General features: G+C 45.1%; 10 protein-coding genes across 14 annotated transcripts; 5 read left to right on the top strand and 5 right to left on the bottom strand.

Moving 5' to 3' along the window:
• Positions 1-7430: 7430 nt before the first annotated feature.
• Positions 7431-9281, bottom strand: LOC133890054 (peroxidase 51-like). Its single transcript, XM_062330493.1, has 4 exons — positions 8895-9281; positions 8606-8806; positions 8377-8542; positions 7431-7923 (listed from the first exon to the last, which is right to left on the bottom strand). Exons 1-4 carry the CDS (start codon positions 9117-9119, stop codon positions 7529-7531), a joined length of 987 nt encoding a protein of 328 aa, XP_062186477.1. The 5' UTR covers positions 9120-9281; the 3' UTR covers positions 7431-7528.
• A 2287-nt stretch (positions 9282-11568) lies between these two features.
• LOC133891613 (peroxidase 51-like) lies at positions 11569-13457 on the bottom strand. 2 transcript variants are annotated; one of them, XM_062332341.1, is made up of 3 exons: positions 13006-13457; positions 12748-12940; positions 11569-12667 (listed from the first exon to the last, which is right to left on the bottom strand). In XM_062332341.1, exons 1-3 carry the CDS (start codon positions 13429-13431, stop codon positions 12273-12275), a joined length of 1014 nt encoding a protein of 337 aa, XP_062188325.1. In that variant the 5' UTR covers positions 13432-13457; the 3' UTR covers positions 11569-12272. The 2 variants fall into 2 exon arrangements, with proteins under 2 accessions (XP_062188325.1, XP_062188326.1); XM_062332342.1 differs by having other exon boundaries at positions 11582-12667; positions 12748-12913.
• Positions 13458-16838: 3381 nt separating this feature from the next.
• Positions 16839-21869, top strand: LOC133891615 (casein kinase II subunit alpha-like). Its single transcript, XM_062332343.1, has 10 exons — positions 16839-17109; positions 18933-19062; positions 19161-19355; positions 19633-19790; positions 20231-20321; positions 20435-20500; positions 20815-20897; positions 20984-21047; positions 21135-21203; positions 21527-21869. The coding sequence occupies exons 1-10, from the start codon at positions 17024-17026 to the stop codon at positions 21584-21586; spliced, it is 1002 nt and encodes a 333-aa protein (XP_062188327.1). The 5' UTR covers positions 16839-17023; the 3' UTR covers positions 21587-21869.
• A 387-nt stretch (positions 21870-22256) lies between these two features.
• LOC133891616 (uncharacterized protein At2g23090-like) lies at positions 22257-24190 on the bottom strand. Its single transcript, XM_062332344.1, has 3 exons — positions 24028-24190; positions 23853-23893; positions 22257-22629 (listed from the first exon to the last, which is right to left on the bottom strand). The coding sequence occupies exons 1-3, from the start codon at positions 24098-24100 to the stop codon at positions 22510-22512; spliced, it is 234 nt and encodes a 77-aa protein (XP_062188328.1). The 5' UTR covers positions 24101-24190; the 3' UTR covers positions 22257-22509.
• A 4119-nt stretch (positions 24191-28309) lies between these two features.
• LOC133891161 (protein C2-DOMAIN ABA-RELATED 4-like) lies at positions 28310-29349 on the bottom strand. Its single transcript, XM_062331883.1, has 3 exons — positions 29239-29349; positions 28727-28822; positions 28310-28621 (listed from the first exon to the last, which is right to left on the bottom strand). The coding sequence occupies exons 1-3, from the start codon at positions 29347-29349 to the stop codon at positions 28310-28312; spliced, it is 519 nt and encodes a 172-aa protein (XP_062187867.1).
• Positions 29350-48163: 18814 nt separating this feature from the next.
• LOC133891600 (MADS-box transcription factor 15-like) lies at positions 48164-61505 on the bottom strand. 2 transcript variants are annotated; one of them, XM_062332327.1, is made up of 8 exons: positions 60999-61505; positions 58501-58579; positions 49841-49905; positions 49653-49752; positions 49493-49534; positions 49279-49320; positions 48826-48965; positions 48164-48730 (listed from the first exon to the last, which is right to left on the bottom strand). In XM_062332327.1, exons 1-8 carry the CDS (start codon positions 61181-61183, stop codon positions 48580-48582), a joined length of 804 nt encoding a protein of 267 aa, XP_062188311.1. In that variant the 5' UTR covers positions 61184-61505; the 3' UTR covers positions 48164-48579. The 2 variants fall into 2 exon arrangements, with proteins under 2 accessions (XP_062188311.1, XP_062188312.1); XM_062332328.1 differs by having other exon boundaries at positions 48164-48727; positions 60999-61503.
• Positions 61506-89761: 28256 nt separating this feature from the next.
• On the top strand, positions 89762-95872 carry LOC133890639 (protein LEO1 homolog). Its single transcript, XM_062331104.1, has 11 exons — positions 89762-90124; positions 90455-90810; positions 91010-91124; positions 91701-91883; positions 92202-92378; positions 92831-92962; positions 93073-93252; positions 93922-94053; positions 94477-94587; positions 94673-94900; positions 95567-95872. The coding sequence occupies exons 1-11, from the start codon at positions 89906-89908 to the stop codon at positions 95708-95710; spliced, it is 1977 nt and encodes a 658-aa protein (XP_062187088.1). The 5' UTR covers positions 89762-89905; the 3' UTR covers positions 95711-95872.
• Positions 95873-100552: 4680 nt separating this feature from the next.
• Positions 100553-103172, top strand: LOC133891760 (LRR receptor-like serine/threonine-protein kinase RPK2). Its single transcript, XM_062332505.1, has one exon. The coding sequence runs from the start codon at positions 100649-100651 to the stop codon at positions 102761-102763; it is 2115 nt and encodes a 704-aa protein (XP_062188489.1). The 5' UTR covers positions 100553-100648; the 3' UTR covers positions 102764-103172.
• An 8506-nt stretch (positions 103173-111678) lies between these two features.
• On the top strand, positions 111679-126181 carry LOC133891526 (sister chromatid cohesion protein SCC2-like). Of its 3 annotated transcripts, none has more exons than XM_062332254.1 (28): positions 111679-112051; positions 112156-112283; positions 116404-116540; positions 116608-116713; positions 116811-117058; positions 117190-117300; positions 117390-117501; positions 117791-117884; positions 117981-118167; positions 118255-118686; positions 118849-119375; positions 119447-119654; positions 119723-119773; positions 119866-120024; positions 120110-120274; positions 120823-121122; positions 121201-121353; positions 122144-122313; positions 122939-123044; positions 123274-123435; positions 123781-123885; positions 123958-124191; positions 124269-124402; positions 124472-124723; positions 124808-125105; positions 125231-125323; positions 125404-125529; positions 125652-126181. In XM_062332254.1, the coding sequence occupies exons 1-28, from the start codon at positions 111822-111824 to the stop codon at positions 125910-125912; spliced, it is 5289 nt and encodes a 1762-aa protein (XP_062188238.1). In that variant the 5' UTR covers positions 111679-111821; the 3' UTR covers positions 125913-126181. The 3 variants fall into 3 exon arrangements, with proteins under 3 accessions (XP_062188238.1, XP_062188239.1, XP_062188237.1); XM_062332255.1 differs by having other exon boundaries at positions 116808-117058; positions 117794-117884; XM_062332253.1 differs by having other exon boundaries at positions 116808-117058.
• Positions 126182-126701: 520 nt separating this feature from the next.
• On the top strand, positions 126702-128714 carry LOC133891007 (UDP-glucose 6-dehydrogenase 5-like). The gene has a single exon (XM_062331687.1). It carries the CDS (start codon positions 127311-127313, stop codon positions 128712-128714), a length of 1404 nt encoding a protein of 467 aa, XP_062187671.1. The 5' UTR covers positions 126702-127310.
• The last annotated feature ends 3397 nt before the right edge of the window (positions 128715-132111 follow it).

Genomic DNA, 132111 nt, shown 5'->3' with positions numbered 1-132111 from the left:
GATGGAGAGTCCATCGATGACTTCGCCATGCGGCTGTCCGGGCTCGTCAGCAACCTCGGCATGCTTGGAGATCCAATCAACGAGCTGAGAGTGGTGGAGAAGTTTCTATGCGTCGTCCCGCCACGGTTCGTGCAGATCGCCCTCTCTATTGAGACTCTGCTCGACATCGCCACGCTGATGCTCGAAGAAGTAACCGGACGGCTGAAGGCAGCGGAAGATCGCTTCGATCAACCCGTGGAGGCGACCGGTGGTGGCAAGATGCTCCTGACCGAGGAGGAGTGGACCGCCCGTATGAAGGAGAAGCAGCGCGGCGAGGGCTTCTCCACCGGTGGCAAGCCAAATGGCGGCAAGCGTCGTCCACGACCTCGCCACAAAGAGAACGGTGGCAAACACGATGGCAAAGGCGAGTCCTCGGGCGACAAATGCCGCAACTGTGGAAAGGCAGGGCACTGGGCACGGGACTGCCGACAGCCCAAGCGCACATGCGAGGCACATCTTCTGCAGGACGATGATGAACCTGTGCTCCTCATGGCTCAAGTTTGCGCGCTCCCAGACTCAACTCAAGGTACAGACGCCGGTGTTGTTCTTGATGAGTCGCGTGCACAGGCGAATCTCAGAACAGAGGAGGAGGAGGCGGGCGAGTCGGAGCCAGAGCACGGTTGGTACCTTGACACCGGGGTGACAAACCACATGACCGGGCGGAAGGCGTTCTTCAGCGAGCTCGACACCGGCATCATGGGCACGGTGAAGTTTGGTGACAACTCGGTTGTCGCCATCCGAGGCCGTGGGACGGTCCTGTTAACCTGCCGCAATGGCGAGCACTGAGCATTGAGCGGTGTCTACTACATTCCGCGCCTCCGCAATGACATCATCAATGTTGGACAACTGGATGAAAACGGCTCAAGAGTCCTCATCGACGACGGCATTATGCGCATCTAGGATCGCAAGCGAAAGCTGCTAGCAAAGGTAGAGCATGTTCCTAACCGCTTGTACATGCTACAACTTGCTGTGGAGCAGCTCATCTGCCTCGCCGTGCGCCATGTCGAGGACGCTTGGCGCTGGCATGCTCCTTACGGGCACCTCCACTTAGATGCGCTTCGGAAGCTTGGGGTGTAGGGAATGGTGCGAGGGCTGCCGCCGATTGACCACGTTGATCAGGTCTGCGACAGTTGCCTTGTCAGCAAGCAGCGACGCAGCCCATTCCCAGCGGAGGTGAAGTTTCGGGCCGAGGAGCGGCTAGAACTTGTCCATGGAGATCTTTGTGGTCTGATTACGCCGGCGATGCATGACAGTCGGTGCTTCTTCCTTCTGTTGGTCGACGACAAGTCACAGTATATGTGGCTGTCTCTTCTGGTGTCCAAAGACCAAGCAGCCACCGCCATCAAGAGGTTTCAAGCCCGCGTCGAGGTGGAGACAGGACGCAAGCTCCGCACGCTTAGGACTAATCAAGGAGGGGAGTTTACCTTGATTGAGTTCAGCGACTACTGCGCTAATGTCGGCGTTGAGCGACAACTGACGGCGCCATACTCGCCACAACAAAACGGCATGGTCGAACGGCGAAACCAGACTGTGGTGGGGATGGCCCGTAGTCTCCTCAAGGCAAGGAATATGCCCGGCAAGTTCTGGGGTGAAGCAATAGCAACGACAGTCTTCCTACTGAACCATGCTCCAACGCGCGCACTCGACGGCATGACACCATTCGACGCATGGCATGGGTGCAAGCCAAACGTCCACTTCGTGCGGACTTTTGGCTGCGTCGGCCATGTCAAGGTAACCAAGCCAGCCTGAAGAAACTCAAGGACAGGAGCACACCAATGGTGTTCATCGGATACGAAGAGGGGAGCAAGGCATACCGCCTCTATGATCCTGTCACTGGGCGCGTCCATGTGAGCCGTGACGTCGTCTTCGATGAAGAATGGGACTGGGATTGGGAGTCGGTCATTGGTGGTGATGGGGAGCGTTCCACTGACTTCACTATTGAGTATTTGGTGTCACAGGTGTGGGGACCAGCGTTCGGAGCAGGGAGTGCGCCGGCGGTAGGTGCTAAAGGGCCTGAAGCTAAGGAGCCAATCGCGTGCATGTCGCACACCGCCCCTGGTCCTAGCACTGATGTCGAGGTTGTCTCGCCACCGTCGAATGACGACGACAACTTGGATGCCCACAACATCGATGCGCCTGTTTGGTACCGAGCCATCGACAGCCTGCTCAGAGCCGGCCGGCCATGCCGTGCGTGAACTTGACGACGAGCTCCATCTGCTGTTGGTGAATGAACACCGCAAGCGGGGATCCTGAGGGACCCCCTTTGAGATTCGGCCGGGGGACTGATTCTGGATCTACCTCGTATGTGGATTTAATGCGAGTATATGAGATCTAGGCGGGACGGATGATCGTCGGCTAGTGAGAGTAAATGCTCAAGGGATTTTAGATAGGTTCGGGCCACACGGAGCGTAATACCCTACTCCTGTGTGTATGATGTGCTATTAATGCTCTTGGGATGCCTTTCTCTGGATCTCTATGTTACAAGGTTTTTTGTCTAAATCTAGAGCTCCGGTCTTAAAGCTTGGACTTCTCCGAAAACTTCTACCGGTTGTCTTGCTCTTCCAAGTCTGCCTCTCTGCGAAGTGCACCCCCCCTTTTTATCCTATCAGGGGAGGCTCAGCGTGCCCAGGAACGGGGGCACAAGTTCCCATGAGCCATAAATAGAAAGCAACCGTCATGGGGCTATAGTTTGATGTTACAGGGGTTGAAAATGCGCCTTCGGCCGGTCATGTCGCCCATTACGCCCAACTTTAGCAGGTGCAGGGGGGAGGGCCCACTGGGCAGCTGACGAACTGCCCCGCATGCCCGCTCGATCAGAGCAGATCTGACACAGTAGGGGGGCAGGCGATATGCCTCGAGCCCAGTGATGACATCCCCAAGCCGTTTCCTTCATAGGCCCGCAGGGTGATGTGTGTTGGGACCCGTCGCATTAAATGTCCCCACGTCCCCTTCCAGGCGGTGGCAGGGACTGACGTACCCAATACGACAGGCGTGGGGGGGAGTGGTTGGAAGTGACAGGCCACGCTCCCTCTTAAATGCAGCATCGGGCCTTTCGCCGAATGACACCTCACCGTTGAGCCCTTGTGGGGTCCACCGGCAAGGGGCCTCTCAGGTCCTCGGGGAACTCTGGGTTTTCGGGGGACACTGTTTATGGCCCCGAGCGCCCTCTCCCGGATAAGTCTCTTCTCGGGTCCTCGGGGAACTATGGGTGCTCGGGGGCCACTGTTCATGGCCCCGAGCACCCTCTCCCGGAACTGACTCTTCTCGGGTCCTCGGGGAACTCCGGGTACTCGGGGACCACTGTTCATGGCCCCGAGCACCCCTCCCGGAACTGGCTCTCCTCGGCTTTCGGGGAGATGGTCTCCAAGAGATGGCGCCATGTGGTATTCTGCTGTCCTGGCCTCGGGACTCGGGGACCCCTGGTTCCCATGTCATCGACATCTGCTGTTCGCTGAAGAGCCAGTTTCCTTAGCTGAAGCGAAGCATGAACACGTGTGGCAGGAGGCCATGCGAGAGGAAATGCGAGCTGTCAAGGAGAACAGCACCTGGCGGCTGATGGAGTTACCGCGCGGCCACCGCCCAATTGGGCTCAAATGGATCTACAAGCTGAAGAAGGCCGCCGCCGGCAACATCATGCGTCACAAGGCGCGTCTCGCTGCGAAGGGAAACGTCCAGTGCGCCGGCATTGACTTCGATGAAATGTTTGCGCCGGTCGTCCGCCTTGAGTTCGTGCGGCTCTTGATCGCGATTGCAGTGCATCACGGCTGGGGCATCCACCACCTCGACGTCAAGTCTTCATTCCTCAATGGAGTGCTCAAAGAGGAAGTGTACGTTGCTCAGCCAGCTGGCTTCGTCGTCAATGGCATGGAGCACCTGGTGTACCGACTGGAGAAGGCGTTGTATGGGCTCAGGCAAGCATCGCGCGCATGGAACACGAGGCTGGACCAGAGCTTGCTGGTGTTGGGCTTCAGGCGCTGTGAGACAAAACACGTTGTGTACACGAGAGGCACTGGCGTGGTGCGAATCCTCGTCGGCGTGTACGTAGACGATCTGATTGTCACCGACGGGAAGCAGGCGGAGGTGGACAAGTTCAAGGCAGAGATGAAGACAGAGTTCAAGATGAGTGATCTTAGTCTACTTTCTTTCTACCTCGGGATTGAGGTAAATCAAGGCACAAACGGAATCACGCTCTGCCAAGCGGCGTATGTAGAAAAGATTGTGGCCGGCGCCGGTTTACAGTGCAACAACGATGGAGCCGCAGTTCAAATTGAGCAAGGTGAGCTCAGCACCGACCACTGATACAACGGCATACAGGTGAATGGTAGGAAGCCTTCGCTACCTCGTCTACACCCGCCCCGACATTGCCTACGCCGTTGGCTACGTAAGCCGATTCATGGAGGCACCAACAACGGGGCACCTTGCAGCAGTGAAGAAGATCATGCGCTACCTCGTCGGGACACTCAACTATTGCTGCCACTACACAAAGGGAGGAGGAGACCGCCTTGTCGGCTACTATCGGAGGATTAACTCCTGTCGCAGGGATCCTGAGAGACCCCTTTTCAGAGATTCGGCCGGGGGGATGATCCTGAATAAGTTCATCGGAGAAATAAATGGGAATGAATGCAACGGCCGGTGGTGGGGGTGTCGACCTAGTGTAAGGAGAAGTAAATGCACCGGAATTTAGACAGGTTCGGGCCGCACGGGGGCGTAATATCCTACTCCTGTATGGATGCTATAACTATCCTGAGGAAGTCCCTCAAGGATGTTGCTGGTTACAAGAATGTTGGCCTAACTAAGAGCTTGAGGCTCCTTGTTCTTCGGCTGGAACTGTGCTAAGCCTTGCTCACAGTGTCTCTCTTTGTTGGTCTGATTCGTTGTGTGGTTGGTGTTCTTCCGCCGTTGTTGGTCTTCTCCGAGAGAGTTCTTCTTGCTTCTGAGTTGCCGGCTATTTTAAGTACCCGCCGGCCGAGACATGCCCCAAACGGGAAGGAGGGGGCACAAGTTCCAAGACGCCATGACTGGAAAAGACGTCATCATTTCTTCTGGGTGAAGTGACTGGGGGTGGAAAATGCGTCGCACGCCCGGTCACCTGTCACCATAAACGCCCTGGTAACGGGCGCCGTGGAGAGGGCCCACCGGGCAGCCGCAGAGCAACCCGGCGTGCCCGCCCTGTCTTGTTCCTCTGCCACAGCAGTGCGGCAGACGGAACGCCTTGATCCTCGCGATGTTATCCCAAGAAAAACCGGATTACACGGGACGGGACCCGTGCAATTAATACCCCACGCCTCTCTGCCAAAACATGGTAGGAACTGACGCTGCGGCGGGAGCATTTGGAGGTGTCAGGCCACGCACGCTCATTAAATGCGGCCTCGGACCTCTGACTGATTGACACCTCATCGGCGGGCCCCTCGGGGGCCTTTCTGGGTCGTCGGGGCACCGAGTGCTCGGGGGTACTGTTCGTCCCCGAGCACTCTCTTTCCCGAGAATGCCTATCCTTATCCTCGGGGTACCGGCTGCCCGGGGGTACTGTTCGCCTCCCCGAGCACTCTCTCCCGAGCACTCTTGCACGAACCTTCGGGGAACCGAGTGCTCGGGGGCTGCCACGTGCAGCCCCGAGCACTCTCTCCCGAGCACTCTTGTACGGATCTTCGGGGAACCGAGCGCTCGGGAGCTGCCGCACGCAGCCCCGAGCACTCTCTCCCGGAACTTGGCTCTTTTGATCGTCGGGGGACTAGGGTGCTCGGGGGTGAGCGGACACCTCCCCAAGCACTTTCTTCCCGGTACTTAGACTCCGTGGATCATCGGGGAACTGGGGTGCTCGGGGACCACTGACTGTGGCCCCGAGCACCTTATCCCGGGACTTGATCTTTTCTCATCCTACAGGAGAGACCTCGCGGGATGGCGCCATGCGGTGGATGGCTGGCCTGGCCTCGGGATTAAGGGACCCCTGGTTCCTGATACACCGACAGCTACAGTGACAGTGACATGGCGGGAGATGTGGACACTCGCAAGAGCACCACCGGGGTCATCTTCTTCCTTGGTTCAAGCCCGATTAGTTGGCAGTCACAGAAACAAAGGGTGGTGGAACTCTCATCTTGTGAGGCGGAGTATATTGCCGCCACCACCGCTGCCTGCCAAGGCCTTTGGTTGGCTAGACTACTGGCCGAGCTACAAGATGAGGAGGCAAAGGTCGTTGAGCTTCGGATGGACAACAAGGCAGCAATTGCGCTCAGCAAGAACCCAGTGTTTCATGAGCGCAACAAGTATATAGATACTCTGTATCACTTCAGCCGAGACTGCGTTGACGATAGCAAATTGGACATCGAATACATCAGTTCGTCTCAGCAGCTCACAAGCATTCTCATGAAGGCATTAGGGCGAGCTGCGTTCCAGGAGCTTCGAGCTAAGCTTGGAGTAGAGTAGATCAACAGAGGTTTAGGGAGTGAATGTTGGGTAAACCTCCCGTGTCTCTATATGCTTGTTGGTGACGCCGGCGAGCTATAGGTTTAGGGGGCCCTGGTGGTGACGCCGGCGAGCTTCCCGCCGGCGACGACCCGCCCCGGGCGCATCGTCCTGTTCACATCCTTTGTGGCGGCGGGGCTAGTGCCGCCGTTCTCGATATTTTTTCTTCAAGTCCTCGACACCTACGGCGTTCAGTTGGTGCATCTGAGCCCCAACTCGGTCGTCGTCCTGGCGGTGTTCGCCCACTTCTGCGAGATGTTCGTGGGAGTGGCGCCGTCGGTGACGCTTCTCCGGCATTTCTTCGCGCTGCGATCGGCCAGGAAGAAGAGGGGCTACTCCTCCGCGGACGTCGCGGGCTGCTGCAATCTCCGGCTGCGGGACGGCATGGGGGAGCGATACATCCCCCAGGTGCTGCGAAGCAAGTGGGAGGAGTGGCGGCGAGACTGGTTTTACGTCGACATCTACCCCCACGACCGTCTCACCCTGCCGGAGAGCAGAAAACCCAAAAAGTTGTAGCTTGATCGCAGCGCAAATTACTGTCCAGAGTTCATCCTTATTCTTGTGTGTTTGTGTGAAATTCAGAGCATTGCGAAGGGAATTGCTATCAAGTGTTGTAAATCGAATCGCTCAACTCTCTCTCTCTCTATCTCTATCTCTATCTCGCTCTCACTCACACAAGCTCACGCTCAGCTGAGTTTCTAACGAAAATCATATTCTTGCCATATGGTGAACAGTACCTAACGAAACTGAAAGTTGTGCTGAGCAACTACCGGCAGCGTTTTTGGTTGGCTTTCTATTTATTGTTAAGAAACGGATAAGCGTGGCTCTTAAGCCCTTCATAATCGCACGCCATGACCAATCACTATGTCGCGCCTGATGCTAACTATATAGTAACTAACATTGCTTCGGCATGGACTGAGCACACCTCAAGCCTACAAACTTGGGAAATAGAAAGTATAATTGACTTAAACTAATGAGCTTCTAAGGTTTATTCAACACTCAGTTCTAAGTAGTAGCTTGAAATCAATCAATTGAGCACTGCACAATTGCGTCGGATGTTGCCCTGGGCCCAGGTCTTGACCCCGACCCGGCCCAGCTTGGTCATGGCCGCCACAAAGGCCTGGTTGAATGCTGCGCTGCTCCGAGCCCACACGTCGATGGTGGGCCTGGACCTTGGGTCCGAGTAGAGGATCTGGTCAGAAGCGAGCAGACCCTTGCCGGCCTGTAGGTTCTTGAAGAACTGGTTGTCAAAGGCCCGTGGTGTCACCGGGTCCATGGACACCGCGACCCGCGGGTCCACATTGGGTGGGCACCAGGCCCGTAGCTGCGCGGCATAGGTCGAGTTCAACGTTGGGTCTGGAGTCGGCCCATGGATCCGGCCCGAGAAGGTGTTGCAATGCGCCAAGCCCACTGTGTGGCCCGCTGCGCCACAAGACAATAATAAAAGGTAAGTGTTAAGGTTAGCAGGGTAAGTGTTAAGGTTAGCAGGCGATGATCATGATGATATTCTCCACTTGTCACTCAAACACTTGGCCGCCGTGCTTTGTTTCATGACAGTCTTACTCTTACGGTCTTACGCAATGATATGTACAGTCTTAATTTTTACGATCATAAGTATCATCGTGTAAGACAGCAAGAGGATGACTATCACGAAACAAAGCTAGCTAATGACAAAAAATATGTCGTTGCGAAAATCATGCAAGCTAGTGACAGGTCATGGGCCTCTTTCAGCAAACTAGTGACAGGTCATGGGCTTAGCTTGGAAATGATCGGAGGAGCGGCACTAGATTCCAGGACAGGAAAGCGAAGCATGGTACAATCGGCAGCTGGAAAACAGGATGCAAATGCATGCCACGAGAGGAGAGGCCGGCTTACCGGAGAGGGCGATCATGTCGGCCTGCGACAGCCCATTGGCCACGAAGAGCGCGGTGAGCTGGTCGAGGTTCCAGAATGGCGGCGGCAGCCTGCCGTTGACGCTACTCGCCGTCGAGCTCAGGCCGTCCAGCCTCCCCAGCTCCACCGCGTACGACGGACCGCCGGCCTACATTGTTTTCTGGATTCAGAAACTTGAAATTATTAAAGTTGTAACTGCATGCATGCGTACCAGGGCGATGGCGTCTCTGGTGACCATGGTGAGGATGTCTGCGCAGGACACTTTGTTCCGGCACCGCGGCACGGCGTCCACCGCCGCCTTCGCCTTGATGACGGTGTCGAAACCGTCGCCGGCCAGGGACAGGTTGTTGGGGTGGTCCTTCTCCGCCGTGTTGTTGGCCGTCGACGCCACCATCACCGACGCGTCGCACCCCTGTACGATCACCAACGCTGTGATCACCCGTGCCGGCCTGACATGCATATGTGTTCAGTGAAAATTTCGTAGCCGGCTGGGTGCTCACCTCGACGAAGCAGTCGTGGAAGAAGAGCCGCACGGTGGCGCCGACGGCGATGAACGTCTGCTGGACCTTCTTGGTGACGGCGTCGCGGACTATAGACTCCACGTTGGGGCAGACGCCAGCGTAGTAGTTGCGCCGGAGCTGCGCCGCGCAGATCGTGGCGCTGCCTGCCGCGGTGACCACCAGCACCAGCAGAGCCGCCGCAAGTCTCACGCTGCAGGCGCCCATTGTCCTAAGCTAGCGCGCTCCCGTCGTTTCGTTGCCAACAAATGGCGTTCGACCATAGGCTATATATACAGTAGTCGTAGACTCGTAGTCCACTACTAGCTAGCCCTTCGTTACTTTTTTAAGCCAATTTTTAATATTTGCCTAAATTAATAAGTTTTGAGTGTATTTGGGGAAAAGCCAGCAAAGACGTTGTCAACGTTCCCAGTCGATCCAAGCACAAGAATCCACCAAATTTATGTTTCTGTTTGTACGGTTTTAGAAGCGGTGGGTGAATAAGAAGTAAACTATCTATTTCGTAAAAGTTTTGTAAGGCACCTATTCACTCTCTCTTTAATCGCTGTTCTCGGTCCTACAATAAATATCCGTGATAGACATCTTTAGTTGAAGCTAATCCTCCTCCCCAAAAAACCCTTAAAAAAGTATCCCACTTAGAGCACATTAACAGCCCGACACAATTAAGATTGTATGATATGTATCTTAGAATCGTATGATCTTACAATCTAAAATGATACTTGTCGATCCATAGATCTTAATTACATAGGATCATGATCCTATGGGTAGGATAAGTAGCTAGAATTGCATAGGATCAGTTTTCAGTACGATCATATAAAGGATCCTGATTCTAACAACATTGGTGTTAACATTTAGCATTGGGTAATATCTATGGTTAATGAGGTTTTATTAGTTTAGTTTGGCATCTTTTTACTCTTTAAATGTTGTTGTATGTTAAATAATGTTATAATCACTACTACATAATCCATTTAATAGGACAGTTTTAAATTCTATGGAGATGTCTATGCAAAGATTGCCATAAATAGCTCTAAATTAGGACCGTTTGAGAAAATGATGAGAAATAGTCTTAACTTAGTGGGACACTCCAGTATAGACGGTTCTCAATGGGAATGTTTGTACTAGTAATACACACATTTTCTATTTGAATTTGTCTGTACTAATAACAATAGTATAGACGGATCCAAAGAGAAGTCGTATGCATTATTAGTACAGATGGTTCCAGTTTGGAATCATCTGTACAATGGCTATATCATCCCCCACCTCATGCTCGAGCTTGTCTAAAACAGAACAGAGGAGCTCATCTCTATACCATGCTAGTGATTTGGTTAAAAGACAGACGATTTTAACCAAAATATTGCTAGATTTTGGTAGAACCTTAAATATTTATTGGCATTTATTACTCTAAGGTGAGTATTATGTTCTAATTTGGTTTAGATAATCTAGATTTGATTCGGAGAGATAGCTAGATCTACTAGATCTAGATTTTTTCATGATGATATAGAATTGTTCTAGGTAATAGATGATGTAGATTTGTATTCTAATTTGGTCGTCAAAGCCCGCTAGATCAACTATATCTATGTTTTTTTTCATGATGATTTAGAATTAATTGTTCTAGATATATATGATGCTCAAAATATAGATCAAGAATTAATTATGTATTACCATAAATGGTTAGGTTTAATCTAGTGTTTTAGATAAATTTTGTTTTTTACATGAATTTTGGTATATAAACATAAAATTATCAATAAATAGTATTTAATGATAAAATTTTAATTAATGTTAGCCCTAATTTTTAGTATACATGTATATAATGTAATGATATTAATTAATTATTTTGAATTAATTCTCATTCCTATGGTTAATGTATACATGTACATAATATAATGATAATCATTAATTATTTTTTATTAATCCTCATTTTTATGGTTAAGGCATGCATGGTAGCTCTTTTTTCAATAAAAAGCTAGGTTGCCCTCTTTTATTAGGTTAATTTAACATTAATTTACTCCATACATTTTTAGATGGAGCGTGATTGGATGTATTGTTCTTGTACGAACCAAGGATACATTGATGGTGTGATGACTTTTTTATCGCTGTCGAGGAGGATCTTTTGAAAAAAAAGTGTTGAATTTATATATTGTCCTTATTGTGATTATAGAAATGAAAAATCCTTTTAAAAGCAAAACACAGCTTTCCAAATCCAAGCGCACTTGATTATTATTAGCTTTAACTGGACTACACGTGTTGGATCAAACATGGTAAAGAGAATATATTACATGAAGATGTTGGTATCGTCGAAGAATCCGAAATCAATGAAATAAGAGAAGATGATGAGAAATTTTATGCATGATGTTTGTGGTGGTGCAAACGACGTTGATTGTGGTGGTGCAGACGACAATGATAGGTTCGATCAGATGTTGTGCGATGCAAACGTGAACTTTAGCACTAAAAAACACTTTAACAAATTCATGTGCTTTATTGAGGACTTCAAAAAATCATTGTTCCTTGATTGCAAGGCAGAATACATAAAGTTGTCATCCGTGCTTAAATTGAAAGCAAGTTATGATTGGTCAAACAAGAGTTTCACTGCGTTATTAGGTCTCATATCGAACATTCTTCCGAATGGAAACGAGCTGCCCAAAACATATACGAAGCAAAGAAAATTCTTTGTTCATTAGGGAAAGATGTAGAAAGGATACATTCATGTTCAAATGACTATATCTCTATCGTAAATATTTATCAGACTTGCATTCATGTCTAGTGTGGAAAGTATCTCGATACAAGCGTAAGAGTCAATCATATGATAGTAAGGTGAAGAAAGGAATTTTCGCTAAGTTGGTGTGATATATGCATGTAATTCCATGTCTGATGTGTTTGTTTACAAATCCAAAAGAGGCCAAATTATTGTGCTAGTACTTGGAGGGTCGTACGTAAGATTGAGAGCTAAGACACACTATCTGTTGTCTTCAGTGGAGAAACATCGACACGATATTTGAATTTTTTTAGTGCAAAAATAAGGGATATAAGGTTTGCGTTAAGCACGAACGGAATGAATTATTTTGAGAACATGAGCAGCTGGCACAACTCTTAGCCAGTTGTTCTCAGTATTTACAACATACCTCCTTAGTTGTGTGTGATGTGGAAGTACATGATGACGTTGCTTCGTATCCAAGGGCCAAAGCAACCTGTGAATGTTATTGATGTCTATCTAAGATTATTGGTTGTTATTGATGTCTATCTAAGATTATTGGTGAAAGATCTAAAAACACTGTAAAAGGAAGAGACACAAGTACATGATAATTTAGTGTCATCTCCGATGCTTTCAATTCAATCCTCTTTTGTTTCCTCTTTATAGCCATGTCAATTGAGCACTGCACAGTTGCGCCGGATGTTCCCTTGGGCCCTAGTCTTGATCCCAATCCGGCCCATCTTAGTTATGGCCGCAACGAATGCCTGATTGAAGGCGACACTGCTTTGGGCCCACACGTCGACAGTAGGCCTGGACCTCGGGTCCGAGTAGAGGACCTGGTCGGAAGCGAGCAGCCCCTTGCCGACCTGCAGGTTCTTGAAGAACTGATTGTCGAAGTCCCGCGGCGTCACCGGGTCCATGGACACCGCGAGCCGCTGGTCCACGTTGGGTGGGCACCAGGCCCGCAGCTGCGAGGCGTAGGTCGAGTTCAACGTCGGGTCTAGCGTCGGCCCGCGGATCCGGCCCGAGAAGGTATTGCAGTGCGCGAAGCCCACCGTGTGGCCCGCTGCACCACAGATTAACTAACATTGGTTACTCAAGGGCCGGCCTGTTTGAAAGAGAGAGTATGATGCTCTAAGAGCTGACCGGAGAGGGCTATCATGTCGGCCTGCGAGAGCCCGTTGGTGGCGAAGAGCGCGGTGAGCTGGTCCAGGTTGAAGGACGGGGGCGCCAGCTTGCCGTTGACGCTGCTGGCCGTCGAGCTCAGGCCGTCCAGCCTCCCCAGCTCCACCGCGTACGACGGCCCGCCGGCCTGCATGCACACGCGCGCGCGCACATACTGTAACATTCATTCATTTGTCATCGCTTTGCACGCACGCACGCACGCAGATGGAGCATGCGTACCAGGGCGATGACGTCTCTGGTGGCCATGGCCAGGATGTCGGCGCAGGACACCCTGTTCCGGCACCGCGGTACGGCGTCGACGGCGGCCTTGGCCCTGATGACGGTGTCGAAGCCATCACCGGCCAGGGACAGGTTGATGGGGTGGTCCTTCTCCGCCGTGTTGTTGGCCGTGGACGCCACGACCACCGACGCGTCGCAGCCATCGACGAAGCAGTCGTGGAAGAAGAGGTGCACGGTGGCGCCGACGGTGATGAACGTCTGCCGGAACTTTCTGGTGACGGCATCGCGGACGATGGCCTCCACGTTGGGGCACACGCCGGCGTAGTAGTTGCGCCGGAGCTGCTGGGCCGCGCAGACGGTGGCGCTGGCCGCCAGCACCAGGAGCGCCGCCGCCGCCGCCACATGCCTCGCGCTGCCGGCGCCCATTGTCCTTTATTAGCTAGCAGCGAATATTAATGGCGTGCGACCAGATCGTCCAGGGGGCTGTATATATAGAGTTGGGCGGGCGATTGCATTGCATTGCAGCTAGGAATGCGAGTTTTAGATTTTTTAATTATTGAATCGACTCAAAACTCATTTAATTAACTAAAGATTTATCTCCACCTGATTAAACTTAGCACAAAAATAAGGTAAATAATGACTAAAAACTACTTATTAAATACCTACTTGTATCCCTAATTGCAGCTGGTGTGACGCAAGTGGTGAAGTGACTCCAACGATAGACTCTTTCACTGATGTTGGAGCACACTCTTGTGCTCTGTTCTGCACAGAAGTTTGGTCATATTTGGTATGGTTTTAGATTTTCTTTTGAAACATTTCTATGGTAAATTAGAATCAATTTGTGCAATTGTTTGACTAGTTCAGTAGATTTGGATTCATGAAGATTATATGTGAGAGAGGAGATGATTCTAATGGGAAATACCATTTTAAATGATTCTCCTACTAATACAAAAATTAGAAATGTTTCTCTTGGTTTCTTACATGAATCAGAAACCAACTACTTCTTTGGCGGGAATTCTTCCGTTTCTAGATAGAAACACCCCAATAATCCCTGCCAAAACGCCCACCACTAACTGAAAACTTTCTTTTTTACTGAGGACGAGCACTAACTGAACTTTGTTTGCACTCCATGCCTCCACTTCTGAAAGTGCCTTTGGTGCCAACCTAAAAAGGATCACGTCAAATTATGAGTGCCTTGACTAGATCATATATAGACAAGTGGATTTAGATGATAGATAAATATGCGACAGCACCCATTACTTTGGTGGCTTTGCCACTCTTACAATGCAGCTCTAGATGAACTTTCATCCCATCTTTTACTTGGATTTGTATGCTTAGCTTGGGAAACACCTTTCCAAAATAAGCATCTTTTTTAATAGTTCTCTGCTGGATTAAACCAAATTTTAATAGCACTCCAAAAAGAATCCAACACATGCGTCAATATGAAATAAATGAATTCTAAAACAAAAAATGTTCCATGTTTTGCTGGTTCCATGTTTGCTAGTACCATGTGTGTTGGGCATGATTTGGGTGCCCGCCCTATTTGCTTGCCCGAGCTGCCTGGAGAGAAGGTGAGGTGATTTGCATTAATTGTTAGATGAAAACCATCAAACAATCTCATCTTCTAGGTATGGTTCCGTTTCTTAATCAGTTTGAACAAACATGCTCCATACAATTAAATCTACAAATCAAGACCTATATTGATTATGTTATAGTGTTCAAAATTTTGTTGCTATTTAGAGCTTATATGTCATACTAACAACACCACATTTTGGCATGGTTTCAATCCAAACATGTCCTACTCTACCAAAATTTGGTTATACCCTGATTTTGGTCACAACCAAATTTTGGCAAGACACTCTAGAGTCGTAAACCAGACAGCCCCAAATGATCCTACTGAGAAGCATCCAGATATGCATCTCCGAATCTATAAACGATAAAAGGAAAAAAAAAAATCCTGATAAAAAATCCTACGTGGTTTGCTTTCTATGAAAATTTGGCACAACTTACACCAACAACACGATATTAACTCATCGCAGGAGAAACCAAACTAACATATCTAAACATAACAGATAATAACTAAAAATAAAAGAACACAATATGTAATGAGGTAATCATACAAAGACTCCAAGGCTTATAATACGGTAATTTCAGGATAAATCAATAGATCAATCTGCTTCAATCAAAGATCATTCCATTACGGAAACTTACCATACATGCATTGAGTATCATTCCTATCGCGCACTTCGTTCTATGGGACCGAGTGATTGCATTGTGTATTGATAGTATGTTGATTGCCTCAATGGACCTATGCGTTATTGCAAGCACGAAGGAGAAAGTGAGAACGCCATCTGTTGTGCGAATCTCTAGATCATACATAGCATTTCCATGGAGCAACCCGGAGTCTGAACATTTCAATGGAGAAATGGCGAATTGGTTTGGTGCTTCAGACTCCATGAACATGGACGAACTGGAACCCGCTACCGGTAACCTTTGTATAATGTGTCCAACTAATTTAATTTCTTGTAAAAGGAATAAAACATATATACGTGGAGTGGAGCACACTTTCCCGGTTGGCAGAATGCAAGCGAGAGGCCGCTGCTCCCTGTGGAGGAGGACTGATCGCGGGCGGAGGTGGCCGTCCGTGGAGAGGCCGCCGCTCGCCGTGTTTCTCCTCAGCATGAAGCGCCTCGGCGCCGCTTACGCAGAGCTCCATTCGCGTGTTCCTCGCCGTAGGACCTCGCTGCAACCTCGATTGCTGTGCATTGGCTTCGTTCCCGGCGGGGTTGATGGTGTGCCATCTTAGCCTCATTGGCCTTGCCGTGGGAGGAATGGAGGGACAAGATAGTTCATGCGTTTATAAAGACATACCAAGTTACATTATATTTCCCAATCGAGAAGACAATAATCACGGTGATAGGCGGCATTCAGCATTGGCGGGCACGGGAAGTAGTGTTGCTAGGCGGCGCTAGGAGGGGAGACTGAGTTGGATGGGAGGCCGAGCGAGGTGCGTGAGGGATTAGATGGTGATGTTTCGTGACTAATGAAATATTTAGTTACAGCGGGAGGATGCTTTTCAAATTAATTGGCATAGTAATTTTGGGAGGAGAAGGATAAGCGGTAGAGAGATTACAAAGTTGTTGGGGGATTTCCACGTAACTAAGTGGTAAATTGATTTGGAGTCTCTATATTAAATAGGGCAGTTGGGTGGTCGAGATGGTTTGGATCTGACAAAATAAGTAATTTATAGATTTGTCACTCTTAACATCAAGTAGTAGCCAATTTATTACCCGGAACAACGTGGAACGTTTGATCAATGCAGATGAGTGGTCGAGATGGTTTGGATCCGATAAAATAAGTAATTTATAGATTTGTCACTATTAACATCAAGTAGTAGCCAATTTATCACCGAAACAACGTAGCAAAATTTATCAACCGAACCCAGTTACATAAACTCGTAAAACTGTCCCTAACAATATTCCCTTTATTTCGTTCTCTTTCCGATTCCTTTCCCTATTTTCATTCCCTTTATTTCCTCTCATCTCCAACAGCTTCCTTTCGAGGGCAATCGCGAAGGGAAAGGAGAGAGAATCCCAGGCTGGAGGGAATGACCCTGGGAATCCCTTCGCGACGGGAACCGTGAAGGGAATCCGTTGGAGCGCCGAAGAAAACGAAAATCCCGTCGTGAAAGAATTTTAGCCCTAGAAGAGAAACCGTTGGACACAGTCTTAGAAATTATGGAGCATCACGTGTCAGCCTCAATGGCCAACTGTATCCCTTTCGCTCGCAGGCAGGGGACCCACATGTCCGTCACGCGCATCCCCTACCACTCCACTTATCCATCTCCAAAACAGATTCGTCTCCCACTTTCCCTTCTCGTCCAAACCCTAACCACGCCGGCGATGGCCTCCTGACCGCTGCGCCGCCCGCCTCCTCCTAGTGCCCCAGCTGCGCGCTCCCTCCCGGAGCCGTCGCCCCCGATCGCTCGATCCATCGCCGCCGGATCCACATCAGTCCCATGTCCAAGGCCAGGGTCTACACCGACGTCAACGTCCTGCGCCCCAAGGAATACTGGGACTACGAGGCGCTCACCGTCCAATGGGGGTCAGTCCTCCCTCCCTCTCTCGTTCTCTCGCGCGCTCTTCGCATCGTCCACCTCCTTCGCGCCTAACCCTAGCTCAAGTTTCGTTTCCCCGTGGTGCTATGCGGCGAATTGTTCGGTCGGTTGTCAAACCCACACAGCAGTCCGACAAGAAATCGAACATGAACAAGAGAAATCTGGACGAATTCAGAGAGGAGAGTGGAGGTTTTGGGGAATAACTACTCTATTAACCTTGAACACCTTGTTCTGTTACAACTTTTGCCAAAATGGAATGGTCTCCAGAACATCTTCCCAGCTGGGTTATAACCTCTCCAGCTCGATTACAGCTCATAATGCGATTAACAAAAGCAAAACTAAGCTAAGCTGAGTTTACCTGACATAACCCTGTTTACCAACCGAAAACTAAGTTTAACTGACTTGCCCCCCCTGCGTTCTGAGCTGACAGTAGCGGTAGCCGTCAGATCGTAGCGAAGCAGTATCCATCAACATGAGCCGTCCGTCCTTGGGCCATGACAATGGTTCGTAGAGTTGGGCTCTGTGTAGTGTTCTAGTGGAGTTCAAGATGTGATTTTGGGGAACCCCGTTGCGTGCGAGCTTGATTCGGTCGTGTGATTGGGAAGGTTCACTTATTGTAGATTGGGGAAGAGGCATGATTGATGATGTAGTTAGGCGGTGCTTCGTGATAATATACGCGTTCGCTAATTGCTCCCTCGATCTCGCTGGTTTGTGATACTTTGATATCACAATATTTGATTGTGTATCCGTTATTAGAATTGGAAATAGGTCTCTTAGAGCAGTTTAATGGAAGTGCACATGCTTATGTGCTGAATGTATTGGTCCCACAATTTATCTTGATTGAGAAGCTGAGTTAGTTTAGCGATTTGCGTGAGGGCATGTTCCTTTTGTTAGTTTCCCAGTTTGACGATTCATTTGGCTTACACTGAATCGGTTCCATTGTCTGGAGTTACAATCAAATTCATTATTATCTAGGTTGCTATAACATAAATATTGATATTATCTTTTAAGTTCTCAGGTCATACTGATTCTGTAGTCTGAAAGACGAAGCAACCATTCTGAGTAACAACCATCTCTGATGTTATGGAAGCGAGTGTGCTACAAATCCTTTTCAGCTCAATCAACTGTTCTGTACAGTGACGCGCAATAAATACAACTCAATTAAAGTATGGAATCTAGTGAAATGCCAGTGGTTTTTGGATTGGTAAATGTGCTTAGATGGGTTAGTCGAGTTAAGAGAGTAATCAGTACTTCATATATTTATAATAATTAATAAGGACCATAGAGCTCCACTGTTGTCTGATTTATCATTGTATCTAGGCGATTGCCCGTTGAGCTTGAAATGGTTTATTATTGCTTTTGTGTTCATATATAGTTAAATTTATGTCTGAAATAGCACTATGTAAAAGTTCAGTGCTTTGGCCTTTTCTATCTTGAAAATAGATGTCCTCGACCCTCATTAATTTCGAATTTTCAAGAATGTCAAGTGTAGTACTGGTGTTTTATCTTTTTTTCTCCATCTCCCAAAGAATAGAAGGATAGTTCTATGCCCTAAGAAACTAAGACTAAATTTTCTTGATCACATAAATTAATGAATAATTTAGCATGCAAGCTGCAGGCATGTATGCTCCATAAGCATAACACTGTTCTCATTCTGCCATTTTCTACTTTGAATAGTATAGTTATTACGCCCACTCTATTTGACAGTCATGCTGTGACTGAGAACTTAGAAAATGTCACAATATGCACTTATATATTTCCAGCCCATCTAAATATGGGTTTCTGACTAATATGATGTCTCTTCGATCAGTGAGCAGGATGACTACGAAGTTGTCAGGAAAGTTGGGAGAGGAAAATACAGTGAAGTCTTTGAGGGCATCAATGTTAACAATAATGAGAAATGCATTATTAAGATCCTCAAGCCTGTGAAGAAAAAGAAGGTATATCGTGAATTCTATTTCCTATCCTTTGTAACTTGCTCTATATTTCTATGGCCTTTTCTTCAAAATTTTATCCTATGCTTCTCGTGCCCATGCAGATCAAAAGAGAGATCAAAATACTTCAGAATCTATGTGGAGGGCCTAATATCGTGAAGCTGCTTGATATTGTTAGAGATCAGCATTCAAAAACACCCAGCTTGATCTTTGAATATGTCAATAACACAGATTTCAAAGTGCTATACCCAACATTGACAGACTATGACATTCGCTATTACATCTACGAGTTACTCAAGGTTATGTTCTTTATCAATCTTTTTACTACTTATGCAGTAAGCAACTAGTATATTTTCTTGGAAATTTTGAATAATTTACATCTAATTGTTAAGTTCCAACACCCAACTAGACATCTTTTTGTGCATTGTGAAGGCATATATATGCTGGTAAGGAAAACAAGAAACCTCTGCCTATGTAACAACTGAGCACACCCAAGTTACTTTTGATCTAATTATCAAGCAACTTACAGTTAATCTAGTTATGATTTATATTGTTGTTTCTATTTTGTGGACACAGGCCTTAGATTACTGCCATTCACAAGGTATTATGCACCGAGATGTGAAGCCTCACAATGTTATGATAGATCACGAGCTTCGGAAACTACGGCTGATAGACTGGGGCCTTGCTGAGTTCTACCATCCTGGAAAGGAATATAATGTCCGTGTTGCTTCCAGGTAGCTGCAGATAAAATTCTACTGCTGATTCAATATTGGATTTTATTGCAATGACCAAGTAACAACAGATAATGACCTTTGTAAGTGTGAAATTTTGAGGTGGTAAATAGTGAAATATATACTTCATGCACTGTTTATTTTGTTACCTGCTGCTGGCTTCATAAGGGAGACAGAATTTCAGTTCATTTGAACTCACTTTTTTTTTGGATTTGGGATTCTTGCTGCACATTGTTTATTCATCAACCATATAGATTAAGAAAAAAAAAAACTGATAAAGTATATCATAACTGCACTATATGCCTTACTTATCACTTATTGATAGAATTAGTAGTGAATCATATGGCTTTTTGATGTACCTCATACAGTGCATTTTCCATATTTTCCTTGTGGCACCCCTTTCCACATTCTTAACATTCTGGTTATCTTTCATTGGAATTTAGGTACTTCAAGGGGCCTGAGCTTCTCGTTGACTTACAAGATTATGACTACTCTTTGGACATGTGGAGTCTTGGCTGCATGTTTGCTGGAATGGTATTACCACACGATTGTGCTACTATTTACTGCCCATAGCTTCATTTATGTCTCAGATTGATTTCTTAGAAATAACTGATATTAATTTGTTGATCATATACTGCTGACTGCAGATATTTCGCAAGGAACCATTTTTCTATGGCCATGACAACCACGATCAACTTGTTAAGATCGCAAAGGTGAATATTCAGTTTGCCTTTTGCATTTAACTAGTTATGCTGCTTACATTTTCCGTGTGATGTAGTTTGAGACGTCATTAGTTCCTGTAGTAGTCAGAAGCATTAGCTGGGACTATTCTTTCACTGAACTTGTACTCTACTTGTACTCAGGCATATTTTATTTATTTTATTTTTTAGTTCGTGCTTGCATGTTTACTTGGTGCTACCTAGTTGAACCTAGTCCTAATTTGCCGTGAGTCTCATTTAGTGCTGTTAGATCTGCAACACTGTTTAAAGCATCAGTACTAATTCTGGTCACATCCCTCAATTATAAGGTACTTGGAACAGATGGGCTGAATGCTTATTTGAACAAGTACAGAATTGAGCTTGACCCTCAGCTTGAAGCCCTTGTTGGAAGGTATAGTATATCACTGCTCACCCAGGCCTTTCATGCAAGACCTCTAACTTTTATGTGAATTACATTTACATTTTTTTCCGATGCAGGCATAGCAGGAAACCCTGGTCAAAGTTTATTAATGTAGATAACCAACATCTAGTATCTCCTGAGGTCTGCTAATGGCACATGCATTTCAAATGTATCTAACTAGCACTTTAGCTCTTGGCTTCTAACATGGATTTCTTTCTTTGTCTATAGTCCATAGATTTCCTTGACAAGCTTCTGCGTTATGATCACCAGGACAGGCTTACTGCACGTGAAGCTATGGTAAGTCTCCCAATGATACTTTTAGTGGCAGATTTAATGTGACAACACAGTTTGTGACTGGCTGCTCACTACATTGCCAGTCACAATGCTAAATATTCGGTGTAAAGTATTCATTTTACTAGCCTGCATCTCCATCTTTGAAAAAACCCTCGTCTCCAGATTCTCATAGTTGTGCATGCTATTTTGTTTGAGCATTTGATTTCTGAACTAGAGCTTTTGCATCCATGTCAATAGATTTTTTTTAACCCAAATTTTGTTTGGGGGTTCTAGATGTGTTGCCTAGCCTTGTTTTCTTCTTATACTGGATGCTTGGATTCTTGCAGGCACACCCATACTTCCAACAAGTGAGAGCTGCAGAGAACAGCAGGACGCGCGCACAATAGGCAAGAGCAAAAACTACCACCAACTGTCGATCAGCAGCGCTCGATGGAGCCGCAACTCTATCAGTGATTTGTTCAGTCACATGTATGAGACAATCGCTGGGTCACTTTGCATTGGCTTTGAAGGATTGCACATTGTTCGGGTTGTGTGCATGAGACGTGATTGCATACATTATCCATGTAAGGTGTTTGCCACAAATGGTTTTCCTGTTAAAGATCTATGTATTGAGAGCCCTATTGTACTACTGAGCTTGTAAAGAACATTCATCCTTGGTTTGGACTCGAATTCTGGGGGACTTTTGTTCTTCTCATTACCTTCGGTGCTGTCTGTATATTTGGAACTTAGGGGTGAATGTATATTTGGTCCCATGCAGTCTTACAGGATTCAGAGGGCAAACTTGACTCTTCCAACAAGGTTCAGCACTTCAGCCTTGCCTAAAGTTTGCCCATTAGTAGGCTTTTTCCTTATTGAGCAAAGAAGCCAAACTTGCCCTTATGTTACAAAATAGGATAATCACGTAAGTATCCATCACTCGCAATTGACGACAAATTTTATTCTTTAAGCAGAAAAGCCTGACCTAGACAACAGCTAAAATACTTTGAACCCAGTTTATTTGATGCTGAAAAACGATACTTAGCAAGTGTGCACATGATTCCACATTGTCACAGCTGAGACCATAAAACGCCTCCTCCAAGACGATCATTCACGGAGACGTATTTAAATAACACGCACAATCCACACAGATAATATTGTTGCACAACAGGCTGACAGAGAACGATTACACAACCGAAGCAGCAGCTGCTGCTGCAGCAGCAGACCAAAGTTCAGACCCATACATAAGGCAACCAGTAACTGCATACATGATGATAATACTAGTGGATTACGACAGCTTCTCTCTTTGTGATTTGAGCATATGCCACCACTACTATTTCTTGAGGTGGGGGAAGCACTGGCCGAGGTCGCTCTTGGGGTGCCTCGCCTCGGCATGCTCTTTGCACTTTGCTTCAGAGGTGGTGCAGATGAAAGTCTGCATGCATATCTTGCACTGCATGGAGATATACGCATTGTTGAGATGATCAGCACATAATATAATATCAGATATTCTTCGCGCGTAAATAAACTTTTCAGTTTTCACCAAGAATGTATAACATGTTCATCTAGATCAATCAAATATTTGCGGACGGGCAGTAGCCCGGTTGGCATCACCCTCATGGGCGAGGTGAAGGGGGGTGGGGGTGTTCGGTTCCCCCTTCCCGCATTCCCCTGTAGCGCCTCCAATGGAGGCCACGGGTAAAGGGGGCCCGGTTCTAAAAAAAAGAGAGAGATCAATCTAATATTTAAATGCACTACAAAGGCAGTGAACCAGTAAATCAATTACACAGCAATTGCCACTTCACAGTTTCATGAACTAGCAGGTACCCAATTAAACATTTTCCAGATCACTCTGCCATAGTTGAGTTGGGCCATGTTCCCCAAAAGACTCGAATATTTGGCCAGTGATGCCGTGCCACTAAGCAAAATGCAGCTTATTTCACCACTATTGGCTCGATAATGTTCAGTTCATATCAACCTGATGTATCACATCCATGGATCTTAGGACAATATCTCAGATTTCAGCTACGTCCTAGCGATGTCAATGAGTAGCTGATGGGCTAAAAATCACCTATCCGCTACCAATGCTCGCGAATACCACATTATTATTTCTTCTGCGTGCTACACGGAGCTAATTCATGGACAGACAAACAAAGCTTTCAACTAAGAAACCATGGGTTGGGACCAACAAAACCTGCAACTAATTTCACAAATAGTCACAGGGTGTGCAGTGCCCTAGGCCCCAAGTTCAGGTTAGCAGAATGAACCCACGTTCTTAACTCCCCTTGTGTTGTTAGCAGACGCGACTGCAGACACACGCCGACTCGAAACTCTCCTCCCTTGCACCCAAGGAAGAGGAGTAGAAACAAGCAAGCGCAAGGTGTGGCGAGAGAAATCCTCGATAGCTGTCTACGTCTATCTGTACCGTCTCACCCTTGATCAGCAGGAAGATAACGGATGAGAATAGCTCATCAAACCACTGGATCTGTATGCAAAGAAGTGTTTTTTCTTTTCTTGAGGGGGTTACAATCGACTCGATCTTTTCTCCCCCTTTGCTTGCCCAATTCAGCAATTGGCCCCAAATCCCACCCGTAGCCCCTTGAAGGATCCCCAAAACGAAAGCACGTGAAGAGAGAATAGATCGGCGGATCAGAGGGGGCAAATTGACGCACGCACCTGGATGTTCATGGCTTTCTTGTTGGCCTCGAGCTGGCTCCCTGCAAGGAATCGAGGAAGAGAACCCCAAACGAAGGGGATGAGGAATCAATCCGTCCGGAGAATCGATGAGCCCGCCCGGCAAGGACTAGGCTAGAGAAATTAAATCGTCAGGACGGAGAAATCGGCCACTTACCCTTGGGGGCCTTGTTCTTCTCGGCGTTCCTCTCCCTGGCCGTCTTGGACTTCTGCGCGTTGCCGCCACCCATCTCTCCCTCGCCCTCTCCCTCTCCCTCTCCTTGCTCTGCTCTGCGCTGCTCTGAGCCAAGAAGAGGAGAGGCGGCCGCGTTTAATAGAAGGAAGGAAGCGGTGGAGGAGGGAGGGGGCAGGTCGGCGTTGGGGACCCCGGTGTACGAGCGAGGAGGGATCTGGACCGTCCGTTGGGGCTGAATCAGCTGATCTGGATCGCAGACAACGAACGAGTCGGAAACAAAAAGCGCAGCGAGTCCGTAGCGTGGTGCGGCACTGCCTGCTGTTTGTTTGGATTCTGGTGTCGGTATTTGTGTCAGAATAGAGGTTATATGTTGGACTTGACCTGTACCAGAGGTATATGGCAGAGTTGGGGTTCAACTTTTGTAATGGATCTCTTCATAAATATAAAAGAAGAATTATTACTGTAACTATGATAATATAATGTAACATACTCATAGGGATATTTATGGTTCTATCGGGACCTTAGACAGCTAGTGTTATAATTGTATGGAGAAGTATTCGTAGTCAATAAAAAAAAATCTTGTTAACAAATATCATATCACTGGGGTTATTTGTGATCTATCAGTGTATGACCTCAATAGATTAATCGTTCCTAATAGTTTATCTCTAACATTTTTAGTTTGGCACTCTTTTTTCTTTTTTTTTATAGGAAACATATCTATTCCATTAACCAGATAGCACAACCGAATCGCTGGCCAACTGACCGGATACAAAGTCCGGGCAATGTAAACCATTACCCACTGATAGGTCTCGAGCCCTAACCCAGCACCATTTCTAGCAAGGACATGAGTAACACTATTTGACTGTCTGTAACAGGGACACTTGAACTTCTTCCAAAACTAAGAAAGAGATGCAGTTTGGCGTATCTGGATGAGAAAGAAAAGGAGAAGGAAATGGCTCCTCCAGCTCAGACTCTAGCTAGCAGTAGTACTACTCCATCGAATAAAGTGCCCACCGCCGTTGACGATGACTCGCTCAGTAGCAAGCTAGGTGCTTCTTTCTTTCTTATCCCTTTTGACATGCTAGCACGAAGCTTCTAGAGCTGTGGAAATCTGCAGCCGCATTCACAAGACTGACACCTTTGCTCTTTTCTTGTTTTGTTTTTGCTTTTGGCGAAAATTGCTCTTTTCTTGTTTGAAATCTGCACCGCGTTCACAAGACTGATGAGTGATGACATTCTCCTTGGACAACAGCTAGCTAGCTAGCGTCGCTCTGGTGGGGGCGGCCGGCCACCTTCTTCATCGTCGCCGGCGGCATTCGACATACTAGTCTTATCGCGTCCCTTTTTATTTGGTTGTACAGAGTATGATAAAAGAAGATTAAAAAAATTAGTTCATAAATTTTGTGCATTTCAATATTTATCTATAAATTTATCAATATTTAACATATTTAATTAATTATAGAGAAAACAGTAGTACTTTTGTGCATGCATATAGTTTTAACATGTAGATGAAAGTAATACTAACCTAAAAAAAATTGTTTCATATTTTTTTGAGTTTTAGATATTTTTCTTTGCATTTTAGATTTTTTAAGTCGATTTATCAATATAACTAATATTCATTTCAACATTTTTCTAGAATTTCCTAAAAAATGAATATATATATATATGTATGTATACATATACACACATATATATGTACATATATACATATATTTATATATATAACCAATACTATGGGCCACTGCTACAGTACACTACAGTGCTACAGTATGCTACAATACAGATGGTCTGAGAGGCCGCAGAATCTTGGCTCGATAGTACATTTACTTGATGCGTGCTTGGTGAGCTCACTCTTCCTTGGTGAGCCAGCATTCGACATGTGCTTGCTGCTTTGCATTGGAATTGGATCACTTCACTTCTTGGTTGTCAGAACATCGTCGACAGGCAACCCATGGCAGAAACTTCTTGGTTCCCTATCTGAACAGATACGCATTCATTTCGGACTGCAATGTCCAAGATGCAGATTTATTTAGTCAACGATGATCCAGAAATTAGTCATCGCATAAATCGATCACATGTATCTCTATCAATACATGTTGTTACAAGCAGGGATTTCAATTTCGTTTTACAATCAGGATCACATGTATCAAACAATGCAGATTTATTTGAGTCAACGATGATCCACAAATTAGTCCTGTTGAAGAAACCTGCAGTTGGTATTGTTCCCATTCATTGGGCTCATGACCGAAGGAAGAGTCAGGCAGGAAACTGGGCCGGCCATTGGTGAAGCTCGTTGCTGTGAAATGAACAGGAAGTGTGGCTATGACATTGCTAAGTTTCTTCACATAGATAACCTTGTACCGAGCACATATGGCACCTTCGCACTGAAGGAAAAACAGATCTATATAATATTATAGTGGCTGAATTGGCATAGACAATGACATGTGTCTTCACATTATGTGATTCACTTGCTACCTATTTCTGAAGGGAAACTAGAAAGGCAGTTGATAAATTACCACAAGTTATACACCCACCCCGGAAAAAGAAAGAGAAAGACATACACCGCAATCAAAATCAATTTGAAGGGTTAACACATGGTATAAGTAATTCGGATCAATTTGCCCGTCCGCTATTTGCTACAATTCTACTGCTCTAATGTGGTCAATGTGTCCACAATTAGGATCGGCGCTACCAAATATCCAGTTTCAACACACTAAACATGATTAAAATTGGTTATCGGTCACATTACAGAAAATGCATGCCCATAGTACTCTGTTAACGCCTTGTTCATAAGTCCTAAAAAACGCCTTGTTCTAATTTGTCCAGCATACTGAGCATCACAGTCCAGACACCATGACCAATTAACAAGAGAAACTACCTCAAACTCGCAATATTTGATTGCAACACATATTTCATCAGACCTAGCACAGAGTTGTTGTGCTACCTTCAGGCTTCAGGACGTAAGGAGATAAACAAAATATCTTGTACTTAACAATTTCCAGATAGGAAGAAAGAATCATTCTTTTTCCTCCAATGAATTAGGCAAAAAATTGGGTGCCTCAGAGCATCAGATTACCAACCGTACATATGACAAGAATGGCACAAAAGGAAAAACAGTATTAATAGACTAGGAATGCAGCTCTATCGTGGGCAATTGGTTACGATGAGGAAACAAAGAGAAAGAACATAATTTTAGTAGGGGTGGCCACCATTTTTTTTTTGGCTATTTGGTTTTATTGTAATGATATTATGTTTAAAAAAAACAAATATATCAGTTATACAGGTTTTGTTCAGGGGAACCTATTGACTAAGGTTCTTGAGACTTCTACAAAAGGAGTAACAAAGGAAAGATGTTCTGAAGTTGTGTCACGTTTTGGAGGTGGTGACAATGAAAATCTTCGTAAAGCATAGATGGCGTTCTAGTTACAGAATAGAGGCATAATGCTTTTTACCATGCTTTATTTCCTTCTTGTTGCTGGCTTTTAGCCATAACTTTGTAATAATGACGGTGGTTATATGCGTCTCAGATAAAAAAAAAAGCCAAAATATTTTCCTTTATGTAAAAATATGATATTATAGTGGCCGAATTAGCATAGACAACGGCATATGTGTTCACATTATGTGATTCACTTGCTACCTATTTCTGGAGGGACGTTAGCAAACTAGAAAAGCCGTTGGTAAATTAGCATAAGACATACCCACCCCGGAAAAGAAAGAGAGAGACATACACCCCAATCAAAATCAATTTGAAGGGTTAACACATGGTATAAGTAGTGCCGATCTCCAATGCTAATATTTTCTTCATTATTTGCGTCATTACATCTTGTTTGATTCTGAGATCAAAAATAGAAGGTAACTGTGCGCCAGTTATAATCATAAAAGATTAATCCAAAACTGTACTCTACATCGACCCGGCATCTGTTAATCTTTATTTGGCTATGCAAATTGACCGATCAAAAAATTCCGTGTCAACAGTTACCTGTGATAGTGCTGCTGTACTTGATATATATTGAGATCAAGCATTGTAACTCTGCATACCTATCTTGCGAATTCATGGGCAGCAGTTCACTTTCTTCAGCCTAATGTGAAAGGAAATTCATTAGCACTCGCCATTGCCATTTGCCAACTACTACAGCGAGAGCGTAAGTCATTTAGAAATTCTAACAATCTGTCCTGATCAGGCTACGTTGAGTTATTTGCACCTCCGTTGTTATTCTTCAGAACAAGAATGCTGTTTCGGTGTTGAAGCACCATGAGTCAGAACCTAAGCTAGCAGTGCAAGGAAGAACACAGTACCTGGGATGCTCATCCATTTCAGCTGCAGGTGCACCACTCCCGTCTCAACATTTCTCAATTTGAGAAGGAGGTCCTGCACGAGCTGCCCGTTCTCCCAGATGATGCGGCTCTCATCCGCCAGGCAGCACTGCAACTGCTTGCTGGGCCGCACGGTGCGAAGGACGGTGCCGCTGCGGATGTCCTCCAGATCCATCTGTATGATCTGCATCAGCGCCTCGATGTCAAACTCCGCATCGCCCATCCTGTCATCGTTGCTGAAGGTGTCGTTATCGAAAACCTCCTGCTTTCAGAAGCGTGAAGGTTATTGGAAATTCAAACATGCTGCATGGATTGTTTTTCGAGTATAATATCATGGAAGTCGTATAAACGAGATGCAGATACTTACTAGCTTGATAGGTGTTGCTGCATTCCTGATAGCTAAAGTCAGATCCTCGTTCCAAACTGGGTTAACCGTCTTCTTTATCACACTTGTCTTCACTTTCTGAACAGGTTAAGAGATGATAAGCCAAACAAATCAGAGCAACAATGTTCAACAAAATCAATGCACAATGTACTAATGACGCCAACTTCTTTGGGTTATGTATATCATCTCTCCAACTTCCTATCTTCTTTCAAATATCCGTTCTTTACTTCTTTTCTCTTTGCTGGTTTGAGCCGTTGATAAGTAAAAAAGACGTGCTTGTCTTGAGATTAAACTAAAACTTCCCACGCATTTGATGCAAGTTTGGACTATATAATGACGAGCATATTCAAGTTCAGCTACAAGAACTACTAAAAGGAATCGGCAATCCATCCCCAAGATCAATCAATTTCCAGATCATGTGATTTATACATGCTGTATGGGATAAGAACTAATACGAGAACAACATACAGTGATTAATATCGAAGAAAGCATACCTGATCGTCCAAGATAAGCACGACATAGGGGTCACTACCAGTAGCATCACGGCTAACAAGGTTTACACCTCGCAGCACTCGCACAGTGAGGAAGCCTGGCAGCGGAGACATCTCTTGTTCTTGACCTCAACCTGTTGGACCTTCTTTGAATTCTAAATCTTTCTTTCTCCGTTAAAATTAAACCTTTTCAACCTCTCTTCCGAGGGAAAAAGGAAAACTTTTTCAACCTGGAAAGGATTGGTAGAAACAGCCCCTCGAAGTAGCAGGATTGGAGGGAAGAAACAATCCACTAATGAAGATATGCTCTGCACGTAGCAGTTTCCTTCCTCGCCTCCGATAACCATTCAGATTCAGCTACCATGCACGCATTCCGTTCTTTGTTGACGGGCTTAACAGCTGGAGAAGTCCTGGCCTCAAGCTACATTACTTGACCGCGTCTTCTGGGACTAGCTTGTTCTTGAAATTTCCATTATCCGCGATGGATCAGCACTTGCCTTAGGATGAGATAGAGTGGTACAAACCTGACTTGTTTCAACCTTGTTTTCGTTATGCAATAGATGAGATGATTAATATATCAGGTTCCTTAGTTTGTGAACCAAGATGGATTACTTGTACCTATTTACGTACTTCAAATCACATTATTACATAAAAAATACCACTCTATCTCATTCTTAAAAAAAGAACTCTCATGCTAAGTGGAGAAAAGAGACAGACCTACCGTTCTTATTTTGTCCCACGTTAATTAGAGAGAAAAGGAGAGAGATACACCAATTATTCTGGTGGGGCATATTATAACGGTGCACAAGGATCGTATAATAAGTATACAATAAATTATAATATTAATTGGATGGGAAAAAGAGAAATCAGTAAAAGGACAACCTTGCACAGCGTGGCACACGCTTTTTCACCAGCGTGCGCGTGAGTGTGGTGGCATGAGTGCGGTGCAAAGAGTGATGTGCATCCGACAAGGAATAAATAATAAATAATTATATATATTTAATATGAATATACGTCATACACTTGTTCTTATCCTGATATGGTAGGTTTCACAATAGTTATGGGGTAAATAAGATATATGCCGATATTCTAAACAGTTTATTGTGTTCTTGACCTGACTATATAAGGAGAGGGGGTACGTTCCAAGGTAGACTCCGAGTCTCGATCAGATAAGGAATCATCCTCGGATAAGAAAGAAGTCCTCTAGATATTCAGAAATTATATAATTCGGAAAGGTTATTTTATCTTGAATTGATTCCACATGTATGAAATATGTGTACAATTGCTAGTATAAGAAAGAGAGGGGTACGTCCTAAGGCATCTGATTCCAAGTCAGTCAGAAGCCAGGTAAGCAATACATGTGAAGTCTAGTCATATAGGAGCAACGACAACCCATTAAGATCAACAATAGAGTTATACCATGGCGAGATTTATCTGATAAGAGCTTAAAGATTAGAATACGAGAGAACTCACGGAGTTTATTACGATTAGATCTAACACAACCCCATTATACTTGTCTTTTCCTGAGATTAAATAAGACGAAACAGAGTGGATGGCTATTATCTTAAAAGAGACCTAAACATATATAAAATCTCATCTCGTCTTCTTTGATACATATTGTCGGTGTATTCAGAACCAGGGGTCCCTAAGTCCCGAGACCAGGCCGGCCATCCGCCACATGTCACCACCCTGCAAGGTAGGAAGACGCTAAGTCCCGGGAGAAGGTGTTTGGGGCCGCCGCCTCTGGTTCCCGAGCACCCTAGTTCCCCGATGATCCGCAGATGCTCGGGAGAGAGTGCTCGGGGCTGCACGTGGCAGCCCCCGAGGACTCGGTTCCCCGAAGGTCCCACCGAAGTGCTCGGGAGAGAGTGCTCGGGGCTGCACGTGCCAGCCCCCGAGGACTCGGTTCCCCGAAGGTCCCACCGAAGTGCTCGGGAGAGAGTGCTCGGGGCTGCACGTGGCAGCCCCCGAGGACTCGGTTCCCCGAAGGTCCCACCGAAGTGCTCGGGAGAGAGTGCTCGGGGCTGCACGTGGCAGCCCCCGAGGACTCGGTTCCCCAAAGGTCCCACCGAAGTGCTCGGGAGAGAGTGCTCGGGGCTGCACGTGGCAGCCCCCGAGGACTCGGTTCCCCGAAGGTCCCACCGAAGTGCTCGGGAGAGAGTGCTCGGGGCTCCATCGACCCCGTCGAGTTCCTCCACATCTACACGACGGCCGTCCAAGCGGCCGGAGGCAGCGAAAAGGTGATGGTAAACTATTTTTATGTTGCCTTGAGGGGTTCCGCCCGCTCTTGGCTTATGAACTTACCCCCAGGATCTATCGGCTCCTGGGATGACCTGTGCCACCAATTCGTGGCCAACTTTCAGGGCACGTTCGCACGTCCCGGTTTGGAGTGCGACCTCCACGCCGTCCAACAGCAGGAAGGGGAGACGCTACGGCGATTTATACAGCGTTTCAGCCAGGTTCGCAACACTATTCCGCGAGTGGCCCCCCATGCTGTTATTGTTGCTTTCCGGCAGGGCGTCCGTGATGAGCGGATGCTCGAGAAGCTAGGTACGCACGAGATCGAGACCCCTGCGGAACTTTTCGCACTGGCCGATAAGTGCGCCAAGGCTGCGGAGGCCAGGGCGTGGCATGCTCCTCGCCCCGCTTCCGATCAGCCAAGTTCTTCCCGCTCTGATAAGCGGGAAAAGAAAAAGAGAAGGAAGCGCGAGGCCGCTCCCGTTGAGCTAGCCCAAGTCCCCGCTCACAGAGAGCCGCAAGAGCCCGATCACCGGCAAGAGCGACGGCCGGGTGTCGATCGGCGCCCCGTCAGGTCCCCTGCTCGGGCTCCTCCTCGGGCCTCTGTGCCCGCGAGGGCCCCGGCACCGGCTAGGGCGCCAGCTCCAGCAAGAGCCCCGGCCCCTGGCCGAGCTCCTGCTCCAGCGAGGGCCCCCGCTCCCGCGGGGCCCGAGCCAGGTAAATGGTGTCCCATACACCTGACCAGATGGCACGACCTCACGGAGTGTCGTACGGTCAAAGGACTCGTAGAGCAGCGCCAGAGGGAGCGCGATGAGTCCCGCGGAGGAGGCGATGCCGAGGTCGTCCCCAACAACGCCGAGCTCGGCTTCCAGGAGCCCGAGCATACCGTCGCCTTCATCAACGGGGGCGCTTACACACCCTGCTCGCGCCGTGGCATCAAGGTCATGCGACGCGAAGTATGCTCGGCAACCCCGAGCGAGGAGGCCACAAGACCCCTAAGGTGGTCGGATGCTCTGATCACGTTCAGCATGGCTGATCACCCCTCCAGTACTGCAGCCGTGGGACGGCTACCTTTGGTAGTATCCCCCACTGTCTGCAATGTCAAGGTCGGCAGAGTGCTGATCGACGGTGGCGCCGGCCTCAACCTCCTTTCCAAAGAGGTTTTTGAGAAGCTGCAAGTATCCTCCCGACGCCTAAAGCCATCACTCCCCTTCTGTGGAGTAACCCCCGGGCACTCCCTGCCCCTCGGGCAGGTTGAGTTGCCTGTCACGTTCGGGAGCCGGGACAACTTTCGCACGGAGTGCGTCCTCTTCGATGTCGCGGAGCTCCCTCTCCCCTACAACGCCATCCTCGGGCGTCCGGCGCTCGCCAAGTTTATGATGGCCGTGCATTATGCATACCTTACGGTTAAGATGCCCGGCCCCGCAGGCTCTATCTCCGTGATCGCCGACTCCGGCGGCGCTGTCTCCTGCGCCGAACAATCATACATGGCTCTGGTCTCAGCGCAGGCCGAGGTTGATGGCTCTTCAGGGGGCCTGGGACCCTCTTCATCCAGACCCCGACTCGCCGCCGACACATCTGTTCCAACGAAGGAGGTCGAGGTGGGCGAAGACGCTACCCAGGTTGTCCGTATCGGCAGCGACCTGGGTAGCAAATAGGAAAGCGCGCTCGTCACCTTCCTCCGGGCTAACGTGGACGTGTTTGCCTGGCAACCGTCCGACATGCCCGGGATCCCTAGGGAGGTGATCGAGCATCACTTGGCTGTGCGTCCGGACGCCCGCCCAGTGAAGCAGAAGGTCCGACGGCAGGCGCCAGAGCGCCAGGAGTTTATCCGCGAGCAGGTCCGCAAGCTCCTCGACGCTGGATTCATCCGAGAAGTCCTCCACCCCGACTGGCTAGCAAACCCAGTCATCGTCCCGAAGGCCAACGGCAAGCTTCGCATGTGCGTGGACTACACCGACCTTAACAAGGCTTGTCCTAAAGATCCCTTCCCCTTACCTCGCATTGATCAAATCGTAGATTCAACTGCGGGATGTGATCTTTTTGTGCTTCCTAGATGCAAACTCTGGGTATCACCAGATTCGCATGGCCGTAGGGGACGAGGAAAAAACTACTTTTACTACCCCGGTGGGGACTTATTGCTACATGTCAATGCCTTTCGGCCTGCGCAACGCTGGATCATCCTTCCAGCGCGCCATTCGTATCACTCTTAACTCGCAGGTTGGCCGCAACGTCGAGGCTTACATCGACGATCTCGTGGTCAAAACCCGAGACCGCGCCACCCTGCTCGAGGACCTTGCCGAGACTTTCAACAGTCTCCGCTCTACCCGCCTCAAGCTCAACACGGAGAAATGTGTCTTCGGGGTGCCGGCGGGCAAGCTCCTTGGTTTCTTGATCTCTGGCCGAGGAATCGAGGTCAATCCGGAGAAGATCCGGGCCATCGAGCAGATGCGACCCCCGGTTCGACTCAAGGAGGTCCAGCGCCTCGCCGGCTGCATGGCAGCCTTCGGGCGCTTCATCTCCAAGCTCGGGGAGCGAGGGCTCCCCCTCTTCAAGCTTTTGAAGAAATCCGGTCGTTTTGACTGGACGTCGGAAGCCGAGCAGGCCTTCCGCGACTTAAAGAAGTACCTTACCTCGCCACCCGTTTTGGTGGCTCCCTCCCAAGGTGAGCCCCTACTACTTTATGTTTCGGCCACTCCACAGGTCGTGAGCATAGTGCTGGTAGTGGAGCGCGACGAATGTTCGGGGCCGGGTGCTGGGTCCTAGCTCCCAGAGGCCCCCGACCGTTCACTTATCCTCGCGGCTCCCCCTGGGCAAGGGGTCGAGCCCGAACACACTGCTCTTCCCAGCCAAGGAATCGAGCCCGAGTGCCCGGCCAGCCCCGACCATACCGCCGACCCTGGGGGCTGTGGCAGCCCCCCGGGTGGGGCCACCATCCGGGCCCGCCGGGTACAGCGACCGGTGTACTTCGTCAGCGAGGTCCTCCGGGAGGCCAAGACAAGGTATCCCCAGGCGCAGAAGCTACTCTATGCCGTGCTCGTCGCCTCCCGGAAGCTGCGCCACTACTTCCAGGCGCACAAGATCTCGGTGGTTACCACTTATCCACTGGGACCCATTCTCCGGAACCGGGAGGGCACCGGGCGCGTTGTCAAATGGGCGATTGAGTTGGCGGAGTTCGACCTACACTTCGTCTGTCGCCAGGCAATCAAAAGCCAGGCACTCTCCGACTTCTTGGCAGAATGGACGCCCGTCCCCTGCGTCATCCCAGAAGAGATCTCTGCCTATCCTGGGCATGACGCGCCCGGGTACTGGGTTATGCACTTCGATGGCTCCCTCTCGCTGAAAGGCGCAGGGGCCGGAGTGGTTCTCACCTCCCCAACGGGTGAAGAGCTCCGGTACGTCGTACAGTTGCAGTTCCGCGCGTCCAACAACATGGCGGAGTATGAAGGTCTCATCGCCGGCCTCCGGGCTGCGGTGGGGCTCGGGATTCGTCGCCTCCTGGTCAAAGGGGACTCCCAGCTGGTCGTCAACCAGGTTTCCAAGGAGTACCAGTGCACGGATCCTCAAATGGCAGCGTACGTGGATGCAGTCAGAAAGCCCGAGAGACGCTTCGACGGCCTCGAATTACGGCATATCCCTCGCCGCGACAATGCTCCGGCCGACGAGCTCTCTCGCCTGGCCTCCTCACGTGCGCGCCCCTGCCGGAGTCTTTGAAGAAAGACTCGCACGGCCTTCCGTCCTGCCTGCCGAACAGGATGAAGGGGAAACCTCGAACTCAATTCAGGGGACCCCGGCGGTGCCCTCAGTGGGAAGCCCCGTCAGGGCGCCGCCGTCCGGCGAGTGCGCTGTGCTCGCCGAATGTTCTCAAGATGCCTCGTGGATGTCTGACATCCGAGGGTACTTGAAAGAAAAGTTCCTACCTGGGGATGAGGCGTCTGCCGAAAGGGTTGCTCGGCAGTCCCAACGCTATGCCATAGTAGATGGGGATCTCTACCGACGTAGCGCAGGAGGTGTCCTCCTGAAATGCATCTCTCGGGCAGAATGCGGCAATCTTCTCACTGAGGTCCACGAGGGCGAGTGCGGTGGCCATTCATCGTTCCGCACGCTGGTCGGGAAAGCCTTCCGGCAAGGTTTCTACTGGCCTACAGCTCTCCAGGATGCTTCCGAGCTGGTTCGGCGCTGCAGGGCGTGCCAGTTCCATGCAAAGCAGATTCACCAGCCAGCTCAGGCTCTCCATACCATTCCCCTGTCATGGCCTTTCGCGGTCTGGGGTTTGGACATTCTGGGTCCATTCCCCCGAGCAGTCGGGGGCTATGCATACCTATATGTCGCTATCAACAAATTCACTAAGTGGCCGGAGGCGGTCCCAGTCATCAAGGTAACCAAAAACACGGCGCTCCAGTTTATCCGCGGCATCACTAGCCGCTTTGGTGTCCCCAATCGGATCATCACCGACAACGGCACCCAGTTCACTAGTGCCTTATTCGGGGACTATTGCGAAGATCTCGGCATCAAGCTTTGCTTCGCTTTCGTCGCTCATCCTCGGAGTAACGGGCAGGTCGAGCGCGCCAACGCGGAAATTCTGAAGGGCCTCAAAACCCGAACCTATAACGTGCTCGCTAAGCACGGGAAGGGATGGGTAGACGAGCTGCCAGCCGTGCTGTGGGCCAATCGGACTACGCCAAGCCGCGCCACCGGGGAGACTCCTTTCTTCCTCGTCTACGGCGCCGAAGCAGTCCTCCCCTCCGAGCTCACTCTGGGCTCCCCTCGAGTGCATGCATACTCTGAGGGTGAGCAGGAGCATCAAAGGCGCGACGACGTGGACTACCTGGAAGAGCGCCGGCGGCGTGCTGCTGTCCGGGCGGCTCGGTACCAGCAGAGTCTGCGGCGTTATCATCTGCGCCATGTCCGGGCCCGGTCTCTCGAGGTGGGGGACCTAGTTCTCCGACGCATCCAGTCGCGCGAAGGAATGAATAAGTTGTCCCCTGTGTGGGAAGGTCCCTTCACCGTGATCGCGGTCCCCCGGGCAGGTTCTTTCAGGTTGGCGACGGAGGAAGGACAGCCACTCCCGAATCCATGGAACATCGAGCATCTTCGACGCTTCTACCCGTAGATGGTCGTGCTCGCGGTTCAGGTTAGCAAGGCCGGGGGCTTCTCCCCGCCCGAGCAGTCTGAAGGCTTCGCCCCGTGGGGTAAGTCGCTGTCGCCCAACCTTGTAAATATTGCACATTAAGTTTTTCAATAAGCAATCGCTATGTCAAAATACTTTTTCTGGATTCCGTATGTTTAATCTGTCTGGTGAGGAGCTCGGTTGTGCGAGAAAAAGTTCGCTTTCTCTTTTTCCCCGCTGACAAAAGAATCCCGATCGGTATGCATGCGAGTAGTCGCCGCTGACTTACGTCCGCCATGGTAGGCTGTGGTGTTCGGTGTCGTGACAGGCTCCCGAGCACTACCGAGTTTCGGGGTGCTCCGGGTAATCCCATCGCTCGAGCTTCTCGAGTAGTCCGGAGCTCGGGCCCCCGGGGCGGGCTGTCGGTGCTCGGTCTGGTCTGTCATACCCGGGCGCCACCAAACCATAGGACCTCTGGGTTATGCCTCTGCCCGCTCTTGTCAGCCGATTTGGGTGTTCGAGAGGTCTCGGGTCGAAAGCAAGAGTAGTCTATAACAAGTACCGCACTGGCAGAGCGCACCAGGCAAAGAAATCCTATTTTTTCTCTTAATTCACAGGCTGGCGATCACGAGCAGCTCGGCCGCGAGGGCTTCAATGCCCCGGTCTCTGGTCAGCCCCAAGGGTCCTCGGGTGGTCCTACCGCTTAGGCTTGGGTGGTCGAGATCACCCGACCTTAGGAGCCTCGTAGGCCTCTGGGCGCTCGGGCGCTTCGTTGAAAGAATCGGGTTCCTGGGCACCCGAGCTCGGAAGCACATCCCTCCTGGATCGGTGGGCCGGAAGGCCGACAGCTGTCCGGTGAGTGGTTATATTCAGACAAATCTACTTTCAGTAAATTTTTTTTTCCCGAGTCATTCTCGGGGGCTCTCGCGCCTTAATCTGTCCGGTGAGGTGGTCTCCTCGCACGCAAAAAACCCTGCCGTGTGTCTATTTTTTCCCAGAACGACAGAGCGGTTTGCAGAAAAGAGTAGCGTGCTTGCGATAATGTCTGACCGAAGCCCTTCGTGGTGGTCGTGGTGTTCGGTCCGCTTTTAAGGACCCCGAGCACTACCGAGTCCTCGGGTACCCTGGGTAATCCTATCGCTCGAGCCACTCGGGTAGTCCGGAGCTCAGGTCTCGGGGGCAGGCTGTCAGTGCTCGGTCCGGCCCGTTTCAAGCCCGGGCACCACCGGACCGCGAGGACTCTTGGTCACATTCTCGCCCGCACACGTCTCCCTTCTACTAACTGAGTGGTCGCAAAGTAAAAAAGTGTTCATTAGGCACGACGTGTTCCGAGCAGGATCGATCTATCTCCCGGGCAAGGGAGTCTGTGTCTTCGTTTCTTAACCTAGGCAGTGCGGACTCGCGAGAGCTTGAGGGCTGGCTGCGCCAACGTCAGCGATCGGAACAACTTCATTTCTCGGGGATGGGAAGGTCGGGAACGGCCCGACTGAGTACTCCCCGGGACTTCCAGGCAGAGCACCAGAAGAAACATCAAACACACAGAGAAATTGGAGTTGCGAGCCCAAGGAAAAGCTGCCATTATATTCACAAGACATATACAAGGCGTTTTCTAAGGGTTCACTCCTAATATTTACATCCATTGAGACGGCAAAAGAAAAGAGGGCACAGAAGGCCTAGTCGGCGGCAGAGGCGTCGGCTGAATCCTCCGAGTCATCCCCGGGGGCTGGCGGCGGCGGCACCTCTCGCCTGAAGCCGGCCGCCACCACGGAGGCGATACTCCGGACCGCTGCCCGGGCGGCCTCCTCCTCAGCCTCGACCACTCCCTCCCGCGCCGGCTCCAATGGGAAGTTCGGGTCCCTGCTTCGGTAGCAGGCCAGGACGTGCTCGGCCACGGCATGTGCCAAGCCACGCCCCTCCCGGGCAGCAAGTTCCTGGACTGCCCAGGGCAGGGTCTCGAGGCGCTCGCAGACCTGCTGCAGCCCCAACACTTGTCGTGCGGGGCCGTCTCCCTTCTTGTCGTCGACAAGCCGTCCGAGACCACCCTTCTCCACGGCCCGTCGCATCCGCCGGAGTATGTCCTCCAGCATATGCTCAAGGTTGACCCGCGAGACAAAGGCAGTCTCGATTTTCTCCTGGGCGGCCCGCAGCTGTGCCTCGAGTCCTTGGTCCCCGGCCGGACCGGAAGAACCGCCAGCCGCGGTGGGGGCGGCAGCCTGCTTCGTCTTGGCCACCATCTCGGACAAGGCGCGTTCGCGCTCGGCCAGTTTTGCCTCGTGCTTCGCATTCTCCTCCGCCCTGGTAGCCGCGGCAGCCGACGCAGCAGTAGCTTCGCCCTCTCGGCGACTCAACTCATTCTCCCGCCGGGCCAACACATCCTCCTGCTGGGCCACCGAATCCTCCCGGGCACCGAGATCCGACGCCGATAGCTCATTGTCCACTTCCCGGATGGAGACGTCCTCCTCCCAGCGCTTGAATTCTTCTCTGATCTTCCGGAGATCGTCTTCCCAGCGCTGGAGGTCGGCGCGCGTCTTCTCGGCCGCGCCCTCCCGGCGGGCCAGCTCGGCTTGCCGCTCCTCCGCAGCCTGCTCCCGGGCTGCGACTGCCACCTCCCTCTCCTACGCCTGCCCCATCCTGGCAAGGGCCTCGGCAGCTTGCTGCCTCGACGCCTCGGCCAAGCGGGCGGCGTCTTCTCGTTCCCGCGCGGCCTCTGCCCGCGCGGTCTTCAGAGTTTCTCGTTCCCGCGCGGCTTCCGCGCGGATGTCTTCTAGGAGCTTCTGCTCCCGCGCGGCTGCCGCACGGGCCTCCTCCTGGGCGCCCGCCAGCTGCGCCTTCTCCAGTGCCAGGCGGGCGCGCTCGGCCTCGAGCTCCCCCTCCTTGGCGTTCACCACTGCGCCCAGCCGCCCAACCGCTACTTGGACACCTTCAATGGCGGCCAGGAAAGGATCGGCGGGCTGACCGGGCACCGGTGGGGCCCAGGCTTCTCCGCAGAGTGCCTCCAGGGGGGCCGAGCTCTCCGCAGGGCCTTGCACCGCCATCCGCCCCGGGCTCTGCCTGCCCGAGGTAGGCTCCGCCGGAGCCAAGGTCTCGGACGGCGGCCGCATTCCCGCATCGGCCACCCTGTCCACCGGCCCCGGCAGAACATCCACCTCCACCATTATCCGCCCCGGGCTCTCCGCGCCCGGGGTAGGTTCCGCCGGCGCCCTTCTCTCGGCCGCCGCCTCCGCCTCTCTCCCAGGGGCCGCCACGTCAATTGGCACCTCCGCCGTTCCTGTGCCGGCCTCCGTCGGCGTAGCGGGCGGGCTCGGCTCTGGCCCCGGTGCCTGTTCTCTCTCCGTCGCAGCAGCGCCTGCGGCCGGCCTACGGGAGACAAGTGAAAATTGTCAAAACCTAGTTCGGGCCGGAAATGCCCATGGAAAAGCAAGAAAGAAGACTCACCGATACCGCCATTTGGCCGCTGGGAGCCTGATGTCCGGGTCCGGCACTGTCGGTCCGGACTCCTCCCGCCGCCTCTTCCGCTGGGGGCTCGGCTGAGCCGCTGCGCGGGCCACAGGCGCCGTCGTGCGGGCCTCGGGTGCCGCCGCACGGGTCTCGGTCTCCGCCGTGCGGGTCGCGGGCGCCGATGCAGGCCCCATCCGCACCAGGCGCGGCTCCAGCACCGGAAATGCCGCCGCTGCCATCGGCGACGGCGGAGAGTCCGGCACCAGGATCAAGGCCCGGGGACGCTTTCCCCGGTCTCCCGGCGCCAACTCCTCAACAACTTCAGTGGCGCCCTCCTCTCTGGCACGGCGGCTGCCGCTTGCGGCGACCCCTTCGCCAGCCTGCGCCGAGCTGCCAGCAACCTCATCGCCAAGTAGTTCCTCCAGCCCGGGGAGTTCGGAGGCCTCAGGACTCCGGCTTCTTGGCCGGTCCACGGGCCCCTGGGCATCGAACTCCGGCAGCCCCGCCATAATAGCCACCCGGTTGGGGTTGGCGCAGAGCGCCATCTCCGACCACGGGAGCTCCGTCCGGCTCATGTCCTCCGTTCCGGTGATCACTCGGGTCATCCCCCGCAGCTCCGCCTGCCCCAGATCCCAGCTCGCGCCAATCTGGGTCCTGGTGATGTCCTCCGGCCCGGTGTAGAACCAGCTTGGCCGGGCCCGCTCTCGCAAGGGCGCCAGCCGACGGCGCAGAAAGTCCACAACCACCATGACTGAGGTCAGCCCGCCTTCGCGCAGTTCCAGGATGCGCTCCAGCACCGGCTTCAGTCTCGCATCTTCTGGTGGCGGCGCCTCCCACGTCGATCGCCGAGGTTCCGCCGCCTTCTCTGGCAATTCGAGGCGCTCGTGGGGGTCGATGTCGACGAAGAACCAGTCCCGTCGCCATTCCTCCCACTTGCTGCGCAGCACCTGGGGAATGTAATGGTCCCCCAGGCCTTCCCGGAGTCGAAGGTTGCAACACCCCACGACGTCCGCCGTGGAGTGCCCCCTCTTCTTCCCCACCGACCGAAGGACGAAGAAATGGCGAAGCAGCGTCGCCGACGGCATCACCCCCACGAACATTTTGCAGAGATGCGCGAAGACCGCCAACGCCACGACAGAATTGGGGCTTAGGTGCACCAGTTGAATGCCGTACGTCTCCAGCACTTGCAGGAAGAAGGCGGAGAACGGCGGCACCAACCCCGCCGCCACGAAAGAAGTGAACAGGACGGTCCGCCCAGGGACGGTCGTTGCCGGCGTCAGAGTCGCCGGCCTCACCACCGCAGCTCCTTCCTGACCCTCCGGTACCAGCAGCTTCCTAATCTTATCCGCCGCCTCCTCGTTCCTCAGACGAGACTCCGGCAAGATGCTGTCCGAAGTCTTGTCCCGGCGTCCTCCTCCAACCCTCGTCATCTCGGCAAGATGGGGGATGTTTTTTGGTGGTGAAAAGAGAGAGAAGGGAGAATGCTCCGGTCGCCTGTGAGTTTCCTGAGGGCTTCGGAGCACAAAGAAGGCAGGAGCGCAAGTGCGAGAGAGCGTAAAAAAGGGGAACGGTCCGATCCATTCCCCCCTTTTATAGCTCAAAATTCAAAAAACTGCCGCCCAAGACGTTTCGCTCGGCGAAGCATCGCCTCGATCGACGCAACTGCCAGGCGAATCCCCCGCCGATCGCACGATGTCAGCGGCTGCCAGGCGTATTTTTCCTCGATCTGCGCGGCAACCGCGCGTGCCGCCCATATGGTCATCATACCCTTCGGAAGTTGTGAGGACACGCGTCTACTCATTTTTTCCGCAAGGGCCATCTCTCAAGAGTTTGCCACATGGCGTCCGCACCAGCCTCGGCCTCGGTCGCGACGAAGGGCCCATTCGTAGTCTCCATCCCGTCGGCTACCAACGGGCCCGGGGGCTACTGTCGGTGTATTCAGAACCAGGGGTCCCTAAGTCCCGAGACCCGGCCGGCCATCCGCCACATGTCACCACCCTGCAAGGTAGGAATACGCTAAGTCCCGGGAGAAGGTGTTTGGGGCCGCCGCCTGTGGTTCCCGAGCACCCTAGTTCCCCGATGATCCGCAGATGCTCGGGAGAGAGTGCTCGGGGCTGCACGTGGCAGCCCCCGAGGACTCGGTTCCCCGAAGGTCCCACCGAAGTGCTCGGGAGAGAGTGCTCGGGGCTGCACGTGCCAGCCCCCGAGGACTCGGTTCCCCGAAGGTCCCACCGAAGTGCTCGGGAGAGAGTGCTCGGGGCTGCACGTGGCAGCCCCCGAGGACTCGGTTCCCCGAAGGTCCCACCGAAGTGCTCGGGAGAGAGTGCTCGGGGCTGCACGTGGCAGCCCCCGAGGACTCGGTTCCCCAAAGGTCCCACCGAAGTGCTCGGGAGAGAGTGCTCGGGGCTGCACGTGGCAGCCCCCGAGGACTCGGTTCCCCGAAGGTCCCACCGAAGTGCTCGGGAGAGAGTGCTCGGGGCTGCACGTGGCGGCCTCCGAGGACTCGGTGCCTCGAAGGTCCCACCGAAGTGCTCGGGAGAGAGTGCTCGGGGCTGCACGTGGCGGCCCCCGAGGACTCGGTGCCCCGAAGGTTCGCGCAAGATCATTCGACGACCCGAAGGGTCCCGTCGTCAGGGTGTCATCCAGTCAAAGGCCCAATGCCGCATTTAATAGGCACACGCGGCCTGACATCCTGACATCCTGACATTCTCAGCTGCCCACGCCCCAGTGTCAGACCCTGCCATGTACTGGCAGGGGGGGGAGGCGTGGGTCCATTAAATGCACGGGTCCCGTCCCGTTTCATCCGGGTGCCTCGGGATAACGTTGCCAGGATCAAAGCGCTCCGTCAGCTACCCCGCCCTGTCAGAAGGACAAGACGGGGTGGGCGCACCGGGCACCTCTGAGGCTGCCCGGTGGGCCCCTTTTATGGCGCCCAGAGGCTTCCGCAGCGGCTGGTGGTCGAATGCGCGCCGCATTTCTCCACCGCCCCTGTCACTTCGCCAAGATGAAATGATTACGCCTTTTCTCCTTGGCACCTTGGCATTCGCGTCCCCTCTTTCCCATTCAGGATATGTTGAGGTCGACGCGCCTATAAAAGGAAAGGATGGAGAACACTAAAAGAAAAAGAGCAACAGCCCCCGACCACAAGACGACCAAGAGACCAGACAACCAACAATCTCCGGCGAACCAGGCCAAAGATAGATCGACAGACACTCGAACCAGCTCAAGTTAAGCTAGAACATAAGAGCCTCAAGCTCTTTGTAAACAGTTCTCCCCTTAGAACCAGATACCTCCTTGAAGAATCCCCTTCAAGGATAAATATAGCGCTCATACAGGAGTAGGGTGTTACGCCTCCGTGCGGCCCGAACCTGTCTAAAACCCGGCGTACCCACTTTTCCTTGCATTAGGGTGATCGTCTCCCACTAGCCATCGCATTTATTTCCGTTCCCGCTTATTTCCCACACAAGCTTTTCCAGGATCATCCCCCCGGCCGAATCTCTAAAAAGGGGTCTCTCGGGATCCCTGCGACAGGAGTTCACTCTCCGACACATATAGTTGGTGACAAAGCATCCCTACTTTTAATAAGTATTTGTATAATCAACTTTCCTAATTGTCGACTTTACTCTCTCTCAAAAAAGTCTATATGGTTGCTTTAAAGAGCTAGAAAATCTCACGTTGATGAGACAGAATGAAAAGAAAAGAACTACACCATCTAATATGGTGGGTCTGGACTATAAAGGTCTACATTATATGCAAGTATATATTAAGGATGCTTGAATATAGACTGATATGGTGGGTATCTTGCAAAAGCAAAAATTGATGGAGAAGCCGCATGAAAGATGAGGATGAGCAAAATCAGCAGTAGGATGGTGTCCGACAATGGAGAATAGGGTTCACTATTATAGAACTAGTCTTATATACAGGCTCATCACTATCGGTTTCTAATGGGCTGGCAGTGATAGAGCATCACTGCCAGTTCATAAGCCGTGCGGAATGAATCAGCCATCGTGGCTTATGAACCGACAGTGATAAGGGTTATCATTGCTGATCGATGGATTGAGCCGACAGTGATGCCCTGCTTCCTCATCATTGCTGACTTAATCCACCGACCGATAGTGATAGCATAACATCATTGCCGGCTGGTTAAATGAGCCGACAATGATATCCCGGCTATATAAAAGTCGTCATCTCCTTCCGCAAGCTCGAGCACAACCGAGAGGAGCTCTGTTCTTGTTCAGTGGCGGCAATTATACCTCACTTTTGTTATGAAAGCTTCAATTTGTAGTGTATGGTGGAAGATATATTTATTATTGACCATATTGATTTTTGATTTTAGGTATATACAAAAATAAATTTTGGTATATAGCAAGTTCAAATTTAAATAAATATGTATTAGGTCTGCTAGGTAACTTAATGTTAATAAATATAGATAGTACAAACTTAATCGAAATCACCTGAGTAGCGCAACGGTTTGTTCAGTCTTACTTGGTGTAGGGCTTGGGTTCGAGTCTCTCCGCGTGTGCAAAACTAAAACAAATTTTTTGTACCTCGCGGTACCAGTAACGAAAGGGGTTTCACTGCCGGTGGACATATTGGGCCGGCAGTGAAACTACTTTCACTGCTGGTGTACTTATTGAGCCGATAGTGAAAGTAGTTTCATTGCCGGTTGTCCTAGTGAGCTGGCAGTGAAGGTACCATTTCACTACCAGTGGTCATATTGAGCCGGCAGTGAAATTCCTCCCCTATAAAATAGCTCGACTCCCTGCGCCCTTTGACACTTATAAAATTTTTCCCGTTCCTGTGCCGTCCACCGAAACGCCTCCCGAAGCCGAGGAGCACACGCCGCCGAAGGTCCACGAGCTCGTGCCTGCTGTCTGTGTCCTCCTCGACGTTGTCGTCCTCCTCCCCACTGTCATCACCGTCTTCCTGCCTGGTGCCATTCCCGTCCTCCTCGACATCATCATCCTCCTCCCTGTCGCCGTCCCAGTCCTCCTCCTCGGCGCTATTCTCGTACTCCTCGACGTCGTTGTCCTCCTCCCCGACGCCGACCCTGTCCTCGGTCCCCAACACCGCCTTCCTCGGAGTCGCCTGCATCTACACTGCCTCCCCGTCCCCGAGGCCACGTTCCTCCATGCGGTCGTCCCCGTCGCTGTCACCCCCAAGCTCCAATACATCATCGCGGTGAGTACTCCACCGCCCGTCGTCTCCCTGCACCTCCCAGACAGTGTTTGTGGTTGCTGCGAAGTGATAGGTACTGTGAGGTTAATGGTTGATTTGGTAATTGAGTTCTGGTTTCACCACTGGGTGGTTTAGTTAATTGAAATTGAGCCGAGTGATCTCGGTTCTGGTGTTTAGAACTTTGGTGCTCATGCAATCGATTGGTGGTGGTGCTGTGTTTGTGATATGCTCTGTGATGATCAAATGGAACACTGAGATTGGGCTAGATGTCTAAGTGCAATATGTGTTAAATCTATTTGTTCTCTATTGTTGGATCGGCACAAATTGCCCTGATAGTAGTGGTGCATTCCATTGTTTAGTCCATGTGCTTATTGTTGGTAGTCTGTACATTGCCAGTTAGGTTTGATTCCTGGACTAGAAACTGTTGTATTTGTTGATTCAATTAATCTTGTTTTGATTGAATTATGGAAGAGCTGGAAAACCTTTGGTACTGCTATGATATTTTGCTACTCGGTTAGTGTTTGCTTCTCAAAGAGTAATCCTCTCCCTGTCAGCTTTTATGTCCAGCAGCATTGTCTTGGAGCATAGGTGACACTGCGATCGATCAGGCGTTGCCGGGTCCTCCGCTCCACCACCATCGCCCCCCCCCCCCCCCCCCCCCCCGGCGTCCCCGGATGTACTCACGCCATCAATCGTCAGTGCGGGGACTCGGTCCTCGTCGCAGGAGAGGTAGACGGATACTGGACTGGCTCAACTCAACCGACTTTTCAGGGGTGACTTGTAATATTGTGTGTTTGTCGATACCTGAGTTGTAATATATGTTCATTACTATGTATTAATGAAGGTGTTTTTATTATTAATTTACAGTAAATATATGTATCATTGTATGTATGTATTGAGAGAGAGACGGATATATTGAGGAGAGAGAGAGAGAAAGTACAGAGAGGAGGACCGTGAGGGGGGGGGGAGGGAAAACATTGCCGGCTCAAACCTTCAGCCAACAGTGATGCCAGAGAATCACTATCGGCTGGATCTTTCAGCCGGCAGTGATAACCCCTTTCACTGCCGGTCCATCGAGCCGACAGTGATAGTCCTTGACTATCACTGCCTGTTACCCACTGCCGGCTCTAAAACTGGCAGTGGAGGGGGTTTTAGAGCCGGCAGTGAAGGAGTTTTCTGTAGTAGTGACCTAGGGTCAGAATTACAAGTAATGTATTGGTAGAGATAGTCATGGTATCGTGCAGTGATGGCGTGGGGATCATGTTTGCATAGACACAATGTAGATCTTGAACAAAAATTTCAAGTTAAACCAACAAACAAAAACTGTTACTGTACACTAAAGCAATATAAAAAGGTGGTTTAAGCTGAACACATAGCACTAAATTTTAATTAGGAGTTAATGTTAAAAAGGAACAAGATACTGTTATCATACAAACAAACATTAAATAGCTAATTTTTTTTATTAAAGCATATTATGTAGAAAAAATGTTGTTTAGAATGAAAAGAGAAATAATACTCGAGAAAATACCAAGGAGTCCAATTCTAGCCGCACAAATGCGCAGCGGTACATGACGACATAAGCGGTTAGTAGCACCTATTTCTGTTAATTTTAAAAACAAACTCATATTTTTTTGCTATTTCAATGCACTGGGTGATTTATTTAAAAATCATAAAATGCCACATTTCAATGCTCTCAAACCTTAGAAACACTATCTAAATACTCATGGAAATTCTTAAAGAAGTTACGGTGTAGAGAATGCTATCATCTAGTGCTCACAAAATGTTTATGACTTTTAAATTAGATAGTGTTTTGAAGGTTTGAGAGTATTGAAACATGATATTTTTATGATTTTTAAATAAATCTCCCAATGTATGGATGATCCATACAGATTGCTCGCAGAACGGGCGATCTATATTTATTGCGCGTACAACCGGCGAGAAGCGCCTATTTTTGTTAATTTTGAAAACAAGCGTATATGTATGCTATTTTTAAAAATAAAAAACATATAAATAAAAACTCTAAATTCGGAAGACCAATTCAAATCAGATGTGAGTGACAGTAGGATGGATTTTGTTCCATTTACCATTTTATTTTATTATGGAAATTCAAATGAGTTTGAGATCTTAGCAAATGATCTCCAAAACGTTTTTTACTAAAGTGCACAATTACTTTAAGAGACCCTGTTTTCTTTTTATAGGGCACTTAGACACTGGGGATTTGAAACCCTAACAGAGTCAATCATGTTCCCGCTTTGCAGAGACCAAACGCATGCAGGTGCAGCAACCAAAAAAGATAATGAATATATCGATGGCACTGGCAGTGAGCAAAATGGATGACATGCATGCTGATTAGTATTAACTAGGCGGATTAGCGCGCCTACGCCATTTTTTTTGTTGTACAGAGCATAATAAAAGAAGACTAAAAAATTAGGTTCAATAATTTTAGACATCTCAATATTTATATTTAACACATTCATTTAATTATAAAGAAAACAGTAGTACTTTCATGCATACACCTAATTTTAATATGTAGATGACATTAATACGAACCTAACAAAATTTGTTTCATATTATTTTGAGTTTTAGATATTTTTCTTTGCATTTTAAATCATTTTAGCTGATTTATCAATATAACTAATATTCCTTTCAATATTTTTCTAGAATTTCCCAAAAATGGAATTATATATATACGTATATACATGTATATCCATATATACAAGTGCGCGTACGTGAGACTCACATAAACAGTAGCTACAGTAACTTAAACACTCCGTTTCCCTTCGATTCTTGGCCCTTTAATATATGTAATAGATTAGCAGATACCTCTCATGGAATGCAAGCTTCCCAGGCAACAAATGAATTTTTTTATACGAAATTCTGAGCTCCAAACTTCATATATATCTATTGAAATCCATCGGTCTGCACTCACTCAAGTCTGTGATGGGAAATGAAGTTCATCATGCATCAGCAGAACAAGGGAGATGGACGCCTTTATTCATTCTCCCATCGATTTACTCATTGGTAGAAGTAAGAAGTAGTAGCAGTAACCCTAATACTATTTACACAAACCATGTCTGACGCACCCTTTGAACAAAAGCACTGGATCATGGGTAACTGATGTCATCGCTACTGACCAATATAATAAGCATATGCATGCGTGCAGCAGTTGGTACGTACGTACATGCTGGACAAGATCGTACAATGGTTACCCTTCTTCTTGCAAACATAACACAATAATATAGCTTGTAGCTGCCATGAACTATCGCAGCTACAACTTAATCAACGGTGAGCAATCACTTGCAGGTGCATGCAGTTGCTCGCGGTCGATGGAGGAACGCTCGGCAATCATGGTGTGGCGGTTGGGTCGACGTGCTTTCGCCTCAAGCATTGAGGTGGCTCAGCATCCATGGCGGCAGGCCTCCAATGCGAAGTTGCGCTTGCGGCGCCTGCCCCGGTGCCGCCGCCGCCGCCGCCGCCGCTGCTGTGGCGTCGTCGCCCCTCTCTCCCATCGTCATCACCGGCGTGTAGCTGCTGCGTCCAAACAGATAGCCGCATGCATGTTCATCATCCATCGAAGTTGAGCAACAACTAGCAAGCGAGCATAGGTGAGGTGTGCGTGTGTGTACCTGATCTTTGGAGGGGGCAGTGCCTGCTGATCCTGCCTCGTCATGAAGGAGGAAAATGATGAGCTTGTCTGAGCCTGCTGGTCCCACTGCATCTGCAGCTGCTGCTGCTGGCTGCTGGCAGCCTTCTGCCTCTCCACCAGCTGCAGCAAGAGGGGTTTTGTTGGTGCATTCAACAATGCATACATAGCATAAGGTACTATCTCTATTTTCCTTTATTTGTCTTTAATTTTTTATTGTAGTGATTTTAATCTTACATTTTTTTAAAAAATTTATAGATATCTAAAACTTTCGTATCATTAGATCGTCGTGAAATGTACTTCATTAGTATTATATATTTTTTAGTATTTATAAATTTTTTATAAAAAAAATACAAGATCAAAATTGCTACGTAAAAAACTAGTGACAAGTAAATAAAAACAGTGGTAATAATAAGTAAGTAGCGTGGCAGCTTACTTCCTTCTGAAGAGCCTTGTTCTCCTCCTGCAGTGATCTCTCCTGCATGCAACAACAGTACCATCCATCAGTCATTTGTGCATGAGCAATTTACAGGGACGGCTGTTCAGATGCCGAGCGCGCTTTTTTAGCCAGAAATCATCAGGTAAATGGCCACTCAAATGCAGTCTGGTTGGCCTAAATACAACTAAAGGAAATCTTGCAGTTTGATTACCTTTTTCTGTAGCTCAGAAATGGACTCTATCATAAGGTGGCTCTGCATATACAAAGGGTTCTGTTGTTAGTTATCAAATACTATAGGCCCAATTTTACAACAGCAAGAGAAACATTTGCAGCTATAGGTGAGCTAATTTAGTAAAACTATTACTACGTACTTTTCTTGATCTGATGTGCTTCAATGAACTCTCCAGCTGCTGCTCTAGTTGTTGGAGTTCTTTGAGATTCAGAGACTCCAGATCCTCTCCCATGAGGTGCCTGCAGGATACATAAATTGGTTTAGATCACCTACAGCAGTTCATACTGCAAGATGATATATACTTGATTACGAAGGAATTGTGATTACTTGTGACATTTTTGTATGGTTTCGATCTTCGCCTTCAGTTTCCTGTATTCATGACACCAATTTCCCTGTATAGGATAACAAATTTTCCCAGAAGATCAGTTTAGCCACTGCAGGCTATTACCATTGTAAAGATAAAAGCATACGACCAATTAAAAAAGTAGAGATGAGGTAGCATACAATCTATTTTGTCAGACTCATGGTAAAAAAAAACTGCTTATGATAAACAAAAACGGTTTGTCCATTTTGCCATGCGTTAATAATCGTAGTACGAGTGCATCCATCTACACGTACTCAACACACCACTTGCTTTCACATCAGCAAACAAGAATTGTCATGAACTCATGGTTATACCGTTACACTTGCTACTATAACAGCAGGCATGTACAGATTGCAGAAAACTACGAAGTGTGCTAGTTGTATATAGAGAAAAGGTTTGCAGCGTCGAAGCGAGTTATCGACAGAATAATTATTGCGTAAAAACTAACACTGCCACGCGTGGAAACCGTGAAAACAGACGCGTATCATAAACGATTTATTAGAACCAGTCAGTAACAACATAGCTATCAATGATTTCTAAAACGGACGAGTCTGTAACATCTATGCCATCTGGGTGTGTCAATATTCATAAATTCGTCTGTGTCTGGATACATACAAACAGGTTTTTAAAAAAACCATCTATAACTTTGACACAGATAGTTTCTTTTAAAACCCGCCTGTGTCTTTGTGGTAGCCATAGATGGTAGAAAATAACAAATCGTCTGGGATTAACAGCCGTCTTCTCGACGGTGAACATATAGACAGTTCATTATAATAACTGTCTGTATCCTTAAATTATTGGTCTTAACCCTTTGGCGTGAGTTTTTCATACAACACATGCGACTCTTTAGACATCATGTTGAGCTTCCCTGCGGGACGACTTCTTTGGAGCTGACTCTGCAGCGTGCAAGCTTCCTCTGTTAGAATAACTAGAGGTTATTATTTACCTTCTTTAGCTCCAAATTAGTAGCTAGATTCATAGAACTATTGCTGCTAAATATTTGAGCTTCTGTTAAAAATACATATGTTGTCTTTTTCTAGTTGAGGACCATTATATTGTCTCTAAAAATTGCATTCAAAACAATTCTTTAGGTTGAAAATTCAATAACCATTAACTTTTGAAATTACAGATGGCCGACCGAAGTTGGATGTACCTAGAGAATCGTACTTGTGATGAGTTCCTTAATGTCATATATGGGTTCATGCGTGTTGCTGAGGTAGATATGTTCAACAAGAATGAGAAATTTATGTCTTGCACATGTATTGATTGCAGAAATAAGAGAAAGTTACCAAATCCACATAATATACATGCACATTTGATTATACGTGGATTCACACTAAACTATACATGTTGAACCAAGCATGAAGAAGAAGGCGTGAATGACCCTACTGGCAATATACATGAAGCAAGAGAGCTTGATTGTGATGTGTATGAAGTTATTCCAGATAGGGACTTTGAAGAGACTGTTGATGACTTCATGGATTGATGTGATGACATTCTTGAAAAATTGGAGCAGATGGTCCGCAATGCCGAGGGCAATGATGAATAATGGGCTTAGGGGGCGGAATCCATTTATTATTTATTTATTAGCCTTAGCCTAGGTGGACGAGTGCCTTTATCTAGCGTGAGAAAGCTCTTCTTTGGATTCCCTTTTAGAAGGGAGGACCTAGGGCCAGAGCAAGTTAGAGAGTTTGCTAGATTTCAAGAATTTATGCGGTAGTCGAAGGAACCTTTATAACCGGACTGTGAGGATGAATATACGTTGCTGTATGTGGTACTCCTACTTTTGAAATTGAAGGCAACCAATGGGTGGTCTGATAAGAGCTTCACTACCTTGTTACAGCTATTAGTAGCATTGCTTCCCAATGTGAATCTGCTACCCACATCCACATATGAAGCAAAGAAGATAATTTGTCCATTGGTATTGGAAATGGAAATAATTCATGCTGCATGTGGTTATTGCTTGTTACTTGGTACTGAATATTGGATACTCGGGTCATTTGTATAATTTTAGAAGCTTGGTTTAGAATGTAGTTTTTTGCGTGCATTTGTTTCTCTAGGATTAGTTTTGTATGCATAACTCTAGAATGACCTGTAGTCTAGACTGAAGCAGAATTAGTTATGTATGCCTAGCTACTAAATGTTTAATTTTTTATAGTTCAGATTATTTAGTTATAATGCTATAATGCAAGGCTAAAATGAGAAAAATAAATCTGTATTGTGCTTACCTTCATATTATTTCTATCATTTTGCTAATGCAGTTCAATTAGATGGCATCAATCGCTCAATCTTCATCATCATCCTCTCATGAACATCCCACTCCAATGACGGACATCACGGAGATACAACCACCTCAAGGGGTTGACCAAGTGGCCTACAGACAAAGTTGCCATCACGGAGATCAACGTCACAGGGCTACTTACGGCCCCTCTTACGGTGAAGAATCATTTTCAACGCATATGTGGCCTGATTGCTAGGGAGAGGATGCCCTTAGTCCTTAAGAAGTGGAAGCTCCTCGATCAATTAGAGTTGGAGACACTATTTGCGTGCCTTGAGAATTATTTGGAGATAATGCAGAATTTGAGGGGCCTTATGATGAGAAAAGCTTTGAGAGTGATCAATAACGCTTGGAGGACATTCAAGAGGTAACTTGTTGGGGAGTACATTGATCGGAATCGGGAGCCATTTGAGAACTATAAGTTCATATCACAGAAGGATGAGAGTTCAGATGAGTTCAAAGCTGAAAGTAGCAAACACAAGGATATTTGGGCTCGTAATAAGCACAACCACAAGTTGGAAACATGTGGGTATGAGGGGAAAATCCTTCAATGACAGAAGGAGGACGAGAAAGCTGAGAAGGAAGGTGGATCGGTGCCATTTGCTCACATTCCTGAGGGTCGTGCTAGGAATTGGTTGCGAGGCAAGGCAAGAGTGATGCCTAGTGGCGAGATCAGCTTCAAGAGTAGCGAGACCCAAGAGGTATTTGAAAAAAATCAGAAAGAAACAGCTAGAAGCTAGCCAAGGGTCCTTCACTGGTGTTAGGGAGAAGGACGTCCTCTCTGCTGCCCTCGAAAACCCTGAGCATCCAGATCAGATCCGAAGATTTTCCAATTACGAGGGTTGAAAGTATGGATGGCCCGAACGACGTGAGTTGTATAGGAAGAGGAAGAGGAACGAGTCGGTGGATATCGAGCAGTTATCTCAAAGGATTCGGACAGAGGTCATTGAGGAAGTTCTCTCCCGTGTGACCACCATACTGTAGGCACAGGGACTTCTAATTGTACCAGTCAGTGAAAGCCATGTTGTTCTAAGAAAGAGTAGTTGTGCGTCCATTGAGGTGGAGCAGAATTGTCACTCACCCATAGGTGACCTCTATGGGTCCACGCCATGCGCCCTCATCATTAGGACGGGTGGTTTCACCATTGAGATCGCAAGGGGTCAGATACAGCCACTACAGAAGACACTGCATTGTGTTGAGGTGCGGTAGGGAAATGCAGTGGTTGAGGTGGACATGGTCCATCCCAACTTCATGGCGTACAAGTTGGAGATCCCACATAATGATGAGATATCAACTCTACTGCCGAAACCTTTTGCGAACCTAAGGAACCTAAAGCCAAGAGCGTTCAGAAGGAGACCGAGAAACAACAAGTGCATCAACATGATGTCGTGCAACCTGTTGTATAGCAAGAGGTGGCCAGGAGAAGCCCCATCATGTGCAGCAGAAAGAGGTGGCCAAGGAACAACCACATGATGTCCAGCAGAAAGAGGTGGTCGAGGAAGAGCTTCGTGTGCTAGTCATGGCTGCTGCTACGAACCCAAAATTCAAGTATAGAGAACCTATCCGTTTCGTTAATGAACTCACAACGGTAGGTCCTGTATGTATGGCTCTCCATCAATATTACATGGACCAATGCAAGAGAAGAAGGGTCAAAATCTTCGTCAAATTTGCCAAAAACCATTTCTACCATGGCGAGGAAGGCTACTTCCTTGTCGGCTTCAATGATTTCTGTGACCTCTTTACCCTTAATGCACTGGATATTCACATTGTAAGGACTTCCAAACGCACCTTTCAATCACTCATACCACTACATATGTGACATATAACTCATTTGTTATGTGCATATAGGCACATAATATAAGAAAACAGGGTGAAGAAACAACCTTTTGCATATCTTAACTACAATTTTCTCTCCCTAAACAGCATTATGTCTGATGAGACAAGGGTGGCTAAACAGTTTATACATCAATTCTCGCATTTCAAAGTCAAGGAATACTTTATGTTTCCCCTATAACTCGGATAGGTATTTGGTTTTAGTGGTTATAATTCATAGTGCCAACAAGGTGTGGTACATGGACTCCATAAAGTCGCAACCACGTAACTTTACTGCATTCCAAAATCTTATCGACACATGAGTTCTCTCAGACTACTCAATTCATTTGAGGTTCTTTTCCTCTTGCAACACTTAAATTTATATTGTTCTTGTATGCATGCAGAGCTTTCGATGCATACATCTGCCTCAAACAAGGTCCACAGCCAAAAACAACCAAACTGAACCATTCCTTCAAATACCAGGTATAGTAATATCTTTTAAATATGTTTTATTGTTACTATGTGTCTTATTGACTTGACACAAATATATTTTTATGCTTTATTTCTAGTGCTACCAGCAACCACTAGGTAATGCATGTGACTTCTATGTTGACAACCACATGCAACGCATCACTCACATGAGCAGCCATCAAGATCTAAAGGTTGTATATCATTACCTTTAGGTCAACCTTGATCTACACATGCTCATTATTACTTACATATTTTTTCTACCGATAGACTTTCAGATTACCAATAGCTACACTGCCAACTGCAACATTTGCTAAAATCCGAGGACAGATCGCCCTTTTCTTAAATTCTTAAGTAATAAATCCAAAAGGGGAGTTTCATTTATATTGGTGATGTATCTAATGTGTATGCTACACTATGAAACTAATTTGTTAATTAGTTCTGTACATGTGTGGAAGAATGTTATATATTGTGTAACTTTGATAATGTATTATATTTAATTTTGTGCTCTATGATTATCATATGTGTCTGTTATATTTATTACTTATACATATGGTTCACAATGTTCTAATATTGTAAAATGTCTAGAAGGCTGCCTAGGAGCAAAATTGGTGCTTCGGGGGTTTAGTGACACACAGACGGTTTTTACACAAATACGTCTGAAATATTTACACACATATGATTCTTAAAGTAACGCGTCTGTGAAATTTGACCCGAAAAGCAGTTTGTATCACATGACATAAACAGTTACTTACGAACTCCGTCTCAAACTATAATCAAGACACAGATGGTTTCTATGATTCCCATCTGAAATCATATTAGAGACACATACGGTTATGCAAATAACCCGTCTTTGAAAGTATACACATAGAGATGATCTTTCACCATATCCATCTGTGATACTTGTAAAACTAACAGTTATACAGCCATATTACAGACATAGTTATTAATCAGAGCCGTCTGTGTGTACCTATATTATAGACGAAGTGATACTCGTATGTGACAAGCGCGTAAACATTTACACTTTTGCACAGATGGAAATAAAACCTGTCTGTGTTAGGGTTTACCAACTGTTGGGGAATGGCCTCACGGGCCCCCTTTGGATGGTGAGTCAAAGACCTCTAATGGACAAGGATTACTAATAAAGATTATAGTTGTGTTATTTCAGGATAACGCTTAACACCGAAGGGGCCCTTCGGATAAGTAACGAAGGCAGCACAATGCCTTCAAACCAATCGAAGGCCTACCCACGTCGCCCTCAGGAAATCCCCTGAAGGGAGCGCCGAAGCCGTCATCGTAGGCGGAGCCTCTGGGAGGCCTTCGGAGGTCGACCGAAGGCCGATTCGCGATGTCGTACCGAAGCCGATCGAGGGTGCACTGAAGGTCCCGTCTGCGATAGACTTTCGGGAGCCAGGCCAAACGGGTGTCGTTCGTCGGAATCCGAGGATGGTGAAGGGTGAAATTGTAAAAATGCCAATGTACTTAGGAATGTACCAAATTACCCCCAAATATGCCGGGAATATAGCAGTTAGAGGAGTAATGATGTAAATTGTAACAGGGACCTGAAATAGGCCATCACTGTACCTAAAATGATAGCTGACATTAATGATATTGCGCAGTTTCCCATAAGCGTGTGTCATCGTAACAAGCCTTTGGCTTCCTTTAAAGGGTCGAAGACCCACCCCTGTGTTTGGTAAACTAGTTTCCAACAGTTGGCACTGTCCGTAGGGACCAAACATTCTGAGGCCATACCATCCAAGAAGAAGCTGAAGCATGTTGATACATCAGCAACATTGTCGGACCAACTGCTTCTAGTGGGGGCTTCGGCCGAAACAGTCCCTTCGGTGGCGTCGGAGATGGTCAACACTTCGACCGGTGTAGGCAATGACGACCAGTAGGGACATGATGGTGAGAATGTGATGGTGCTAGGCGATGGCGAAGCTCGTGAAGAAGAAGCTCTCCAGCAAAATGCAAATACAACAATACGAAGGGTAGAAGCTAACCTTCAGGCTCGCTTCGAAGCTTCACAAATCCTTCGACAGAAGAGAGGGGGAAAGCATTTCTTGTTGAAGAGCTCGATGACTTCGATAACTCAAAAGAGTACGAAGGAGAGGGAGAAATTGAAGAAGAAAGAATGGCGAGAATAGAAACTGAAGAATCGGAGAGGCAAATTGCGCAACAAAAGCGCATGCTGGATAGCTTGGCAACAAGTCAGAAGGCCGCAGAGTACCGCCAATTAGCTGACGAAGCTAGAAGAACTCTGAAGAAAATGCTAGAAGAGATTAACATATTGTAACGGGCAGGTGAGCAGACTCGTCACATGATAACACCTCCGTCAGCATTTGCAGCACCGCCAGTGCAGGACCTTCGACATAGGTTATGTGCAGGCGATCCAGAATCACCACTCCCTGTCGGCTTGCAGAACCAGCCCTGGCCTTACAGGCTTCAAGATATCGAGGGTGGTAATGTTTGACATAGTCAGATCCAAAGGAATTCGTTATAAGTTTCAAAGCAGCAGTTGAATCCATTAGGGGAGACAACACAACACGTGTCATCATAACAAGCCTTCAGCTCCCTTTAAATGGCCGAAGGCCCACTCCTGTGTCCAGTAAATTAGTTTCCAACACCAACTATATGTGATAATCCGTTCTAAGGTAGTGTATAATTTCAAGGTTCAATTCACGAGGAAGAAAATTAAGTAAAGAAATGCACATAATCACTAATTTGCAAGTGGGTCCAAGTATACTAGTGACTCATGAATGACTTCATAGAATTCATGATTAAATTGGATGGAGGGGACACGTATTGACATTACAAATGTGGGGGGAAATGATGAGCCTGGTTTCTAATATCTTAAATCTGAGTAAAACTAAACATCAGGAAATCTAGCCCAACCCAAACCTGAGTTTAGCATCGAATCTAGCCCAACCCAAACCTGAGTTTAGCATCGTTGCATCCGACTTGGCAAGGAAATCCAGGCCAGATTATGGCCTGTAAACTCTCCCGGTTAGACCTAAACAAGGCCGAGTGGTATAGAATGTAGGGTGGATAAATAGGTAAGTCCTCTTCTCATAAGTAATTTTACAATATTCTAACAGTTGGCTTATAATTGCAGAAACTATCTTATAATATCAATTAGAAGGCCACATGGTTTGAACTGCCATATCGATAAGAGACGCTATTTAACCACTACAAGAGATAACTGATATGTTCTGTAGTAATGCAATCTGAAAAATTAACAAATATAGCAGAACTCACTATAAGATCCAACATGACTAATTTGTCAGAATTAAAACGATTTGCTTACTTTTCAAAGCTATAGTGCCTTTTTGAGGTAATATGTGTTTCCATCATTGCTAAAAGACCAGTGGGTCAACATTTAATAGAATGGAAAAGAAACAAGGCCACCAGATTATATGTTTTCAAGACCCCCTTTTTGTACTATGACAATCAGAGGGTGTTATCACTTAGTAGTTAGTAGTCTCAATTATAAATACAGCAACACAAGGTCACATCATATTTCAAAATACTGGTAAACAAGGAATTAGTAGTGTGAATTATTGTTTAAACAAACAAAATATATGGGAAAACGAAAGTGCAACGCTATTTGGATGTAACATTTAATTAAATAGCTTGTAGGATTCTTTTGAAAGCTTCAGGTAGCAAAATATGGGATTTGTGGCATCATGCATGATTTCGCAATACACGATATTTCTAATCACTCTCAAATCTAATATGATACAACCACATAAATAGATTAGATTTACGGATACTATGTACCTCAAGATAAATGCAAATAGATTTGGAATATCCTCCTATGTAAACATATGAAAGAATACAAAAACAAAATGTTTGTTGTAAATAACATAAAATATAAGGCTATCCTCAAACTTTTTTTATAGGTCAAAATGTTTCAGGAAAGTTCATTCTCTAATGGTTCAAAAAATACAAAAACAAAAGGTGTCAGATATATGGACATGAGAGCAACTTTTCTCATAACGCACATAGTATTCAGCATTGTCCTATGAGACAAATTAAAGGTAAATCTGAACCCATTCTTCTTACCTCACTTTCAGATTCAGCTGAAATAAGGGCCTTTTCAGCATAGGAATAGCGCTCATAACGCTCAAGAATTTTGTCCATGCTGAAAGAGAAAGAAAAGAAATCAAATCTTGCCTCTGTAAGTCCTCAAAATAATTTACTTAACGATTTATGAATTAAACCATAGTTCATAGAAAGGGCCGGAAGTAGCTAGTATAAAGATGGCCATCTCCTCTTTCAGAAAAGCAATCATGTAAGACAAACCTGAGATGCAAGTTATGTTATTACGTCTCTAAGCATTGCAGCACGGAAATCTTCGACGCAACAAAGAACTACTCTGTGAAGCATGAATCATGAAATGCTTCCATGCAATTCCAAGTAACCAAAAGTGTGTTAAAATTGCAATTAAGCTGAACTTGACAGTTTACCATTTACTTTCATTATAATCTGAAGCTACTGTTTGGGATGAAAAGACTTCTAGTTTTGTACCATTTAAACAGCACAATTACAGGCCCGGATTACTTTGGAAGCGCGCAGCATGCCTCCTTCATAAGGTTGATGCTTAAAGCGTGCATGTTGTATCAGGGATGTACGTGGAGGGATGTGAAATGGGTACCATAGAGAAGTACACAACGCATGTGATATTGAGGTTACCCATAAGAGTCCAGCCATTTCAGAATTTGAAGTGATGCATGGAAGCTTAGCAAAAAGCTATGTGAGCAAAGAGTTGGATATGTTTGAGCTGAAGACTGTAACAATACTATAGCTTATAGGCATGGGCCAGGCTATGATCCTAAACTGAACAAGTTTTAGGACCCTGAAAGAGATGAATTACTCAAAAGAACTATTCGTAATTTCACTATGAGCCTGGCTAAGTAAATCATCTGACTAATCACATGACATATCCATGCATATTTAAAGAATGATGCTCCTGAAGCGCTCTCCCTTTTTACCGTTGAGAGGCTCATAGCACTACTAGGAGTGCAAAATATGTATAGAACATCAAAAGAGAGGGAAGAAAAATAAGAGGAAGTGAGGAAAAGTTCATCACCCTTTTTTAGGAATTAAGTACCTCACAAATTAACCTCAGTTTAAGTATTTAACGCCACATAATGGGGTGTATGTCCTAAAAAAGCAAAGCATAGTGTTTGCAGTACAACACAGATACTGTTCTACATAGAAGTAAGAAAACGCATTATGTTGTGCGACGCTAGCTTCTACGTCGTCTTAAAGCAAGATTTGATGGACTTATAAATATCTTGGTACACCTTGATTCAACTGTACTCCTTAGTTATAATAGAGTACTGGAAATGACATAAAGAATCCGAAAATAAGTAAATATTCATCAAAGAACAATATATCAAAGAGAAGGCAAACAACATGGATATAGCAGCCAAGATATGTTCTTGTGAATAGATAGAGAAGGATGTAATAGGAGATCAAACGAAGAAGAAGAAAAATAATCAGATGTGGAAGAGCCAGATCCGTCTTCAGATGTTGCGGTATTCAGATTCCAGGGGTTGTTTACCGTAGTTTGAGGAAGAGAATGACAAGAGGAGGAGGTGAACGAATTAAGAAACACTAGATTACATGCATATGTCTCGCCGCCTCACTGGTGGTCAGTTCCTCGGAACATGTGATGTTTTTGTTGAGAAGCGGAACGTGCATGCGATTAATTTTGGTGGATGGAAATCCAAAAGGCACAAGAAATTAAAAAAATTACGCGAATAAGATATCATGTGAAGTACAAATCGGACGACAGGAACGATGAACAAAGAGCAGCTAATGAGGCAAGATCTGATTACACGCACGGTCTAGTGAAAAGCAACAGATCCAGTTCAAAAAAAGAAAAGCAACAAATCTATTCTAATCTAATCCAACCACATGGTGCTTGGCCTTAAGCTCGAGATAGATTAGAGAAAAAAACGGAGTCATCAATCCCCAAAAAAGGCATGCATCTGCAGTCGCAGTCTCCCAGATCAGTAAAGAGCAAAGAAGGCAAAAAGGAGGGCCCTTGATAAGCACAACGAAGATCTAGAACCAAGCCTCCGCCTCATCAAGGAGGAATTTTTCAGTGGTAGGCGATGGTATACTCGTGTTCGTCAATTTTCAAACTCTGCATCTTCGGTGCGTACGGTGATGGTGTGAGTGTGTATATGACGATGTTTCTAAAAATAAGCACAAGGAAGGAAACTGAAGAAATTGAAGAGGGATCGGAAGCAGTTAATGATTAAATTTCCCGAAATAAGGAGGCAGGAATAGTTGCTGGGGAGCATAAAATGAACAGCTGTAGCACAAGAAACACAAGAAGGCGTCTGCCTGCCAAACTGGGCGCATGGACCATGAGGAGAAGCAGCAGAAGGTTGCCGAAAACGGCAAGAAGAAGCGGAAGCTTTCGGCCGGGAATCAGCAGGTGAGAGCCAAAAACGGCAACATCATATGCAGCAGTTGAATGAATGAAAGCACACAGATGACCGGAACGGAACGAAAGAATTTTACGAGCTGCGCGCATATATACGTACCGCGAGTCGGTGGCGTACTCGTAGAGCTTTCCCTTGGGGGAGAAGACGATGGCGGCGACCTCGGCGTCGCAGAGGACGGAGATCTCGTGCGCCTTCTTGAGGAGGCCGTTGCGGCGCTTGGAGAAGGTCACCTGCCGGTTTATCTTGTTCTCTATCCGCTTGAGCTGCACCTTCCCGCGGCCCATCTTTTCTCCTTCGATCGAGCCGATCCGCTAGCTTCTTCAATTCCCTGATGCAGCGGCGGCAGCAGCTAGCTAAGATGTGTGTGTGTGACGGCGGAGTGGAGGATCGGCCGGAGGTCGATCGCCGGTGAGGGCAGGTAGGTAGCTAGCTCTAGCTAGCTTTAAAGAGAAGAGGAGAGGAGAGGAGAAGATCGGTGGTGTGGTCAGTGGTGTGAGGTGGTGAGGGAGACGAGGCGAGGCGAGTGTGGTTTTGCGGGTGGCTGCTGTCGAGCTCTGATTGGCCAAGACCCACCCGGGCCCGCCGCTCAGCCTCTCACAGCCCACCCCGTCTCCTGTTCTTAGCAGTAGTAGTACTGCATCTCCATCTCCTCCTCCTACGGTCGATCCCACCCAAGCACACACAAACCAATTAACCCAAACCCCACGCTCAGGATTTCAATTTCGTTTTTTCACCCGCGAAAAAGACTGAAATTCACAAAATTTTATCAAAATTTTAGTCATCTTTTGTCCTTGGCTCTATAAGTTAACGCAAGGCAAGACTACATGTTAATGAAAGAAAATTTTAAAATTAGATATTTTATTTTCCTTCAAAATTGGTAAAATTTCGTTGAAATTTCAGTAAAATTTTCATCTCTGACCGTTCACATCCAAACACACAAACCAATTAACCCAAACCCCGGCCACCTTTTTCTTCTCTTTTAGTTTATATATATATATATCCCATTTTCTAATCTCCTCACTTGATCCCTCGATCCTGATCTACGACGCATCTAGGCATGAATATCGGCTATGCTACTCTACTGTACGTTTGTTGAAGCTTTGGCTTTCGGAACGAAAAACTGATTCTAGATTGTGGCTTCAAAAATTATTATAATCTGCGGAGGTGGATTAAGCGTATAATATACACATTTACAATACTTAGTTGCAACCTCTCGACATGGATCATCATATCCCTCGTAATATTAATCCAAGCAGCAGCTCCAGGTCAGCTTATAGATTCTACTAATAGCAAAGATAGCGTTTGATTATCATAATCGATTTCCAGAAGCAGGTTATAAATTGGTGCCCTTGAAATTCTGACACAGACGCAGCAGCAATGGAGGCGTACTTGATGCAGTCTTGCCTTGCGTTAGGGATGGCCGGATGGTGCAGTCGCAACTCAGGCAGCGCCGGCAGCAGCATTTCTTCTGCTTCCCTCCATCGCGCAATAATACTAGAGATGGCACTGTGCATATTGTACCCGCATGCCAACAGGTAAAAATCCTAACGAATATAGGTTGGTGATGTAATTTTACTCGTGAGCATGATACAGGTTTGAAGTTAAACTTAACGAATATAGGGATGTATATGAAATAAATTTATTCGTGCCCGCTTCACTTATGTACCGCTCTATATTTGTTGTCTTGTTGAATAATATTAGCTTGTATTGTATTAAGTACTGATAAATTATAAAACAATATGTTATATATGTGAATCATGTGATAATGTATTAATGTGATAGGTATGATATGTATATGTGTCATACTTGTTTATTATCTTAGTTGAGATACATGTTAAATTGATTATATTATTGTTTCATATTTACTCTTATATTCAATACGTATTTACTATATTGATAGACATATGGGCGTACATGCCCACAGGTGACGAGCGTGGGTATTAGTTTTTACCCGTGACAGGTAATAAATACAGATATGAGTTTAAAAATTAACTTGCGGGTACAAATTTATATAGCTTCTACCATTAGATATTATACCCATAGCTTTCCCTGCATCATAACCTCGTAATTGGTAAACATATCCCTCGCTTGATTCTTAATTTTCGACCTCCTCAACAACAGATATATTCTTAACAAACAACACCTTGCCACAGACATTGTAGCAGGAGCACGAAAATGGATTTACCAGTTGAAGCCTGTTTAAAATGCGGGGATTTTCGGAAATTAAAAAGAAGCTCATGCATTTCAATTAGGTCCTTAGCTTCTTCTGGCTTCCGAGGGACCCATGGCATAAGATCTCTTATGATCACTATTATGACAATTAGTACCGAAATGGAATCCAAGAGTGTGACGTCAACAGATTTTATCATTGGACTAAAAGCCAATAGACACAAAAATCATAGTAACGAGATAAATCTTCTATTGTGAAGAAATTGAACGGTTAAGTCACAGATATATATATATATATATGTACACTTTTTAAGCAAAGTACTTATTTATCACCAATAATTTACTGTAGCAATTTTAACCTTGCATGTTTTTAATGAAATGTTTGTAGACATTTAAAATTTTCGTATTATTAGATTCATCGTAAAATGTACTTCATTAGTATTATATATTTTTAAGTACCTGTAATTTTTTTAAAAAATACACTATCAAAATTATTACAATAAATTATTGGTGATTAATAAACGTAAACAGAGGCTGCGTCCAGTTTTGTTGCATGGTTGGGTTGTGTTCCAATGCAGTGGTCAAAGGGCTAAGGTTTCTGCTTGGCAGCGCCATGCCTTTTCTTCTAAACCACTTTTTTTTTCTAGATTCAGATATATGAGTTAATTAGAAATTTTTTGCTAGAATTAGCAAAGATTTACATAACAACGTATGTAGGTTCTGTGGCATACCACGCGATACAACAACCACAAAACTGACCGTAACACAAAACATGCTCGATAGTTAAGGGGAAAAGGCTTATGGTTCCGTCGCTAGTTGTTCTGCTTTAAGAGTCACGCAGTTTAATTTTTTTTCTTTGGTGGATAGATAATATGGCGAATCATCCTTAATTAAAATAGGAACTTGTCGAGAGTTAATCCTCTGACAATGATTCCATAGTGTACCAGTCGAATGACGCGTGAATAACACTAAAGGTATGCGTTTGTCGGTGTGTGTTGAACTCAAGAACACCGGAGTTATCCAAGTTCAGCCCTGTTGAAGGATAACAGCCTTATGTCATGTGTATTTTATTATGAGTGCTTATGAATCGGTTACCCTTTACAAATTAGGTACTCCTCTCTTTATATACTAGAAAGAGGGAGAACTTATAAGTGAATCCCGATTAGCAGACTCATGTCTAGCTAGATATTCAACTCTTAGATCATATCTTGAAGAACCGGGTGAGCCCAACTTGCCTTGAGAGCTTTGAGTGCCTATCCCAACCATGGTACATCTCCACACCTGCCTTCCCTAGCCGCCCGACCCATCCCATCGCCGTGCGTCGTAAGATTGTTTGCCAAGCCGTCATGTCTCTGTGCCCTATGAGTCTACCTACAAAACCATCAACTTGCCTGATCATTCTGCAGACCCTGTCTCGTCAGCCATGTGGTTGGAAAATACTTGAGTAGATAGCAATAAATGCAATTGGATGGGTTAGGTAAGGACTGGCCCTGCGACCAACAAGGACTGGTCGTGGGATCTCATAATATCGCAAGGAGGCTAGTCGCGTAAGCCTTGCGCTGGTTGTACGAACTTGGACCTAGTCACACCATAGGCCAGGGTTCAGGAAATATCCTCCATCGGTCGTCATACCCCTCATGGGGCTCGTTAGCTAGGACACACCCTTACTCAATACTCCGATAGTAGCCCCTAGGCTCCCTCGTGGCCGTGGTCAGGTCTGTTCGCACCACTCTAACCCTAAGGGAACATAGTCCACCCAGAGAGTGGTCGCCGACGCCATTTAGCTTTTAGAGTTTGACTCCGAACTTCACATCATGTGGGGAGGTTAAGCATCCTGAGAGGAAGAGAGATAGACATTGAATGTTGCTAGGCCTGAGGGGCTTTCGGTTCCTTATGCGTGCCCCTTTAGACTTCAAGCGGTTTGAATGCCGCGCCAGTTGAGATTCCTCAGTACTTCCTGGGGCGAGGTGTCTATGTTGTAATGTGTATAAAAAACTAGGGTGCTGGTGCCCAGCCGCTGCCACACGTGCACGGGTTTGATGGAGGTGTGGCCATGAGTCCCCTGGGTAGTAAATGGTAGGATCGTGTGGATGTTTTTCACGGTGTTTCTGCCTTCCACCACTTGCGTGAATCAATGGCTAGCTGGGCTATAAAAGCATGGGTTCACCTAGCTGGCCACCCATCGATGCCTTTTGCAAAGTAAGAAGACAACTCTCCTTGAAGATCATGGCGTCCCCCTCCCATCCTTTGTCGAGAAGGTCGATGGGTTTGGAGGATTTGGCAAGGTCCGAGCCACCTACGACACCGACTCCGTAGGCGGTGGTGCCCCCGAGTGCAGACAATCTCAAGGACCTGTTCGCACGGTTGGAGCCGACCACCCTCGTGCTTCTCTCACTGCAGAGCCCCTGCAGTTCCCGTTCGATCATCGGTCGGAGCGATCGCCCCAGGGGAGGTTATAGACGTCTCTGACGACGACGAGGAGATCGATTGGGACCTTCTGCAGAAGGAGATCGACGAAGAGAAGAAGGCAGAGGAGGAGCAGAAAAAGGGTCCACCGGGTTCATCGGTGTTGATCAGCAGCTCCAGCTGGGTCTCCGTGCTAGCCATCACTGGCCCCTACACATGCCGTTGTCCGATTCCCGGAGCGACCAGCTACTGCTCCAGGGAAGAGCATAAGAGGTTCCTTGACTCATTCAAGGGTAAGTAGGGATCCACATACTTCTAAACCCTTGGAGTTGGTGGATCCCCACGCCTTACAAGAGTCAGACGGAACCTTTCTACCAAATGTGCGTCGGCCACATGAGTCAGGAGGGAAAGAGCAAGCATGTAACAGTATAGTTAGTCCAACCAGATGTAATTGTCCTATCTGTAATCAATCCTTTCCATGAATGAAAATGTTCCAACCACTTTTGATGGCCTTGCTAATGGCAAGAAGATTATATGGGGGCCTGTGGTTTTTGGATCGTCTGGTTCAGGGCTCTGTTCGGAATGTTCAGAGAGTTTTCCCTGTATTGTCATGGTGCATAGGCTATGATTGTTCTACCCTGCCCGTCAGTTAGGCTCTCGAAGCACGGGATAGTCCTTGGCAAGACAAGTCTCTCGGTGGCGACCAGCGCCCGACCAGAGGGGGGACTTGTGGACTCGTGGTCATTTTCCCAGGCCATTAGTAACTTTGCCATTGCGCAAACAGCGATCGCACGCTGTGCCAGAGCCCACGACCAACTGGTCTTTTTAACTTCATGGTTGCTAGGTCCTGTAGTGGTCGGAGAGTCAATCTGGCGAGGGTCCGTTGTTGGTCATGACATCCTGCAAAACAGAGAGTATAGTCTTTCAAACTTTAAAAACTTACGAGTCTTATTCCACACTCATCTAGAAGGTTCTGCAAAATAGAGAAACAGGCCCGTCTCCGAGCAACCCTACACGTAGAACTTGCATAACAGGGTGATGTTCTAGGAGTTGTGTAATTCACGACCGTCCTCCATGGCTAGTTTGACCACGCCAGGTCGGGTGATATCGACTACTTTGTAGGGCTCTTCCCACCTCATGGAGAGTTTATTCCGATTGGCCTTATTCTGGATTTGCCTAAGGATGAGGTCACCTACGACCAGTCTCCACTCCCTCACCTTGCGGTTGTGATAGCATCTAAGGCTTTGCTGATATCGGGTAGCTTGGATTAGAGCACGCTCGCAGAACTCTTTGATCAGGTTTACATCATCCTCACGTTGTGCCACCTGGTCGTCGTCTGAGTAGTTGGTCATTCAAGGCGAATAAAGGGTGATCTTGGAGGGAAGCATTGCCTCTGCGCCAAAACCAAGGAAGAAAGGGGTCTTGGATGTAGCTCTGCTGAGAGTTGTTCGCAATGACCATAATATTATGGGTAGTTCGTCCACCCAGCATTTTGAATAGCTGATAAGCCGATCAAAGACCTGGGTTTTGATCCCTTGCAGTATGTAGATGGCTAGGAAAAAGTAGCACCAAGTTCTAGTGGCACATCCAGAGTTGTCATGCAGCTCATCTTGTACTCTAGGCGGCGGCAGCTCCTACAAACCCTTTGCCACGAAGTTGGTAAAAATGTCAGAGCGTGTTTGCATATAGAAATAAGGAGGGGCGGGGGGATAGAACGATGGTGTATACGTGAATTGTTACCTCTACAAAGATGTGAAGGTGGCTGACCTCCTCCTCGGAACCCTATGGGAGTAGCAATGCTTGTCCAGCCTCATTTGCAAGGTGGCCGAGCTGCTGACCCTACCAAAATGATGAAGTACATTAAGTGCGGTAAAAAAGCATGAGTCAATATGTTGCACCTATTATGAACTACAAGTACTATGTAATTGTGAAGTGGGGCATGCTCAAGCTGACGACAGTGGCGGGTGATCTGATCGTACTCATCGACCAGGCCATCCTCATCATCAGAGTTAGGCAAATCTTCTGCATCTACTGTAACACGAGATGGCTTGATTGTCAACCTGGAGTTGTTGTGCAACCATCTCAAGTAGTCGTGGTAGGGACTCGAGCGGTGGGTGGCCCCACCGTGCACGATAGTCTGATCCTGGTTGGCCCACTACATCAAGTAGGTGTGGTGGACCTCCTGCTAATCTCTAGCACTCATCTGCTTCCTCTTGTCAATCCTACAACATGGCCAAAAAAAACTAACAAACAAATGAAACAATGCATAAATAACGTATGGATGTGTTGCTGGAAATTAGGATGACAATAAAATGAACTCGCTTGTGCAAGGTCATCGAGGTGTACACTACAACCTCCCAAATTGGCTCATAACACGGTTCAGAACATGAATCTCAACAATGAAGATACAAATAAGTAGCATAATAGAACACAAATACACCATGTCCCGTGAGCATAAAGGGCTAAGTCCAATGCCTAGGATCTCTTGCAGTCATATGACTCTCAAGTCACCTGTACATGAACAATATTTTGCAACTACATCAACTGGCATGTGCAAGTATATAAAACAAAAAAGCCTAGCCATTTGCACTCACGTGGCTTTGCATAATGCAGTCAAGCTCATTGGTGTAAAAGAGGTACCGCCTGCTTGTATTGCCAGTTACCAACTTGACGTTCTTCCAAAGGGAAGCAACGGTTAGCATCAAGCCCTCATCCTCAAACTCCAAAACCTACATTTACAATACAACAAATGACAATTTCAAATGATGACATAAATAACAATATAAGCAAAATAAAAATACATACCCCGAGATGAAATCGATCAGGTCTACCAACAGGCAACCACTCCCACATCCACACTTGCAATAGGTAAGCACATCTCCCAAGGTTGTCATGGTCCCCACTATGCCTGCATGCATCATATAGTTGCTGGTACAACCATACAAGTGTGGCAGATCCCCAACTATATAGCTCGATGTTCTCCCAAATCTCGTCAAGTATTAGCAAGAACATCCAAGAAATTGTGTTGCCACTACCATCCAGAAACAAGTACCTGCCAACAAGGTGCCACAACCAAGACTGAGCGTACCTCTTAATGACCTCCTCCGCTGCATCCTCAGGGCACTCCTAGAAGTTGGCAACCAACTAGGCGGAGTTGACGCCAGAAGGTTTCTTATCCTTCGCATCCTGCTCTGGCTTAGGAGGCCTACTGCCAAGGAGCGCCTTCACCATGTCATGTCATCCGGCAGGCTGCACCATCCCGCACATAGCCTACCCGTCTACTGCTAGCTCAAGAATCATGGCAACATCCTGCAACGTGACCGTGAGCTCACCTCAAGGGAGCTGGAAGGTGTGTGTCTCCGGCCTCCGGTGGTCCACAAGTGCCGTTAGCGCTGCATCGTCAAACATCAACAACCCCGTCGTGACCAACCTAGCGAATGGCAAGAAGCCTGCGCACTGAATGTAGGGGGTGTACCTCTCATTCCACCTGAGAGGACTGTGAGTGTGTATCCGAAGAGATTTCATACCTGAAGGAAATAATTGAAATTGAAATTGAAATTTTTATTTACACTTGCACGCTACTTAGCAATTACACGTAGCCGTTACGGACAAGTCATACATCATTGTTGTCAACAATGAGGTGAGCTCAATGGTCCCTGTCGTCGTACGTCTCAAGGAGTGGGCAATCAGGGTGCACCATCGCCCTGAAATATGAAACGTCACACAATCGTTAGATGATAAAAAACAACATAATTGTTATAATATATTTAAATATTTGATATGAAACAAAATACAATATTTAATAGTTCACCTCTACTAAATTGTGATTTATTGTCTCCCTTCTAGAATTCCTCTTTTTCCTACGAATCGACTGATTCTTCGGGCCTTCCTTATGTTATTCCATTATGTGGCCAAACCAGTGGCATATGGAGCAACGTATTTTAATAGGTGCCTCACCAAAATCGCCAGCTCCGTACATGTCATCCCCGTAACTATTATTGGAATCATTCATCTCGTTCTGGAACCATTTTCTCTTCCTCCTCCCCGATTTTTGTTTTAATAGACCACAATCTAGCACATATTCACCACCAACGTACTTCGGCCATTGCGAAGGATCAAGTACATGCTCAAAGGTTGACTCTCAAGTCTTCAGAGTCATTCTCTTATGGGGGTCAAATAGTCAGATAATGTGTGGTCCACTCTTCTCATCTGGCATGCCATAATGACATGATAGCACAAGACATGTAGCAATTGAGGGGTCCTATACGTACACTCTGTTGTAGTTAAGTCCACTTTATATATCCTACCACTAGAGCTCTCACCCCCTACACTAGTGTGAAATGCTGATGTAACGCTATAAATATAACTCCTTGGATCAAAGAGTTGTGCCTCTTGGGTAGCAGATATTTCCTCTTGCTTCGTAAGGTGCTTAGCGATAGCTTTTCTCCACACCTCACTAGCATCAAGTCCACTGCGTGCTTTCTTCCACCCATCGACAAAATAGAAGTTGCATTTGTGGAAGGTATACTCCACGATGACAGACACAAACATTGCATGGATACCTTTAAGGACGTTGTTAAATACATCTGAGATATTTGTAGTCATTGTTCCATACCTACAACCACCCTCATCATACGCTAGTGCCCATTTGCACTTATTGGCCATTTCGCACTTCAACCACTCTGTCGCGGGCTCGTTCAATACCTTTTCCAATTCCGTTCAATACCTTTTCCAATTCTATAAGACTTTTGTTGAACTATCTCTCCTCTTTAAATTTGTATAGTATCTTCGGTTTCTTAATTACCTCCTTGCTCTTCTGTCTTCTCCAAATATTTGCAGCAAAATGGTGCATGCACCACCGGTGCATAAGAGAAGGGTAACCCTCAATTTGTTCTCTAGCTGCATTAAGGAGACCCTGGTGCCAATCCAATATCATACAGACTTGATGTGTTGGTCCAATTACGTAACGGCGAACCAAGTACAATAACCATGACCAACTGATATCCCTCTCTCCTTCTGTCGACACAAATGCTAGGGGGACCAACTGATCATCTATATCAATGCCAACAACAATCATCGGTGCACCCTTATACTTTTCGATCAAAAAAGTGTCATCGACAATAATCACGGGCCTACAATGCTTGAAGGCCTCCACGCATTGAGGGAAGCACTTAAACACAGGCTACATGACACCACTATCGTTGCCCATCATGCCACCAGATGAAACGAACCACTTAGTCCCACGGTTGAAATATGAAACTGCATCCAAGATCCTAAGGACCTTCATGCATGCTTCATTCCAATCTCCTCATAGTAATGCCATAGCATGCTATTTCTCCCTCCATGCCTTACTATACAACACTCGGTGATTGGTAAACTCAAATATAGACTCAATTAGAGATGCCACAGTCGTATCCGGGTCTACCCAAATGATGAGGGCGATGTGCCGACCAAGGTGCCTCGTTGTGCACTGGGAGTGCACTTGTTCGAGTCTCGCTGACCCACAAGTGTGCAATTGTTTCACATTTGTGACCTTTCATTGTCGGCCATCACTTGGAATAGACGGACCCGTACACCACATCCACAACCTCTATGGCATTTGATAGTATACCTCTCATTCGCATAATAATGAACCATCTAGTATAGTATATGGTGCCGCACTGCGTAGTCCCTAAACCAGAACTCCATTTGTCAAGACTATCAAATAGCATCCCCTTCTTTATCAACTCCTCCTCACTGTCACGTTCCTCCGTCATAGACATTAAGCTATTATCACATAGAGCTTTCTTAGTCAATGAAATATCTACGTACCCTGGCACCTCAGACACATCCACATGTACAGACTTCAGTGTCCTCATCTCCTACTCTGCGTAAATATCCATTCCACCAAGCCACCTCCTCCTCCTCGCCCACTTCTCCTTCCACCTCAGGACTCACCTATCGTTGCTCAACACCAGACATATGTTCTACTTCTTCTACCTCATCACCTTCATCTTCGGCCTCATTGTCCGACGAAAAGATTGGAATTTCCTCAACATTTGCTTGTGCCTCCTCATCCTCAAAAGAACTATCATCGAAGTCATTCCTTACCACAACCAAATCAAATTTGTACACCACCGATAGCTATCTCCTGAATAGAGGCACGAGGTACCTCTAGAACTATAACATCGGCAAGTTTGGAGACACTAGCCACCTTTGGGACAATGACAGTAATTTTCTAAGTCAAATGCTCAACAAGCTTTAGTTTCTGGCTAATATTACCTGACACATCTTGAACCGATGGCATCAAGTTTCCCCCTATACCCACGTTGACTACAACCTTCGTGCAACAAACTTGAGAACCGTTCACATAATCCTTGTACAGCTTCCAATCATTCTCCGATACCAACTCCATGACAACATAGTGAGCCCTCTCACCCTAGTCGACATCAAACCTTCCATGTATGGTAACATCACATGCATCCACATCAACATTCATAATTGACCTAACCCGAGTAATAATTTTATCGAAGCAAGGCAGGTTCCCAAATTTCAACACTTTCTCCCTCATCTTATCAAACTCTCCATTTGCATTAACCATACCACCACAAAACACACAAATAATCTGGTCCATCTACACAAACCATCCAAATATTTCACATGTAAAAATATTGATCGCTATAACACATACAAATCCTACACATAATCCATTTCAATCCCCACGCCTCATCATTTTATCACAACAATTCAAAATTATTTATATATATAGAAGAACATGATTTGCTCATATACATTAAACCTAATCATACATGATTCAATTTCTTACGCTCAAATAATTGCATGCAACAAATTCTACACGTTACACATGCGTAATTATACATCTATAGCACGATATTTGACCTCCGATCTAACTCGAAACGTACAAATTTTATACATCATCATCAACAAAATCCTAAACCCTAACTACCCTTGAACAAATATTGCAAGGCACAAAAACCCAAAAAACTTGGAGGAAATAGAGGAGCTATCTCCCTATGACACGTCCATATGAAATCCCCTTTGAATCGGGTACGATTGTCTGATTGGTGGAGGAAGGGGGGTCATCGGCGCTGCCGTGAACCCTCACTTTGGTCGCGGTGTGGCTGGAGGAGGAAGAAGAGGTGCGGGAGAGAAGGACCGGTGCGACCCTGTATGTAGTTGAGTCATGCCAACCCAGAGAAGGACCGGTGCAACCCTTTAAGCAGCTAAGTCACGCCAACCACAATGATCGCGCCAACCTCTATGACACGACTCAGGGCTACCACGTTGGCCCCACGTGTAAAGGCGACAGGGCTGCAGTCAGCGTGACCACTTTTGTCACGCCAATGCATTTGGCATGACCACGTTGGGAAGTCACGCCATTCACTTTGGCGTGATTAAATGGACTACTTTTTGGAATTTTAATTTCTCATGTGTTGTTATTAAAATATTAATTAAAAAATATTAAAATAAAAAAATTCCGTTTTACATCTGGTAAGTATTTCGGGTCGAATCAGATTTACTATCCTATATTTCGGATCAAATACGTTCTCGCTCCACTTGACTCGGATCCAACATGTTACCACCCTTAAGAGAGAGAGGAGTCCTTGCCTGATTTCTTGCTGCCCGGCGCCAGCCACTAACTTTCTTGCTTACTCTTACTAGAAAGGAAAGACGACACAAGCCAACTTGGCTCAGGTTCTGCTGATGCAGAATTCAGCTTACGGGAAATCTGATGAAATTCAACACTGCTTCTTAGTTTGATTTCAGCTTATGTTTACAGACCTCTTTTTTAGAAGCAGAAACAAAAGCAGAAGGCATATCAAACATGACCATAGCTTCTATCTATCTCTTCCTCTCTCTATATCGTTCTCTGTCTCGAATTACCTTCACTTCTCACTTGTTAAATTGGTCTTCTTACGTGCGTACGCCATTCAAGGCTCAAGCGTTGTCGATCAAACAGAAGGAAAAAGCTGAGGAGTGTATGGTGACCAATGGCTCCTCTCTTCTTTTCGTGTTGGTCCTTCTTGATATGACAGTTATCTTGTGTGCCAATTTAATGCAGGCACCGATATAAAATCTTAAGTCCACCTCATGTTATATTGAAGTTACTTATTTTTGTGTGAATGCGATTTTCTGCCGGTTGATGCGTACATATTGGACGAGTCTGCTGACTAACTTAATTTTAAAGTCCGTGCCTCCCGTTATATAGGCATGCGTTCTAGAACAAGTTTTTTTTTTTGTTAAACAATATGCGCATTTATTCTAATAATACCATATTCTACTCGAAGTTATATTTCATAACTATTTACTGATACAAAATAATCTACCGCTAACAATAGTATAAATCAAAATAAATATCAAGAACGATAAAGGGGACATGCAGTTGTGCTATCCAGAAACCTTCTTGCTGCCCCTCGTGTATGCTTCACCACAGCAATGACTTGAATATACCGCTCAACCTTAATCTCGGTAAACACCCAGGAGAGAGCCGTTGAGATTCAATAGCTCAACCCACACAACATAAATCACTAAAAGGTACAAGATGTAAGGGCGGAGGGATTTTGTGGGGTTTTTTTCCTTGTATGCAACTTGGACTTCTCCGGATCCTTTATATGGGAAAACGGCTGCTCTCTTGGAAATATTTTTCATGTTGGTGACAAAAAGATTACGCTGACTTAGAACTATGCCATGATCTATGCTATGATCGTAAGTCATAAGTTATATGATTTTACACGTGAAAATACGTGAGTAGGCACACGCATGCATGTGTAGTATAGCCAGAGCCCTCTTTCTCTCCCTCTGTTTCTTTATTTAAAAAAAGGGGAGAACTTCACTATTTATGTTGATGTACATTACATCGCATTAGCGAGGTGAGACTAAACCACCAGTAACTTTTGCTTTGGAATTCTTGAATGAGCCTCATACTCATGGGTCACATTCCAACAATTTTCAATATTAGTATTTCGATACTAGGATAACAATGAATTTTTACATGTAGTATAACAGCAAAATCGTATTAGGATTTTCATTTCTTTAGAGTTCTAGGACAATGCCCAATTCACAATGCATTGCAAACAGAACCATAACTGGTTTACAACATTCACTACTACAGAATGCTACGTATCCCACGTGATATATATCATATCTAACGGGATATATATCCTAGTCAGTTTGAAAAAACTGTCCGTGACAGAGTTAAGGTAGATGTTAGCTCGGGAGAGCTAGGAGGGGGTGCAACTAGGATAACAACACATTGCAGTCGACTCCCTACAACAATTTAGGGTGAATATGCACAATGGGGCATTTGCAAATTTATCATTAGTTTTTTATATTTTTTAAGAATACCATTCGAATGACTGTTCTATTAGTATTTTTGTAATTTTTTTATAATAAATTTGCAATAACGGTTCAAAACAGTGGCAAATTTGTAATTGCCCCATATACAACAGTTTCTTAATTAGCGCCTCTAGCTTACAAGTATATCTGTTTCTGTTAGAGTATATGGTAAAGAATTTGGTTGTTATGGTAGGATGGGATTAATTTCCATTTTATTTCTAAAACTGCTTGAGATCCATGTCATCGTATATAAACAGCCCACGAGACTCAATACAAATCATCCACAAAGCGCAATATATTCATCATTATATATTGTATAGACTCAATACAAATCATCCATAATTAATACAGTATATTCATCATTCTATATTGTATAGAGCCGGTGTCGCTCCTAAGCCTCTGTATACATAGCTTCAGCTGTGCCGCCCCTGGGAGATGATGCGATCTTCATAATCTCTCCCAAGGGCTGGCCAACTCGTAGTTTAGTGTTCATGTTGCCGATCCAAATATCGGCTATTACCAATTAGAGTTTTTCGCGATCATCTTCAGATTAGGTTTTCTCTATAAAAAAAAATCAATCATAGATCACTATGTGTCGCCCTGCCGACCCATCGACGTTCATCGCCTTCGAACTTCACCGCCTCAGTTTTGACCTCTCCGACGCCTCCTCTCCACCGATGGTGTTGCGGCTAGACACGACGCACTCGTCAACATGGCCCTCATCCACGGCCTTTCGAGCCCGCCATCTGTCATCGTCATCATGTTGGATCATCATCGTCTACTCCTCATCCGTAAGCACGAGACTATCACACCACCGAGAACGAGTATGTCGCTGCATCGCCCATCATGGTTGCAACGCCGGCGCTCATGGTCACGCCATCATCGGGGTCGCCGCCTCTCCAAGCAGTGACTCCACCCCATGCTACCCATCCTCGTCACCACGCTAGCTATCGCTTCGAGTTAGCACCTTTCTTCAACACCTCCAGGCTACAGTCGTCGCCCCATAGAGGCCGCTAGTCGAGGTCCTCAAATGGATCAACCTGACTTTGTGCATGCATGTGCTTATGTTGGTGCTTTAAGCCTTCATCCTCCACTACGGTTAAGACTACGATCATCTCGCTCTAAGCTACCTCGATAACAAAAAGGCTATTATCATCTTGAGCAAATCGTCAGCTTCATCTTTAGTCTTAGCGTCTATATTATTCACACTACGACTATGAGAATGTTAGAGTATATAGTAAAGGATCCATAAGGATCTGACTATTATGGTAGGGTAAAATTAGTTTTTTATCTTATCTCTATAATTATTTGAGATTCAAGCCATCATATACTTATATAAACAACTTGCGGTGCTTATACAAATCATCTACAATTATCACAGTATATTCATCATTCTACAGTTTTGTACCCTGCTGCAACAAGAAATAAAAGAAGATAAAGACAGTTTAATTTGGGGTTACAGCGAGTCAAAGCTAGTAGCTAGTGTAGAGCAATTCGAGATAGTACCAACTATCGACTATGGAAGAGGAAGTAGAATAATTCCACACGCATCTCGATGAGCTGGATGAAAGCTAGGATTCCAACAATATGCACAAAACTACAGAACGACATGGATGCCCTACATACACACCACCAACGATTCCATTTTCTCTGTTTTATCATGCCAAATCTTTCTTGCAGGGAGCATGGATATCTTGACTCCACTTTGCATTTCGCGCGGTTGATTATGAGTGCAAGAGGAGAAAACAAAAATAATGCCACTACTCAATAGAGTCATCTCGTGAGTGCAAGTGTGGATATCCTTTCGTGTAAATTGCCTGTTACATGTAACTCAATAGAGTCATCTCGTGAGAAATTCGTAGCTACACTTTAGAAACTATCTTTCCAATTAATTTGAAGTGTTCTTTTAATCTCCCCAGCTTTGAATTTGTGACCACCTAAAAGCATAATTCCCCAACAGTACGTAGTTTTGCACCACAAGCAAGATGGGTCAAATCAGCAGGCCACCAATAAGAGTAGCAAACTTGTTCTCTCTTTCTCCATGGGGTTATTCGACCTTTTATCAGCTAACTCTGCTTTTGTAGTGACCATCAAAAGCAAAGAAGGGCACATAGCATGCACCTGTGTTGAAATATGATCCGAATTCCTATTTACTCGGATCCACTGTATTAGACTCGAGTCTCCTTCTATCCACTTTTATATATATATATATATATACACACCGATTGGCACTGTGATTTTTTTTCTCACAACGATTTTCCATGTAAGAATCATATCTTGTGTTTGATTTGTCGTGTAATATTCGTAACAACATAGATGCCATGCTTGGTAAAGGATGTACAACAGCAACCAGGATGCTGACCACCCCAAGTGCTCTCAATGGCTGACCATGACGCCTTTCTAAATCATGCCTGTAATTAAGCTCGATGGACAACCATGTCCAAGCTACCGAACCAAAAGGTACTACAGCACTATATTCTTCAACCACATGATATGATACCGGGGGACTATTTGCGATGCGTATGCAATGTAATTATTCAGATTTAGTTCACACGTCAAATCTAATGATATGATGCAATTGATCGCGACTCACTGATTTTTGGAACATTGAACTCTTTTTAGGATTAATTGGGTTATAACTCACTGGTCATTTGGAACATTGAATTTTTTTTAGGACTCCTTTTAGGTTTGAATTGTCTATAGTAAAAATCTCTCAGAAAGTAGCATATATAGTTAAAGGAAAGAGAATTTATGTAAAATTCGTGCACTCAAAAGGGACCTACTTTTTATTTTAGTAACGAGCCCCGTGGCAAGTTTCTCTCATGCCTGCATTTTTGTTTGCTGCATTTTAGCATTGTGTTTCGATTCTGGAACCAATTCACGTTGTTTGTTTCTCTGGATTCTAGCCCCAAAGTCAAAGCAGAAACAAACAATACGAGGGCATGTTTATTTGTTTCAGTTTCTACGAGCTAGTCTGGAGTTGCTTTTGTGGATTTTGAGGGATGAGGTTCTAAGGGCTTGCTTGTTTCATATGCGGCTTTTGGAAATGCTAATTCTCAATTGTGGTTTTGAAAAATCTGAATCTTCAAAAGTTGATTGTGGATTGATTTTTGGGGCATTTGCAAATTTGTCACTGGTTTTTATTTGTTGCAAGAATGCCACTCAAATAACAATTCTGGTGGCATATTTGTAATTTTTAGTGGTAAATTTACAATAACGATTTAAAGCAGTGGCAAATTTGCAATTATCCCTTGATTTTTTGTATTGATGAAGTGTATAATATATGTAATGCCTCTTTTGGCAACCCTGTTTGTTTCAAATGTGGTTTTTGAAAAATCTAATTCTTGATTGTGCCTTTCAAAAAGCAAATTCTTTAAAAGCTAGCTGACCGAGGATTGAATTTTGACGTGAATGAAAATGCGTAATATATGTAATACCCTTATTGTTAGCCCTGTTGGTTTCAACCGTGACTTTTTTAAAATCTGATTCTCAATTTTGGCTTCAAAAAGGCTTATATTTTTTTTTTAAAAAACTAGTTATGAATTGAATTTTTAAATAGATAAAGTGTACAGTATATGTAATACCCTATTGTTGGCTGTCCTATTTGTTTCAGCTGGTTTTTGGAGAAACTGATTCTTGATTATGGCTTTGAAAAAGCATATTATGGATTGAATCTCGATGTGGAGTTTTGAACTTTTGGAACATCATCTTCGTCAAATCTAGAATCCAGAACCAACAGGGTTTAGAAAAGCCTAACGAAAACAAACAGACCCTCCCTTACTCCAATCTTCAGACCACACAACTGGTAAGTAGCCCGTTGCAACAAAAGTAGTATTCCTGAAAATTAAAACTGATTATGTTCAAGAAATTAAAAGAGGCGATTCCACCGATGATGACACATCCTGTGCAGAGAGATGTCCATGCGTGAAAGTAAAGGTGACCAAATAGATCGGATCAAATGGTAATGCTATTGTTTCATCGATTCTATTACGACACAATAACTAACCGAGCGAGTCGGCACGACACTTTTTCTATTTTTTAAAGATAATTAGTTTTGTTTAGATCTAATACAAACATAACTTCATGACACAATAGTAATGCGTCTAACTTGCATGTACAAGGTTGATTGTTCGATTCCTATGATTCGATCTTAAACGAGTTGTGCAGAGACTTGACACATGGATCGACATAGCCCAGCTCGCTTGGTTAACATACCTAAATTAGCTGTGCCTAAACATTTGACCACCTTTGCGTGGAACCAACCGAGTTGCCACAAGGCAGTACGGCAGAACCGATGGCAGCCAGCTTTTGTCCCCCCTGAACCCTGACTAAACTCCATAATTTATGGTGATACAGTAGCATGCATTACAAAAAGTTGTGATTTTTCCTCTTGAAACGAACAAAAAAGGTCTGCTTAATAAATGGCTAGCAGTACATTTTAGTATCGAATCTGTAGCATTTTATTTGTTTATTTGTTTTTATTTGTGTGTAGCTATATACCACCGGGGTCAGGCCCGTAATTAGCACTATAAAAATTAGTTATTAGTATCATCTTAAAAATGCTATCAGTAACGAATTTTAAATCAATATTTATTACTCGACACTGATAGTTCGTGATTTTCAATGTCGGTTTTTGAACTGACACTGATAATAAATATCATTATCGATCCATAACAAAGAATCGATACTGTAGACTATCAGTATCATTTTTTTATCATGAGCCGACGGTATTGCTATTTTCCCCAAACGAGCCGGCTCCTTGCATACAAAGATCTCGTTATTCAATTTCGCACAATACATCCATACAATATCCTAAAGCATGGTCTTATGTGAACCACTTATGAAAATGAGAATTTTCACCAACGATTCTTTATGTGAACCGCATGTGAAAATGTGGTCCAATATCGATATGTGTCTTTTGATGTCTGTCAATATGCAAATTCCCCTCTTATTGCTTTGAAAACTATTTCTTGAGTCATGTGGAACACATATTTGAACTCTACCTACTTTGTTTGAAGTAGCCAAAATCCTGTCTATGTTGTCTCATTTTAGGAGGAACCAAAGAATGTTCAGAACATCTACTCACAAAGAGGATCATCAATAACATCTCAAAGGATGAAACTTCTAATTCTGGATCTTAATGGTTTGCTTGATGATATCAATCAAGACCACCACAATTCTCAACTGTCCCATGGAAATGTTCAATGCCATCTAGGTAAAGTTATGCATCTAAAGTTAATACTGTTGTTCTTGGTATAAAAACTTGTATCTGTACATGTGGCTCAGGATGCTAGCTTTCAATCATTTGTTGTGGTAACAATCTTGAAAAGACCCTATGTGACGATTTTATGAGATTTTGCTTCCACAACTTTCACCTAGGGATATGGCCATCAAGATTGGTACTGATTCTTTTTCCATTGCATTTCTTTTACTTTCGATTATTCCTTTTTATGCGTTGATTGCAAAATTCTATTTCTCCAGAGCAAATGTGAATTCAGTTGTTGATATCCTTATGAAAGATTTGAAACAACGTCTGTTTTTGTTGGGTAAGTAATGGAAAACTAATCTCAGGCTTATATGTTGCATTCATGGTTTCCCCTTATGTATTAATAATTCAAACAATGCCAACTGATGTGCATTTGTGTTTTGCCTTGTTATATTATTCTTGTATTTCTCTTTCTTTAATTCTGGCTGCAAATTACTCAACTCCTAATGCATTCATTGCTCTCATTTGGCCATGACTTATCTATATGCAGTGCTACTGAAATTAACACAAAAGCACAGCTATTAATATTGAAGGAACTTTGTTTACAAGTTACTCAGTTGCGATGCATTTATTGCTCTAATTATCTAAATGCATGGCTATTGGACGTAACACTCTTGAATACAACACATACCATTAGTATGAAAATAATTTTGGTTGCAAGTTACCATGTTGCTAATTCATTCATTGCTCTAATTTGATCAAGACTTATCTAAATGCACTTCTACTGCATTTAACACTCTTGAAAATAAGCGCAAACCGTTAGTATTGAAAGAACTACGGAAGTTGTGGAACAAAGAAGAACCTGATCTTCCATGGAAGGAGGGATGATTCTCACACTCAAACACTCTACTCGTGGATGACTCTCCGTACAAAGCTCTGCTCAATCCAGTACTGCCTTCTCCATTGTTCCTATGCCTGTTATATCTGTGAAGGTTCATTTGTTGTAATTCGCTTATTATCTTCTTGTGATTCTATATTGTGCAGCCGCACACTGGCATTTTTTTCCTACCCCTGCAACTACAAGAACGAGAAAGATGATTCATTAGGTAAGCTTCACCATTATAAGATGTTTTTTTTTAATTAGAAGGTGCACAAAAGTGGCTAGTGTTATAGATTAATATCGTTCCATAAACAGGACCTGGTGGAGATCTTCGGTTGTTTCTGGAGAACCTATCTACCGCAGACGATGTCCAGCGTTATGTAAAGGAGCACCCTTTTGGTCAATCTCCAATTACATAGAGTGATCCAAATTGCCAGTTCTATGTGCAAATACTAGAGGGAAGGACTCCTTCGCATGGTGGTCTTGAGCTTCACAAGTCCAGCTGCTAAAACTTACAGTGAGGTCGTGTTGCAGGGAAGGAAGTTTCGACTTTGAGTTTTGTTCACTTGGCGCAACTACTTGTAAACTAGTGTAGGGCCCTTTTTGTAGAAAATAGACTACTTTAACACTAGTTGTTGCTTAGACAAGGGAGACATGTCGATTGCAAAAAAAATTGATAGTTTTACTAATGTTGTTGTCCCTACTTATCCTGAACTATCAGCAAGCTTCTAGGTAGTGTTCACAAGGAAGCAAGTAATAGTTGTTCATAATGTACTTTTAGTTACACCTGAGTTGCGAATCATTAACTTCCCTGTATGAAGGCTAACAGGGTTGTTCTGTTTGTTAGTTGTCATGCATTGAGAACTATGTTGTGAGGATGTTGTGATTTACACCAAGTGTTGTAATCTTTTCAAGTTCACTGAGCTCTGTTGTAACTCTATTTCTTGCTAGTGACAGGAGAGATAATAAGTAGATTGTGTGACAGGAGAGATAATATTGTTCAATTTTGTATGCGTTTGGTGGCCCTATGCTTGATACCACCGTTGGTTCTATGGAGCGATTTGAGTGGAGGATTTGAGATTCAAGTGCAAGCACCCACCTTGTTTATACAAAAACCTAGACTTGGGGATGCAATTGCATGTTTCAATCTTTCAGACAACCACCCACCTTACTATTATTATTGTTCTATAGTTAGTTATACACTTCACAGTGGAGACATTGGTTTACCTATCATATGCATTCCCTTGAATTTGTGCTATCTACAATTCTACATAAACATTACATGTCTGCATCTTAGTGCATTGGCTATATGAACGAGCTTGGTGCTTCTGAATAATGTTAGTTAGCATGGCCATGCTTCTGAATAATTACTTTATCTTCTTTTTAGATCAGAATCATTTCATGTTCCATAGCCGTAGCTACCTGAGCCACACGTAGCTCCTCAACCGAGGATGGTGACAGCGAAGTGTAGGGTGGGGGCTAGGTTTGATTATATGAGGTGGGGGAATGATCGATCTAGAGCATCGAATTGAGATCAGATGGTCTAAAAGTCGAAGGATTTTGAGGAAAAACAAAGCCATGCGCAAGACAACAGCCTCTCCGCCGCCGCCCCTCTCCCCAGCCCCTTTAATGAAGCTCCTCGAATGCACGGAGACCCCTCAAGCCGCCGCCCAACTCGACTCCTCTAGGCCGCTGCCATCGCCCGATAGATCCAAGCCGCCCCAAGGTGAGCCCAAAATTCCTCTTGCTCCCTGCAAATCTGAATGGATGATTATTGCTTGTGGTAACAAATTTGGTCCTATGAAATTGTACAAGTACTAATTAACAGTGCATGCCATGATTTTTGCTATGTTTTGTAAAGAGTTCTAGTGTTTGGCCAAAGGGTATAGCTTAACTTCGTATCTATCCTTGATGATTAGCTTCTGTTATATTTTGTGATTTCTCTATTCATCTGTCACATTCTCGATGGATCAATCACTTAAACCCACACAAGAACACCAAATCGCATCCAAGTCGGTGAATTTTTCTACTAACACAAGTTAATCACAGTGGTAGGGATACAAATTGTGAAAGGAATGAAAGCATAGAGAGGACGACAAACTAGGCTAGGTAGAATGGGAGGGAACTGGGAAGGGGGGGGGGAGAGCAGTAGGAGGAGGAAGGAGAACCGAAGCCATAGAGGAAGATGAGGCTTAAGGAGGAAGAAGGTGTCCTGGTGAAAATGTTCTTCGCTGCGTCCCTCGGAAGAGAGACCAGCTCATATGCATGATTTCCTCTAGCCGACTAGGCCACCTCGATCCACTTGGTCTAAACCACCAATGCAGCCCTGGCAACCCAATTGAAGGCCCAGTCCATGACATTCTTCTCCCCTTGAGATTCGGCTTGCCCTTAAGCCAACACCATAAACAACAATGTAGCACATGAATCTGCAGTCCTCTGGATACAACCCAATCTCAAGTGCACATGAAGGTTAACATCCTTGCGAAATGTAACAATAAATTATTCGACTGTCCTGACACAATGACTTGTAAGTATTTACACCATCATCAACTAAAACCGAGTCTACATAACCTAAATCGTCAGCAAATGATGCACTCCTTGCCTTGTCCACATTTGTTATGCTCCCAACACTGTCATTTTTCAGGACTAGTCCATAGACCACAGAAGAATCATGCAAACTAAGCAATAAGTCACCAGCCATCTCAAGATCATAGTATGAATCCAAGTACCTGATCCATAGGTATTGGATCCAAACGCATGGGCATGGCCACCTGAGTTGAGCCCAGTGGACAATACATTGACGAGCAGCTGCTTGAAGTGATGATGGACCGTCAGTATCCCGCCCATTTATAAACCCTAACTTTTTGCTTCTGTATTCTAGCCTAGGGGGTGGCTAGCTCAACTTATAAAGATCAACTATAGATGCTAGCTTCTTAGCAAACTCAGGATCATTCTTGAAGAGTATAGCTCCATCTTCAGACAAGGCATCAGCCAAACTCTCAACATCCTCACCATTGCAATCAATGATCATGCATACATCGTTCTCGAATTGCTCTAGAGCTGTGTACCTGTCATCCTTGTTTTTAGACTGCAAGGATTCAATCTTAAACAAATATAGTTTCAAATTTCTAATCTTTAGGTGATTCTCAAGCTCCTTCACTGCAGCATTTTGTTGTTCAACACAAGCAGTCAGTTGAGAAATGGTAATGAAACTGCCTTTTGAGCCTATAGTGACTACAACCTTCAATTTGGTGCTTTCAGACAAGCCCTTCTGAGCTTTGCTTTTAGCATCTGGACCTGTAGGCACTATTAGAAAAACTCTTGTATGCAACACCATATGACCCTTCGGATCAGGTGGTGGCCATGGCTGGGGGATCAAGGACACGAGCAGCCACAATGCTTGACATTGCAATGATCTCGTGACCCATGTACAAACCCTTCCTTTCTTCAGAATGTACAACGGACTGCAATCCCTGTAAAATGGTTTCTCATGATATACCATCAGCCCAACCACCATCAACACACTCCAATGCCACACTCCAATGCTAGCAGGATGGCAATCTGCAATGCCTCTAGTAGCACCTCCAGCCACCCCAATGCCTCCAGTAGCAATAAAAAAACAAGGAAAATGGAATGTGAGATTCCTTTTTACTGAGCTATTTACCAATTCATCATTCACAACTTCCATGGAGTCTACATGATCAGAAATGGTAGGAATTCATCCTGGATGTGTTGCTCTTTGCTAAACTGCATCTTCAATATATTCGTAAGCTGATTAATCTTCACACATGTATTCACCTCCTGATGATATAATATCCCTGGTTTCGATTGAGTTGTCCTACACACAATGTAAGAACTACTCTGCATCAAGGAGCACTTCTATTAAAGGCTTGTTTGAGCCAATCTGGACTGCATCCAGGGGAGAAGATGACCAATGAGAGCTCCATTGGCACTTGAACGACCAGGATTACCATCTTTTTGTGGCCTCCAAGGCTCTCCACCATCGAGTGGCCAACCAAAGTACTGAGAGAGATCATGTCGCTGATCTTGGCGATGTCATAGTTGATAAAACTAGCAAAGGTCGGCCTGTAGAGGTTGTCGGCATGCATGGCATGGATGAGCTTCCGCCTTGGGCTATTAAAGCCATTGACAAAATCCGGCAGGGTTTTCTTTGGAGAGGAAGAAAGGACGGCAAAGGCGGTCATTGTCTTATTGCTTGGGCCAAGGTGCAGCGACCCCGTGAGATTGGTGGTCTAGGAATTTCGGATCTCAAAATCCTTGGTTGGGCACTTAGGATGCGGTGGCTCTGGTTGCAAAAGACGGAGCCTAATAGGCCATGGTTGGTCCACCCAATTAAGGTGCATGAATGTGCTCGTGTTTTTTTCTCTATGGCAGTTGAAACTGAGGTTGGGGATGGTACTCGCACATTATTCTGGAAGGATAGATGGTTGCATGGACAGCGAATTGCAGACCTTGCCCCTCAATTGCTCGCAGTGGTTCCTGTTAGAACAGCCAATAAACGCACGGTCTGTGAGGCCTTATTGAATCATTTTTGGATCGAGGACATTCAGGGTGCGACTTCAGTTGGAGTTCTTGCTGAATACCTCATGCTATGGGATGTGCTTTCTGAGGTGATGCTGCAACCAGGAGTTGACGATAACCATAGATGGCGGCTCTCAGCTTCTGGACAATACTCGGCAAAGTCAGCATATGAGAATTTCTTTCAAGGTGCTGTCCTGTTTCGACCATTCGAGCGCATTTGGAAAACTTGGGCACCCCAAAAATGTCGTTTCTTTATTTGGTTGGTTATGCACAACCGATGCTGGACCGCCGATCGACTTGCTCGACGAGGTTTGCCACATCCGGAGATGTGCCCTCATTGTGATCAAGAGGAGGAGACGATCAACCACTTGCTCACCTCGTGTGTTTTTGTGAGACAATTTTGGTTCATCCTCCTCCAACAGTTTGGACTTCATAGCTTGGCCCCTTCGCCCACTGATCTTTCCTTCGATGAATGGTGGAGCAAGGCCAATGATGTTGTCAGTGGAAAGGTGCAGCAGGGCCTAAATTCACTTATCATCCTTGGGGCATGGATCATCTGGAAGCACAGAAATTATTGCATTTTTGATGGTGCTGCTCCAAATCTGGAGGGTGCTTTGCTAATCGTTAAGGATGAGATGCACCTTTGGGGTTTGGCAGGGGCTCAGGGGCTTGCCTTCTTGACAACCCTAGTTCCCGGAGGCTAGCTTAAGATCTCTTTTGTTTGTGTGGGTGTGTTCTGTGTGTGTGTTTTTTGTGCTCAGGGTTTCTACCCTTTCCTCTTCTTCTTTAATATAATGATATGTAGCTCTCCTGCGTGTTCGAGAAAAAAAGTCATTGCACTTGAGGATGACGTGCTTGCCACGCATCGTTGCCCTTGGAGACTCGGAAGAACGCATCAGTCCGCTCCTCAAGCGAGCACTTGAACATGGCGTGCTATGCATGACAGGAAACCTCGAGTCAACCGTGGACACATCGAGCTGTGACCGGTAGAGCGGGCCATCGCAGCGGAGGCCACCGCATAAGTCACGCGTGCGCAGATTGATGACAACAACGCCACCCACCACGAGGTCATGTTGATGCCTGGATGGAGACACGAGGAGCTACGAAGGGCCGAAGCATGCATCAAGTAGGCCGAGGCATCATAATGCATGGTGAGAGGGGGCTCTCAGGATGATTGAGGCTTCCTGTCGAATGGTTGGCGGTCATTTGTCTGTGGAGATTGATGGCTGCGGTGTGGATGCCGGTCGCGTCCTTGATGCGCACGGTGACCTTCACCTTGGGCAAAGGGATCTTTCGCACACCGCAGATGTTGACTGCGGAGGACGGTGGCAATGCTCCCTTGAGTGATGAGATGCGGCAAGTGATGGCCGATGGAGAGATCATCGAGTCACCGGAGACGAGGCGATTGATCTTGATGTCAGATGTGCCAAGCTGGTCGGGGTCAAAGCGGTCAGGCTGACGCACGGCGGCATCGGTGGGTGAATCATATCAAGCAGGAGCAGAGAGGATGTCGCTTGCCCGAATGAGGTTGTAGCTGTGGGATGAATACTCGGTGCTCCTATGGTACTTACGGATCTCATGCAATGTCACCGTCTCAGGCTTGTAGTGACGGAGCTTCTTCACGTCGCTTGTTGGTCGCAGATAGGCTGAAATAGCCATGGTCGGAGTGGACTCATGTAGGGATGTCAATAGGGAATTCCTCACATGGGAATGGTTCCCCATCCTCGTCTCCATCCCCGCCTCCACTCGCGGGGATTATTTTCTCCCCATCCCCGTCCCCACGCGAGAAATGGAGACCCGACGGGGAACCCGTCCCCGCTAAGCATCATATGGGCTGAGCTCTAAGTTGAATATGGATGGTTGGGCTAGACACTTTAGATGACCATCATATGGATTGGGCTCTAAATTAATGGTGGGCCGGTTGTGTCAATACATGTAAAGTCCATATATTCGGGGCCCGAAAAACAGGGATGAGGGATGGGGAACCTTCCCCGCCTCTACCATACCCGATGGGGGGATTTTTCTCTCATTAAACCCCCTGTGGGGGGGGGTTGGCCCCATCCATGTCCCCTAATGGGGGGAATTCCCTATCGGGGTGGATTGGGGCCCGTTGACATCCTTAGACTCGCGTGTATGGGTTATGGAGTGGTCCATCTTAAAATAGTGACACTCATCCCCGAGGAGGCAGCACCAACCCCAATGAATCCATCCAACTTCTCAAGCATTAGGCGTAGCATCGCCTACATCCTCGTCATGGAAGCCGAGAGGTACAGCCCCTCGCCCATGGCCTGTTCGATGATGACAAGGAGCGGCAAAGGTAGCGGTGGAAGTGGTGGCAAGCTCTGATACAATTGTCATATTCCCGATCGATCAATCACTTAAATCCACACAAGAAGACCAAATTGCATCCAATTTGGTGAGCTTTAATGCTAACAAAAGTCATTCATAGTGGTAGGGATACAAATTGAGGAAGGAATGGAAGCATAGAGAGGACAACAAACTAGACTAGGTAGAATAGGAGGGAACTAGGAAGGGAGATAGAGCAGCAGTAGCAGGAGGGAGAACCGGAGTCGCAGAGGAAGAAGAGGCTTCGGGAGGAAGGTGTCCTTGTGAAAATATTCTTCAATACCTCCCTTGAAAGAGAGACCAGCTCATATACATGGTTGCCTCCAGCCAACTGGGCCACCCCGATCCACTGGTCCAGCCAACCAACACAGCCCTGGCAAACCCAATGGAAGGCCTAGTCCGTGACATCGTCCTAGGAATTGTCGGCATAATTGACTCAAATTGCCCAAGTAAATTTCAATTGCAACTCGTTCTATATTGTTGAAAGCTGCCTAAGCAACTCCTTATATGTGATCATCATCATGCCCCCTTGTATGTGATAATGCAGAATTTGCATTTGCTTTTCTGCAAGATCAATAAACGTGCAATTGTTTACCTGTTAGTGGAGCCAGTTTCACAAGGATATCATATACAGTGATCACTGATTAAATCTTATACCGTCTGTTCATCTATCTAGCTTACTTGGCCTAATGCCCAATTCAAATTAGTATATCATACAGTACCTCTGGTTGGTTGATATTACCATGGCACCACTTCTTTTAGCTCAAAAAATAATAACATTTTGCATGTTTGTGTCCTGCAGTACTGACTGTCTATATCTAATCTAACGATGGCAGGATTCAGAAGCCTTGCACCCAAGACCAGAAACCTGGTGATGGCTGGGGGACTGTCTGCTTTCTTCCTGGGGGTGTACTACTACACCATGAGAACGGTGGGAGGCACAGATGAGCTGCAGCTCGCCATTGACAAGTTTGAGAGATAAAGAAGAAGGATGCCGGAAAGTCATCCGGCGCAGGATTCTAAAGATATGCTTTAATCACCGTTTGCTCCCTTCTTTTCCTCTGTACTGAACTTTGATCTACTTACATCACCGTTTGCCCAAGACCATGCTTCTATGTAATAAATAATGGGTGGTATTAGCATATCAGAAAGAACTTATGCTTTGATGAAAGCTGTAGTATTTTGTGGTTGCAATGCTTGAGTAGTCAAATTTTCCTTGAAGAACATAGTAGCATCATATAACGTGGTGAAACATGAACCAGAAAGTTTCTTCTATTTGCTCTTGTGGCCATGTGTGTTGTTGCTCCAGCTCTCTAAGTAGAATAGGTTGCATTCTTCAGTCTACTGCACTGCAGTCATATGCTCCAACATCAAGTAGCTATATATTTGTGATAAGTTCTTGCCCCCCAAAAAATGTATTTGTGGAACTCCATTAATCGTAAAGAAAAGGCACCCGTTGATAAAATTGCATGAGTTAAGTGGAGCATTGCTTCTTTATCTGTTGGGCTGTTAAGTCCAACCTCAACCTAGGTGCAATTATACAGCTGGACTCTTAATATTAAGATTATATAAGTATAAAAATTCTTAGAGCCGATCATTTTTAGCTTTAAAATTTTTTAGAGCTGTAGCTATAGATAAATTAATGATTTTTATTCATACATTTTGTTTTTATTTTAAACTAAATATATATATTTAAACCACTTTATTTTATAGTATAAATTTTAAATCATATATATATAGAGGGGAACTGGAGCTTTACTAAATATATTCCAAGTAAGCTGAATTCTAAACTAGTGGATAGAGAGGGGGAAAAAGGCTGATTTGCAAGATCTTGCTCGTGAGGAGTGACGAGGCGGCGAGGTATCCGCCGGCGATAGGCGGTCTGTGGGGCGGGGGCGGGGGCGGGCGAGCGCGTCAACCTGTGTGTGAGAGACGGAGGAAGGCGGTGAACAAGGTGCCGACACGTGGCAGGCGGTAGACGGGCCGCGAGTTGGGCTCCTTGAGGGTGCCTGCAAAATAGAGGCCCAAAACAAACCCTCAGATCGGGAAAGGGCGAGGCCTGAAGCCTGGAAGCACAACGCCGGTGAGGTAGAGGAGACCGGAGAGGGAGGGGAGGCGGCGATGGCGGGCGGCGACCGGGAGAGGGACGTCGAGGAGGAGACGAGGAACAAGATGATGCAGAACCTCTTCGGCGACCAGTCAGAGGACGAGGACGACGACGACGTCGTCGAGGTCGTCGACGAGGACGACCACCAGCAGCCGCAGCGCCACCAGGAGGTAGAAGACGAGGAGGATGACGCCCGCAGCCACGCCCACGGCCGCAGCTCCGGTTACCACTCCGTAAGCCCAGCTCCCAATCTCCCTTCTCCCCGTTATTTGTCTCCGTCCTTGCGAGGCTAGGGTTTAGGTTTTGGGATTCGTCAGGTCAGGTTGGGAGCCTCGTGATTAGGGGTGTTCTAGTCTGTGGAAGGTGTAGAGTCGTGCTGGAGTTTTACAGGATCGATCTCCGGGTGTTGGAGGAGCACTTGATTTGATTTTGATTTTTTCCTTAAAAAAACTTGATTTTTATTTTGAGGTGGTGGATGCAGAGAGGCATAGGTGAATCAGGAATTTTATTTACCTTAGGAAAGTTATCTGATCCAATATTTACTTGTTGATGCATTTATCTAGGAAGAAGTGGAAGGTGAGGCAGAACATGGACAGGAAGGTGAGGGTGAAGGGGAAGGTGAAAGCGAGGGGCAAGTTGGAATGGAAGAGGAAAGCGAAGGTGAAGCTCATCCGGTTGATCTGGATCAAGGAGAAAGTGATGGGGACAAGGTTCAGAGCTCCCCAGAAAGAGAACTCGATGACCAAAGGATGCAAGCTGATGCAAGAGGCATGGACAGTGAAGATGAAGGCTATGAGCAGAGGACGGTAGCTAGCAGAAGAAGGGGTGTTGTTGCTTCCGAATCTGAGGGGTCTGAAGATAATTACTATGGTGATCGAGTTCACGATGATGAGGAAGCTCCCGAAACAAGGAAACCAAGGTTAAAGAAAAAACCAGAATGCTCCCTATCATAATATGCATTAGTATGCTTGCTACGCCTGACAGTGCCAAGTAGTCCATTCAGTAGTTTACTAAATGTTTAATTATTTTGACAGTGACTTAATTATGCACATTCTTCGCTTATGTAGATCCTTGCTAATCATGTAGTAGCTCGTGACAACCATAATCTTATTATGTAGGTCACCAATGGAGGTGGAAGGAGATCATGAAGTAGTCCGCGATGTGTTTGGTGATAGTGATGAAGATGAACCTGCTCCATATCGTCCCCACCATGAACTTGATGAAGATTCCCATGTGAGATTAAGTGCTCGTTTTTATTTTGTGTGCACATTCTAGATATAAAGTTGAAATGCTTTCCTTCAATATTAAATAGTCTAGCGACAAAATTCTGATTCAGAATTTTTCTGATTTTCATCAGAATTACCCCTAGAGGCAAGTTTTTTGTACGTCCTGCACCAAATTTTGTGGCTCTATGGGGTAATAATTCGCTGGTTGCTGTTAATGTTAACACTGAATGGAAATGATAAATTGGTAGCATGTTCATTTAACTGAATATAAACGCAACTATTCATGTAATTCAGCATGTAGAGAATAAACTCAGAGAAGTGACCTTCTATCTTCCTTCACCTTCAGTATTTTCACGCTTACATAAATAAATCTGAGGGGTATTAAGTTTTTCATGTGAACATTTTGCGGCCACTTAATTTGTCTGAGGTCTGAACTGAAGCCTTATTTCTTTCTTCATGTGATTCATGTGTGCACCCAATCAGCTTTGGTCATTGTTCACTTCTATTTCCTGTTATCTTTTTCTATAGTCTTTTTCTAGGTGCTGGGTGTTCAATAAAGTTTCTTTTTTCTTTACTTTTGTAGAGATCGCCTATGGGGTATGAAGGGTACTATGACAAGGACATGCAACCGGAGGATGTAGTAGCAGATGAAGATATGCGATATGAATCTGATGAAAATCGTGAACTGAAACCGAAAGAGAAACCAGTTGGTCCACCGCTGGACTTGGTGGTTCCACTAAAGCAGCCACCAGCTCGACCTGACAGGGTGAGTTGTAGTCATATGACAGGCACATTTTAAGCCATATCTTTGACCATGCATCACTGTTGTCTTTTCTGATGAGATGATCTAATGATTCTGCACATCGCTTATCATTTGATTGCCATTTACTCTTTGAAGTTACCATGCTCTTGGAGGACACAGTTCAATAACAATATTCGATGACTTAATGAGCCTGTTCTCATAAGCTCATTTGTGTATTTGCTTCTATATGTCCAAGAATTTGTAATGATCCATGATTAAATGTTTCCGCTTCTGCAGCTAGTCACATAGTGATTTGTTACTGATGGTTTCTTATCTTTGTAGATGAATGTGATCAAGGTATCAAACATTATGGGGATTGACCCTAAACCCTTTGATCCAAAAACATATGTGGAAGAAGATGTTTTCGTTACAGATGAATCTGGGACTAAGAAGAGGATACGGCTGGAGGACAATATTGTGCGGTGGAGAACTGTTAAGAATGCTGATGGCACTACATCTGTAAGTGAAACATTGTTCAAATAGCATTATGAAATCTGTTAGTATTACAGTCAGCTATGTAACAGCACCACCTTCCATTCTCTATCTTTGAAGAGGCTAGGATGCTTTCTTTCTGTATATAGGCCGTGAACTCACTGGCGCATTGATGATGCACTGAGTCTTCTCTGTGCTTTTAATTTGCAGTTTTTTTAACTGCATTTTCTCTTTTATGATTGGGATTACATTGTTCTGGAAGTGAGCAATTTTAAGGTCTTGTTTGGCTGCCTGTTTCTATGCCCATGAAATTATCAGTTCTTGTATTTGCTGTTTACATATGAGCTCGTACGGATTGTGACAGACTGACTGGTGATTGTGTGCTTATGCATATTAAATTTGTCTTCGGTGATGCTTTGCTGATATTTTATTTCGTTTCCTTATTGGTTGCTGAAGCCTGGAACTTTTATTTGTCACAGTGTGAAAGCAATGCACGTTTTGTAAAATGGAAAGATGGAACTATGCAGCTGCTGATTGGCAATGAAGTTCTTGATATATCTGTACATGATGCACATCATGACCAGTCCCATCTGTTTCTGAGGAATGGGAAGGTAAATTATTTCTTCTCTACAGCATTTTGTACTGCCTCTTTGTTCGTGAGTACTCACCATTATCCAATATTAAGTTCCGCTGACATGATTAATTTTGAACTGTAACACAGGGAATTCTACAGTCACAAGGAAGGCTTTTGCAGAAGATGAGATTTATGCCATCTTCCTTGTCTTCAAAGTCGCATCGCTTATTAACTGCTCTTGTTGATTCTCAGAATAAGAAAACAGTTAAGATGCAAAAATGGTTTGAGTCTAAGGATCCTGAGAGAGCGAAGCAGGAAAAAGAAAGGGTAACTAAATCTCTGATACTTTGTTCAATGGACATTTATCTAACTCTCCACTGACATGTGCATGACTTGTGTTGTCCAAAATAGCTACTTAAACTAAGACCCCTAGGTCAGATGTGCATGAGTTGTGTTGTGTTACATATTTGCTGTCCATTTGTTCCACTTGGTGATAACCATAGGGCTTGACATATTCTCTACATTTATACTATTTTTCTAAAAGGATCAGGACTGGATACAAGTTGTAAACCTATTGATTTTAATTCTGAACTCATTGCTTCTGAACTTTGACTTGTAAAGCTTTCTAGATCAATTCAAGTCTTCTCAGCTTAAGCAGCCTAAAGGTCTAATAGTTCTGTTCGTTGTCATTTGATTGTTTATGTTATGATTATGGTGTATTACATTTAGTGTGACATGCTGCAATCAACATTCCTGAAAAAAAAAATACATTGCAAAATCATTTATTAACAATAACAACAAAGCCTGTAGTCCCTAGCAAATTGGTCTAGGCACAAAGTCATTTATTAAGACACAAAAGATATATGTTCGCCATATCCACTCATAGCGGCATTTCAGTCCTGTTTCTTGCTGATCCTTTTTTTTCTTTTGTTCAAAACTGATTTCATATGCATTTTGAGTGGATTTGTCCTTTCTACTGATATAGTAATTATGCAGGCTGAGGGCCAAAATATTCGAGCCCATTCAATTCTTCAACGCAAAAGAGAAAAGGTGAGCCGCAAGTACACACAACCTGCTCGGCCAAGGCGACAGCTTTCCCCAGGGTTTTTGGAAGATGCATTAGATGAGGTCGGTTTCTTATTGTTTCGCTCTTTTCTTTTTCCCAATTAGAATGTCATTGTATTATTAGCTGTTGCCAATTTGCCATGCATTATTAGAAGGTCACGGTATTATTAGCTAAAATCAGTGTGAACTTGTTTACGCTTACTCCAGCTGCGCCTTAAATGATGCAGAGATATATGTCATTATGTTGGCAGTTTATTTGTGCATGAGATTTATTTCATGCTATGCTAGTTTACTCAATTCTTGGGGTTACGCTGCTGAATTGATACTTGCAGATTGGGGCTAGATGGTAATCTTATTCTGCTGTTGTGGATCATGTTTTCTTAGGATTTAGATACATATTTCAATAACTGTTTTGTAAAGAGTATGAGGTGTTGTGCTGGTTTGCAACTTTCCCCAATAATTTATTCAAGGTTCTAATTTCGGTAGGATGAGGAGCCTGATAATCACTATAGTTCTTGGCGAATGCCACCTCGTAGACGTTTTGAGGACGAGTTGGAGGCTGAAGCACGAGCTGAGAGGCGTATCATTAATGCAAAGGTGAGCAATTGAGCACTGATGCTTTCTCATTCTAAAACGAGCATACTAATATGTGTACTCATCTATATCCTTTGCACATTTTCAGTCAAATATGAGCAGAAGTGTTCCCCGCAAACCATCCTTTCCTCCTGCTCGTCCACCAAGACGTCAAGCTGATGAATACTCGGAGAGTGAAAGGGAGGAGTCAGAATATGAAACTGAAGGCGAGGATATTGAGCACTCGCCAACTCGTGGAAGGGAAGATGAACTGGATGAGGAGGATGAATATGAGGAAGATGTTGAAGAAGCGCCTCTGTCAGATGAAGAAATAGAGGTTAGATTGCTTGGCCTCACCATTTTTTTCTTTTTTTCACAGGGTTAGTGCTGTAGTGCTTTTTAGCAAACATATTGCAAGATTCAGGTTTTTCTTAGCCATCCATGGTAAAGAGTGAAATACATTGCACCTGAGAAATACATGATTTATAGGAACTCTGGTATTAGGATCAGGATTTATTTGAATTTCAGTTTAAAAGACACGATTCTGTAGATAAATTTTACTGGGTAAGTTTGTTAGCAGATCAGTATAGGCAGGCTTCTCAGTTCTTGTATGCTTATCTGAAATGAAATGGTAAACGAAAACAAAATGAAGTACATGTTACGCGGTTTCTCCTGGATGTGGTAAAGATCATTCTTTGTTAGAGCTAAACTTAGAGATCTAAATTTAATATTCCTTTTCAAGAAAAGGGTAATGATGTTGTTCTCGAGTCCAGCTGACCATAAAGCATACCGAAAAGCTTCTTCATCCTAAAAAAGAGAGAATCATTACCTCCTGCCATAAGCAAATGATTCAATGTTTTTCTAAATTTTGTTGTGTAGCCAGCTTTGCCTTTTTGAATTAGGAGCTCATGAAATTGCTGGGCAATGCAATTGCACTCTCTATGTGGGACCATGACACCAAAACTTAAAGAACCTTGTTCATTGTATGTAATCAAACTCGCAGGCACCCAAACGGAAGAGAGAATCAGGGGGTGGTAGCCACAGGCGCGAGGAGCTGGACTCCGACTCCGACGACTCTCCACCAAGGAAGCAACAGGCTGTTCAGCATCGCAGGAAGGCAGTCGTTTTTGACAGCGATGACGAGTGAAACAGGGAGGGAAAAACAAGAAGTTGGTATTTGCTATTCGGCATGCTGGTTTATGAGATGAAGGAAAAGGCTGGTCAATATGCGACCTATGATGTTACCCTAAGCTTGTGTGAAGTTTTTGTGCTGTAAACATAGCCTGAAAAAATATGGTCGTTGTTGCCACTGCAGAATTTTCGTTTGAGAAATATTCGGAACTGTAGAGGTGTTGATGTGCATATGCTATTTCACACCGGAGTGGGATGGTTCAACGTGGGAGACCGACGACCGCGTCATCGCCGACGAGGTCCACGTCCCGGACGGATTTCGAGGCCAATGTGAAGGCGGCTCTTCGGTCCATGTACGCCGTGAGGTCCACCTGTCATCGTGGCAGTTTGTAAGAGAGGGAGAGGCTTCCATGTGGGGCCAGAGCCGAGAACGGAAGAAAAATACGAGCAGTTGGAAAGTTGAGAGATTCCATTATGGAAAGTGTTGGTTCCTCCTCATCGTCGGCCGCTCCACTCTTTCCTATATACGTTTCCTTTTCTTTTGTCTTTTCTAAACAATTGTTGCTTACCTGACAAAAGAAGAAAAAGATGGAACTAGGGTTCAGATGACAAATTTGATCAAATTTTGGTTCATCTTCTGTACTGCCCACCTACCAGTGGACGAAAGGAGAGTTAGTAACCAGCGTAGGAGGGAGAGAGAGATATGGCCTTGCTCTTGTCACTTCTTTTTTTTTCTTTTAACTATCCGTTGTCGTTGTCTTAGTGAGTGATTCGTAAAATATACAACACTTGGATTATAGTACTAAATTTTACTATCTCGATTATAGGTCTCATTGAGACGCCATTGGATATAAGAATTTCATATGAAACAATTCAAGTTTTGTAGGACTCAAAGTTCCCCTAAGTATTATGTTTTGTACCACACATGGTTTGAATATATGTGTGAGTATCCATAATTGCTAGCACATGTGCTCAAATCTTACTTGAAAGACCCATGAATGCTCAAATTTGGTGAGTTGCCATTTGATTTAGGGGTGTTGCTTCAAGAACAGGGGATTGTAAAGCAAGAGGGGGAGGGAGGTCATTGTGGCTATTGAAAAGTGATGAATCGTCGTAACCAAAGGAGATGATACCAAAACCACAATAAATTTGCTTACTAAGAGTTTTGGGTACCTGGTTTTCCAAGCCGGAGGAGGAAGCTACCACCAACTAGATTTTGGGGTCAAGGCCGCCTCCCAATGTCAAAGATGGTTATACCAAAGGAGATGGATACCAAAACCACAATAAGTTTACTTACTAAGAGTTTTGGGTACATGATTCTCCAAGCCAAATGAGGAAGCCACCACCAACCAGATTTGGGGGTCAAGGCCGCCTCCCAATGTCGAAGATGACATGCAGCGATAGGATGATCTGAAGTTCCATCTACTAATTGACAGCCAAGAAGAAGGGAAAACAACATATAAATGAGAAACCCTAGCTACCATAATAGGATTGGAAGCAACCCCTCTCTCCCTCACAGTCGGTGAGCCTTTGAGGATGGAAAAGGAGGAGGCGAGCAGATCTGGAAGGGTATACACTTATTTGAAAAGGTTTGTGGTAGAGAATGAGATATGCGAGTAAATAAGTCACTTACTAGTAATTTAGTTAGCTACTGCTCTTATAACTCATTGAAAGTGATATCTCATGGGCATCCATTGCAAACTTGTTGTAAACACTTACGATATGTTAACATGTAGCCCTTCGAGTTCATCAACTTACTGGATTTTGCCATCTTTGTACTAGTCATCTTAGGTTTCTCATGGGCCCACGCTCTATTGTATTGGATTTAAGGTAGTCCATAGGCCGTTGATGGGCTATGGTCATATGAATATGGTTGGTTAGGTTTCTATTAAGATCGGAGAGTTTTTTTATATTTATATTTTATAACATTAATATTTAAATAAATAGAACTTTGATGGAAAGAATTGCAGGAATATAAGTAGGGGCTAACAGCCCTATGATCTGGGGGGTTACAGCGCGTGTCGAAATCACTGTTCATAGTAATATTTTTCTCTCACGTCTTTTTTATACAAAACTGTGGTCTTTTGTTGCTCTAAAAATCCTAAAACATTTTGTACGTATTTTATAATTCATGTGCAACCCATTTTAATTAGATTCACCTAAAATCATGTATAGAATTTAAACTAAAATTCTCCAAAAAAGACTACTTTTATAACTTTTAACAATTGTTAGTGCCTCAAATAAATTTGCAAAAATCTGAAAAAAAATTACTAATATTCATCTTATATGATGGAATAATTTCAATAATTATTTCTAACCCTATGCTATATGATGAAAAAATGAGTTACTTTGTAATGTTATATTCACATGAAATGATAAAAATACATATAAATAGAGCATTACAAAGGAACTCACTTTTTCACCATATATCCTAGGACTGAAAATAATTTTAGAAATTATTCCATCACATAAGATTAATATTAGTGAATTTTCCTAGATTTTTGGAAATTTATTTTAGGCTGTAATAAGTGTTAAAATTATAAAAGTAGTCTTTTTTTAGAATTTTAGTTTAAATTCTACATATGCTGTTTAGTGAATTCAATTAAAATGGTTTGCACATGAATTATGAAACACGTATAAAATTTTTTAGGATTTTTGAAGCAACAAAAGATCACAATTTTATATAAAGAAGATAGGAGATAAAAAATATTATTGTGAACAATGATTTCACACGGGCTGTAACCGCCCGATAGAGGGGTAGCTTATTGCATGGGAGGCTGTGGGGGGCGCATAGCAGTGGGGGTAGCTTATCCGAAAGAATCGATGTTTGCGAGAAAAAAATGGTAGGCTATTCAACAAAGAACTAATTTGAAGCATTTAAAGGCCCTAAATTTGGCGCCAAAAGCTATATGGCTTCAAATAAATGCAAAACTCGCCACTGTTGGTACCAAAACGTCAGGATTTTGTTAGTAGCATCATCCACCTATGAAATGAAAATCGCGAAGAGGTCGAGCAGTAAATATGAGTTTATCTAAAAAAATATCACTTGCAGGCAACCCTATATAAATCCTTTCGATGGAATAACTTCTGAACCAAAATGGAATTTTCAAACGAGCAGCCAAAGAAAAGTAATAGTAAATTTCGTAAAACTACATTATGATAATCAAAACTATCATAAAATTATATTTTTAAAAAGCTATTTTACAGAACTCCACTTTTTCTATCATTTTGTATAATAAAACTACATATACTTTACAAAAACTATAAAAGAACTACACTTTTACGTAACCTTATCTAAGAATTATATTATTTTTATCCAACGGCAAAGCTATATTCCCGTTTCTCAGATCCATTCTGACAGCTAAGTCCTACCTGACATACTTAGTGGCGTGTGACAAAGTCCGTTCACTGACGTGGCATCCCTTGCCACGCGGGCTCCAGAAATACACGTAAGCAAGTCGACTTGACTTGGTGAAGGCACACCTAGAAGCAGTTTGTGCGGCAAAATTGTTACGCTACCAAAATCTATCTTTGCACTTTCACATGTCACTTCTTATGTATCTTTTAGTGGCCTAACCTCTACTCTGGAGCTTATTTTTATGCAACACACGGACGCAAGCAGTTATAGAGGTGTGTTGCATGAAAATGGGTCGCAAAGTACGTGTTGGATCAGTAAAAGATACTTAAGAAGTGACATGCGAAAGCAACAAAGGTAGATTTTGTCAACGCGATAATTTTGCTGTACAAACTGATCCTAGACGTGCCTTCACTAAACATGGTCAAATGGGCCGTTCGTGCCGGCCCGGCACGGACCCGACTCGGCACGACCCGGCTACGGCACGGCCCATCTACAGTAACGGGCCGTACCGTGCCGGCCCACGTGCCTTCCCCTCCGCCCACGGCACGGCTCATCTACAGTAACGGGCCGTGCCGTGCCGGCCCGCGTGCCTTCCCCTCGGCCCACAGCACGGCCCGTCGGTGATCGTGCCGACGGGCCGAAATAGATAAAAAAATATATAAAAAAATGAAAAAATACATAAAAATATATATAGAAAATAGATAAAAATAGATAAAAAAATATTTAAAAATAGATTAAAAAATATTTAAAAATAGCTAAAAAATTAAAAATATAAATAAAAAAATAGAAAATAGTGCCGGGCCGGACCGTGCCGGCCCGTCGTGCCGCGCGCTCGGCCCAGGCACGGCCCGTGGCGTCGTGCCGTGCCGGCCCGGCCCGTCGGTAATCGGGCCGTACCGTGCCTAGGCCGTGCCTACAGTGCCGTGCCTCGGGCCGGCCCAGTAGGCACGGCCTATTTGGACGTCTTTAGCCTTCACTAAATTTAGATCGACTTGCTTACATGTATTTTTGGAATCCGCGTAATAAAGGATGCCACATCAGCGACTATGTCAGATGCCACTGATAATGTCATGTAGGACCTAGCCATTATAATGATTAGGAAATGAGAGTGTAGCTCTTAGATAAAAATGATATAGTTCTTCAATAGGGTCATATAACAGTATAGTATTTTGATAGTTTTTATAAAGTATGTGTAGTTTTACGATACAAAAAGGATGGAAAAATATAGTTATATAAAATAGCTTTTAATAATTTTGTGATATTTTTGATAATTATAATGTAGTTTTATAAGATTAACTCAAAAGTAAAACACTACGGTAAACCGAGAAGGACGGCAGCCGGAGCCACGAAGCCGGCAAAGAAGAAATGAGGCAACAGACCGACCATCTATCGCAGTCTACCCCCTTAAAGTTTCGAAATTACTTTCCAGCCCTCCGATTCCTTGTATGTAAATTACTTTCCGGCCCCCGCCACCTTCTAGACTACGGAGTACTAGTCTTCCACTCCGACAGTCCGACGGAGACTCGAGTCACTCGGCAAGTCGGCATTTGATTGACTCAATCAAGCCTCGAGGACCTCGTCGGCGACTAACCGGAGATGGCCGCCAGTTGCCGGGGCACAGTCTACTCCACCACCGCCGCCGCCATACTTTTCGTTCTCCACCTCCTCACCGCCTGCTGCTCTTCTTCGCCATCCCAGGAGCAGGACAGGTTGGCACTCCTCCAGCTCAAGAACGGCCTCTCCGCCAGCTCCGGCGACCTTCTCCAGCACTGGTCGCCGGAATCCGGAAGAAACCCCTGCTCGTGGCCGGGGGTTGCCTGCGGCGCGCGGTCCGGCCGCGTTGTGGCCCTCTCGCTCCCATCCCGACCCGGCCGGCGCCTCGCCGGGGAGCTGTCACCGGCGGTGGCAAGCCTCACCGAGCTCAAAGTACTCTCCTTCCCCTCTGGCGGGCTCCGTGGAGAGATTCCTGAAGAAGTCTGGAGTCTGCGGCACCTCGAGGTGCTCAACCTCGCCGGCAACTCCCTCCTTGGCCACCTGCCGGCCACCTTCCCCGAGGGGCTGAAAAGCTTGGACCTTTCCGGGAACCGGCTGTCCGGGAGAATCCCGCCGGCGCTTGGGAAGCTTGCAAAGCTGCGGGTTTTGGACTTGTCCGGGAACAGGTTGAACGGCGGCGTTCCGCCGGAGCTCTGCCATTGTAGGGACCTTGTCAAGATGGACCTCAGCAGAAATTTCCTTCATGGTCAGGTGCCCTCCGGTCTCATGGAGCTCAGGAACTTGAAATTTCTCTCATTAGCTGGGAATAATTTCAGTGGCGAGATACCTTCCGGTTTGGGCCAGCTGAGTTCACTGAAGTTTCTAAATTTGTCTAGTAATTCTCTATCAGGGAAAATTTGTCCCATTGATCGTGTGGCACTAAGAAATCACGCTGTTCTACTGCTGGACAACAACAGGCTCTCTGAGGAGATACCTGCTGCTCCTGCTCCTGCTCCTGTGTCATCACTTCTAGCTGTTAATGTTTCCTCAGTGACAGATGCTACTTCAGGTGTAAACCCATCACCCCAGCACACTGAACTGTTTGCAGCCTCCAGCACATCGACAAGTAAGCGAGTGCTGGATGAAGCAAATCCGGGCACACTGCCTGATGGCGGCAGCAGTGGTGGTGGTTTGAGAACCGCAGAGATTGCTGCCATAGTTGCAGCATCATCCGTTATCGTGATTCTGTTCGTCGTGGTTATCCTGTACATGTGCACAAGGAAATCGACCCGGAGGCTGTCAAGACGCTCTTTCAGGAGAAGGGAAGTCAAGGTTTTTGACAATGTTGATGTTGGAGTCCCCCTGACTTATGAGACAGTTATTCGTGCCACTGGGAATTTTAATGCTAGCAATTGCATTGGTAATGGCGGCTTTGGTCCAACATACAGAGCCGAGATTGCACCTGGAGTTCTTGTGGCAATAAAGAGGCTTGCTATTGGGAAGCAACACGGTGACAAGGAGTTCCAAGCAGAAGTGAAAATCCTTGGGCAGTGCCGTCATCCTAATCTTGTCACTCTCTTAGGGTACCATATCAGTGATTCTGAGATGTTTCTGATATACAACTATTTTCCAGGTGGCAACTTGGAAAGGTTCATACAAGAGAGAACTAAGAGGCCAATCAGTTGGAAAAGGCTTCACAAAATTGCTCTGGATGTTGCCCGTGCTCTTGCATACATGCATTACGAGTGTGTCCCCCGCATTCTGCACCGAGATGTCAAGCCAAACAACATATTGCTCGACGATGAATGCAATGCTTTTCTTTCTGATTTTGGCTTAGCAAGGCTTCTTCGGAACTCAGAAACACATGCGACAACTGATGTTGCTGGTACTTTTGGTTATGTCGCACCCGAGTATGCAATGACATGTCGGGTGTCTGATAAGGCAGATGTGTATAGCTATGGAGTAGTACTTCTTGAATTGATTTCAGATAAGAAAGCACTGGACCCATCATTTTCTCCGTATGGAAATGGTTTCAACATTGTTACTTGGGCTGTCAGGCTTATCCAAAGAGGTAGAGTTCGCGAATTCTTCATTGAGGGCCTGTGGGATAAGGCCCCACATGATGATCTTGTTGAGTTCTTAAACCTGGCAGTCCAGTGCACAGGGGAGTCTCTTTCTTCTAGGCCCACAATGAAGCATGTAGTTCGACGTCTAAGGGAACTTCGACCACCTTACTAGGAGCAGCAACGCAAACCTGTCACCTGAACACCTGCATACTGAAAGGACCTAAGAAGCACTGGCAGGGTAATGCCTAGGTCAGCTTTGTTTTGCCTGTACATTCTTCCCCTTTTTGCTTGTAAATTATCTTTTTATTAATGAAAATCACAGTAGGGGCCTCCCCTCCTGCTTTAGTTAAAGAAAAATAAATAAATGTCTAGGTCGGCTGCCCTGCCATCGTCGATCTCCTTGGCAGCCATCGTCTGCACCAAATTTCCAGTAATGTCACTGAAATGTTATCTAGTTGCAGAACTGTTGAAGCATTCAACTTTTTGTAATGTTGTATATCACTGAAGCTGATGGCTTATGACATGATAGATAGTTTGACTTGTATGGATTGATAATTTGTGATAACATGTTAACTGATGTTCATGCATGGCTTGAATTGCATACAGAACGTGGTGAGAATGTGTGAACTGATGTTGTGAGGATGTAGGCTCCTTGTGGTGTTTTGAATTGAGCTGCTCCTTCAAGGCCGCTGCTAATTGCGGGGACGCTGCTAGCTGCAGTTGCAAATTACAGCTGCTGTTGCTGCCTCCTGCTGTTGCTAGTTGCAGAATAAAGGTGCTGCTTGCTGCTGCTAGAGGGCGCTGATGCATTTGCTCTCATTCAAGGTTTTTTTCTCTCTTCTAATGTGAACATGTAGAACCTGGAGAGCTGGCATGTTGCAACTGAGAGCAAGGGAGGAGATTTCTGCAGAAGTCGGCATTCTCTCATCTTAAATGCAACAAAGTTCAGATGAGTTGTGTCCTTGTTATCTCCTCCATGAACAGAGGTTCACAACCATTGCAGGGTGTATCAGGGCCTGATACTGTTCATCGAGCATTGCTGAACTTGTGGTGATGAAACGAGTGTGTGTGCATGAACATATCAGGCTAAACGAGCGTTTTTGGGTTGTTGCTGCCAGGTGCTTGGTGAGGTTTTGTGCTGTGTGTCAGTTTCTTGAGCATGATGAGAATGTCAAAACTTTGTGAAGTGTCGGATTGATATGCAGAAAACGATTCGGCTAACCAGCTTTGTGTAATGTTCATTTGAGTATACACATCTGATACAAATATACAATCTGGTAAATCACTGGTATTCATGCACCACTTTTGATGCTATATGAGCTGTGATTCTCCCAAAAACGAACCCAACTCCGAGCCATCCGCAATAGACGCATACGAACTACTAAATCTCAATCTTTGTTATTTATCTCTCCCCGTAAAATCTGTGTGTATCCAGGTTACAAATTTTGGGACACTTTCGTACGATCTCTCATCTTAATGCTCAGACCAAATAAACCTCTTTCGATCGTCTCCGGTTTTGTGTTGGCATAAAAATATGAATCCTCATGTTAACACGTGAGCACCTCATGTGCATTCGTAGCATCATGTGCAGGCGTTCAGCAACATAGATAACTATTGTGCTTTCGCGGCAACGAACAACCGATTTACGAGTAAAGCGGCAAAGGGTAACTAACCTAACGAGCAGCACCTAGGAAGCCTAATTTGGCACTGCGACGATGGATCTTCATTAGCAAACCGCACCCGGGAGGGACCCCGTCAGGGCACGGTTAGCCGGCGGCTTGTCCTTGGTTGTCGAGATCAAGAACGAGTAGCAGCAGGAGGGGGAAGAAGGAGGAACAGAACTACAGGATCTAGGCAAAAAATGAAAAATAATGTAAATTATGTTTGATCGATTGGTTGATGTCCTCAATTGGCCATAACCTTCTTATATTTAAAGGGCAGCAAGTCTTAACCGTAAGAGATCATGACTCCTAATTCAAACCAAACGAGACTTACAGATATGATTCGGCTATGCCTACCTGACCTCAAAACTTTCTATAACAAATATATATTTCCTTTTTGAACACGTAAAACTTCCATATATCTATCGAATACGCTTTAATGTAGTTTGGTCTTCTTAGATTCGACCAACTCTTCTATTTATCTGGAGACCAACTGCATGAACAAACTATGATCACTAATCGTCTAGTCATTCATCATGACCACTGATCGTGTTCACCAACCAACAGCTCGATTCGGCAAATTCTAAAAAACAAGACTCGGGGATTTGTCATATATATTTATTATTTTATAAAATAAAAATAGAAATTAAAATTGGAGAAAATATGTTGTACAGCTAATTTTGCATTACAACAACTATTTTTTCACATTCATAACTGATTTACATAAATCCACAAGCAAATATATCACATGTTTGATAGAAAAAAAAAAGAAAAGGAAAAAAGAATAAAAGACTAGATAAGCATTGGGCTGCTATTTCGCACCCATCCAGCTCATCTACATATAACTTACTCTACCTAACCCCTCCAAACCTTGACTCCACCTAGCAGTTCAGTAGCCGCCACCTTTCCCCAATACGCTTCTCTTCTTCCATGCCGAGCTGTCGACACCGCCTCTCCTCGCCCTCAGCCCCTCGCCACTTCTCTCTTCTTCAGTCGTGCCATCTCCACCCTCCCCCATCCCCTCTCCTCCCGCTTCTGCCCCGCCGCTTGCTGATGCACCAGCGCGCTCCCGTGGCCTCCGGCCTTGAGGCGCTGCGAGACCTGGAGGTCGTGGGCACAGGCACACCCGTCAACCATCTCTGCCGCGAGCTGTCTCCCTCGTTCTCTCCTCCATCTTGGACTCATCGAAGACAAGTCCAGTGCGTGTCACGACGAGTCCGGTGCAAAAAAAAAAAAATCGAACTCGTGAGTCCTGGCAACACTAGTTACCAAAACACAGAAAGCTGGAAGGAGATAATGAATAAGGGGTGGCAGCCACAGGCGTTAGGATCCAGAGTCCGACTCTGACGACTCTCCACCAAGGAAGTAGCAGGTTGTTGATCATAAGAATGCAATCGTTTTTTGATAGTGATGACGAGTGAACAGGAAAACCAACATATAAACCATTGGTCTCTGTTACGATATTTCTTTCATAATTATTATTTGGAAACAAGAGGTTGTTAATTGTTGTTCGGTACGCTAGTTTATGAGATAAAGAAAAAGCTGGTCAATATGCTACCAAATTACCTGTGTTGTTACACGGAGCTTCTCAACGATGTTCGACAGTTTAGCTTGGTGGTGGTGATTTTGAGCGGACCGCTCCCACTGTCGGATACACGGTGGATAAGCTAGTAGAAAATTTAGGAAAAAAGATTGTATGCGACAGTTCTCAGGAGCCACAGACTATCAGTATGGCATTACTTTTGGAGCAGCATAGCAATGATGGCCAGAAGTAAGAAACTAAGAAAAAGTCATTTTATTAAGAATGTGTTGTTAGAGTGCGCAATAGTCTGTTCTAGCTTACTATATCCAATCGGGCCAGCATGTCCTCCGACACTTCCGACATCACAAAGGCCAAGATTGCAGCATCGTCAGCAATGGAGGAGGAGACGATTTGCTTTCCCATCTTCTTGTGGCCCATGGCAGAGATCCAAGGAATGTGAGGGAAACAAGAGATACAGGAGCAAGGAAGAAGGTGAGGAGGTTAGAGCTTAAGGAAATAGAAGGTCAAGGAGGTAAAAGTATTGCTCGAGCCATCTCAGATCCCTTTTATAGTAGATGAAGAGGCACTCGGTAATTCTCTGACTAGCCCTGCAACGGTTCCGAGTATTGCTCAGAGCTATGATGTTTTGTGCTAAGGTCTCATCGTATTTATTGCTCGGAATCCTTTTTGGCACATGCGGGAGTGATTGATACGAAATCCTAGAAAAGCCAGTGCATGTCCCCGGTGAATGCGTTTAGTTTCCAAACATCATCATGATCTTTTTTCAGAAAAAAGAAAGATTCTTTCACCACCATGCGAACTATCTGCCGCGATGGTTCAAATTTTGATAAACCTGCCAAACAGAGAGCCAAGTTTCCACATCCTTCTCGGGATTCTGAGAAGTTGGGACAATATCTATTGGTTGACCTAGAGTTCTTACTTGGATGAGGTTTCTTCCTAGAGGCTCGTGGAGGTACCCGAAAGAGGCCCAATATCCCTACTAGATGACCCGAGGACACCGAGATACCCGGTTAGATGTACATCCTACCTGGAGACCTGAGTTATCGCCTAGAGAGGCAGCCTGTCGAGATGTTTTCCTCGATTGGGCTAAATTTTTTGTTTTGTCACAATCTCATTTCATGTACTGTGGGCTTAATGATGAGTAGTATAAATCTAGTGTATACAATGATCATATATGTCTATGAATCACTAAGGGTCTTTTAGATTCTTGGAGCATACGGTTGTATGAAAGCAATCCATGAATGTATGAAAACTACCCATAGATATCAAGTATCCCTTAAACAAGGAAGTTGATCTATCCCTAAGTTTAAGGATGACAAAGTACTACGTGGAAAGGAATCCGAATGCCACATGACAACCCCCTAAATATGGAGCCAGGGGACCCTGCAAAGGGAGGAGAACACATCACAATCAGAATCTACATTGATAACTCGCCGAACAACGTGCAAGGAGCCTTTGACTAGTTATAGATCCTATCTATGATAGCCATGAACCCCTTGTAATTTGTCTCATGATCAATAAAAAACACATGACGTAGGGTTATTATCCTTTGAGAGTCTCATATCTATCTAAATCTCTATCTTTTGGCGTTTGATTGGGCACGAGGTACTATCCCCTATATGCATCACATATTCGAAAGATCGACGGTTCACTGGTCGTTAACAACATGTATGATGTTTTTGTTGTTCTCACATACAATGAAAAGTACCTTATGAAAAAATAGAGGAAGGAGCCCATGATGTACTTGACAATAGTGGGTCTTTGATTCTTTGGACTCTTCAAAGGATTTGTACAAAATGTCCAAAATGCACATGCCTTATTTTGATGCATTGCATGATACTTTGTTACTCAAATATGGGTTGAAGGCAACAAGGCATATTTGTTCTAAAGAGGCATTTGGGATATTTCTGTGGACTGTTGGTGGCCTCTAGTTGGTGAATCAAGTTCAAAATCGGTTCCAAAGGTCTACTAAAAAAGCAATCAACATAAAGTTAAAAAAATATTGACATGTTTAAATTTATTAGCTGTAGATATCATTAAAACAATTGATACTTAATTCATAACTGTGCATAAGAGACATCAAGACTCTAAATTTTCTCCTCACTTCAACAATTTCAAAGGTGCTATTGACGGGACACACATACCACTTGTTGTGCCAAGTGATGAGATGGTTAACTATGTTAGTCGTCATGGATTTTCAACACAGAATGTTACGGTTGTGTGTGACTTCAATATGAGATTTACATCCACGATAGCTGGATGGCCAAGATTGGCACATGACACAATGATATTTAAAGATACCTTGGACAAATATAAAGAAATATTTCCTCATCCTCCATCAAGTATATATTTCACTTGTGTGCAACTAAATTTAAAATATCGCTTTTATTCTCTTTCACTAACACATATACTATTTAGGAAAAACACTATTTTGTTGATTTATGTTACCTCAATTAGATTGGATATCCTCACCTTATAGAGGCCAAAGGTATCATCTACCGGAGTTTCCACAAGGCAAGGTTCTTAGCGGTAAAAAAGAGATATTCAATCATTCTCATTCGTCACTTTGAAATGTCATCGAACGCTCTTTTGGTGTGTTGAAGCAGAAATGACAGGAATGTACCTAGCTACCCCATAGAGAAGCAAACAAGGATTATCATTACGTGTATATTGCATAACTTTATTAGGAATAGTGTATTATATGATCGTCACTTTGCTAGATGTGATTGTGATGAGGACTACGTTCCCCTTGGGCATGTGATCGACACATCTATGTGTGTGTGTGTGGGGGGGGGGGGTGACGGAGACATAGTTACCACTCGTGAAAATATTGCTAATACTTTGATGGTTGCAAAAGGATAGAAACCTTGCAATAGTTAGACAGAAGAATGAATATTACTTCTGGGCGATGGATAGCTATATATTTTGATGTAACTATGCTTTAATACTTTTGGATGATGGGTACTTAAATATTTTCTTATTGAAGTGTCTCTTCTCCGTAAAATCTAGTCAAAATATGCAAATTATTTGGTCAAATCATCAAAAAATTAGTTGAATCACGTTAATGACTGGTAACTATGCTAAATAAGCTATTAAATATGTCATTTGCACTTACATCATCTCTTGAACAGTCATTTGCATTTAAATCAACACAATCAACATTTAAACAAAATCTACAACAAATAGGAGCATTTTAGTCATTCACCTCCAGCTAAAAGGGTCAACAGTCGTTCAAAAACACCCTTGCCAAATGGCAAATCTATTTGTCCACCGGCTATCGGCTCCGGTTACTTCTCAGGACTCAACAGCTCTAACTATTTCTCATCCAGTTGCAGCCTAAACAAACACAACTTAGAGCTTACTTCTCATTCCATCTCTAGGAAGTGCCGAGTCAGCATGGAGATCCATCGATCTTCCAAAATTTCAAGGAAATTAAGTTAAAGGTTGATATATAGAGACAAAGTGGCTAACGAAGATGGTACATGAATTAATTAATTTAACTAGATATATGTCTTTTAAACAAAACAAGCACATAATTTTATATTGCTCATTTTTCCCTTCATTTCCTTTTGTTTTATGAGGCACATGTTTTCCACCGTCATCTGCCTTGTATTTAAAATATCCGCTCAAGAAAAAGGTCTTTTTCCAAAATACAGTACAATGAAGAGGGGAAAGGCGAGGTAGAGGACAAAATACAAAAAAGGACAAAATTTCAGACATATGCATCCATTTTTTTTTTCATTTTTATCTTGCGAACCAGATCTAAGTTTAGACTTGAAGTTTTGTATGTAATCATAACATAGCCTCACCTATAGATGGGGAGTTTTTCATAATTTTTGAAAACTTCTAGGTATAGTTTCTAGGATTTTTTTTTTAAAAATTTCAACACTTAGCCCATTTTCATGGATATGCACCTATTTTTTGGCAGTATCTTGCAAGGGACAAGTTGCTTTTGACCTACGCTAGCTGCACGTTTGGAACTTTGGATGTGCTTGTTGGGCCACTGACCATGCGGGACATATTTGTTAGTTTAACAAACCAAGATGAAGATGTAACATAGGACAAATGGGAAATTATGTGCAAGGGGTTAAAGCGTCAAGAATTAATAAGTAATACTCAACTCCTCCAGTAAAAATAATTTAGATTGAATTTCTGAAACTTTATTTGAGTATCAATATCTTATTACATTTGTCTTGACAAGTATTTTCATAGTCTCACAATTTATTAGACTCTACATGCATATTACAATAGAAAATACTCACTCTGTCCGCAAATATAAGGGGCACACACATCTCAACAGAGAAAGTTTGGACCAACAATTAGCCCCCTATATATATATATACACATATGTCTTTAGTGATACAAAAGTGGTAATATTAGATACATAGATATTTTTTTTGCTATTCTAAAGTACTGCATGAATACATTAATTGTCTTGCAGATTTCAGTGGCTTTGGGTTCCCTCGATATTTTGGCAATGTTCTTTTTCCTTTTATGTTGTAGGTATACCCACTTGGCGTGTTTCCTTCTAAAGTTTACATAATTCCTTCAGTTTGCCCTACACATATCAATTTATGGCATATTTATTTTAGTTTTAGATTATATACATATGTCTTTAGTGATACAAAAGTGGTAATATTAGATACATAGATATTTTTTTTGCTATTCTAAAGTACTGCATGAATACATTAATTGTCTTGCAGATTTCAGTGGCTTTGGGTTCCCTCGATATTTTGGCAATGTTCTTTTTCCTTTTATGTTGTAGGTATACCCACTTGGCGTGTTTCCTTCTAAAGTTTACATAATTCCTTCAGTTTGCCCTACACATATCAATTTATGGCATATTTATTTTAGTTTTAGATTATGAGAATCCAGTTCAATTTATAAAATTCATGAAAACTCATTCATTCTCATCAGATTATGGATTGTAGGATTTTGTAGTATAACTTGATTTGTAAGTTATGATAATCAACTTTTATATTATAATTATTTGTTTTTGCTTTTGAGGCTAGAATCTATAATCAAAATAAATAATAATCAGTGTCTTAGTTTTTCGATCTCACATATTTTACGGCACTTTCTTTCAATTAAGGCATAAAATGACATTATATATAAATCCTATTGGTTAGACTCCATCCCACATGACCTAGCAGACGTCCCAAATGGCGGTATGTTTGTACTCGATGTCCTGAATTACTGCAGCTGAAGAGAAACTTAGTTTTATGAAGCTCATCCACACAGGTTGGTTGTATAACAAAGGAAAAAGAACTCCTCAGACGTTGCACGGCGTGTGTAAAACTCTATCGTTCTTATTAATATATGCCGGTAATATTCTGAGTCTTTTAGAAAAAAACTCAGAACAAGCTTTCCAAATTTGATACTCACCCTAAGACCGACTCCAGTGGAGTTGCCATCCCCAGCCGCATCCGTATATGCTGGTGTTACAATGTTGATTTGTTACTATTGGGAGAGCAAGACAACACTCCAGTAGAGCCCTATCTAGTGCTACAATGTTGCTACACGAAAGCGGATTGAAGGAGGCAGTTGCAAATTTGTGAACGGAAATATGATGTTACAATATTATTCACAGAGTATGTACGTGGATTTTAGTGAGAGAAAGTAAATGAAAGGTAAAAAATAAAGTAGCTATTAGAGATAAAAAAATAGAGTGTATTGTAACAGTGTTAGATAATTCAATAATAATATTAAAGAAGATGAATTTTTAGAATATTTTTCTGAGATGCCCTAACAAAGCAACCATTTTGTTCACTGCAGCTGCTGGACCCACTGTCAGTCCTCCTCCTCCCGCTCCGGCCAAAAAATTAGAAGCAGCAGCGACGAGCAATAAATAATAATAATTAATATAAATAAATACCTGCTTCTCTTTCGCTCCTCTTCCCTTCCAAATCAGAATCAGAATCAAAATCAAATCATTCCCCTCCTCTCAATACGCCAGCGAGCAATTCTGGTTCGAATTCGAGCCCCCCTCCCCTCCCCCGCATCTAGGGTTTCGGCCGCCGGAGCCCATGGACCCCGCCGCCGGAGGAGGCAGGGCCGGGTTCGAGCGGGCGTGCCGGCTGCCCAACACCGTCCACTCCGAGATCGCGCCCGCGCTGCCGCTCCCCACCCTCCCGCCCGCGCTTGGCTTCGACGGCCTCGGCGACGACGAGCCCCTCGCCGCGCCCGACCGCCCCGACATGATCATGCAGGCCGCCAACATCGCCCGCATCCTCGCCGACACCGACGTCTCCCACCTGTCAGAATCAGCCTGCCCTTCCCCTTCACTTCTCTGCTCCTCCCCCGCGCGCTGATTCTCGTCTCGTCTAATATTGTGTGTGTGTGGTTTCTGCGGTTTTACAGGGGCTTCACGGAGGCGGACAACGTCGACGTGGATCCCAGCCAGTGCTCCTGGCTCTGGAGGGAGGTGCTCAAGCACAACCCCGACGCCTTCAAGGCCAAAGCACCTGCTCCCCCGCCGCCTTCGCAAGGTAAACGCTCTGCAAATTGAGCCTTCCTTAGTTTTGCCCTACTGGCTGCCTACCTAGCATCTCAAAACGCTTGCTGCTTTTCCGTGCATTGAAATGGACATTGCATTCTGTCTGGACTTTGGAGTTCCTAGCATCTGCTGTATGTACTAATAGCTTACCAGCTTCGACTTTGGGATGCCTGTATGAACTGTACTTTGCCATCGCCTGCCTTGGCCTTGAACGTTTCTTAAGCTGTTGTATCGTACTACTGTTGAGCACTGTTTTGACGATGCCATAATGCATGTTTGACTTGCTGCTCTGTTAAAGGTTAATGTGCTTTTGGCACAGTTTTATTCCACATGACCCTATAGAAAAAAATTGCTATTCCTATGCTCGGCCGTCGAACTGAGTGAGTGTGGTGTGTCATTTTCATTTTGGCGTGGGGAGCAGTTTTGTGTACACCCCTCCGTTTTATATGTCCTAGTGCACGAGTATGGCTGTCTGGGCTCAAAGTGCACGAGGATGGCTGTCCGGGCAACTCCCCACCTTGGAGGCTTGGACTGAATGCCCCTATGTAATTGTGCTTTTGAACTTGCGTCAAGCTCCACGACGCTGTTTGACTGTTGATGAGGTGGCGCTTACAGGATGTGCTGCTTCTGTGCATATTGGTTTGTGTTTATCCGTGTAGTAGCATCGAAATGCTTCTATCCATGGACTGGTACGGAAGACAGGCCTATCAATAAATATGACGTACAGCTGAACAGTGAACCCACATGCACTGTTGTGTGAACACTTGCGCGTTTAGTGGTAAAACAAACCTTGTTTGCATTGTCGACATGCTAAATGGGTGTCCATAAATAGTTCAGGAATGATCCGGGTTACTTGGATATGACACGTATCGATTCCAACTTAGACTCTGGCATCTTACTTGGCGGATTCAGAGAAACAGGGTTCAATGGCTTATCTAATATAAGTAGGTTCAGTGTTGTAAATCAAGCTGCTCGAATCCCAGCTAAGTTTTAGCAGTATGTCCACCAGGACCACCACCTCACTATCGCACTCAACCACGTACATCCTCTCATGTCCTGGACTAGTTCAGAATGCAGTGGTTTCATGTTCCCAAATGGTACTTATCAAATGTTGCACAGTTCCCTTTTGCTATTTGGTGCATCTGTTGGTAAATTTTAGTGCATAAAACCTTATTTTCGTTCGTTCCATGCACATGCTCGATGCTTATGTCATCTATATTTAGCATTAATGCTGTACCACTAGAAGGCCACATACCGAAAATACACACTCTATGGTGGGGCAGACGCTAATTTATGCCTTACTGCTATATAGAACAATGAAATATTTATTTTTTAGAACTCGTTCAAATGGTGGTTGATGTCAACATCCCATTTGATGGCTTGTACAGTGGCTCAGTAGGCTGAGTAAGCTAGCATAAGTGGAAAGTCAATTTTTCCCTAATTATCATGTTGCAAAGGCTTTCCCAACCTTAATTCTGCTCATACATTCTTGCTTCTGTCAGAATTTCTGCACAAACCTTATGCTCCCGTCATCCGACTACTGTGCTGCTCTTCTTTTCACAGTTCTTTTGATCTATCTCAACATGCTTGTTGTTTGACAAATCTGGGGATGCTTGTATGGTTGTACTTCTGTTGCAGCCTAATCGGATGCTATTTCCTTTGGATGTGCTCCACCCTATGATGGTTTGATAAGAACTAGAACATCTGGAAGTCTCTTTTGATCTCGCTAGCAGTGTTACAGGACACACACACCTGAAATCTTTTTGGTGCGTCCACGCGTATCCGCGTGCCGACTCACGTTGGACATGGTGTGACACGCATCGAACACCTGTGGTCGTATCCCATGCCGTGCAAGTCCATGACTATGCAGGGCGAGCATCGCTGCTGGCAGTGCCGAGGCTGAGAGGCGAGAGCAGAGGACGGGGAGGAGCGGGGAGATGGAGGAGGGCAGGGGATGCGGCCGCATGGAGATCTGCTCGATCCAGATCTGAGCTTCACGAGTCGGAGGCACACATGATGAGGCTCCCCGGCGATAGCTCTGCGATGTGAGAGAACCAGAGAAGAGAAAAGCAATGAGAGGGAAAAATAGCAGCGGCGGCTTGTTGTGTACTGAGAAATGGAGTCGGGGGCTAGGGTAGGTCATTTTGGTGGGCTGACTGATTGGGCTAGCAAATGGTAGACCAATAGCCTATCCCTTTCTTTATTATTTCCCCTTTTATTTTTTTTCCTTTTTTCTTTTATACCTGTGATACACGTGGTTGTGGATTGGTCAAATATGATCATATAGATCAGCCTAAAGAATTTGACACAATAATAAATGGCTGCACGTATATTTTTTACTCTGAATTTCTATTCTATATTCTATAAAATTTAAAAATTAATATTTATTAGACGAATCCTCGAATCATATTTTCTAGAGATTGCCGAATCGGACACTCACACCCGAGTCAGACATTGACACCCACACCCATGTCCCGGTAACACTGCTCGCTAGTCCCTGTTCCAATTCCTGAATCATTCACTTCAGTTATCAGCAATTTGACATGCCTTGTCAATGTCTCATCTATCAGATCATAAATAGGCAACAAATTGCGCATGGAGAGACAAACTCGAGCTACAATAAAGTAGTGGGCCAACCTAACCTTCAGTTAAACTAGAGTAACTTAACCCCCTTAGTCTAATAATTCCTATTTTAAAACAATTGCGTTCCCTTCTGTTACTGCCCCTGCAGATGTAAATTTTATTGTACCCAGGATCGGACACCTCAGGCTGTGTCGAAGGAGAGGAGGCAGCGGCGGCGGGGGAGGAGAGGAGGCGGTGTGGAAGAAAGACGCCGTGCAAGATGGTGGCCGGTGGTGAGCAATTTAAGGCGGTGGCGGTGCTGTGTTGTGGGTAGAGAAACAGGGTGGGGATTGGGGAAGAAGAGACGACATCAGCTTCATGCGTGTAGTGCAGTAGTGGAGCAGAGAAAACTTAGGGTAAAGAAATGCGGTGGACTGGTGGTGAGTGAGTGGGTTGGATGTTGGATGGGCCATGAAATAGAAGCCCAAACCATCCTTTCTCCCCCCCCCCCCCCCCTTTTCTTTTTTCTTCTTTTAAACATGTGACAGATCTAACATATACTTAGCTGCTTGCTATGTAGCTACAAGCTTGAGTTTCTATTTTGTGAAGGGTCTTGCATATACTAGCTGCTTGCTATGTAGCATATATTTTGTGACGGAGCTTTGTAGAAACAAACTTGAATTTCTATTTTTATACTTTATAAATTTAGAAGATAATATATATTAGCCGAATCCCTTAATCCTACTTTCGAGAGTTTGCCGAGTTGGCATCCACACCCGAGTTGGACACCGACACCTGCATTCGTGTCCCCGTAACACTGACCCTTGGTTGTTTGCAGCACATGCGTGCTGTTTATTGGAACATGATAAGCTTTAGTTGGTGGTAGTAGGAAGTTTAATACCATTTCGTTGTAGCCTTGTAGGTTGTGGGTGCAAACATTAATGTTTATGCAATATCAAAATCATGATGTTTTCATTACTTGCCTTTTATTTGAGCATTCATCCATGATGATGCCTATGTTTTTTTTTTTGGGGGGGGGGGGGGGGGCAGCAAATTCATAGCCCAATTAATATTCAGATATCCAGTTTTGTTGCAAACGATAATATGTTAACTATTTTTCTGATGAGCTGAACACAAGAATTAGAGTGGTGGAAGTGTGGATACTTGCTATTGATAACTTCTTTCAATTCCGTCTTATCAGACTTGAATTATTAAGGCAGGCATTTCTGAGTCCTTTCCATTTTGGCTACTCGTTACTTTTATTTTTGCTCTCTGTTTTTTTATCATGTCAAGCTGTCAACTCAAAACCATCATTGAAATGCGCCAATTTATAATCGATCTGCTAGTTCTACTTTCTAATAACTTTATCAATAGAGTATTGTTTATGTTTGAAGAGTACGAGTCAATACTCAATAATACAGTTTCTAGAATTCTAGTAAATGTTAGCAAAGCATTTCTATCGAGTGGTAAATGCTTTCGATTTTGTAACTCTGTTAAGCTTTCTTATCTCGTCATATGTAATTTTTTGTTATGTTGGTCAAGTTTTTCAGGTCCACTTGAAGGCCCGGAATATCAAAATCAAGAACGGGAGAAGCATTTTGAGCATCTTGCACCTAATCTGAATAAAGCATGGAAGGAACCTGTATTTCCTCTGGATGATATCGAATCACACAGAGAGCATCTTCGTGTACGTTAGATACCATACGTTTCTTATTAATGTTTAGTTCCTTGTGCTAAGAGGCTTTCTGTTGTAGAATGAACTAACCCCAGATTCAGTTGCTTCAAAGAAGCCAAAAGTTAGGAAGAAAGAAATTGACAATTCTGCTTCAAGTTCTGGCCCCCGAATTCCTACTAGTCAAGGTTTATTCTTACTGATCTGTTTATTCTGCCCCATGAACTTTCCTTTCTAGTTTTTAAAACATTAGCTGATCCTGGTTGGAATTATGTATTTCAGAAGTCATTGCCAACTTCTGTGAGATGGTGGAGGATTTCTGTGGAAGAGCCGAAATTCCTGATGATGCAGATGGTGGTGACTGGTTGTCAATCCCACTTAATGATGTTAAAGTTCTTGTGAATGAAATTACATCTGTTCGATCCAAAAGGGTATTGCACGAGGTTCCTATGGATACGATTACAAGGTTATTACATGTGATAGACCGCCAGATGCAATGCTCTCAAGGTTTGTCAATAGACGTGAAGGAAAATGTGAGTTATCATATCATTATTTTTGCATTTTTAATTCAATTTGCATATGTTTTCTTATTGTTTTATTCTGCTTTAGATTGTTGGGTAAAGTTGCTGCATATTATAATCTAACAAGTTTTGGGTGCCTTCAGCCTGATGCCGCTGATGCTGAACCGTTGGTTTCCTCTGCTTTGGAGTCTATTCATGCGGCTTTAGCAATTATGACCCACCATGATATGCCAAAGCAACTGTATCGAGAAGAAGTATGCACATGCTGAGTTCCTTTTCCATCTTGTTATTGTTATGGATTGAAATTGTCAAAGTAGCTGACTCTTTCCCCTACAAAAAACAGCTTATTGAGCGAATTCTTGATTTCTCAAGGCATCAGATCACGGATTGTATGGCAGCAAGTAACCCAACCTTCCGAGCTCTCTACAAACCAGCTGAAAATGTTGCAAATGACGGTAATATCAAAGTACATAATTCTACATGCTGAAATTTCTGTCTTTGGCTTTTCACGGCTCACATCACTTCCTAAGTTGGTTATATACAATTCTGTGCTCCTTGTGCCTTTTGTCTTTTGTACTGTAGCATTTCCAGACAATTGTCTATTATGGCTTATTTTCATTATGCCCAACCTGTGCAATAATTTAGTGCTCTAGGGTGACCACCAGTAATTACTAAACTTGCCTGTTGTGATTGAATTATACATCACACAGTTTTGCATTTGTATCTCTCTTTTGGTCGATCTAGGAGATGATGATGAAGAGGACATGGAAAATGGACCGGTTAGCAAAAAGAGACGCACCTCCACTAATCTAAGCATGAGAAAATCTTCTTCAAACAGGTATATGATCAATTTGTACTTCAAATATTATCCTTTTCTAGTTTTTAATGAGGTAATATGGCACTGATAGAGTTCATTTTTCATTTTCTATGTCAGAGTTTCTGCTTCTGTTTACTCTACCGTGCAGAAACTATGCTTGATATTGGGCTTTCTTCAGGAACTGCTCACAAGGGTGCGCTTATCAGATAGTTGTATTCTGCAGTTAGCAAAAACCTGCTTTACTACATTCTTGGCGGACAATATGCAGCTTTTACAATTGAAGGCGATTGGGGTTATTTGCACGGTAGCTTTTTACCTATTTTGCTCAATCATTTTCTGCACATCCAGTTTTTAAAGAATTTGCTCACTTACCATTCAAATCCTTACACAGGTTTTTTCATCATACACACAGCACAGGAGTTACTTGGTTGATGAAACACTTCATCTTCTTCATAAGTTGCAGTTTTCAAGAAATGCTGTTAGAACCTTCCATCTAGCAGATGAAGATCAAAAGCAAATCCAGATGATAACAGCCCTGTTAGTTCACCTGGTTCAATTTAGTGCAATTGTTCCTGATAGCTTAAAGGGAACAGTAGATTGGAGCACTATCATTGATGCCTCAGTTGATGCTAGTTATCCAATTAAATGCCATGAAGCAGCAACGGAGGCTTGTTGCCTTTTTTGGACTAATGTGCTTCAACGTTTTACTGCTGCTAAATCTCAAGATATGTCAGAAGCCAAAGGAATTATAGATAATCTTGTTCAGGATTTGCTAACAATATTAAACTTGCCTGAGTATCCAGCTGCCGCTTCTATTCTTGAGGTAACTTTGCTGAGCAGTGCTGTTACTTTTGAGATCTTAAATGTAGACATGAGCCGCTGTTAGCACTAATTCTTGAGACTTCATGCATCATTTTATAATCAGAGACCACAGCTTTGCTAATTATTTTGCAATGCCCTCAAATAACTTTTGATTTATGGACAGGTTCTGTGTGTGTTGCTGCTTCAAAATGCTGGACTGAAATCGAAGGACATTACTGCTCGGTGCTTTGCTATTGATCTTCTCGGTGGCATTGCGTCAAGATTGAAGCGTGATGCTGTCACCTGTAGTGCGGAGAAGCTTTGGATATTGCATGAGCTTACTGATGCAGGCAGTGATGGGTCAAAAATCTTGAAAAATAAATGCTGTGTTTGTCTTGGTGGAAGAGGCATAAATATAGCCTGTGATGTTTGTGGAAGATGTTTCCATTCAGATTGTATGGGTGCTGGTAGTCAGGATAACTTACAGCGCGATAGTGTCTGCCCCTTGTGTTTTTGCAAACAACAGCTCAGTGTGTTACAGTCGTACTACCAGTTACAAATTAAAGAAAACAGCAAAAGAGCTGCTGCCTCGGTTAGTAAGAAATCTGCTACACTTGCTAAGGTGCCAGCAGTTGATATTGTTCAACAAATACTACTGAGTTATTTCCAGGAAGCTGGTCCACAAGGTGATGGGAACTTGTTTACTCGATGGTATGTTGTGTGGAATCTTACTCTTGTTTGTGCCCTTGTCTTTTGGAGTTTGATGACCATTTTGTATGCAGGTTCTATCTATGCATGTGGTACAAAGACGACCCACATTATCAGGAGAAGATAATCTACTATCTTGCCAGATTAAAATCTAAGGAGATTTTGCGAGATTCAGGCAATGGTTTGGTAATATCCAGAGACTGGGCTAAGAAAATTTGCTTGGCGCTTGGCCAGAAGAACTCATTTTCTAGGGGTTTTGATAAAATTGTTTCCCTTCTTTTGGTATGTGGTTGCTTCTTGATATTTTATTTGTCTATATGTTCTGGAGTTAATACCCAATGTTTTTTCAGGCTAGCTTGAGAGAAAATTCTCCTGTAATAAGAGCGAAGGCCTTAAGGGCAGTGAGTAGATGTTTAACCTACGAAACTATGTGTTGTGCATCATTCTCATCTGGACACTATTCATCAGTTTCTATCACTTAACTCCTATGTAGGTCAGCAGTATAGTTGAAGCTGATCCTGAGGTCTTGGGTGACAAACGTGTCCAATCTGCTGTTGAAGGGAGGTTTTGTGACTCGGCTATTTCTGTTCGCGAAGCTGCCCTTGAGCTTGTTGGAAGACATATTGCTTCACATCCTGATGTGGGGCTGAAGGTCAGTAGACATATGAAGTTACCTTATGACATGTTCATGGGTGTTGATATGATTTAGTGATTTACTATACATCCTCCAATCACAGTATATCGAAAAAGTTGCCGAGCGGATAAAGGACACAGGAGTAAGCGTTCGCAAACGTGCGATCAAAATTATAAGGGATCTTTGTGCTTCGAATCCAAACACGGACACAACTCATGCCTTTGTGGAGATTATTTCTCGTGTTAATGATGAGGAGTCCAGTGTACAGGTGAGTCGATATGAAAAACCATTGACTTGTGCTCATGACATTACATTATTATAGCAGATCTGATATGTTTTTTAATTAGTCTCTTACTGCAATAATGTTGTACTATGTTTATTCTTAAGTGCACATGGGCCTTAATATTTGGTCTCATATATAAATGTAGATAGTTGTTAGTTAAATATTTATATGTTAATTGGGAAACTCCCTTGCATATTTTTTCCAAATAAAAAAACCATCCTCATTGGAAAGTTTTCTATCACAAAAGGAAAGGGGATGTTCTTCATACACAAATCTATTTTTGCCTTTTTTTTCTTTTGCCAAATTTATATCATCCCCATGCACATGAAAAGATTTACAACATCAATCTTGAAGGCACACTGTTAGTCTGATCAGTTGTTTATTCTGGTTTTCTTGTTGATATTGTAAAGGGTAAAGCCGAGGAATAGGGGTTTATGATATTGCAAAAGAATGTTCACTTTGGACCTGCAAGATTTATGTTGCTTTTGATTATCATATTAGTTAATTTAAACAGATCTTCATTACTTTTCTAGGATCTCGTTTGCAAAACATTTTATGAGCTATGGTTCGAAGAACCAACTGGGAGTCATAAGCACTTGGTTGCTGATGGAAGTTCAGTTCCAATGGAGATCGCAAAAAAGACTGAGCAAATTGTTGACATGTTGAGGAAGATGCCCAATCACCAACCCTTGATTACCATTATAAAACGTAACTTAACTCTTGATTTCCTTCCTCAGTCAACTAAGGCCGCAGGCATTAACTCATCCATTGTGGCATCACTTCGGAAGCGTTGTGAATTGATATGTAAACGCTTGTTAGAAAGAATATTGCAGGTATTTTTCTGACCAGAGTCTTGACACTAACTAGATATGTGTGATCGAGATTGATTCGTGCACATCTTTGTTGTCAAGGTTGAGGAGGGAGCTGCTAGTGAGATGGAAGTTCATGCACTTCCTTATATTGTTGCCTTGCAAGCATTTTGTATTGTTGATCCCACCCTCTGCATTCCAGTTACTGATCCGTCTCAGTTTGTTGTGACCCTACAACCATACCTTAAGATTCAGGTGAGCCATGGGTTTCCTTCAGTTGGGCTTTAAGTTGCCATCACCTCATATCAGAATAACTTCTATCTAGCATTGGGTTCGCTAGCATTTGGATTAATGTTTAACTGGCATTTCTTTTATACATTGATTATGCATGTCATGTTCATGAGGTTATATGATTTACAGTTCCTACTCTCATAGCCTCATTGTTCACTGAATTTCTGTATTCAAGAGATTTTCATAGCTCCCTAACACGAGCCAAGTTACTGCATTTAGTAAGACATCTTGGTGGGTGATGATTATAGTTCAGCTCCTCACCTGGTAATGTTATTCATCGGCAGATCCTTTCTTTACAACAGCCAATGGTTCATTGGTGTCCTGTGGCTGAAGTGCTGCACACTTGTGCCCTAGCTTCTGCTAGTTGTGCTGTAGACATGAACCTATACTTCTATGTTGGAAATTGGAAAATCCTGATGTCTGGTGCATTAGGTACTGGACTGTACTGAAAACAGCAAAGCTAGGGCTTTGATTATTTTTCTTAAGTAGCTATATTCTTGTTGATGTGAGCAAGTAAAACTTCTGTGCATTGTGAGTTTGTATGTTCTTTTTCCTGCCACAAGCAAAATTACAACAAATTATTCTTAATCATTTTCATTTAGTTATGTGCGCAATGGCATATCTGAGAACTGAGATCCCTTTTTAAAAGTGAACGTAAGGTTGTTTGTGGCTTTGGTTATGAACCATAGTTTGTCATTTATTATTTCCCTTACCACTACCATTTACATCCGCTCCTGATTGTCTATGTCCACAGGTTGACAATAAATCAGCAGCCCAGTTGCTTGAAAGTATAATATTTGTGATTGATGCTGTTCTTCCACTCCTAAGGAAGCCACCACAAATTGTGGTTGTAGAACTTGAGCAGGACCTGAAGCAGATGATAGTTCGCCATTCTTTTTTGACAGTTGTACATGCCTGTATCAAGTAATTGCATTCCTATCCTTCACTCTCAGTATTCTTGATGAGCATTATTTCTGCTTATGTGCTTTATTTCTAATTGAGAATTCATATTTCATGAATTCCTATGTAATTGATGTGATATAGGTGGTATTTGTCTGTTTGAAGTTTTCTGATTCTTGGTGCTGTTTATTGCAGCTTTCGTAGCATTCTTGAATATGTCTTCGCATCTGCCAATTTTCTCTTATCAACTTCCATATATTTGATATCTGAGTCAAATAATCGATCCTAACAAAAATGCAAAACCACATCTTCCATTTTCAAAAAGAAGTTGCTTGGGATCATATTTGGATTTTAGCTAAAATAAGTAACAGGGCAGTTGAGTTTCAAAGAAATTTTTTACAGCGACGACAATTTTTCTATCGTGTCTATATGTTGAGAATTCGTAAATATTTGATTGTAGTTATTAGAACTTATATGAATCATTACTTCATATGTCGGGGGCCTTATCTAGTGCCAATCAGTTATTACATGCAATTATGAAAGGGAAGCATCAAACATTGAACTCACGTTGTTTTGTTTTGATCATCTTGCCAGACTTGCCTTGAAACATTCTTGTTTATTATTTCTCTTTGCTCATTTTAATGGACAGGTGCCTTTGTGCCCTTAGCAAATCAGCAGGTAGAGGTCCAGGATTATTGGAATACCTCGTTAATGTTTTCTACAAGCATCTCTCTGGAATTAATTCAGATAGTCAGGTATTGTACTATTTTTTGATTCATTGAGTGAGCTGCAAACTTATCCAAATATATGGCACAAAGTAGTTTTTATTTTCCCCTTCATTTACATTATACTCTAGTATTGGGTGAAAACCATTGTTTCTCTCCCTTCCCAGTTTCATGTGTTTACGATATCAAGTAATATATATTCTACTCTAGTTTGTACTTTGCTATATTTAGCTGACAGTTTTTCCTTTCTGAAACACAGCTGTTAGGTCGGTCGCTGTTTTGTCTTGGGCTGCTCCTTCGGTATGGTTATCAACTGATGCTAACATCTGAAAATCAACTTGACTTCCCAAAGATTATCAACTTGCTCAAGAGAAGGTATCTTCTCAGGGATGATTTCAGCTTGAAGGTTCGAGCTTTGCAGGTGTGTGCCGACTTGTAATTCATTAGAGATGAAAAAAATCCACTTAGTGATGCGCTCATCTGGAACTAGTTGTATTCATGTAGTTTATGGTATGATTCTTTGTGGCTTGCTGATCAGCTGTGAATTTTGTATGTAATTTATAGATTCAAGAATAATTATCTGTGCATGATGAATAGGTCAGAGGGCATGGTTTTAGAACTTGTGATACTGTTTATTTTTGACCCAATCGTAATGCATGGCACGCCATCTGTCTACCAGACTGTTGCTTTGGTTGTTTCAGATTCTTGCATATTTTTTAATATGAACTGCCCCTTATAAAATGCCAATATTCTTTTGTGCATGCAGACTTTGGGATACATACTTATTGCAAAGCCTGAATTTATGCTAAAAAAGGATATCTTATATCTCATTGAGGCGTCACTATCTTCTGGGGTCGATCATAGATTAAAGGTATAGGATATTTTTTCTTATAATTGCATGTACCAGCATAACAATTATTTTTAATTTAATCTGCCTATCCAGATTCAAGGACTGCAAAACCTCTATGAATATCTCCGTGATGCTGAAACCCAACTTACCGCTGAGAGTACTGGGAAGCCACCTGTACACTATGCAACAAATGGTGGAAGTGAAGTGCCTGTTGCTGCTGGTGCTGGAGACACCAACATATGTGGTGGTATTATCCAATTGTATTGGAGTTCTATTCTTGAAAGATGCCTGGATATAAATGATCAAGTTCGCCAGAGTGCACTGAAGGTGAATTAGGCGGGCATTATCTTTCATTCAACATTTTATCATATTATTTTATTTGAAAACAATAATTCTTCCTGTAGATTATTGAAGTTGTGCTCCGCCAGGGTCTAGTTCACCCTATTACCTGTGTTCCACACCTTATAGCACTTGAAATGGACCCGCTGGAGGGGAACTCAAAGTTAGCTCATCATCTACTAATGAATATGAATGAAAAGTATGTCAGTCCAACTTCTTGTTTTATTTTTTTTAATAAAATTATCTGATCGGTCGGAATTGTTTGCAGGTACCCTTTGTTTTTTGAAAGCCGCTTAGGTGATGGCCTACAAATGTCATTTAGATTCTTTGAGTCCACAGTCAGCAACCATAAGATGGCATCAAACATGAAATCAAATCCGATTGCATTCGTCAAACCTGGTATATCTAGAATATACCGTCTTATCCGCGCAAATCGAAATTCAAGAAACAAATTTGTGCACTCAATAGTTCGTAAATTTGAGTACGATGGTCGGAGTCGCTGCACAATTAGCTTTCTCGTGTAAGTAATTTAAGCAAAACTGCACCTGTTGACACTCTATTCTTTGGTAGTTTATTTGACTATCAAGTTGTGTAAACATTGCAGATACTGTGCTGAAGTTCTTACCTCCCTGCCATTCACATGCCCTGATGAACCACTTTATTTGATCTATGATATAAATCGAGTTATTCACCTTAGAGCTGGAGCAGTTGAGGCTAATTTGAAAAGGTGGACATCTATGGATCAGCATCGAGATAAGGTGGGTATGCCAACATTGTCAAGTGACAGTCATGTTGTCATGCATGAGCCTGGAGGATATTCTGACCATAATGTGAGAGATGTTTCTGAAAGGATGCATAACAATCCTTGCAGCACATTGGATGTGGACATTGCCAAACTTCAGGTGCGTCCAGAAGTTTGGGATCCAATTATTTTAATCGAGTTCATCAGTATACTGGCGCAGGGATGTGTGCTATTTTGACATTTTTGCATATTATCATTTTCCGCTAACTTGTCCTTTGTTTTCAGGAAGATTGCCATGATGCAATAGCTCTGCAGCTCCTTCTCAAATTGAAGAGACATTTGAAAATTGTTTATAGTTTAACTGATGCCCGCTGTCAGGTATGACTCGCCTTTTATTTGGAAATTAGTACTACTATGGTGCATACATGACACATGGTCTGTTCTTATTTGCAATACAGGCATTCTCTCTAAAGGAACTACCCAAATCTAGTGAAACACTCTCCAAGCAGAATGTTCCTTTTAACATTGGCAACAATAACATCAGTTTGCCGAGCTGCCTGCAGGATGTAGTGTGTGTGTACCAGGTAGAACCAATGAACTTGTAGATTTCTTGGCAAAACAAAGCTGTATGATTTATCATTTATGATTCGGTATCTGGTGTACTCTACTCTCTGAACATTGATGTGACTTGGGATATGATGCACAGGATTTCAAGACAGTGCTTCGAGAAGATACCATGGACTTTGGTGTGTACACCGCTACAGTCCAGAGGAAGCGTCCAACTCCAAGAAGTTCGTCGAGAGTTAGGAGGACCGCTCCTGTGACTGTTACAAGAGTCCGTGGCGGTGGCGGTGGAGACGATGACGATACCGATGACGACGACTGGACTGGGGGTCCAAGAGTGCTTGACTTCAGCGCTCAGGCAAGCAATGGTGGCCGCGTAACTAGGCAAAGGGTCCAAGTATGATTAGTCTTGGTGCTTTGTACATTGTAGGAGATTCATAGCTGACAGGAGACTTAGGGGGGTTTAGATAAGGTCATCTAGGGCCATTAGTACATAGAAGCAGAAAGGAAAGGAAGATAGCTTTACTTAGATTCCATCAATTTGGAGGAGCACTCCTTTTCTTGCTCTGCCCTTCTCCTTTTTGTATTTTCTGTCGGGCTTTGGCAAAATTGAGAACAGGTTGTGCTCCATTTCAGATTTAATGGGAATGAAATGATTGCTTTTGCTTTGCTTGTTGCAGTGTTCTCGTGTGCTTGTATCTTGGGCAGCACCCAACCGCCTTCCTTCCTCGTTGAGGTTTCTGTGATTGTAGTTGCCAATGCATGACAGTGTATTGAGTCTGACATGCCATTGTTCAGCTATGGTATTGCATCAGTATGTCAGTGGAAGTAGGATATATATATGTATAGATTAACGAGGCAGCACCAGCCAATGAGTTTTTGAAGATTTCTTCCATCTTTGTGTTTAGCCGCAGCATGCTGCATGCCTTGGTCCAGTGGTTCTCATGAAAAAAACTGCGCATCTCACAGGGCATTCTCACCATCAGCTGCCTGATTTCCATTTTGGCTGGCTGCTCGAGAGAGTCTTTCTGAAGCAAGCAGCAAAACAGGGCAGGCAAGCAACCGGAGAGACGCGTGTGATCTATAACTATATTCGAATCTTGCATGTTTTTTCGACGTGCCATCTCTTTTCTTTTAAAGTTAATAAAAGCTCTAGACGTGTTTTCAACTCAATCCATCGCATCTTCTCCTTTCAACCTCTAGACGTGTTAGGCTGGCACAGACCCTGAAAACCTTTCAGATTAATGGGGGTTTGGGAGGATGGTTGCTCGTGTGCAGTTTTTTGGTTGTTCTGCTACTGCTGCTAGACCAGCTCATGCTGTTCCTTTATCCTCTGCTTTCTCATCAGTCATGACAGGATCAAGTTAGTGAAGTGGAATCTGGGAAAGGGTGGAATCGGCTACTTCTGGTAAAATCTTTTGTTTTGTGATTCGGTTTATGGTGTATGAGTTGTAAGCACCTCTACTCCTTTTATAGTCCTCCCTCTCACTCAAGATCTTAGTTCTTCACATTCCTGAACTGGTAATCTCCCTTGACTCAGTGCAGTGCAGATTTTGCAGTTACTGGTTTTGTCCTGAGGAAAAGATCATCTTGATACAGTTACCTTTGTAATGTAGTTCATGTTCAAGATTGAACACCATCTTGATGCTACTGCACTTATGCGAATTCATTCATGACCTTGAGCAGCTGTCCTACTTTGGTCTTCACTTCTGAATCTTTCAGGTTTCAGCTAATTTCTTGAGGTGCACACACACAGTGAGTGAGCAGAGTAAAAGACAAGTGCATATACAGACAGACCACCATGGTGAAGATCTGTTGCATCGGCGCCGGCTACGTCGGCGGCCCGACGATGGCTGTCATCGCGCTCAAGTGCCCGGCCATCGAGGTCGCCGTCGTCGACGTCTCCCCGCTGCGCATCGACGCATGGAACAGCGACCGACTCCCCGTCTTCGAGCCGGGCCTCGATGCGGTGGTCAAGGCCTGCCGCGGCCGGAACCTCTCCTTCAGCGCCGACGTCGACCGCCACGTCGCCGACGCGGACATCGTGTTCGTGTCCGTCAACACGCCCACCAAGACCCGCGGCCTCGGCGCCGGCAAGGCCGCTGACCTCACTTACTGGGAGAGCGCGGCGCGTGCGATCGCTGACGCGTCCCGCTCCGACAAGGTCGTCGTCGAGAAGTCCACCGTCCCTGTCAAGACCGCCGAGGCCATGGAGAGGATCCTCGCGCACAGCGGCAGCGACGTTGCGTTCCAGGTCCTCTCCAACCCGGAGTTCTTCGCCGAGGGCTCCGCCGTGCAGAACCTGCTCTGCCCCGACCGCGTGCTCATCGGTGGCTGGGACACCGCCGAGGGCAGAAACGCCGTGCGGGCGCTCATGGATGTGTACGCGCACTGGGTCCCCGAGGACCGGATCGTCACCACGAGCCTCTCGTCGGCGGAGCTGTCCAAGCTCGCCGCGAACGCGTTCCTGGCGCAGAGGGTCTCGTCGGTGAACGCCATCTCGGCGCTGTGCGAGGTCACCGGCGCCGATGCGTTGGAGGTGGCGCGCTCTGTCGGCACGGACCACCGCGTCGGGGACAGTTTCCTGAACGCCGGCGTGGGTTTCGGCGGCTCGAGCTTCCAGAAAGATGTCCTGAGCCTGGTGTACGCCTGCGAGTGTAACGGCCTCCCGGAGGCGGCCGGCTACTGGCAGCAGGTGGTGGCCATGAACGAGTACCAGAAGAGCCGGTTCGTGCGCCGCGTGGTGTCGTCCATGTTCAACACAGTGGCCGGCAAGAAGGTGGCCGTGCTGGGGTTCGCGTTCAAGAAGGGCGTCTGCGACACGAGGGAGTCGCCGGCGATCGACGTGTGCCGGGGCCTGCTCGGCGACAGGGCCCACGTCAGCGTGTACGACCCACTGGTGAGCGAGAAGCAGATACGGAGGGACACGGCGGCGGCGCCGGCGGCGAAGGTGGAGCAGGTGCGCGTGGCGAGGGACGCGTACGAGGCCGCCGAGGGCGCGCACGGGCTCTGCGTGCTGACAGAGTGGGACGAGTTCAGGACGCTGGACTACCGGCGAATATTTGACGGCATGCAGAAGCCGGCGTTCGTCTTCGACGGCCGCAACGTCGTCGATGTGGGAAAGCTTAGGGAGATCGGCTTCGTCGTCTACTCCGTCGGCAAGCCGTTAGACGCCTGGCTCGAGGTCTTGCCAGCGGTGGCGTAGCCGATTTCTTTTTCTTTTTTTTTTTTTTTTGAAATGGCGTAGCCGATTTCTGATGTAATAATGTTTATATGGGTTTCAGTATTCTGATACATCTTGCCTCTCCTTCTCACCCTCATGCCTCTTTTAACGGAGAACATCCCAGAGCGGAGTGCAGCGTTGTGTTGTACCAGAATTCTACCAATGAGAGCCATGAATACCATCTAGTTGACCATGTGTGCACGAAGCATCGAAGGTAGCCCTCTAGGCACTAGTTAACACGCTCTATCTGCCCATCCGACTGGGGATGGTAGGCAGTGGTCATGCACAACTGAGCTCCCGCCAGCCAGAGCAATCCCAACAGACCGAGGCAATCCCTCAATGAAGTCCAGGGACAAAAAAAACTTGCCAGGCCGAGCTAGGGATTAGGATTGACTGGAGGAGTCCGGGATAGCGCACATGTTCACTCTTGGCTTGCAGGCAACCAGTGCAGTTTGCCACAAATTGTTGAACATTTCGCTTCATGCCCGGCCAAGCAAAAGATTTCCTTGCCCTTGCATAAGTGACCTGGAACCCCGAGTGCCCGCCAACTGCGCTAGAGTGTAGGGCAGATAGAATAGAATTCTGAACTAGTGTTGTTGCCAACTCACATGAGTCCATTATACCGAAGTACCCCCAATCCATGAGTTGGAACCCCTTCATAGAAGCACAATTCACTGTTAGTTGTGTCAGAATTTTCTAAGTTACCTGATCAGCTTCATATCCCTTTGATATGGCTTCCAACCACACTAGTACCACCGTGGAGATTGCCACCAGTTCAGAAGTTGACGAAGTGAAGCACCTTGATAGAGCATAGGCCAACTTGCTTTCCAACCCTTCTTATAAACCAATCGAAATTGTAGCCCCAACAACTTGATCATGATCTTCTGCTGCAGTGGTGTGACAAGTTGTTGGTCATCAAGATGCACTAAGCTTATTTGGTCAGTTCGGATTAAAAACTCCCCATTCTGCAGGTAAGGATGCCATCACTCGACGGCCAACAGTATAGTTAGCCCCTCTTTTTCATATGTGGACAAGCCTCGATTGCGAGGACCTAATGCCTTGCTGAGAAATGCAACTGGGTGATCTTCTAGCATGAGTATCTCCCTAATCCCAGAATCTAAAGCATCAGTCTCAACAACAAATTGCTTCGAGAAGTTTGGCAATGCCAAGACAGGTGCAGTGACCAAGGCCTTCTTCAGAGCTTCAAATGCTTCCTGTTGAGTTGATCCCCAATGAAAGACCGAGTGTTTCTTCAGTAATTTAGTGGATGACTGATCAAGCCAAAATTCGTAATAAACTTCCTGTAGTACCCATCAATTCCCAAAAATACCCTCACTTCCTTCACAGTAGAGGGTATTGGCCAATTCAACACAGCATGTATGATTTTGTCATTGGTTCCCACCCCTTGTGAACTAATGATATGCCCCAAATAAGTGAGACTCTTCTGAGCAAAAGCACATTTGGAACTTTTGATCTTCAACTGTTTTGCTGCCAAAATCTAAAAAACTTGCCTAAGCATCTTAACATGCTCCTCCAAGTTGCAGCTGTAGATTAGGATATCATCAATAAAAACTAACACCCCTTTCCTCAGCAATGGCACCAAAATATTGTTCATTCCACTTTGGAAGGTTGCAGGTGCCCCAGTAAGGCCATAGGCTATAACCCTGAACTCATAGTGCCCCATGTGGGGTTTCAATGCTATTTTACACTCATCTGCCAGATTCATACATATCTGATGGTATCCATCCCTCGTATCTAGATTAGAGAATATGCTAGCACCAACTCATCTAATATCTCGTCCATGATGAGTAATGGGTATCTTTTTTCCATTGTTACCTCATTCAACCATAAGTAGTCCATAGGGGTGGCAATGGGTCGGGTCAGGGCGAGTGGAGCGAGAACGTATCCGACCCAAAACACGAGACAACAAACCCGATGTGGACCCAAAATGCTTATCGAGTGCAAAACCAATCCCGGACCACCCCCGACGAGGATCCAAGACCCATCGGGGACCCGAGACTTGGGGAGGAGAGGCCGGCCGGTGCTAGATCTATATCTGTCATGGTGACAACATGGTGATGGTGTCGGGTGGCCCAGGCACTGGGACTATGAGCAACTGGGTGGCCCAGGTGCGGCGACGGTGTCGGGCTTCCCAGACACTCTAACGGCATCGGGCATCCCAGGCATTATGACGGTGAGACGTTGGGTGGTAACGGCGTTGGGCGGTCCAGGCGATGCGACGGTGAGCAGCTGGATAGAGAAGACGTTAGGCTTCCCAGGTGATGTGACAGTGAGCCGCTGGGCAGAGACGACATCAGGTGGTTGGGTTGCGGCGACAGCGAGCGGCTATTGAAAAAGAGCGGAAGACAGGAGGAGAGACATGCATTGCAAGCTGGTACAATGGCGGAGGACATCTTCACGCAAGTGCGGGGATGGAGGGAGCCAGAGAGGGCTGTGCAGGATATGACATCTCGTATTTGGTGCTGTAGTTTTTGAGGAACAACAGCCAAGAGGAGCGGCGGATGCCCGCCTTGAGCCTCGCACGGGCAGGCGAAAGAGGGGACCAGGCGCATCCACACACTTGCCATGACATGTGTACGCGTTGATCGACTGGAAGCGGGTGGAGGATTGAACGCGTGTACGCCCGGGATTTCGAGACCCGTGGGCACCCGTGGGTGTAAAAATAAACCCAGACCTGAACCTAACTCAGATCGAGGCTCCGACCTGATAGCCCACGGGACAATTTTTACACCCGAACCCACCATTGCTGGGTCTGAAATCCACAGGGCCCTGACCCAACTCTGCCCACTACCACCCTTAATAGTCCACACAGAAACACCATGTGTTGTCTTTCTTCTGCACTAGCAATACAGGTGAAGCAAATGGGTTATTACTCATCTTGATCACTCCTTGCTTAAGCATTCCAACCACCTGACACTCAATCTCATCTTATTGGGCAGGGCTATAGCGATAAGGCCTCAAATTCACTGGCATGGCCCTCGGTGCAAGGGGCATAGTATGATCAGAAACCCTCTGTGGAGGTAATTCCTTCGGTTCAGAGAACAAGTCCTGCAACAGTTTAGTAATTTCAGATGGCAAAATAGCCTCCTGAGCCTTAGCTTCATCACTGAACAGATGAATCACTCCCATCACAGCTCCATGTTTCATCAGATTTTGCAACTCCTAGGCAGAAATCATGTTGCAAGTACCTTCCATTCTAGCTTGATTGCCTCGGAGAGTGACCAATTGCCCTTGGTGCTCAAAAGAATGTAGTTCCTGCCCCCAGTGTACTGTCATTGGGCTGTGAGCCTCCAACCATTCCATCCCCAAAATAACAGCATACATTCCCAATGGCAACACCTTCAAATTGGTTCTGAAA

The sequence above is a fragment of the Phragmites australis genome, chromosome 14 (genome assembly GCF_958298935.1).
Source record: "Phragmites australis chromosome 14, lpPhrAust1.1, whole genome shotgun sequence".
NCBI lineage: Eukaryota > Viridiplantae > Streptophyta > Magnoliopsida > Poales > Poaceae > Phragmites > Phragmites australis.
This window is presented reverse-complemented; position numbering and strand designations above follow the sequence as displayed.

Excerpts from the sequence above, each read along its gene's own strand:
- LOC133891007 (XM_062331687.1), top strand. The coding sequence starts at position 127,311 with ATGGTGAAGATCTGTTGCATCGGCGCCGGCTACGTCGGCGGCCCGACG.
- LOC133890054 (XM_062330493.1), bottom strand. The coding sequence starts at position 9,119 with ATGGGCGCCTGCAGCGTGAGACTTGCGGCGGCTCTGCTGGTGCTGGTG. Across the intron at positions 8,543-8,605 it reads CCAGAGACGCCATCGCCCTG|GCCGGCGGTCCGTCGTACGC; the intron begins GTACGCATGCAT and ends AAAACAATGTAG. Across the intron at positions 7,924-8,376 it reads CGACATGATCGCCCTCTCCG|CGGGCCACACAGTGGGCTTG; the intron begins GTAAGCCGGCCT and ends CTTGTGGCGCAG.
- LOC133891600 (XM_062332327.1), bottom strand. The coding sequence starts at position 61,183 with ATGGGCCGCGGGAAGGTGCAGCTCAAGCGGATAGAGAACAAGATAAAC. Across the intron at positions 48,966-49,278 it reads ACAAGGCTCTTCAGAAGGAA|CTGGTGGAGAGGCAGAAGGC; the intron begins GTAAGCTGCCAC and ends CTCTTGCTGCAG. Across the intron at positions 48,731-48,825 it reads CTGCCCCCTCCAAAGATCAG|CAGCTACACGCCGGTGATGA; the intron begins GTACACACACGC and ends GTTTGGACGCAG.
- LOC133891161 (XM_062331883.1), bottom strand. The coding sequence starts at position 29,349 with ATGTCTCCGCTGCCAGGCTTCCTCACTGTGCGAGTGCTGCGAGGTGTA. Across the intron at positions 28,823-29,238 it reads TGCTTATCTTGGACGATCAG|AAAGTGAAGACAAGTGTGAT; the intron begins GTATGCTTTCTT and ends TAACCTGTTCAG. Across the intron at positions 28,622-28,726 it reads CAGCAACACCTATCAAGCTA|GAGGTTTTCGATAACGACAC; the intron begins GTAAGTATCTGC and ends TTCTGAAAGCAG.
- LOC133891616 (XM_062332344.1), bottom strand. The coding sequence starts at position 24,100 with ATGGGTGGCGGCAACGCGCAGAAGTCCAAGACGGCCAGGGAGAGGAAC. Across the intron at positions 23,894-24,027 it reads GAAGAACAAGGCCCCCAAGG|GGAGCCAGCTCGAGGCCAAC; the intron begins GTAAGTGGCCGA and ends GATTCCTTGCAG. Across the intron at positions 22,630-23,852 it reads AGAAAGCCATGAACATCCAG|TGCAAGATATGCATGCAGAC; the intron begins GTGCGTGCGTCA and ends ATCTCCATGCAG.
- LOC133890639 (XM_062331104.1), top strand. The coding sequence starts at position 89,906 with ATGGCGGGCGGCGACCGGGAGAGGGACGTCGAGGAGGAGACGAGGAAC. Across the intron at positions 92,963-93,072 it reads TGTTTCTGAGGAATGGGAAG|GGAATTCTACAGTCACAAGG; the intron begins GTAAATTATTTC and ends ACTGTAACACAG. Across the intron at positions 94,901-95,566 it reads TGTCAGATGAAGAAATAGAG|GCACCCAAACGGAAGAGAGA; the intron begins GTTAGATTGCTT and ends TCAAACTCGCAG.
- LOC133891613 (XM_062332341.1), bottom strand. The coding sequence starts at position 13,431 with ATGGGCGCCGGCAGCGCGAGGCATGTGGCGGCGGCGGCGGCGCTCCTG. Across the intron at positions 12,941-13,005 it reads CCAGAGACGTCATCGCCCTG|TATGTGCGCGCGCGCGTGTG; the intron begins GTACGCATGCTC and ends TGAATGTTACAG. Across the intron at positions 12,668-12,747 it reads CGACATGATAGCCCTCTCCG|CGGGCCACACGGTGGGCTTC; the intron begins GTCAGCTCTTAG and ends TCTGTGGTGCAG.
- LOC133891760 (XM_062332505.1), top strand. The coding sequence starts at position 100,649 with ATGGCCGCCAGTTGCCGGGGCACAGTCTACTCCACCACCGCCGCCGCC.
- LOC133891615 (XM_062332343.1), top strand. The coding sequence starts at position 17,024 with ATGTCCAAGGCCAGGGTCTACACCGACGTCAACGTCCTGCGCCCCAAG. Across the intron at positions 20,322-20,434 it reads GCTGCATGTTTGCTGGAATG|ATATTTCGCAAGGAACCATT; the intron begins GTATTACCACAC and ends TGCTGACTGCAG. Across the intron at positions 21,048-21,134 it reads AACATCTAGTATCTCCTGAG|TCCATAGATTTCCTTGACAA; the intron begins GTCTGCTAATGG and ends CTTTGTCTATAG.
- LOC133891526 (XM_062332253.1), top strand. The coding sequence starts at position 111,822 with ATGGACCCCGCCGCCGGAGGAGGCAGGGCCGGGTTCGAGCGGGCGTGC. Across the intron at positions 116,541-116,607 it reads CACACAGAGAGCATCTTCGT|AATGAACTAACCCCAGATTC; the intron begins GTACGTTAGATA and ends TTTCTGTTGTAG. Across the intron at positions 125,530-125,651 it reads ATGTAGTGTGTGTGTACCAG|GATTTCAAGACAGTGCTTCG; the intron begins GTAGAACCAATG and ends TATGATGCACAG.